The sequence below is a fragment of the Talpa europaea genome, assembly GCF_964194135.1.
Source record: "Talpa europaea genome assembly, chromosome: 12".
Lineage (NCBI taxonomy): Eukaryota > Metazoa > Chordata > Mammalia > Eulipotyphla > Talpidae > Talpa > Talpa europaea.
The window spans coordinates 676014-791311 of record NC_140079.1 but is presented as its reverse complement, the minus strand read 5'-3'; the positions used below and the strand labels follow the sequence as shown (position 1 = coordinate 791311).

Genomic DNA, 115298 nt, shown 5'->3' with positions numbered 1-115298 from the left:
GAGCCGTCTCTGCTGCTGCGTCATCCCCCCATGTCAGAGTTTCTCCATTTCTTCTCTTTTTATTGAGACGCAGCAGAGTTCCCAGGCCTGGCTCCCCAGGCGGCGTGGGAGGCCCCCGAGCCTGCTCTTTGCCAGCGGCAGCAGGGCCACTGCCTAGGCCTAGGCCAAGCCCCACCGCTCCGGCCGCTGGGCTGGGCCGGCCGCCTCTCTGGAGTCGGGCACCAGAGCCTGGGCCGCGCCCCGTGCCTACAGCCTGTGGGCACAGGCGGGCACCCCCTGGGAGTGGCGGGTGGCGGCAAAGGCCCTCCCGGGTGAGGCCTGGTCTGCTCTCCTGACCGGCTTTCCCTCCCGCTGTCCCCTCTGCTGCCAACCCCTGCCAAGCCAGCCCGGGGAGCCCTGGGTCCTGGACAGTCAACCAGAAACCCCCCCAGCTCTGGCCTGGCGCTGTGGGGGCGGGCACACGGGAGAGTCTGCTGTGCTGTCTCCAGCCTGGGGGCAGGTCTGTCTTGTACCGCCGGGCCGCCAGGCGAGGCTGGGCCAGCACCGGGCCTGGAGGGGCACAAGGTCCGCACTGGGGCACGAACACCCTTCGGCGCCACATCCCGGCCCAGCCTCCCTCACGCGTGCACAGCCGCTGCCACCGCTGGGGAGCCCAGGACACCCGAGGGCTCCCTGCTCCGCCGGCCACCCAGCACCCACGCGGCCTCGGCCGTCCCGCTGCATCTGGCCCTGTGGCGCAGGCCAAGGAAGGGTGGGGCTGCGGCCAGTGTGTCCGTGGCTGGCCGAGGTAGAGCAGCCCCCGTGGGGCTGCCGGGTGCCCACGTGCCTCGGCGCTGACGGCTCGGTCTCCACACGGGCTCTGGGCTGCGGGGCTCGGTGCCAGGGCCGGGCTGGATGAGCGTGGGCGGAGGGGTTGCTGGTCCTGCGTGCAGGCTCCTGGGCTGCCGTGGACACGGCGTGGGGAGGCCGGGGGCCAGCCAGGCTCAGCTCAGGCTCCAGAGCGGGCGCGCTGGGCAGGGAGCCTGCAGGCCAGCTGGAGCAGGGGGGCGGGGGGGCTTCTCCTAGGCCAGGGTGCCGGGTGTGCGGGGGGCCCCAGGTCTCCGCCAGGGAGCACCCCCAGTCGGCTTCCTGCGGCCCTGACGCCAGCTGCCACCACACGCTTGATAATCGTGGCTCGGCCAGGGGTTCAGGCGGCTCCTCCCGGCGAGAGCCTTGTCCAGGGCCTGTGGGCGGGCAGCTGGCGCGCCGGAGCGGCCGGGTCAGCGTTTCAGTAAAGGATTTCTCCTTTGACCCATGCGTGTTTCTTTGAAGCATCCCCTTTCCCCCTGGAGCGCACGGTGGGGAGCACCGTGTGGGGCTGTGCTGACCCCCCACAGGCCGGGCTGGAATTGGGCTGCCTAGGGCGCCGGGAGCTGGGCCTGCTCCCTCCCCCGCACCGAGAGGCAGCCGGGAAGTAACCCGGGTCTGCGGCGGTGGTGGGCACTGATGGGTATGCGGCCGGTGCCAGGCAGCCCTCTGGGAAGACGAGTCTGGGGGACCCCGGGGGTGTGGACTCCTAGGCCCCAAGTGACCATGTCCAGAGGGCAGCCCCCTGCTGTGGCCCAGAGGGTTGGCGTGACAGCACCATCCTCACCCAGACCCCCAGTGGGCCCTGGGCATCCTGCCTCACTGGCCCCCCCGGACCCTCCCGGAGCCAGGGGCACCTCGCCGCGCCCACCCGTGCAGCCAGAGCGGAACTCGCCCGCCGCCCCCTCCCCACCCCGCTGCCTTGCTGGGGTCTGGGCTCTGGGAGAGATGGGCCCGGGGGGCAGCGAGCCCGGCCAGGAGCCCCGGTGCTCACACAGGGCACTGGGTGCCTCTGCCAGGCCAGCCCCCACCAGCAGAGCCCCTGGCCTGGCCGAGCCAGCACTGCCCCAGGGCTGGCCCCCCCCCACCTCACAGACAGAAGCAGCTGGAGCATCCGCCGTGGGGCCGCTGGCATACCCAGCCGGGGCAGGAGAAAGGCCAGGCTGCCCCACCCCGCAGGCCCGACCCAGAGAGGCCTCCCTCGGGGCTCCTGTCCCTCTGGGCTCCTCCCTCCGGGCTAGCGTGGTGCAGCGCCGCGGCCCCTCTGTCCTCACACTCGGGAACGCCGGCGCAGAGCAGAGCCCGTGGCCCCAGCCCGTGGCCCACCGCCGGCCTCCTGGTCTCCGGGCCCCAGACGCTGGGGCGGGGCTGGCGTGGGCCGTCCAGGGAGCTGCCCCCCGAGGGGTCCTGACCAGGCCCGGGCCCCAGGTGGGCGCACTCGCCTGGCTCTGCCTGGGCAGCTCCGGTTCTCGGGGCACTTGGCCAGTGAGCGGGGCGCACGCCCGCCTGTTCGCCCTCTGCCGGGCGGCCACCTGCACTGCTCAGGCCCTGGAGCCTCCTGGGCCAGGCGGGGTGTCCGTGTCCACACATGTGGCCGCGGCGCCGTGTCCCCCAAAGCGCGGCCGGCCGTGGCTGCAGCCCCTCCGTGGCCTCTCCCCGCGCCGCCACGGCCCCCTCCCACGGGCCCCTCGTGGGGAACGGTGCGGGGCAGGGGCCCCTGGAGTTTACCTCTGCGTCACGTTGGGCAAACCCGCTGCCCCCGGCCTGGGCATTCGCGCGCCAGCACGACCAGCCGGAGCCGCGCTGTCGCAGGCCTGGCCACGTCCCGAGGGCGCCACGTTGGAGCCACGGGCAGCCGGGCCGCCTGGGCTGGCCCCCTCTAGCGGGCACCATTGGGCCGCGGCCCCGGGGCGGAGCGCCCCTCTGCCCACTGCGGGGCCCCGGCTCTCAGACCCCCACTGGGGCGTGACTGTCACCACGGGCGGCTGCTGCCCCCGGGCCCTGCCGGCTGGAGACCTGGGTGGCCACTATCCACGCGTGGCCAGGCAGCCCCCGCCCGCCGGGGCTCCTCACACGCCCCGCTGCGTGGTCGGCCCCGGGGAGGCCGAGGGGCCCTGCAGCTGCTCTGCCGCGGGGGGCCGGGACCCCACGGCTCGGACAGGCCCGAGGACATGGCGACGCCCATGGCCGGGCCGCCTGCAGGGCTCCCTGGGCCGGGGCTGCCGGGGTGGGCACAGGCTGCCGGCGCCTGAGACACAGGCCGCCCCCTGGAGAGGGGCCTCCGGCGGGGCTGCGGGCGGGAGCCGGGGCGCGGGGCGCCTGCCGGCCGGTCCAGCTCCAGGGCGGCCCTGACCCCCTGGAGGCCAGGCCGGCCCTGCCTGCGGCGCGGCTGCCCGGGCCGGGCGGCGGCTGCGGACCGGCGGGCAGGGCCCGGGGCTGCTCTCCAGGCGGGGGTGTCCGGCGGGACCTTGGGGCGCGCGGGCCCGGGGCGCGCGCAGGGGGGCTGGAGGGGAACCCCGAGCCGGAGGCGCGGCGGGCGGGAGGGCAGCGGGGCCCGCGCGGGTGAGGCCTTCGCGGCTCCCGCCCAGCCCCGCCCCGCCCCGCCCGGAGCCCGCCGCGCCCAGGGCCCGCCCCCCCCGCCCCCCCGCCCCGCCCCCCCCCCCCCCCCGCCGGCGGCCGCGGCCCGGCAGGAGACGCCGCTGCCCTCCCGGCCGGCCCGGGAGTCCGCGGAGCCTCGGCGGGCGCCGGGGCCCGTCCATTCTCCCGCCCCCCGCCCCGCCCCGCCCCGCCGGCGCCCCCGCCCCGCCGGCGCCCCCGCCCCCCAGGACCCGGCGGCCGGGAGGGCGCGCGCCCCGGGCCCGCTCATGCGGCGGCCGCCCCGGGCCCCGGCGCTGGGGCTCGTCGCGCTCTGCCTGGCCCAGGCCGCGCGCCCCCCGCACGGTGACGGGCCGGGACGGGGACGGGCCGGGACGGGGACGGGACGGGACGGGGCGCGGCGGGGCGGGGCGTCAACCGGCCGGGCCGGGGCGGGGCCGGGGCGGGGTCTCGGGGCGCGGTCCGAGTCCGCGGACGGGTCGGGGCTCGGGCCGGGCGGGCCGGGCGGGTGGGGGGCGGGGCCGCCGGTCTTGGGGCGCGGCCGGGCGGGGCGCAGGCGCTGGGCGCAGCCGGGAGTCGGGGAGGGGCAGGCCGGGGTCCGCGCCCCCCCGCCCCCCACAGCCCCCCTCTCCGGCCAGCCCAGGCCCAGGGGCCCCCAGCAGGAGCCGGACCCCCCAGGGGACGCGCTCCCGCGGACCAGACCCGGGTCCCGCGCGCGCCGGGCCTGCTCCTGCCTGGTGCCCGGGCGGGATGGGGCTCCTGCCCGCCCCCAGCCGCCCCCCACGCGCCCTCCAGGCCTGGGCAGGTCTCTGGCTGGAGCCCGGCTGGGGACCACAAACAGGACCCCACAAAGCAGGGCCCGGCCTCCCCGCTGGCGGTGGACAGCCCACACCCCACGCCCGGCCCTCTGTGCGTGCTCCGCGCACAGCCTTCCCCAGCACCCCCTGTGGCGCCCCCCACTCAGGGCCAGCCCTGGCGCCTGCTGGCCACTCACCCCTTCCCTGCAGGGAGCAGATGCGGGGCCCAGGGGTCCACCTGCCTCTGGCAAGCGTGGTGCCCCCCAGGGAGGCTCAGACGTGGAGAACCTGGCAGCCCCCCCAACGGGACCCCCTTCCCGGCCTGCAGGTGGCAGGGGCCGGGGGCAGGGCCTGCACCGGAGGCAGAGGCCTGGGTGTCCAGACAGGGGAGGCGGGGCCGGGCGGGCGCTGAGGAGCGAGAGGGCGCGTGGCTGGGGGGTTTAGTGCTTATTTTCTGCACTGCTTGGGGGGCGTCTGTCCAGTCGCCGGCTCCGTGAACGGGCCGTGTCCACGTGCCGTGTCCAGACGCCACGCTGCGCCGCAGGGCCCCGACCCCCAGTCCCGGCACGCGCCGTGTCCTTGCCGGGGCCTCCGCGGTGTCCACGCGTGGGCCCCGGCCGCCCTGACCCGGTCTCCCCGCAGGCCCGGGCGTGTCCCTGTACATCCCGCAGCCGGCCATCAACGCCTCGGCGGCGGAGGACGTGCTGCTGTCCGTGGACTACGCCTGCGAGGGCGTGCCCACCATCGAGTGGAGGCACGCGTCGCCCCGGGGCCAGCGCACCGTCGCGGCGTGGGCGCCGGGGGGCCCGGCCAACGTGTCCCGCAGCCACCGGGGCCGGGTGTGCACCTTCCCCAACGGCTCGCTGCAGCTGCTCGGCGTGGGCGTGCCGGACGCCGGCTACTACGTGGTGACCGTGACCGAGCGCCGCGGGGGCAGCCGCTTCGGCACCATCGCGCTGCAGGTGTCAGGTGAGCGCGCCGGGGGGCGGGGGCGGGGGCTGGCGCGGTGCTGAGACGCCGTCCCCCCAGAGGTCCTGTACGAAGACCTGCACTTCGTGGCCGTCTTCCTGGCGCTGCTGGCCGCGGTGGCCGCCGTGCTCGTCAGCCTCCTGTGGGTTTGCAACCGCTGCGCCTACAAGCTCCGGGCCGGGAGAAGGCGCGCGCTCAAAGGTGAGGCGGGGCCGGGCGCGGGGCCCGCAGGGGCCACGTGAGGGTGACCCCGGCTGTCTCGGCAGAGAGCGCGGTGGAGGTGCTGGAGCTGCAGGATGTGGACTGCTAGTGGACTCCCCTCCTCCGAGGACGCCCCTTTCCCGGCGGGGACAGGCGGGAGCCCCGGAGCCGCCACCAGGTCTCAGCGCCACGGGCGAGCCTGGCCGTAGGGCCGAGTCCAGACGAGGTCAGTCTTGCGGGGGCGCTCCTGTCTGCTCTGGGGGGGCCCCCCGTGAGGAAGCTGGGACTTGCAGGCCACTTGCCGCGGGGGAGGGGACTGGGCGCAGCAGGGCGAGAGGCCGCTGGGCTTCGGGAGGAGCGGCGTGTGCCCGAGGGACCAGCGCGGGGAGGGCTGGGGCTGGCGCTTGCTCCCTCTCGGACGCCCACGGTAACTGGTCCGTCCCTCTGTCCGCCCCAACTCAGGCCCCCGTGGGAGGAGACATGCGTGGGCACGGCTGGCCCAGTGGCCCTGACGGAGCAGGCGAAATGGCCCGAGGTCCCGGCGCCATCCCGTGGGTCCCTGGCCCTTGTGTGGCCAGCCAGGCCCGGCTCCCGTGGGGCCGAGGAGCCCTTGGCGCCCCCCCACCTGGCTCCTGGGGCACCCCCGCAAGCGCAGGAGAGTGAGGCCGCGCGGAGGCCCCACACCAGCCCGCACCAGCCTGACCGCAGCGGGGTGCCCGTCCCGGGCTGCCGGCCCCGGAGAACTTGGGCTCGAGGTCGCGGCTGGCCTCGGCCCGTCCTCAGGATGAGGTGGCCGCGCTGACCTGGAAGGGCCCCGCCCCCGCCGAAGCCGCAGGCCTGCCCGTGGCCCTCCCTCTCCCCGAAGAGCCGGGCTGCCCCCATCAGGGCACTGAGCTGACCCCTGCGAACCCCCTCGTCTCTCTCTCCCGCCACGCCCCAGCCACACCCGCTCGGTCCCCAGCCAGAGGGCGCAGAGGCCCCGCCTGGCTGGAAAGGCGAGAAACAGCGGGCCTGCAGCGCCCTGCGCGCCCCAGAGCTGCCACCCTGCCCAGGCGGGGGCCCAGACCCGGTTGAGGGGAGAGAAAACCGGGCCTCGGGCTCCGGCTCCCTCCCAGGTGGGCCTCGGGCCCAGGAGGAGCTGGGCGCTGCCAGGGCCCCTCCCTCCGCTGCACTTTGCACTTTCAAGCCCCCAACTCTGGACCCTCCCGTGCAAACGTGTGTCCCGGAGGGTGGCCAGGCGCAAGCCGCGAATAAACCCGTGACGCTGACGTGAGGCCGAAACAAGCCCGGTGCGCGCAGCCTCCCCAGCGGGAGCTCGCGGGGGGCCTGGCCGGGATGGCTGGGGTGTCTGGCCAGGTCGGGCGCCCGCGCCGGCCCCGCAGCTCGGGGACGCGCGCTCCTCCGCCGTGACCCCCCACCCCCACCAGCGCCGGCTGTGCCTGAGAAACAGCTCCCCGCCCGCCGCCGGCCCCTCCCTCGGAGTCTGGGCCGCACAGCCGCCTGCCACGCGCTCCAGGCCGGCCCCGCTCGCAGGAGCAGCCTCTCCACACCGTTCCCGACAGGCCCCGGGCCCGGGGCCAGCAGTGGCCCTGCTGCTCCCTTTCGCGGGGGTCAGTGCCAGCCTGGTGCAGTGGGCGGCAGGGTTCCCGCAGCCAGCCTGCCCCTGGCGGGCCACGCGGGCACCCGCCACCCCGACACCCACCGCGCCCTGCGCACACGGGGGAGCGGCCAGCAGGGGCCAGCACGGCGCCTCTCCCTGCGTGGCTTCTCCCGCGCTGCCGGGGCCGGTGGCGGGAACTCCCGCGACACAGGGGCCCGCAGCGGGTGCGCGGGCAGCCGGCTCTGGTCCCGAGCTGGCTCAGGACAGGCAGAGGCTGCCGTCTGCGGCCCCCCAAACCCGTGACAGCGGCAGGAGCTTCGCGCCTTACTCACCCGGCCCTTCAGCAGGCGCCCCAGGTACCGGGCGCGGTGGGTGGCCCTGAGGTGCCGCTGCAGCCTGCCCAGCCGCCCGGGGCCGCACGCGCAGGGAGTCCCACGAGGTGAAGCGACCGAGGCCTCGGAGCAGCTCTCCCCACGCCGGGAGAGGCGCGGCCTCGGCCAGCGGGCGCAGGCAAGGCCCTAAGTGTGGCGGCGCCACGTGGCTCCCGAGTTGGCTTTTGAGACAGGAATACCCAGGGCCCCGCGAAAGCCACCGGTGGCGTCAGAGACGGAAAGTCTTACTCTGATGGGGCCCCCCGCCCCCCCACGTTGTTCACACTGACCCCGGGAGACCCATAAAGCTCGGCCTTCCTGAGGGCAAGTCCCTCGGGCACACCGCAGGGCTGGGCTCCACCCGGGGCGCGGGGCACACCCACACACCGGCACGAAGCGCCCGAGGCGGCAGAGCTGTGGGTGGACCAGGACTGGCCGCAACAGGATACGCGGCCCGCGTGGCAAGGCTGGGAACCCCGGGGCAGAGCTGCGGCAGGGGTGGCCGGGGGGCAGGGGTGGCCGGGGGAGGTCACGCATGCTGAGCACCATCCGGAGCTGTTTTGCGAAGTTCTGAGGGCCTGTGAGCGACGGGTGCTCCCCGCAGGGCTGCAGGGGAGGCCCGGGGCTGACCCCGGGGCAGCACCCACAGACTGGTCTGGGGGCCCCGGCCCTGTGCTGGCCCACGCTGGCTCCGCTCGTGCACGCGGCTGAAGTCCTGGCCAGAGCGGGTCACGGCCGCTGTGCAGCGCCCTCAAGGATCTTTTGAACAAACGGTGGCACGAGAGGAGGTGAGAAAAGATGCTGCCCCGGCCTCAGCGGCACGGGGTCTGGAGCTGGCAGCCACACGCTTTATTCACTTTATTACATGCCGACAAAGGCGTATTTTAAAAAGCAAATCCGAACGCACGGCCAAGTCACCCCCAGGGCTGACGGCACAGAGTCACACCCTCGGGCCGCACGGGGCCTGCGCCCCACTCCTGCTTCCCACGCTCTGGCACCCGCAGAGCGAGAGCTTCACAACGCCGGCAGACGCCTGCTGTTGCTTCCCAGCCTGCCTTTGGAAGGGCCCTCCTCCTCGTGCTTAGGGTGGGCGAGCCATCGGGTCAAGCCAGTTTCCAGAAGTTTCTCTGGAAAGAAACCCAGGAAGCGAGGCGGGCGCCGGTCAGAGCAGGCAGGGGCTGAGGGCGGACATGAGCAGCTCCATCTTGCAGACGAAGTTGCGGCCCTCCATCCGGCTCCACTGCACCTCCCTGAAGGGCCCCCGCAGGTGGCTCCACTTGCCATCCTGCAGGACGTCGCTCTTCGGGAGGTCTTTGCACTGGTTTCGGGGAAACTGCACCATGATCTTGCTGCCACTTTCAGGGCCATTTCGAACTGCGGACAAAGCAGACGTCAGCCCGCTCGCTCCCAGCTGGCAAGGCCGCCCGCCACCCACACGCACAGGACGCCCGTCCCAGGAGCTTTGCGCCTCCGCACACCAGATGCTGCGCACGGGGTCTCGGCTCAGGAGAGTCAAGTGTCTGCTCGCAGGACGTCCTCATTCAGCCCTAAACACTCGTGACGGGGGAGGGGGCGATTGCCGCCAACCCCTGACCTTAGTGAGACTCACGCTTTGCTCAAGGACATTCTGACACGACCGGCTGTGACCGGGAGCCGGGCTCGGCCTCGCCTCGTGGTGTCCACAGCAGGCGACAGAAAGCTCCACCCGGAGCCGACACCCCGGGGCAGTGGGCAGCTGGTGCAGCGCCCGCCTGCCCGGCCCAGGCGGCCTCTGCCCATGCGTGCGGCAGCTTCCCCAAGGCTCGCTGGGAACGGCTTCAAAGGACCAAAGCGACAGAGCCGAGGGCGGTTTGCACACAACCCTCAGGAAAAGGTGCGGTCACCAAACCCCCTCGTGACCACCGCCGGGGCAGCATGGCTGCGAGATGACCGCTGGGCAGTTGCCAGCAGGCAGCCAGCCCCGGCGACCACTGCTCAGCAAAGGGCAGCCCGTACCTGAGATGGCATAGTGACCGCTCGGGGAGGCCACGGTGATGGCGGACGCGTTGCCAATGCTCTCGACGGGCCCCAGGCCCACGTGGTTGCTGAAGCTCAGGACCTGCCAGCCCATGACCTTGGCCAGCTGCTGCACCGCATGCACCTGGTGCTGTGACATCTGTGGACGGGAGGGCCTCTGCTGACCGCCAGCCACTGCCCGCCACACCGGGGCTGGGCCCATCTACCTCAGAGGCGTGATGAGGGCCAGGGTCGCGGCAGCCCAACGCGCATCAGCCTGTGTCCGTCTGGCTGACACGGGCAACCCAATCCACCTCAGCCCACAGGGGCGCCCCGGGCCGCTGCCCACACTCCCTGGCGGTTCTGCCCCCGCACCCTGCAGGCCCATCCTCAATGCAGACCCTCGCAGAGCCGCCTGATCAGCCCCAACAGGCGCAGGCTCGACCACAGCGCGCCCCTCCCAGACAGCTCCGGCCCGACCCCATCCTGCTCCCAGCCCTACCCAGCAGCCTGCGCCATGTGGGCACGTCCGCCGCCCGGGGCCTTCCATAGAGGGTCACCCAACAGGTGCTCTGCCTGCTTGGCCCAAACGAGATGCAATGAAAACATGCGGCTTCGCTGCCCACGGCCTCTGCGGCGCCGGTTCGATCCCCGGCTGCTCCCCGGCCACCGGAGGAGGGTCCCACATGGCGCGCAGACCTCTCCTGCCGCCCGCTGCTCCCCTCAGCAGTGTACTTCGGTCCTTCTGCCTGCTCTGCTCCCCGCTCTGGCGAATCCTCGCACCCTCCCGCCCTTCTGACTGTACCCAGTGCATGTGTAAACAAAACAAACAAACAAACAAATAAATAAAAAAACCATGCCTCTATTAAAAAAAAAAAAAAATGCAGCTTCGGCGGGGGCGGGGTGTTTTTAAACATTTTTCTGTGGAAGGGGGCTCCCTGGTGGTGCGGGGGTGACGTCTCAGTGCTATCAAGCTAGTGACAGCCACTGTGGTCTGAATTTGATCTCCAGCCAGGAGCTGACCCACGTGGCCCAGCAGACCTCTCCTGTCTCCCGCTGCTCCCTCAGCAGTGGATTTCAGTCAATCTGCCTGTTCTGCTCCCCACTCTGTCTCTGGGGAGTCGTTTCACCCCCACACCCCTGGTCTGCACCCCAGCTCTTGTGTGCATAAATACGTAAATCTTTAAAAAAAAAACAACAAAACTTTTTCTGTGGGAGAGACAGCGCGCACACTAGGTTTTTAAAACCTTTTTCCCTCAGAAGTCAGGAGTGCCTGGGGCGGCTGCATGGAGCAAGCAGGAGAAACGTGGGTTTTACTTCACGAAGGAACTGAGAAAGGCCCAGAAGTTCTCCAGCTCGTAAGGGACAAACACTGTGAATACTGGGGCTGGCAGTAAACCCAGAACTTCCCGCCTGCACGGACCCTGGAAGTGCAGGTGTCTCAGGCCCAAGAGAGAAGAGCCCACCCGCTGCCATGGCCAGTGGCCACCCACGCCCTCTGGCTCAGCAGCTTCTCTGGCAGTCGTGGGCCCCCACTTCTCCCCAGCCCTTCACCCCAGAGGCTGCAGAGGGCCCCTATCCGCCCCCACAGTGCTCCGGGGCCCGTCCCCCTGCCACAGCTATGGGAGGCTCAGGCCGTAGAGCCAGGCCCACCTGGGACAGCAAGAAGTCCTGCAGCTCCTGCTCCCGGTGCGACAGCGCGATCACCCGCCCATCTCTGTGCACGACCCGGATCTGCTCCACGCCGATGTTGAGCTGCAGCTGGATGGACCTGCGCGTGCCACACGCACAGGTCACACTCGCACACATGCCACATGCGCTCCAGGCCGGCCGCGCCACCCGCGTGCCCCGCAGGTCACGCATCTCTGCGGGGAACGTGTCCACGGAAATGCCAACGTTCCCCAAATAACCAGGTGAGCAGACGCATAGCAGGGTCTGCCCGAACCATTGCCCCTCACGGGACTGTCCTGTCACCCCAAATCCGGAGGCCACCACCCGCCGCACCGCACCAGCCCCGCCCAGCCCGCGCTCACTTGCAGATCTGCTCGTAGCCCTGCGACGTGATCAAGACCTTGACGCTGGACTCGCAAACGTCGTTGATGCTGGACCAGTGTGCCTGGATCTGGGGGTCCTCGATGCGGCCCGCCAGGCTGTCGATGGTCGCAGCAGCTCTACGGAGGCAAGGCAGGGGTGGAGCAAAGGAGGCGACTGTCACCTCCACGTCCCAGCGGGGCCTGGGGCACGACAGGCCTGGCTCAGCCGCCGGCTTCCCGCTGGAGCCAACCATCTTTCTCCGCCCTTCACACCCGGGTCAGCAGCCACTGTCAGAACCCCTGGGGCACAGCTGGACTCCAGAGAGAAGGCGAAGGCAGGAGGGAAGGCGAGAGACCAGAGCAGCCACCGAGGACCAGGCAGCTTCCCTGCCCCTGGCCTGCTCCTCAGGGACAAAGGGTGACGCCTCCACCCGGACAGGGTCACGTGACTCAGCGCCGGCATCTCCCGCAGCCCAGGTGGCACTTTCAACACGCTTGGGCTGCGTTGAGAGCCAGCACAGCCAGGGGGCCGGGCCGCCAGGCATGCGGGCCGAAGGCCGGGTGTGTCTCTCACGACCCAGCACCGCTGTGGCAGCCCCTTAGCGAGAGACCCTGGACCTGTCACCCTGCAGACACCGCCTCGCCCCGGAGTCCAGACACACCGCGGGGGCGGGCGCAGACCCGAACTCGGCCTCACCTGCTCCTCAGGAAGATGTGCTTCGCCTGCTTGATGATTTTTTCCAGAAGCCCCTCGTTAGACTGCAGTGAATTAATTTCATTTTTATCGAAAGCTTGAGGACCTGAAAGTCTCATTCTCTTGTGGCCAAAAGGCGCACTGGCGGGGTGCGGCATCACCACGGGGCTCAGCGTCTGCTTGTGGAACTGCGAGGACAGCAGCCATTGTTGCAGAGACGCCCACCCCGGGGACAGGGCAGCCCCCAGCCCCCCTGGGGACAGGGCAGAGCACTGCTCAGCCCCCACCCCCCGGCACGCACGGAGGCCGCCCGGACAAGGCAAGCACCGCCGGCTGGGCTCCACGAGGCGCGCCTGAGAAGGGTCCTCCGTGTTCATTGATGTGAAAGCGAAATAAGCCAGACGCTCTGCGGGTCTGAGAACTGCTAGGGTCAGCGGCTGGTTACTCCACGCCACCCTAAATCCCACATGGGGTCCACCCCACCACCCACCCCCTTCCACCGGGAGGGCGCACTGGCGCCCCCGCCAGGCTAACAGCAGGACCGCAGCACGTCCAGACTGGACTCTCGCACCCTGGCAACAGGGAGGAGGAGGAGGAGGTCCTGAAGTAACTCTCCTGCCACGGCCGGAAGAACCCCCGCCCTGGGCACGAAGCACACACACTCGCCCTGGCCTGGCGGGCGGGGGCTGGGGTGGGGGTGTGATGGTCACCTCTCGGATGAGCAGATGCAGGCTGTGCTCCAGGACGTACAGGTGGTCCTCGGGCCCCTGCTTCTCGGCGGTGCAGCGCTGGGCCTTCTTGTCACCGGAGGAGTGGCACAACGAGATGGACAGCTGCAGGTCTGCGCGGGGGAGGGCGGCTGCGTAAGAGCCCCGGTGCTCCCAGACGCACACTCTGGCGTGACGAGGGGGCCTTGCGACCGACGTCTTTACGTAACTCCCAGACACAACCACCCCCACGCGGCGCGTCTATCAGGAGCTGCCTGAGTGGGGCTGCTGCTGGCCTTGACCGTGGCCAACGAGACATGTGACCAGAAACATACGTTCACGTTTTTAAGACGCCTTTTTATAACATAGCAACGCAAAACACGCGGCGCTGACGCGCCAGAAGGCACTCTGCCCTGCGCCCACGAGGCCAGGACCCCGAGCCCATCCTCCAACGGCCCGAGGAGGCGCTTCTCAGAACCTGGCCAACCAGGCTGTGCAGACGCCGCCGTGATCCTCGGGGTGGCCTGACTGCTTCGGGGCAGCGGAACTGAAATCCACCATTGGGGTGACGTTTAACAGACGGAGCATCTTCTCACTGGCCGCCTCACGGCAGCCGCTGCAGCCTTTCAGGAGTCCTCAGGCCCCGGCGCCGCAGCAGCAGCTTGGCGGGGGTGCCCTCCCTGCCCACGGGGGCCACTCCCTCCCTGGTGCTCTTACTGCTCCCCGACATACCCCAACAGCTGCTGGTGGGGCCCCCACACACAAGTCCCGCTCGACCTCACTCACTTGGAAAGGGCTGGGAGAGGATCTGGTTTTTCACCACGATGTGCGGGATCTGTGACTTGATCTGAACGGCCTCCCGGGAGAGCTGGGCGAAAATCTCCTTACACAAGAGAACGTTCTGTGCCGCTTCCAACTTGGTCTGCCAGTGCGGGGAGCCTGCAAGGCAGGGCAGGTGTCAGTCACCCGGCCGTGTGGCGCGGTGAGAGCTCGACGCAGCAAATTCTTCCCAAATAGAGAAATCCCGACTCTTATACGAAGAGGACACGCACGGTCAGCCGCGTCCATGTCTAACAGTTAACGCTCTAAACACGAGTCTCCCTGAGTTTTCAAAGTTCACACTTCACTTTCCGAGAGACCCGCTTGGCACCTGAGAGACCCTGAAGGCTTCTGTGCTTACAAAGGGCGAAGCGGGCACCCAGGACGGCCCTGCACCCGGAGGGGCAGCGCATGCCGGGAACCGCCCTCTAGAGGCGAGGGGGTGCCACACCCCCGCCACTGCGGCTCCAGGTGTAGCGTGGGACCTTCGGGAGAAAGGACCGTCCCACCTGCGTGCCGCTGCGGGAGTCAGAGGGCAGAGCACGACTGACCTGGCTTTGACTTGGGCAAAGGTCGCCTGAAGAGGTTCACTGTGCCCAGGTCGCCGATGTCTGGGGCCTGCTTCTGAATGGAGACCTACGTTGCGGTACAAAATGGCAGCACGTCAGCTTCTGGGCGACTAATGAAAAACCACCAAGACACGCCCTGGCCCGTACCTTGATGTAGGCAGAGCCCTCCAGGTCACTGGGGATCTGGACGTCCAGGGGACAGTAATCCTCGGGGATCTTCTTGTCCAGGTCTATGTCTGTGTTCTTTATCACCTCAAACGTGCCTTGATGGGGAAAGAGAGAGCCTGGCAGGTGTGAAAACAGGAAAATAAATGTAACGAGCACGTTAGCAGATGTGGCGCAGGGGACGCTACTTTTGCTGCCCTGCACGGTCCTGCAACGCCGCACAGCTAAGCTCCCGCCACAAGCATGTGTTTTACGCCCAGGTTTTTCTTTTCTTTTTTTGAAAAGGATTTATTTATTCATGCATACAAGAACTGGGCAGGCCAGAGGCGCAGGGGTGAGAGGAATCACCAGAGACAGAGTGGGGAGCAGAGCAGTATGCCCAGGTTTTCGAGAAGGCTAATCCTCGTCCCCACGGCTGACTGAGTGCCCGTTCCGATGCAAGGCGCATAAACTCTGCCTTCGAACCTCCTGTGAAATGTACCCAAGGGGTTTTTCAATTGAGTCTAAATTATCCATACACAGAAGAGTAATTTTTTTTTTAACCCTGCCCCCAGAAAAACAATTTTTTTTAAAAAATTTATTTTTATACAAGAACAGGATACAGGCCAGACGTGCGGGAGGGCAAGAGGATTCACCAGAGACAGAGCGGGAAGCGGAACAGGCAGACTGAAGAAATACACTGCTGAGGGGAGCAGTGGGCGAGGCAGGAGAGGTCTGGGCGCCATGTGGGTAGCTCCGCGGCCGGCCAGGATCGAACCAGCGCTGCAGAGGCTGCGGACAGCTCCACAGTGCGGCGCTCAACCGCCTGCGGCACCAGGGAGACCCAAGAGCAATCTTATAAAATGTGAGGACCTGTAGCCTGCTCGGGCCTAGCGACACAGAAAAACGGGCTGAGGAACGGCGCGGCATCCAGCCTGCCCGGCGTCCCTACCTGCGCTTCTGTAGCTCAGGTCACCAAGGATCTTGTCTCCAACTTTTCTCAGCTTCCAGTGCTGCCGCAGCCTCAGCAGCTCTGAGTTGAAGTCCCTCTGCAGCTTGTTCTCCTGGTTCTCGGCGACTGACTTGGTCAGCCGCTCCGCCCCCTTCAGCAGGATCTGCGCCGCCCCCGCCAGGGACTTCTTCTTCGAGATCAGCTGCAGGGTCTGAGGGCTCTGCCAGGAAACACGCAGACGGAGCTGCACGTTATTTTTCAATCACATTAAAGCGATACGTTTTCCCAACAACAAAATGCCTCCCGAGAAGAGAATTCAGGAAGTGCAGGAAAGCACGGGGGAGCGTACATAACACGCGTAGTTTTAAGAACCAGTGACCGTGACCTGATGCTTCGGTCAAGACGAAGTCACGTCCAACCCGAACCAGCACAGCGGGGCACTAACCCCAACGGGCCACCACAGTGACCCTGCCTGGCCCAGGCCAGGCCCCTCCACGCACGCATCCCCAAGAGCGCCCCGTCCGCCACCTCCACCGTTGCTCTCGCGGGAGCCTCCAAGGCCGGTTCACAGCACCCCCGCGAGGGCAGAACCACCCACCTGCAGCCCCGCGGCCCCCTGCCCGAAGCGCCACCCGGGACCGGCCCAGCAGCACTGCGCGAGCTCTGGCCACCGGGGTGCCTCTGGGATCGGGGCGGAGAGCAAGCAATGCGAATACCGAATATTCTTCGCTGAACGCTGCTTTTTAGAATTCTGACGAGAAATCAAAATTATCCCACACACCCAGAAGCGGCCGTCACCGCCAGGACAGCGCGCTCACCAGACAGCTCCACACCCGAGCCTAGCAAAACGCAGTTCCTGCGTGCATGAGTCAAAAGCACCGAGCCCCACACACGTCAGCACGCTACCTGACGGTAGGAAACCTAATTCCAGTGTTCTGGGAGCGCAGGATGCCTGAGGGCGCTCCAGGAAGAGCAGACAGGGGAGGCCATGGGGGAGGAAGTGCTCATCTGGCCCTGGCCACCTGGCACAGCATTTCGCTCTCTGGGCCTTTGTTTCTTTTGTTTGTGACTTGAAGGAAACAGAATGAAAGCCCCTAAGAAGCCTCAGAGCGGCGCCTCTGGATTCTGAGACTATCAGCACCGAGTGATCACAGTCAACTGGCTGTGTTCGCACACCGGGCCCTCGCCCACCACCCTGACCGGGACTTCCTCAAGAGCCTGCTAAGGGTCTCCCCGAGCCCTGCTCTTCGCCCGGCAGTTCCTCTTCCTCTGCCGCCCTTCCATCCTCGATGCTCAAAACCAGAGTGCCTCGCCGGTCACCCCACCACCAGCCCGAGCTCTCAATCTTCACTGTAAGTGGGTCCAACCCTCCTCAACAAGGAAGAGGGACAGAGAGTCAGTGGGAGACAGACTTAAAGACGATACCAAGTCACACGACGAGTGAGGGCAGAGGAGGGTCTGGGCCTCCAATGTCGATACTATCACGCTTTCACTACAGATCCGGGACCCAAGCTGGAAGGGCCTGTTACGGTTTGGGGACCTGATAAAGTTATGTCATTAATGAAACCGAACCCTTCCGAGGACCACAGACCCATCGATGACATTACAGATGGAGGCGCAGTGTCACGCCTTCCTTTCAACCTCTTCACATCTTCATCTGGACTTAGTGACACGGAGGGGGCACGGCCTGGCAGCGCCGCTGGGGCTGGCTACCACGGCACCACGCTCCCCGAGCATGCACACACCTGTTTGGGGGGAAGCGTGTCCTGAGAGACAGGGTCAAGAGTCATAAACTTCTTCTCCCTGACGATGCTGAGGACATCGTAGAGCACGCACGTCTCTGTCAGGGCGCTCCTCAGGCTGTTCCTCACCGAGTCCCACGGCCAGAGGGAAGGCTGGAATTTCACCAGCCCTAAGGAAAAAGGGCAAACACACACAAGTATCAGTAATGTTGGACAGAAGGTGGAAAGGTCATCAAATGTTCAAACGCGCTGAAGAAATAACTCCTCCTTCAAACACTCCCAGTTTCACCCCACCCCTCCGCTGCCCGGTCTCCGCAGCCAGTCAGCTCCCCTGCAGTGGCGGAACAAGTCTGGAGCCTGACTTCCACAGAGTAAAGCTAACTTGACAACATGGGAGGTAGAGGACCCTTCTGGATAATCTTTTATTTTGATTTGCTCCCCGCAGAGCTCACGCCAGACACACACGTCCACATGGAGACCTACTTCAGCCTCTTCACACCGCATGACTCTGCCGTGCAGCAAGTGTAAGTGGCCTATTTAAGGGACAAGCAGGTGGCCCTCCATGCCAGGCGAGCCCAGCACCTCCACACATCTGCACACGGTACGGCTTCGCCTGTAGGTCATGCTCGTAGCCATGATGTTAGTGGTTCCAAGGACACACGCATTTAACATATCTGAGGAGTCCTCGACTGCCAAGCTGTCTCCCAACAGGCTCTACAAACTGATACTCCCAGTGCAGGCGAGTAACAAGCCTGTAAATTCATGCTATTCTTCGGCATGAAAACAGCATCTTAATGTTTTCACTTGCCTCTCCCTAGAGCTTCGCTCCGTGAGCTGCCTGTTTCTCTTGGGCCTATTTCTCCCGAGTTGTCTCTTTTTGGTTTGAAGGGGCCCCTCAGGGAGCTCTGCGACTTGATGGCGTCTTTCGCCACTATTTTAGATCCTGTCATTGTTGTGCCTTTTCCCTCCTGACTTGTATTCCCAGCTGGTCTCGCCTCCTCCCGAAGTCACGGTCAACCTTGCTGCGTTCCGTGTTCTCCTCTTGCACTGCGGTCCTGAAGGAAACGCAACTTGGGGGAGGCAGGAGGCCTCCCAAATGGATGCCAATGCCGAGCCACCTCTGCATCCCTGCTGGCTACTGACAACGGCGCCCCCAAGCCCCTCCTCCCGCCCCGCCAGTCTGCCATCCCGGTCCCCCCGAAACAAAGGGGCCTGGGCTGCTCAACCCCCGGGAAGCCCCAGGCGTCCCGGCGGCGGCCGGAGCGCGCCGGCCCCGGCCCTCCGCCCCCGCCCCGGCCCCGGCCCCGGCCCCGCTCACCCTCGTCGTCGTCGGGGTCGGCGCCCGCCCAGTCCTGCGCGTCGCCCTCGGCGCCCGCCGCCTCCTCCTCCTCGGAGCCCGAGCCCTGGCTGAAGTCGATGCGCTGCGCCAGGCGCGCCAGGTTCTGCGACATGGACAGCGGCTGCAGGTAGGTCTCGGTGCCGTCCAGCCCCACCTCCTGCACCTGCTTCTCGCAGGCCGACTCGATGCTGATGCGCACGGCGCGCACCCCCGACATGCTGGCGGCGGGGCCCGGGGGCGGCGGCCGGGGCGACGCGGGGCGGAAGCGGGCCGGGCGCGGGGGCTCACGGGACGGCGCGCCGACTTCCGGGGAGAGCCCGACTTCCGGCGCAGTCGGGGCTCGTGGGACGCACTTCCGGGGGCGCGGCGTGCGCCTCGCGGCGGAGGGGAGCCCGGGGCGCGTGGGCGAGGGGCGGGGCGGCGCCGACGGGGACGGGGACGGGGACGGGACGGGGGCGGGGCCGCGCGGGCGGGGACGGGGACGGGACGGGGCGGGGCCGCGGACAGGACGGGGCGGGGCGTCGCCGACGGGCACGGGGGCGGGGCGAGGCGGGCGCAGCTCGGGCCGGCCCCCGGGAGAACGGGCGACTCGGCGGCCCGAGGCCTCGCTGGGGGGCGCGCGCTGGGACCGCGGGTCCTCGCCCGGCGCTTGGGCGGCCGCGGCCGTCGTGGGGCCTGCGGGGGGCGCCGGGGGTCCTGGCCGGGGTCACGCCGCCCCGCCCCCCCCGGCGCTGCGCGGGCCCGCGGCGCGCTCCGGCCGTCGGCGGGCGCTGACCCGGATGCCGCAGGCCGCCCCCGCGCGCCGCCCGCCGGCCCGGCTGTTCTCGCGGCCGGGCCAGACCCCAGCCGGGGACGGGGGCGGCGGCGGCCGCGCGGAGACGCGGCCCTCCCGGGACGGCCCGTCTGGAGCAGGACGGGCGCGCGGGGGGGGGCCGGGCCCCGGAGGAGACGCGAGGGGGTCTCCGGGCGGGGGACGGCCCGGGGCGGAGGCGCCCGCTGCCGGCACGCGCCGGACACCCGCGCGGGAAGGCCGGGGGTGCTGCGCCGCCCCGGCCCCGTGAGCACGCGGGAGCAGGAGGGCCGGGGAGGAGCCCGCCCAGGGCCCCGCGGCCCTTTCCGTCTTTCTCTCGGGCTTGGGCGGCGGCCGCGCTGGGGCCTCGCCGGAGCGGGGCGCGGGCCCGGGCGGGAGAGGAAACGCGGGCGAGAAAGTGGCGCCTCTCCGGCCGGGGCGGGGCTCCCGGGGCCGGTGCCCTGGCCAGAGGCCCCGCGGCCCCGCTCCCGCTCGGCTCTGCCCCGCTCGCCGCTCCAGGCCGGGAGGAGACAGAAGGGGAGAGAAAACCAGGGCCCTCAGCAGCCGGCGGCCCCGGCTCCTCCACCCGCTGCCGTGCGCAGCCTTCGGGGGCGTCCCGGGGGCGCCTCCCGGGTCTGGTTCCATGAGGCGCCCCGGCTTTCAGTCAGGCTGACGGTGAGAAGAGGTGCAGCTGCCGTGGGACTTCATGGGGCTACCCCAGTGCTGCTGCTTTCCCATAAAGGCTGTGTCTCGTTTGTTTGAAATACCGCCGCGTCGTCCGGATGAACCGTAACCGGAATCTTCCCGTTTTTCGTTTTCACCGTCTGCTGCAGGTGCAGAGAAGCAGCTCACTGCCGTGCGTTGCCTTTCGTACTTGGGAACCTCTCTGAACGCCGCCCAATAAAATGTCGCCCGCCACAGACTTTCTAAGAAGTCAGCCATGTTTCCTGCTGGAAAGAAATTATTTCTTTCCCTCTTTTCAATCTGTTTCCCCTGCTAGATCCGCCATCAGTTAGTGATATGGGAGTCCGCCACACGCCTGCTTTTTTTTTTTTAAAGATTGATTTATTTATGCGCACAAGAGCTGGGGTACAGGCCAGAGGCGCAGGAGGGTGAGAGGACTCCCCAGAGACAGAGTGGGGAGCAGAACAGGCAGCTACACTGAAATCCACTGCTGAGGGGAGCGGCGGGGAGACAGGAGGGGTCTGCTGCACCGTGTGGGTCACCTCCCTGGCTGGGGATGGAACCCGCGCTGCAGAGGCTGTGGACAGCTTCCCAGCGCTGTGCTTAGCCCCTGCGCCCCTGGGGAGGCCTAACACACCTACTTTTAAAGCGAGACACACACAACTGTAAAAACTGCTTCTCAGGCCGTTGTGTCAGCTCAGCCAGGCGATCCTGTTTGTTCACAGCGGCCTCCCTGCTGTTTCTGGAACACACCAAGTCCCCTCCTGCTTTGGGACCCGCGAATCTGCCCTCTGAGGCTGTTTCTCCACCAACTTCCTGCCTCGTTTCTTTCAGGTCTTGGCGCAAATGCCTCTTTGGCAGAGGCTTCCCCTAACCTTCCCGTGCAAAACAGGCAAAGGAGTTGAATCAGCTTCTGAGGCTGAACTGCTGGTACCTTCTAAACCTCACCCTCTCCCCTTCGGCCTGCGTTGGAGCAAGCTGGTGAAGAGGTTGGCTGCTCCTTTCTTGGGAACTTGTGGGGAGATTAACACTCAGCAGAGCAGCTCTGCACCCCACCCCAGGCTGCTTCTTCCCTGTTCCCCCAGCTGTGTGCCCATCTGCCTGGGAAACACCTGCTCCCTGGGAAGTCTCGCGCCATGAGGAGCCTGCTCCCTGTGGGGTGCATGCGCCTCAGCAGTCTTGCCACCTGCACCAGGTTTGGGGGCAGGGTGCGTCCTGACTCAGCATGGGTGGCCATGCCGGAGCACGTCCTGCACACCCAACACGTATGCATGCTCTTGCTCTTCCCCCCAGCGTCTGTGGGCGTGGGGGCAGCACTACCCACCCCCCTCATCAGCCCACACGCACTGGGCTGAGCTCCTGGGAGCACCGCCGTGTCCTGGCAGAGCCGGCAGGCAGGTGTTCGGAAGGTGTTCATTACATGAGCGAATACTATCTTTGGAGGTAAAACAGCAACGAAATTAATGCATTATGAATACTAAGTTTTATTTTAAAATATTTAGGAATTTATGTTTATGGGACACGTTAGAATGTCCAAAGAAGACAATCAAAAAATACCATGGGCTTCATGCACCAGAGCTCCTCGGCCGCCGTGGGCATCAGCAAGAGGAGACGGCTGGTTCCTGGTTAATGATTATTATAGGAGAATATCAAGGGATTTTCAGCCGTCCAAGAACATCATTTCACGCCCTGCCCTGGCCAGCGGTCCCATTCACCAGCAGCCCCGCCAACAAGTTTAAGTGCCCTCAGCTCAGCTGGTGTGTGACACTGTTTCTTTTCCCTTCTCTCCATGCAAATAAGCAGCGGGTCACAAGCCACTTCCCAAACCGACGCTCCAGCGTGACCATCCAGCCAAGAGAGGGACCCGGCCTGCGGTCAAGCTCCGGTGTCTGTGAAAGGCAAGCCGGGGACTTCTGTGTCCTCAGTGCCACCAACGTGACACCCCCCGCTCCCCGACCGCCGGGCCCCACGAGTGGGGATTTATAAAGTGGATTTTAAAAATTCATGAAAGATTCAACAACTATCAAATTTCCAACATTATTTCTTCTAACTTCCAGAAACATCCGCTTAGCAGTTGTGAGGCTCATTTGAGAAAGTTATCGTCACAAGTGACTTGACACCATCGGGGGGTGGGAACAGTTGCGTGACTCCCGATCACGCTTACGTATAAGGCATAAATACTGATTTTGTTACCGAATAGACAGAAGACGATCAATGTCTCCATTACGAATCTTGGGCCCAATTACCTCTACGGTAGCTCTACAGGGACCAGCCGGGCCCTGGCAACACCCAAAAGGGGTCTGGGCAGACCTGCCCCCCACCCCCGGCCCCCCTGGCGCACGAGCACCCCCTAGTCTCGCCCAAAGGAGTGCGTCTCCTCCGGCTGGTCCACGCGGTACAGGAGCTCGGCGGGCGAGAAGTAGCCCAGGTACTCCACGGCGTCGGGCGTGGTGTCGTGGTGGTAGTGGCCGCCCTCCCCGTGGTGGCTGAAGAAGTGCGTGTGCTCCAGGCGCAGGTCGAAGCCCTGGGATTTTTCAGGAGAGAATGCATTTGGGCCCATCCAAGACTCCAAGAAGGCAGAGGCCCTCCCGCGGGGCCTCTCCCTCCCTCTACCCTCCCTCCTGCGCACCTTCTACCCGATGGCAGCATGAGCAGTTTCTCCTGTATCTTCCCAGAAACACCTGCTTTACTTTTTTATTCGCTCAGGAACACCCCGTACGTGCCGTGCTGCCCAAGTCGGCATGCGCACGCAGACACACGCACACTCAGGAAACTCCAGTCCTGTGATCCCTGGGTCGAAAGTTATTGCTAGTATTTTGGTAGATGTTGCTCCCAATATATGTTATATATTTTTTAAGCTTCAGCATCAGAACACTTAGTTTTGATTCTGTTTAGTACCACGGTTGTTGTTGGCGCCTGCATTTATTGCAGGCAAAATCTGCTTGCCCAGCGGGTAGCCAGCACCCGGCTCCTTGGTCTTTCAAGGTAAGTCTCAAGCTGACTGTTGTTCTCATGGGACACGATGCCCGATCCTTGGGGCCGTGGGGCCGAGCATGCTGCGCTCAGCGCCAGCGGCAGCGACTCACCGGGTCCCGGGACACGAACACTGGCAGGCACACCAGGGGCGCCGCCATCTCGTAGAAGCGCAGCCATGTGTTCACCTCCTCGTCGGACTTCAGCGGGCAGGAGGAGAACTCTGCGGGCTGCAGTGAGAGACGGTCACTGGGTGGCCTCAGAAGTCACAGAGGACCACGCTTTTCAATCAGTTTCATCGGGTCAAAAATGTTACTAAGCCTGGGCCTCCCCGGTGGCGCAGCGGTTGAGCGCTGGGTTGCGAAGCTGCCTGCAGCCTCGGCAGCGCCGGTTCGATCCCCGGCTGCTCCCCGGCCACCCGAGGAGGGTCCCACATGGCGCGCAGACCTCTCCTGCCGCCCGCTGCTCCCCTCAGCAGTGTCCTTCGGTCCTTCTGCCTGCTCTGCTCCCCGCTCTGGCTCTGGTGAATTCTCTCACCCTCCCGCGCTTCTGACTGTACCCAGTGCTTGTATAAATAAATAAAATAAATAAATAAATCTTTAAAACAAAACAAAACAAAAACGTTACTAAGCCTTTTTATACTTGCTCTTCACTGTTTCTGGCAGCAAAAGAAATTACGTGCCCTCGTTTCAGAAGGTCAGTGTCCGCTGTTGAGACACTGAATCAAGGCGGAGTGGGTTAGGGGGAGGCCGCTGCTGCCCTTCACGTCTCAGAACCCGCAGCCTTCCTGTGCCCATTCTCACGCTCATCCTAAACCTCATGCCACTGCGGGCAGATGGAGGGGGAAGCCAAGATATTGAAAACATCAAACACAACTATAGGGGGATTATCCTCATCCCGGAGTCACAGGCCTGTACACAGAGAACCAGAGCGCACTGCTGGACGGGCACACGGAAGGACTACAGCTCACGAAAGGCATCCCGTGGGCCTGCACTTGCTCACACCCTGCCCGTGGGGGCCAGTGCCACCAACTGTGACACAAAGATTCGCAGGAACAGAAAACGCCATTCCAAAATTGATAAGGAATCTCCAGGGGCCCAGAAGAGCCAGAACACTCTTGAAAAGGAAGAAGGTCGGCGGCCTCGGCCCTCTCGCTGCCAGCCACCCCGCGGGGCCGCAGTGCCCGACGCAGGGACCTGCAGAGGCCAACACAATGGACCAGGGGTCCTAGAACTAAGCCTCAGCAGATAAGATCATGTGATTTTCTTTTCTGTTTTTTCTTTTTTGATCAAATGCGATCCGCTGAGGGCCCAAGATCACACAGTGGGGAGGAGTCTCACCCGCAGATGCTGCCGGGAAAGCGCATGTCCACGCGCGGAAGAACAAGGCCAGACCCTCACTTTACACCATGCAGACACTAGCGCGGAGCAGATCACACAGCTGGATGTAAGAGCTACGGCTGTCACGTTCTCAGAAGACAGCACGGGGAGATGATTTGATCAGAATCTCTCGGACATGACACGAACCGTCCAGGTAACAGAGGGAGAATAAGCCAGTGGGGCTACGTCAACCTGAAAGGCTGCTCCGCAAAGACCTTCAGCAAACGGGAGGCAGCGTGTGGGAGCGAGGGCTGCGTAGCCCGTGGCCTGTGAAGAGGCCAAAGGGGACAAGGGACCGAGGCAAGGTGACGGCCGAGGAAACAGGCCTGTTGAGAAATGGCCGGAACTGGGGCCGACACGTCTCCGAGGGAGACATGGAGTGGCCGAAAGGCATGAAGGAAAGCGCTCCCTGCCACGCGTCACCAGGAGGCAGCCCAACCCCGACGCGGGGCCTCATCCTAAGAGGACGCTGTTACTGAGAAGAAACGAGCTCTGCCGAGGGGTGCTGGCAGGAAGGTGAAGTGAGGCCATTCCTGTGGAAAACACCCCCGTGAGATCCAGCGTCCCCGGGGAACGAAGGCCAAGGCAGTGGCTCACGCCCCGCAGGGCGCCCTCTGGGTGCTCGGGGACGGGCGAGGGGCGAAGACGTGCGCGCATGGCGGGTTGGGCCACATGTCTGCATGTGCACACACGTGCAGGACAAACGGAGGGTCTCGGAGCCCTAGAGAACAACCCGCTGTCTGCACCGGGGTGGCCCGGGCAGGTGGGAGGCGCTCACGCGGCGCCTGAGGACCCAGCTCGGGGAAAGAGGAGACGGTGGCTGGCGCGTGGCGAGCCGGGGAGGTGGCAGATGCTGGCCGCGCAGTGCAGACTTCCAGGTTCAAGAGGAGCAAGTTCTGGGGATGCCACTGCCTGGGGTGGCTACAGCTAGGAGCAAAGTGCATGGACTTGAAGAAAAATCCTTCAACCATTAGGTGCTTACACAGAGATTTATCTGGAAATCCCTGTTAATAATCGGAGGAAGTAAGCACTCTCACAGCTGGATCTCCCGCGCAGGGCCAGCTGACGCGCCACTGAAAGCCACCAGGACAGAACATCAAGACAGGCTTTCTGACTTGACCAGCAAAACAAACAGGAAACTAAGTTGTAATCACCTTAGTACACCATTCATCTACTTGTTCACTTAACCTTATTCCTGAGGTTCTGAACGTCCCAGGCTTCGTGCAGGATTCTGTCCTGAGCGTCTTATACATGTATATACTTAGCCCATAATGTCACACTTTTCCCGAGTCCTTTCCCCCAAATCACAGTCATCGTAACGGCACTGTCTAGGGGCTGAATTCGGGATCCTGGCAATGAAAACAAGAATCAGTCTGGAGTCCCAGCCTCACCTCTATCTTGACCTTAAAAGCAAACACTGCAGGGCCTCCCTTGGTGGCGCAGCGGTTGAGCGCTGGGCTGCGAAGCTGCCCGCAGCCTCTGCAGCGCTGGTTCGATCCCCGGCCACCGGGGAGGGTCCCACCTGGCGCGCAGACCTCTCCTGGCACCCGCTGCTCCCCTCAGCAGTGTCCTTTGGTCCTTCTGCCTGCTCTGCTCCCCGCTCTGGCTCTGGTGAATTCTCTCACTCTCCCGCGCTTCTGACTGTACCCAGTGCTCAAAAACAAAACAAAACAAAAAAAAAAAACTGTAGGGGCCTCCCTGGTGCGCAGGGGTTAAGACGCAACCTATGAAGCAATCCACAGCCACTGCTGCATGAGTTCAATCCCCGGCCAGGGAGCTACCCTCATGGTGCAGCAGACCTCTCCTGTCTCCCAGCTGCTCCCCTCAGCAGTGGATTTCAGTCAGTCTGCCTGTTCTTTTTTTTTTTTTTAATAGAGGCATGTTTTATTTATTTATTTGTTTGTTTGTTTGTTTATACATGCACTGGGTACAGTCAGAAGCGCGGGAGGGTGAGAGAATTCACCAGAGCCAGAGCGGGGAGCAGAGCAGGCAGAAGGACCGAAGGACACTGCTGAGGGGAGCAGCGGGCGGCAGGAGAGGTCTGCACGCCATGTGGGACCCTCCTCTGGTGACCGGGAGCAGCCGGAGATTGAACTGGCGCCACAGAGGCCACGGGCAGCTTTGCAACCCAGCGCTCAACCGCTGCGCCACTGGGGAGGCCCCAGTCTGCCTGTTCTGCTTCCCACTCTGTCTCTGGTGAACCCCCTCAACTCTGGTCTATACCCCGGCTCTTGTATGGGTAAATAAATCTTAAAAAAAAAAAGCCAACACTGGAAAGGAAGTTCTACCAGATGGACCTGGGCTAAGGGCTCTCGTGGCGATCACCTCACAGTGGGAAAGCTTGTCACTAAGACTTTGAAGCAACTCGGTCACAAGAAGAGGACTTGTCTAGCACGTCTCCACAGACTGATCTGCACCAGAAACCCCAGGCCCAGCGCGCACACCCGCGTGGCTCACCATGATGTGGGTCTTCACTCTGCCCTTCTGGACCAAGAAGGTGCCGCCCAGCCCCACAGGCTTATCCCCGTAGTGTTTCTCCAGCGTCTGTCTCATGCAGGACACGAAGTTCAGCTTTCCGGTCCTCCTTTTGGCTCTCACCTCGATGACCTATGAGGACAGAGGCATGTCTGTCGCCTACGCAGCAGTGTTTCAGGGGGGCTGAGACATGCCCCAACACCTGAGGGCCCAGCGTGCCCAGACGTGAGTAGAGGCGCCCCGACCGATCAATAAGATAACGTGCGCAGAGTGCGTGCGGGTGCCACACAGCACATCTCAGGAAGCCACGTGCCGCGAGGCCGGCACACACAGCTTATGCTTTCTGGACTCTCAGTCTTTGCTCACTGAGTTGTTCTAAGATCTCTGACTCAGGTAGCCTTGGATTTTCTTAAGAAAACCGTATTTGTGGCAATGAGAGTTCACACGGTAGCTACTCGAGAACTTCTGGAGAACATGGTGTTTTATGAACCAAATCACCTTTCCAGGTTGGCCCTCGCTGGCAAAAAGGTTAGCCAGCAGCGCACACCCGAAGTCGCGGTGTTTCTCGTTGTACTTCTCCAGGAGGCACCCTCCGTCTGCGGGGTTGATGTGGGCAAAGTAGCTTCCGTTCACGGGAGGCCGGTGTCCGCCTTCCGTCTGGACAATGGGCATGAACTGCAAAGGGGAGAGAATCCGGTAACAGCCACGCGCCGCCATTGCTCAGCGTTTCTGCAATGCTGCGACGTTTGCTTGAACATGTCTACTTTGAGAGTTTACGCGTCCCTGTCCTGAGTTCCAGGCAACTTTTATTAACGTTTCTGCAGAAGAACCGGTGTGACTGCGGGCGGCGGTCACCTGAGGAGGCTGAGGGAGCGTGGCCGACGGAGGAGCCCTCGCTCCTGCTCAGGATCGAGCTTCTCCCGGGAGGTCTGTGAGGACCTGAGAGGCGGAGCCGACCAGGTGGCCAAACACTCCATCCCCTCCACAAAGCTGCCTCACGCCAGGGACGAAGACATGCAGCTACGCACACGCTGACACGAGCCCCCCTCTTTCACAGCCCAGTGCGCCCACAGTCCGTGGTGGTGCCTGGTCTCCCCTAAACCAGGTAACCCCGAGAAATCTGAGCAGGCGGGGGCCAGTACATGGCACCCCACGGCCAAGCATGGGGCCGTGGGGCGGCGGCCTTGGGACGGGCAGTGAGACAAAGCCCCACTGAGCTCACCTCAGAATTGAAGCCAAGCGTGTGGAAGGGGCCTGCGCCCGCACCGAGGATAAAGGCCCCAGGGAGCTTGATGTCCTTGGCGATCCGATTGAGATCGTAGACCTGGATGGGAGGAGATGCCGCTCAGGCCCCGGCTGCACCCGCCCCGGGCTGCCTCTCGTCACCGAACCGACGGGCATGTCCTTGCGCGACTGGCCAGCGCGCCCCAGGCACAGAGACCAGGCCCGGCCAGCGCCCGCGCGGGAGGCCCAGCTCACCCTGCTCCTGTTCACCAGTGGCAGCAGGTAGGGCACGCCGCCCACCTCGGCGATCCGCGTCTTCCCGCAGATGCCTGCAAAACACAATGTCCACTAGGGCCAGAGCGCCAGGGCACGCTGGCCTGTTTCGGGGCACGCTACTGTTAAACTCAAGCGCGCGTGAGCAAACATGCCCGGCCCGCGGCCTCCGTGAGGAGCGGGAACGGGCCCTCGGCTGGTTCCCTGACATGGGAGTTGGGCGTTTGTTTCAAACACTTGGAAACCACTGCTGAGAAAGGCAAGTGTGTGCAAGCCCAGGCGACCCGCAGCTTGGGGGCCTCGGGAGCACCCAGCCAGCCCCCCAGGGTGCACCCCAGCTTCCGAGCCATGGCCCTGGCCTCGCCGCCCCGCAGGAAGCACCGAGAGCTTGTCTTGGTTTGTTCTTTTCACAGGCCACAGACAAGTACAGTGGATGACTCAGGGTGGCTAGACAGCCCACGCCACCTGACAAATTAAAGGAAAATGCTAGAAAACATCTCCCGACCCTCATCACACTGACAACAGTGTGCAGACGAGGGGGACCTTGGAGCCTTTAGTTTAAAAATTGGGGGAGTGGGGGCCTCCCTGGGGTCTCAGGGGTTAAGACTCAGCACTATCAAGCTATCACCAGCCACTGCAGCCTGAGTCCATCCCCGGCCAGGGAGCTACCCACAGGGTGCAGCAGACCTCTCCTGTCTCCCCGCTGCTCCCCTCAGCAGTGGATTTCAGTGGATCCACCTGTTCTGCTCCCCGCTCTGTCTCTGGTGAGTCCTCTCACCCCCCGCACCTCTGGCCTGCACCCCAGCTCTTATAGCATAAATAAATAAAATAAATCTTGAAAAAAAAAAAAGCAGGGGTGTACGCAAGTGTGGCACAGTTTCAGGGTGCTCTGGAACCCAGGGCCTCGCCTGTGAGCTCCAGGGGCTCCCGGGCACTCTGGGGCACGAGGCTGCAGCCAGGCCCGGCCAGGCGCTCAGCCTGCAAGGGCCACGGACCCGCTGTGGCGGGGTGTGGACGAGTGTGTCCACGGGAGACAGAAACAGACTCAGGCTCGGCCGCCACCCTCGGCACCTCCAGCGGACGCTCTGCCCAGCAAGTTGCCTTTGGACTCCCGGTCGGCGGCGCCCGCTCTGCAGGGGTTCTGAGAGCAATTCCGGTTCAGAAAGACACGGACCGAGGTGCAGCGCTGGGGCTGGATCACTGACCTTTCGCTGGGAAGGCAAACGGCTCCTGGGTCAGGTCCGGGCAGTCGACCACGGAGACCTGGACGTCGGCGAAGTTCTCCTCCAGCCCCTTCTGCAGGACTAGAGACGGGGGCCGCTGAGTTTTCGGGGAAACCTGCCACCACCACCCAGTCTCCCCATTTCTGCGCCACATTCCCACACTAAACCCAGGCCCCAGGTTCTTTCCGGGGGGGCAGGGTGTGAGTGAAGGTGACGAGATGCAGACGCACGGGGGGCGAGGACGCGGCCTGAGCAGCAGAATGCCCTGTGCCCCTCGGGCCGGGGGCTGGGACCGTGGAGCACACTGACTCAGGGGCACCACCTGCCCTTTGGGGAGAAGCTCCCCCAACCTGCGCTGTGGAGAAGCAAGCTGCCCGAAAGCGGCCCCGCTCGCCGCGACCCAGTGCCATTTACGGACGAGACGCGGGACCAGAGGCGCAGATGCGGGAGGGCGTCCGCCGGGCGCCGACAGACGCTCCTTCACAGACAGGTCTCTCCGGAGACAGGAGCCAGGGCGGCCCAGCGCGGGCGGCAGGCGGGAGGGCGGTGAGTGGGGGGCAGTGCGGGGCGGCCGGTGGCCTGTGCCCGCCAGGGGCCTGCTGTTCGGGACACGGCGCGAGAAAGCGAGGAACAAACGGTCTCGGGGGGAGCAGGCTCGCGAGCAGAGTGCGCCCGGGGCCCCAGGCCAGGTGAGCGAGAGCTGGGCTCCATCGGGCCGCAGCCCCCACCCCCGCCCACACGGGGCCAGGCCGGCCCACCGGACACGGCCTCCGGACAGACCCCGGCAGATTTATAAACAGGGTGAGCTTCACTTTGCGGAAATGTAGAGAAATTGGATTTTTAACCAGCGACGAGGGACCAAGTTCTCCTAAGACCTTCCGTAAAGCGCAAACAAGCTGGCGGGGGCGGCCCTCCTGCCGGGCAGACGCCGGGGTGGGCATGCAGGAAGGGCAGGAGCGGGTGCAGCATGGAGCGGGGTCACGGAGAGGCCCTGGAGGACGGGCCCGCTCGCCGTGGACTGTCCACCGCACGGCCCGGCTCAGGGAAGACGGGACGCGAAACTCAGGGCCGCGAACTCTTCGGGTCAGAGGACCAGCCGGGACAGAGGCATTGAGAGAAAGGGGGGTCCCTCAGAGCAGAGCCCAAGGCTGCCCGGCGAGGGTCAGCTTCCTGACAGGCAGCTTTGAGTTTTACTTGCAGCTTCGTTCTCTGTCCCTGCTGAGGGTTTTCTCATCCGTGTCCCTCCGCCTTTACCGTGGGAGGCTTCTGGAAAGTCTCGCTGGGATGAAGTGAAATACAAACCACAGACACAGGAAGGCTGAGGCGGCCGCTGGGCGGCGGGGGCGGGTATCTTGGGAACCAGGGGGCTGAGGGAAGGAGCACCTGCCAGAGAAGCCAACAATGCAAAACCGGGCGGCGCCTGGGGCGTCAGGTGCGCTGAGGTATCGCCCTCTCTTGGCTGTCAGGCTGCAGAGGTGGAATCTTGCGGAAAATCCTCAAATACTTTAGATTGTTGGGGGGCAGACCCGGGGCCTGATGGAAGCGGCCCAGACAGCGAGAAGGGAAGCGAGTTCCGTCTTGAAAGAATGATCCCACGGTCTTGTTTACTTTTTGGCTTTAGTTCTCTCCCTAGAACAATGAAACCCCTGCCCAGGTAGCTGCTCAGCTCACCTCCAGCGAGCTCCTGCAGGCCTGGCACGTGGAAGGCGAACTCGGGGCAGGACATGGTCCCCGGCGGCGAGGGGCGCAGGGAAGACGCTGCAGGCTGCTCGCACGGTCTCGGGGCGCCTGCACGGGCCTTCGAGCTCACTCCTGCGGGGGCAAAGGGCGGCCTCAGTGTTTACTAGTCCAGGTGAACACGCCCCCCGCTCCCAGGCCAGGGGAGAGGCCGGCCAGAGGGCAATCGCTCCGGTATATCTGGACAGGGCGGTCTGACGGCTGGTGGAAAAGCGGAAAAGCCTGGTTAGCTCTAAAGGTCTGTGAATCAGCAGGATGTGGGGGTGCAGAGCAGCACAGGCAGGTCCCCGACCGCAGGTTGTGTCGTCCTGCGCTTGACAGCGAGGCCACGTATTACACACGCTTCTTAGATCATCACGTTTGCCAAAGAAAACGAGTCCTGGCAGCAACAGACACAGCTGATCAGCTTGTGACCTTCACCTCAGAGCTTTTATTTTTTTTAAAGATTGATTTCTTTTACACAAGAACCGGGGCACAGGTCAGAAGCGCGGGAGGGTGAGAGGATTCACCAGAGCCAGAGCGGGGAGCAGAGCAGGCAGATGGAGGGAAGACAGTGCCGAGGGGAGCCGCGGGCGCGGCAGGAGGTCTGTGCGCCCTGTGGGGTTCTCCCTGGCAGGCGGGGGATCTAAGCGCGCTGCAGAGGCTGGGGGCAGCTCCACAGCTCGGCGCTCAAGCGCTGCGCCACCGTGGGGGGATGGAGTGGGGGGGGGGCCAGTACTTTTATTTTAAAACCCTGGTAAAGACGATGTGTATTTCGTGCCCGGCTTGGTAAACAGCTTTAACGTTTCCTTATTTTGAGGCCCTAAGCAGAATAACTGGCGACTGTGCCAGGACAGGCGGGCACAGAGCAGGAGCGGGCGCGGGCCATCTCTTACCGCCAGGGCGGGGGTGCGCACGCAGGCAGGGAGAGGGGATAAAATGAAAGCCCAAACGAAGGTGCCAAATGAAAGTGGCACGAGGTGGGAGGTCCCCTCCCCGGCCGAGCGCGGGGGTGCAGCGAGCCCTGGACCAGCGGGCGCAGGGCACGCAGCGTCCTCGTGGAGGCTGTTAATGGAACACCCTGTTCACCTGAGGCTCCCCCGCCCCGCCCGCTCCGCAGCGAGTGAAGGGGCACACTCTGGCCTGGGCCAGGGCGGGGGCGGGGGGGGGACCATCTCACACAGGCTTTTGAAGGGGACCCCCCGCGGGAGCCAGGGAGGCCCTTGCACGCTGACTTCTGAGCCAGCTGCAGGTGGACGGGAGACCCAGCTTCCCACATGCCGGCGCTACCCAAGTCTCTCAGAATCCGGCGGGCACCGACTGAGAACATGGCATCTGCTCTGCGAGGCCCTGGACGCTTCTGCAGGGCGGGGTGGCGAGAAGCCTCGCCCGAGCCCAAGGCCGGCTCCCCCGCGGAGGGCCTGCGTTTCCTTCCTCATTAAAACAGACCTGAAGCCCTTCTCCACAGCTGCGCCGCCTGCAGTGCAGCGGCTGCACGCGTGTCTGCGGTGTGTGTGGGGGGTGTATGTGTGATGTGTGCGGTGAGTGTGTAATGTGTGTGATGAGTGTGTGGTGTGTGTGGTGAGTGTGGTGAGTGTGGTGTGTGTGGTGTGTGTGGTGAGTGTGGTGTGTGTGGTGTGTGTGGTGAGTGTGGTGAGTGTGGTGTGTGTGGTGTGTGTGGTGAGTGTGGTGAGTGTGGTGAGTGTGGTGAGTGTGGTGTGTGTGGTGTGTGTGGTGTGTGTGGTGAGTGTGGTGAGTGTGGTGTGTGTGGTGTGTGTGGTGAGTGTGGTGTGTGTGGTGAGTGTGGTGTGTGTGGTGTGTGTGGTGAGTGTGGTGAGTGTGGTGAGTGTGGTGTGTGTGGTGAGTGTGGTGTGTGTGGTGTGTGTGGTGTGTGTGGTGAGTGTGGTGTGTGTGGTGAGTGTGGTGTGTGTGGTGTGTGTGGTGAGTGTGGTGTGTGTGGTGTGTGTGGTGTGTGTGGTGAGTGTGGTGTGTGTGGTGTGTGTGCTGTGGTGTGTGCTGTGAGTGTATGTGTGGTGTGTGTTAAGTGTGTGGTGTGTGTGCTGTGGTGTGTGCTGTGAGTGTATGTGTTGGTGCACCCCCCCCCCCCCGCAGTGACCCTCAGGGCTAATGGCTGTTGCCATGGTCCCTGAGGTCCGGCGTGGGCAAGGAACCAGCGCGCAGGGGGAGAACAGCAAACTCCCTGAGATGCAGAGAAGCCGAATGCCTGCCAAGAAATAACGACCATCAAAAGCGGCCACAAAGATGATTAAAAGAAATGCTGACCACCTGGAACCTTATCTCGCTTTCTCAAGGCCCACACACTTTATTCTGCTACAACTGTCTCTCTAAAATCTTTCCTTTTTCTGGTCATTGATTGCTAATTAAAAAACATACCTAATTTAATAATTAGGCTAATGCAAATGAAACATTACTAAACATTGTTAGTTTAATAATCTTTCTATTATGTGCTTAACTTTAGTACCTTTGATATTAACTGCATTATAAAATAAATTCACCCATGACAATTAATTATGAGTAAAAATGATAGTTAGTGCAACTAAAAAATAATTATATAGAACAGTAGAAAGAATTTATAGCCTGTCCAATTAGGAATGCGGCTAGGTCCAGAGGTAACTTCGGACATAAATCACTGCCCCGTCAATTAAGCTAAGCCTATGAGCAAACTGATCTCTTTGATGTTCACTGTTCCTGTGCCTTTAGAAAAACATCTATACACTGACCACTAGCTTAATAAAGACGCACTCAGATTTTCACTCTCTTCAGGTGTGTCTGTGTGTCATTTATTCACCGAATCCCTGACCACCTGCGCAGTCTCTCAACCCTGAGACGGCCTCATCGTCCATCGCTGTGCTGGTCTGCGGCAATGTGTGGTGTGTGGTGAGTGTGGTGAGTGTGGTGTGTGTGCTGTGAGTGTATGTGTGGTGAGTGTGGTGTGTGTGGTGTGTGTGGTGAGTGTGGTGTGTGTGGTGAGTGTGGTGTGTGTGGTGTGTGTGGTGAGTGTGGTGTGTGTGGTGAGTGTGGTGTGTGTGGTGAGTGTGGTGTGTGTGGTGTGTGTGGTGAGTGTGGTGAGTGTGGTGAGTGTGGTGTGTGTGGTGAGTGTGGTGTGTGTGGTGAGTGTGGTGAGTGTGGTGTGTGTGGTGAGTGTGGTGAGTGTGGTGTGTGTGGTGTGTGTGGTGAGTGTGGTGAGTGTGGTGTGTGTGGTGTGTGTGGTGAGTGTGGTGTGTGTGGTGAGTGTGGTGTGTGTGGTGTGTGTGGTGTGTGTGGTGAGTGTGGTGTGTGTGGTGAGTGTGGTGAGTGTGGTGAGTGTGGTGTGTGGTGAGTGTGGTGTGTGTGGTGAGTGTGGTGTGTGTGGTGTGTGTGGTGTGTGTGGTGAGTGTGGTGAGTGTGGTGAGTGTGGTGTGTGTGGTGTGTGTGGTGAGTGTGGTGAGTGTGGTGAGTGTGGTGTGTGTGGTGTGTGTGGTGAGTGTGGTGAGTGTGGTGAGTGTGGTGTGTGTGGTGAGTGTGGTGAGTGTGGTGTGTGTGGTGAGTGTGGTGAGTGTGGTGTGTGTGGTGTGTGTGGTGAGTGTGGTGAGTGTGGTGAGTGTGGTGTGTGTGGTGTGTGTGGTGAGTGTGGTGAGTGTGGTGTGTGTGGTGTGTGTGGTGAGTGTGGTGAGTGTGGTGAGTGTGGTGTGTGTGGTGTGTGTGGTGAGTGTGGTGAGTGTGGTGAGTGTGGTGTGTGTGGTGAGTGTGGTGAGTGTGGTGTGTGTGGTGAGTGTGGTGAGTGTGGTGTGTGTGGTGAGTGTGGTGAGTGTGGTGAGTGTGGTGTGTGTGGTGTGTGTGGTGAGTGTGGTGAGTGTGGTGTGTGTGGTGTGTGTGCTGTGGGTGTATGTGTGGTGTGTGGTGTGTGTGGCGTGTGGGGGGCGGCGGACCACGTGGAGGCCGGTCTGCGGGCGGCTCTCTGGGGCGGGGCGGGGCGGGGCGGGGCGGGGCGGGGCGGCGGGGGCCCTTCTCTCCCGCCGGCCCCGGGCCCTGCAGGCGGCGGCGGGCGGCCAGTCCCTCCACTGCGGGCGCGTCCACTCGGCCCCGACGGGCGGGGGCGGGGGCGGGTCCGCCAGGCCCGGCGCTCGCCCAGCGGCCCCCGGCCCGCCCCGCGCTGGGCCTTCAGGGGTGCCCGCCGCGCCCCCGGCCGCGCCCCCGGGCCCCGACCCGCCCCAGCCGCGCCCCCGGACCCCTCGCCCCGGCCGCCCCCAGCCGCGCACCCCGACACCCCTTTCCCTCCCCCCGGCCCCCGCCGCCCCCCGGAGTCCCGGCGCGCCCCGCAGGCCCAGGAGCGCCGGGGGGCGGCCGGGCCGGGCTGGTTCGCGCCTCCGACCCCCACTCACCCGCGACGCGGGGCCCCGAACCCCGCCAGCGTGCCTCGGCCGGCTCGCCCCGCCCCCGCGCGGCCCCGCCCCGCGCAGCCCCGCCCCGCGCAGCCCCGCCCCCGCGCAGCCCCGCCCCCGCGCAGCCCCGCCCCCGCCCCGCGCAGCCCCGCCCCGCGCAGCCCCGCCCTTCCGGGCCCTCCTGTTATCGCGAGACCGGGGCCCACTCTTAGCGGCGCCGCGCGGCGGGCGCGTCCTTTCTGCGCGCTGGCCTCGCTGCTGCGGACACGGGGCGCGGGGGGCCGGGGCGCGGCTGGGCCCGCGGAGCCTCCGCCCGCCGAGGGCAGGGAGGGCGGCCCCCGAGACGGCCCCGGCGCCCCGGCCACGGCGCCCCCCGGCGGCGGCGGCGCGGACAGCGGCGGGTGCGTGGCGCGGGCGGGCCCTGGGGCGCGGGGGGCGCGGGGGGCACGGGGGGCGCGGGGCGGGGCGGGGGCGCCGCCGTCGTGCGGGCGGAGGGGCCGCCCCGGGCGCCGGCTGGACGCGAGCACGGCCGCGGGGGGACCCCCGGGCGGACGCGGGCGCAGCGGGGATTGTCCTGTTTTCCAGGGAGCGCTCGTCGGGCAGCGGCCTGTGGGGGGCCCCGCGCGCCCCGCGCTCGCCGGAGCGGCCGCAGAGGAAGCCCGCGGGGAGGGGGCTTCGTCCGCCTGAGAAGGTGCGAGCGAGAGACTCATCCAGTGACGACTCTTTCGAGCCGAGACCGTTGACATTAAAAGCAATTTTTGAAAGATTTAAAAATAGGAAAAAACGTAGAAAGAGAAAATACAAGCCCACAGGAAGACCCCGGGGGAGGCCCAAAGGCAGCAGGAGCAGAGCCTCGCGCATCAAGAGGAAGCAGATCAAAGACAAAGGCTCCGGGTTCCCGTTCCTGGAGTCAGAGAATGGAAGGAAGCCGTTGCCCTGGAGAAAAATCTTAACCTTTGAGGTAATTATTTTCTCTGTGGGGCTGCACACATCGCTAAATGTCTTCAGATTTATTGGCCGCTATTAAAATTCGAGCTCCTGTCAAGGACCTGAGCTCAGACTTCCGGGCTGATGAGCGCAGCCCTCACGTGGCTGGCTCGGTGGCCTGCAGCAGGCGCGCTCCCCGGCTGTGCACGCGCTTCCTGCTCGCGTCCTGGCCGGTCTGGTAACATCCCCGGTGCCCACACAACCGCAGGGGTGTGCAGTGATCCAGGCCAGGCCCCGCCTGCTGTTGGTGCCCAGTGACCTCAGATTTCCTTTTACAGAAATTAGTAGGAAACTCAAGTGTTTGTTATTGATACTTTGATTCCATGGCATTCTGTCACTTCCAAGATTTAAATGACTTTAGCGTAAGATTTGGGCTTCAATTTTTAAAAAAAAAAAAACATTTTATTTATTTATACAAGCACTGGGTACAGTCAGAAGCGTGGGAGGGTGAGAGAATTCACCAGAGTCAGAAAGGGGAACAGAACAGGCAGATGGACGAAATTCACTGCTGAGGGGAGCAGCGGGCGGCAGGAGAGGTCTGTCATACCACGTGGGACCCTTGCCGGTGGCCTGGGATCAAACTGGTGCTGCAGAGGCTGCGGGCAGCCCCGCGTTAAACCACTGCGCCACCAGGGGAGGCCCTGGGCTTCAATTTTTTCTTGGCACCACTCTAACTCGGTTTGATGACTTGCTAGATAGGACAGTGAAATCTCCTTATGACCATCAGTTGGCACATTGATACATTGCGCCTTTGCAGACCAGTGACATCAAGATTTGGCCATTTTGGAAGAGGCATCTGAGTCACAGTCAAATTATTTTGCAATGTCATGACTTCACATGTATTTGATGTCCATAGCAAGCTGTGGCAAGAGGATTTTTCAACTACCTTGAAAAACTAAAGTATGAACACCACCTCAAGGAATCCTTGAAGCAAATGAACGTTGATGAAGATTTAGAAAAAGATGATCTTGATAGTCGAAGATACAAATATTTGGACGACGACGGGCCTATTTCTCCTATTGAGTCAGCGTAAGCCCGGCCCTGGGGAGTAGTGGGTGTTGCAGGTGTGACTAACTGGGTCATGGACAATTTGACATTGGACTAATTTTAATGTTACAGAGCAGAAGATGAAGATGAAACAACTGTTGAAGATGATGATGAATGTGACATTGAATTGGTGGTAAGTGACCTTTTTATCCCATCTCATTTTAGGAGGGAGGGCAGCATTGGTACTGATTATTTTTCAAGCAGTAATTACTCTAGATTCAATTTTATTAAGGCTCAATGCATTTGGTGCAATTGATACTGGAATAAAAATGGACTATTTTGGGTAGGTGATGAGAAGTGAGGAAATTTTCAACAGACAAATCCAGGTTATTTCAACACTAGCGCTCAGATTCTGTAATAAGTAAATGAATGATTTTTAATGTCAATGTTGGTTTTTTATGCAGGAGGAGGATTATTTCATAATAAGCTCTGCATTACCAAAGAAGATGGAGGTATACTTAGAAGAACAAGAGGAGTGCGCTGAAGCAGCAGCTGTGTCTAACACGGAAACGCAGACAGAGAGCAGTGATCAGTAGAGAAGGCAGCTCTGAAGGAAACATGCTGCGGGTACACGCACCAGCTTAGTGATAATTCTTGAAGTTTTAATCTAAGGAGATAAGAGAGGCAATTAAAGTGCTTATTAAATGTGTTGAAAATTTGAGATTTTGAAAGAAATCATGTTTCGTTATCCTTGACAGATAAAGTTTAAAGGTGTGACTTGAGCAATGAGTCAGAAAGTTCAGAAATTGTAATCTTGGGAAAACATCAATAATGGGGAGGAGGCACATTTTTTTCTCATCATAAAAAACTGGACTTCGACTACCACTGCCAATTGTCACATAGGACGTTGCATTCTAGCCTAGCACTTGTGTTTGTTTTTGTTTGATGTGTGGACAAAGACTTTGAGACAGGTGCAAAGAATAAATCCTCTTTTGCAACCCAGAACTCATTGTTCAGTATGAGTTTTGATACATGTAAGAAGGAACATGATACCTAAAATAGATCAATAATAAAGGTTACTTCCAAGGCTAGAAGGGATCATTTAAAAAGAATGTAGGGAATTTTGCGTTCTCTTTTCGATACCAACATGTGGAACAAGGACTGCTTCTGTTTTTTAGGTTTAGATCTTGAGAAGTATCTGGACTAACCTAAAGATAGATGTCTTCTGGTGAGTTTTTGGACCAACTCTAAGTATAGTAAATTGTCAGATGACTAAATCCTACAGACTGAAAGACATTTCATTACTGGAAGAACTTGTAAGATTGACTTCAGAAAATGAATCTAGATCTACCCATTTGAATGTTTACACTGTACCAGTTGAACTGGGTGTGGAAATAGTTTGAATATTGCCACCTTGGACAAACAGCATGACTTACACATAAAACACAATCTAAATTAAGAAAATGTAATAAGGGCCTCCCCAGTGGTGCAGCAGTTGAGCGCTGGGCTGCGAAGCTGCCCGCAGCCTCTGCAGCGCCTGTTCAGTCCCCATTCAATCCCCGGCCGCTGGTGAGGGTCCCACATGGCGCGCAGACCTCTCCTGCCACGCCCACTGCTCCCCTCAGCAGTGTATTTTGTCAGTCTGTTCTGCTCCCCGCTCTGGCTCTGGTGAATTCTTTCACCCTTCCGGCTTCTGACTGTACCCAGTGCTTGTATAAATAAATCTTTAAAAAAAAAAAAAAGAATGTAATAAAATGGAAGAGGGACTCAAGACATAAGCCGTGGCCTTGGTTGAGGTCTATCCCGATGGGGCTTTGCTGTAGGCCTGTATCGTTGGAAACGCCTCATAGAGTAACATGTGGTTGCTTTGCTCACAGGGCTATTTGTCAGATCTGTGGGGAAGAACTACAAGACAGTTGATTTTTAAAAACCCGTAAGATCTAACAGTTGGCTTTTTCTCCCTTAGGTATTGGCCATCCTGGGGAGCGCTGCTGCTGCAGGCTGTGCCAGTCGGGTACGTTGAGCTGCCTGGGGGCATTGCTGGGCTGTGTGACGAACCAGATGATGAATGTACCTGTTCAACTGCTGGGTGACACAGACATGAACTAAAGCGTCATTCTGATAGAGCTAAAAGCATCTTTTAGTTACTAGTTACTGTTACCATCCTTAATCCTTTATTTGGTATTTTATCCATAGGAGTGACTTGGGTTCCTCATGAGTGCTTTGAGGTAAGTGGAATATTTAATTGATGCGATGTATTACATTCAAAGGTTATGAAAAATGAAATTGTGAGCAGTTACATTAATGCAGAACTGGAAGAAATGCAGTGGCTGCTCGGGCTTACTCAGGGAAAGTCCCCCTTTTTGTGTCCTTATTCTTCTGTATGGCTTGTTCCTAGTAACATACTCAAGTGCGTTGACTGCAAAGGGATGTTGTGTTTTTAAAAGAACCGTCCCTAAGAGCAGTTTGACCAGCCATGATCATGGTGGTTGTGGGGCATGTTTCAGTAACCTGCCTTGGTTATATGAAGACAGCGTCGAGATGAAGACGAGGCCGCTTGCTGTTTAAGATGTAGTTAATGTGGTTGCCTCCCCAGGCAGGAGTCAAGGTCACACGCCCCCAGGATCACAGCTGCACTGCTTGGTATCTGCACTCAGCAGCACCTTCCTGCTGGGGGTTCAAAGGCCAGTGCAATAGCAAGTCAGTATCTGGCATCGTTGGTTTTCTTGGCTTTGTGCATGTAAAACCTGGTATTTCTATTGATACATTATTTCTGATAGTTGCTCATACTGACAAGTTGGGTAGAAGATGCAATAGGAACTAATGCTGCCTATTTTCTAGGGCTTCTGAAGCTGAGAGGCAGGCAGATGCCTCTGCTGACCTGAAAGAGTAAGGCTCTTCATTTCCCTCCTAGCTGCTTTCCTTCATTGTCATGGTCAGCCAGCGGCGGGGCGGGACAGGGCGGGGCATGGCATGTCTGCAGGCCCCATTCGAGATGAGAAGGGGCACCCTTGCTCATGGTGTCCAAGAGTCGTTGATGTGGCCACATGGAGATCAGGTTATGCTTCCATCACAGTAAGCTGATTGCAGTGGTGACAATGAGACCTGTGACATTTTTGCTACGCTTATCTGCAAACGGGGGGGTGTGGGGGGTGTCAGTGTTGAGTGTAGAGAGAGGCGCTGACTGACTTTCCTGCAATTCCTAGGACCGTAATTCCCACTGCTTGAGGGGATTGGATCCCAGGGACTGGAGGTAAGATGTTACCACTATACATCCCAAACAACCCCTGGGAAAGCCCCGTCCTCGCGGCCCCGGGGGCTGCCAGCAGCCATGTGCGATGTGATGATGATGGGCATGTGTTCAACTGCTCCGAGCAGGCTGAGTGAAACGGCCTTTCTGAACGTCCGCCTTGCGGGCTGGCGGTATTTCACAGCCGCTCGGGGCGCTGTCACCGAGACGCGCTGGTTCCCGATAGCAGCAGCTGCTTCTGCATTCGCTAGCCCGTGAAGTCGCATGTAAACGGAAATTGTTTCTCTTAGCCTTCATTTTAGGATGTTTTGTTGACCTAGATTGAGCAATGCTTATTGCAGCGAACTGCCTGGGTCTCGCGCTGCGTCTGAACCCGGGCTGTCTTCTGCGCGGTGGCTATCTGGAGGGCCCTCAGGGGCCTGGTCTCTTCAGCAGGACAGCAGGAGCCCAACAAAAGCAACTGTCAAGGCAAGTAAAGTCACTTTCCTTCTAGCGCCAGGGGACGTGAGGGTCATTACCAAGGCTTTTAGAATGCAGTTTCTTATTTGCTGTGGACATGACCTTAAAAAAACATCCCAGTAGGTTTGGTTTTTGCTATTCGGTTAGCATTCAGCCTACAGGGGACATTCTGTTAAGACCAGGCCGATTTTCACCGTGGGGTAAGCCCTGGCGGATGCGGTTCCAGGTTACCGCGGCGCCATCGCAACAGCTCGTGACCTCTGACATTCCTGTTGCAGGGCTGACGCGTGCAGGTGTGCTCTCGTGAGAGGTACGTAAGAGTGTGGGAAAGGTGACTTCATGCGGGTCATTTCAAAGAGGGCTTTTGGGACTCAAACCAGGAGCTCTTGACGCTGTGACCGAAAATTGACCCTCTCCACGGGATGCAGCGCGCACTCGCTAGTGCTGTGCCTCCCCGAGGAGAGACATGGTCTTGGGGCCGCGGGGCTGTCTCCCACGTGTAACCAGCGCCTCTGTCCTTCAGAGATACTTTGAAGAGGATGATCGGAACTGGAGGAACTAAATGATGGGAGTAACCAAAGTGAAATTCTGCACAAGTTTATTGATTGGTTTTGCCTGTTACACATAATAAAGAAGCCGCTAGACTTTGCAGGGAAGTCGGCGTGCGTTTTTGGCTCGCAGTCTCTCTAGTGTTTTCTGTGGAGGGAATAAGTAGCGTCAGCTCCAGCTGCAGTTTGCCTCGCATGCGAGAACGGGGCTGGGCTGCGTTTTACCTTGTGAAACTCTCTTGCCCTGGCTCTGTTATGGGCATGAGCTTCCTGCTTTGCTTTTTCTTCCCTCTGCTGTTTGACCTCGGCTAACTGGCTGTATCTATAAATAAAAGATGTCGGGTGTGACCTGAGGAGGGCGAAGGGCCCCCCAGGCGCAGCGACCAGTGCCCCCCACGTACCGGAGCGCCGTCCGGTGCTCGGCGGATGCTGCGCTCCTCTGCTCCTCGCCGAGTGCAGCTCTGCCTTTGCTCGCGCGCAGAGGGCCTGCGCAGAGAACAGCAGTGAGGAGGCCTGCTGGGGGGAGGGGTGCGCTGGACGAGGAGACTCGCTGGGAGAACAGACCTGCCGGGGCTTTCGCAGTGGTGCTGCTCTGAGAATTTCCCGAGACCCGAACTTTCTTTCTTATTTCTTCTTGCCTCTGCAAGGACCGCTCTATAAATTTTTTCTTCCTCTTCGCAAATGCCTCTTGTAAGCTCCCTGGCGCAGCCATGAAGGCTGGCGGGGTCTCTGTTGGGAAGAGGTGGGACAGCGTCACCTCCCTGAATGGCGGCCCCCTGCGCCCCTGGGAGCTGGGCCGGGTCCCGGCGCACCTGCCAACGCCGCTGGCTTCCCCAAAGGAGGCTCCGACACAGTGGGGTGGTGTGAGGCTTCCGTTTCTGATACGAGAGGCAGAAATTCACTCACCTAATTGTGAGAGAGTCACAGGTGAACCTAGACGCGTGTCCATGAAGCACGAGTTTATTGGCAGGGAAAGAGCCCCTGTAGCCGGGCAGCTGCCCCGTCCTCCGCCTGGTCTTAACAAAACCTTTGCTTTCTTGGCCCCGTGAGCGGCAGCTGCGGCGATCACAACTGCGCCCTGAAGAGGCCCCTAGTGCCGCCCGCATGGCTCTTGCCCTCTGGGAGACGAGGGTGTGGACGACAACAACAAGCCAGTCTGCCGGTGGCCACTCGCGCGCTTGCACCCTCCCCACTGCGGTTTGTTTAGTCAGCGACCGCGCTTGCAAAGTCCTCAATAAGTGAGGCTCTAGCTCGGGCCACGCTGGCCGTGTCTGCAGAGCCCACCTGAGCTGTAGTGTTTGGGAGGCGACCTCCGCTGCTGCTGCTGCTCAGGGGCTGGAAGGCGCACGCTCACAGCCTACGCGGTCTGGGGCCTCACGAGGCCGCGGGCTGTTGGGGGTGGAAGCTGCGCTCCCGGTAGCCCTCCTCGCTGCCAGCCTGTGTGCAGCGCCCCCTGCAGGTGTCCACTGCATCTGCGTCTACACGGAGGAGTCCGTGTTTTCCCTACTCCTTGGCCTCGGGCCGCAGTGTGAGGTGTGGGAATGAGCCGGGAACTTACCTGAGAGCATCTTGCCTCATTTCCTCTCTCTTCTAGGGTTAAGTTTGAAAAGTCCATTTCCGTAATACTGATGTCACTGGTGCTCACTAACGTGAGCTCGGGCTCCTCCATTATACCGCGGCTGGGCTCCGCGTCCTGTGCAGGAAAACGGAGGAGGCCGTGTCCAAACTAGCCTGAAAACGTGCAGACAGTGGTTGCTGTAGACCAAGGTGGCGCCCCTCCCGGCCCCTTTCACAGGAGCTGGAGAGGACCTTAGGGGTGGGGGACCCTGTGGTCCAGGCACGGGCCCAGAGGCTCAGGCCAGCTGGTCTCAGGACTGCGCAGGGCCAGGGAGCAGCCGCCCAGAGGCCGCCGCTGAAGAACATACACTTTTCAAGGGCAATTTCTTTAAACACTGATCAAGAATTAAAAAGCCAAAAGCGGCCAAATAAACATCTGTGGCCCAGACACACCCGGTTCCCTGTCTCGCAGCTTTAGACAGGACAAAGCAGGCCCAGCCCCACGCCTGCGGGCAAAGAGCTGAGGAGGGTGTGGGGTTTGGGCCGAAAGCTCTTTAGCAAATTCCACCCCTCAGCTTTCAAAACCTGGAGTGCTGGTCAGCCAGGGGAGACTGTCGGTGACAGACCGTAGTCAGGGCTAGGGAAGTTAATGGGCAGCTTTAGTTGCTTCCATTGCGTTTTGTTTCAAAGAGAGTCTAAGGGTGAATTTAAATGATCTACACAACCCAGATTTCACTTACCCAGACTGCGCTACAGTTCTGTGACGGGAACGATTCTGACTGCGTTAGCTGAGTTGGGTTTCTCACAGTTTGGGAGGTTTCTGTTTCAGCTGAAAACTTGGAGTATTTTTCATTCTGAGTCATCAGTGAATTTGGGGTCTGAGCCAAACCCCCCATCCCCACGGTCCTTACACATAACCCCAGGTCGGTCTCCTCTCCCTGTGCTTGTATGTCTAATCCCCCGCCACTGTCACTCTGACGGCCTCCAGGGAGCTCCTGGCTTCCCGGCATTGCCTCAGCGCCGCTTTCTGACAGTTCCTGAGACCTCCGTCCCTGCTGGCTGCCTCCTGGGCCACTCGCTGAGCACTGGCTGGAGGAAGAGCCCCGTGGGGCGCTGGGCTGCAGGTACAGCTGACACACACCCGCCGCCTCCAAGGAGCCGAAGGCCGAGCTTAGCCAGCTTCCTACAGGGAGCTGGAAATGAACACTTCCTTCTTTGTCTCGTAGAATGTCAGCTTGTTCGAAGGCGCAGTCCTGGTTTTCCAGGCCTCGGGAGGAATCTCCTGGTTCAATGCTGACAACACTTGGCAGATCAGCACACTGGCTTCCCTCCCGGGGAGAGGCCTCTGGCGGAAGCTGGTGAAATGACTGTTCAGGTTCTGTATTAGGAGGTTTAAGAGTGGATTTTTGTGGTAAGTCATTTTTGAGTTGTACAACGTGGATACACATACAGTTAATAGTTTCTGAGTAAATTGCAAACAAAACAGGTTACTTTCTGTAAGTCTGGGAGTGAAAGCTGATGAATGTAAACAGAAAACGAGCGGAGATCAAACAGGTCGACGTCATGTGAAGCCTGGTGCGCGCACCCCACACTCCCTCTGGTGCTTAATAAGGAAAAAGCGGCCACTGACCTAAGGACTCGCCCTAGTGTAACAACAGAGGGGCGCAGGCTAAAACGCGCCTGGCCACATGCACATATGTGTGTGCGTGCACACGAGTACGCCCACCACCCGTGTGTGCGCGCGCACGGGGCTGAGCAGGCCAGCTGAGAGGCGAGAGGCAGTGCTCCTACTTTGCAGTTGGCGCCACGCTCGCCCGGGGTGTACCGCCAATTACGTGCGCAGCAGAGGGCAAGGCCCATTGACACTGGCAGGCACGCTCGAGCCACGCCCGTGAACTCCCAGGGAGGTGGCCATGCAGCACCGTGACCGGGCATGCTCGGCCATACGCACCCTGAAGGGGGCTCTCCGTCGCAGAGGCCTGCGCTGCAGGGTGGAGACGGAACCGCGGGCTGTCCGGAGCCGTGGGCACGGGTGACAGCGCTGCCGAGCAGCTCCCCCACGAGGAATCTGATCTCTAGAAACAGAAACAGGGCTGAGGCATTCCCGGCTGCAGCAGTAATCCCTGACACTACTTGCTTTCAGCTACCACATTTACCATCACAGTAATTCGCTTACTTAGCCACTTCTTTCGTTTTGGCCAATACGAAGGAGGCTTCTTTGAAAAGACTGCTTAGAAAACACATTATTAATTAATCAGGGGCCTTCCTGGTGGCCCAAGGGGTTAAGCACCACACTATGAGGCAATCCGCAGCCTCTGCAGGACGAGTTTGATCCCGACCGGCCAGGGAGCAACCCACATGGCGCGGCAGACCTCTCCTGGCTTGCCCGCTGCTCCCCTCAGCAGTGGATTTCGTCAGTCTGCCTGTTCCGCTCCCCACTGTCTCTGGTGAGTCCTCTCACCCCTCTCACACATCTGGCCTGCACCCCAGCTCTTGTGTGCATAAACAAATCTTAAAAAAAAAAAATTAACCAGTTTAGTGTAGGCGGAGACGGTTTCTGACTGGCAGGACCGTCCGCAGCAGCTGGGGGAGGGGAGGTGAGGCACGGAGGCGGGCCCAGGCTGGATCTCTGTTCCTTTACTGCAGAGGGAGAGACTGCACATAAGGCTGCACCCCCAACGCACTGGCAGAGCTGAATACCATACAGTAAAAAAAATTATTCTCAGGCCTTCGATGGGCCACACGCACCACCAACGTGCTCATGTGGCCGTTTCCAACCTTGACTCTACATTGGGGGGCCAGAAAACCCCGCAGCTTATCACCCCAAAGGAAGCTAGCTGGGGTGCAGTCTGCACTGGTGTTTTTAAAAACCTTTCCAGAGAGCCCTACTTGGCAGCCAGGGCCACGAACCTCACTCTGTTCCAACAGAACACGAGACATTGCTGGGGAACCCCGCGAGGGAACATATCCTCTCACATACCTGGTGAGAGTCTCTGCTGTCTTGAGAAATCCCAGAAAACGACAAGAAATCAAAATCTGGGTGCGGTTCTAAGGGCCTGAACAGCTGATGATGCAGAGCTGGGAAAGTGTGTTCCAGTTCTGGGAAGCCAAGGTCGGCTGGTGCAATTTGAGGAGAAAAAGACACCAATTTATTTTTAAAGCCTAAGAAAACTACCTGAAGTCCAGAAAAGTAACACTAAGAACACATTCACAAAAGCTTGTTTTTAAGTAACTCCTGTCCAATTTCAGTTTCATGCTCATGTATTTTCAAATTAAATCCTATTAGTATTTATGTACAAAAAAACCAAAAGGCACTTTCATTGACCAAAACCTTTGACAAACGCCAAGTGGCATAACCCCAGGAGTCAGTCACTGCATGCCCCGGGGCCAGGCCGGTTCTGGAGCTGGCGCCCCATGACCACACCGGCCTCTGGTGTCCCTTCGTGGTGGAGAGGGCGTCCTGGGTGTGCTCGCAGCAGGCCTTGGGCAGGAGGCCTGAAGCCAGGTCAGTCTGCGCTGCTGCTGGTAACACTCGCAAGGACCACCCAGCGGAGACCCGCGTCCGCCACGGCTCCAGTGAGCCTGAGGCCCCCGGGCTGTCCTGCTGTTGCCACTGCAGCAGCCACAACCAGGGCCTGAGCCACTGGCTCTGCCCGGCAGGCAACGAGCTGTGGGCGTGGGGTGAGGCCTGCCCGCAGCCAGGGACTCTCAAGCTGGAGCCGAGAATGGCAGCGGCGCCCGACTCTCCACTGGGGTAGACTCCGTTCCCCTGTGGGCCACTCTATAAATGGCTGCAGCTTGGGTGTAAGGGAAATGCTGAATGGCCGCATCCTTCCGCAGAGGTAAACGCTGGTAGAGGGGCGGCAAATAGGCACTGGTGAGAGATCAGAGCAGCCAGGACACGTGACTGGGCACATGCTCCCAGGTTTCCGCACGCCCTGCCTGAGGCCCTGCCTTAGGCCGCTGGACAGCTCGGGCGGGGCCTGTGGGCCCTACTCACGTGAGCTGAACCAGCCCTGCCTGTGATGCTCCCTCAAGCCGGGCGCTGGGAGGCACAGAGAATGGGCCCCACTGTGCACCCCAGCCGGAGCTGCCCCTCAATCTATATGCAAACATGATGGCATTACCTGGGTCTATGAGGCTCACATCTGCATTTTCGTAACTTAAAAAACTCCCAGTAGAAACAGTTATTGAAGAGAAGGGCTCATAACCAGTCTCTTGTGTTTCAGCCTAAAAAATGAAGGGGAGTGTGAGACACAGGCAGGAGGCAGCGTGTGGACAGACCACTCCACCCCCCAGCAGCCACCAACAGCTCCGAGCTCAGATCAAGTGTAGGCGCCTCACAGGTCACCGTCAGCAGAGCCTCCTCATCACCGCTCGGAAGGGCCGGCCACACGCCTGGCCCCAGCAGCTCCTCAGTTACCCCCACACCATCACACATGTGCACTCACACACGCGTGCACTCACACACACGCACACACACACACACTCCACACGTATGCACTCTTGCACTCACACCAGCATTGTCAGTTACGTTGTGCTTCTGCTTCTCAGAACCAGAGAGATCATGCGGCAGCGGGCTGAGCCGCCGACGCTCAGATTTGGCTATTTTCATCATTGATCCACTGCAGGAGCGGACCTCAGAGGGCAGACCCGCACACCCCACAATCCCATCAGCCGCAGAGGGACGCCCAACCGCGACGGAGACGTCAGAAGCAGGAGGACATCACCAACCTCGTCATCTGGCTTCAGAGCTGGGCCCAGGGAGGCCTGTTCTTCTCTGTCCACGGCGTAACTCAACACCGCGTGGCTCTCAACGGGCTCTGCGACCTTGACTGGAAATGGAGTTTGTAGTTCAAAATGGAAAAAGGGAAAAGAAATGTGGATTTTAAGAAATTAAATTCTTGAAATTAAATAAAATTCTTAAATTTTAAGAAATTAAATTCACCACTTCCCTGGTGGCACAAGGGGTTAAGCACAGCACTATGAAGCAATTCGCAGCCTCTGCAGCATGAATTCGATCCCCGGCCGGCAGGGAAGACACCCACATGGTGCAGCAGACCTCTCCTGTCTCGCCTGCTGCTCCCCTCAGCAGTGGATTTGGGTCAGGCTGCCTGTTCTGTTCCCCGCTCTGTCTCTGGTGACTCCTCTCACCCCCCCCCCCCCCGCATCTCTGGCCTGTACCCCAGCTCTTGTGTGCATAAATAAACAAATCTTAAAAAAAATTAAATTCTTAGCACCAGAGGGCATCATTTCCCACTTCCCCACAACTCTCATATTTTGCTTCCCAGGGGCTGCCTCAGAAAACACAACAATGCAAACCACCAAAACATCCTCTTTATTATTTATTAAAAACCTCTGGTCAGGACACGCGGGCTCTCCCTTCAGCACTGCTGCCGCCGCTGGCCTGTGACCAGCCCTCCAGGGAAGAGCCGAGCGCGGGGACAGCTCTGGTGGCGACGGTGCGGCAGGGAGCCGGGCACACTCTGAGCGCGCAGAGCGGAGAGGCCGCACGACAGATAGCGGCAGCGCGGCGGCCTGGCGGCCAGAGTGCCCGGGAGTGCGCCTGCGCGGCATGAGCTGCCCCGTTGGCACGAGTCCCCGTTCCCACTCGCACCCGACAGGGAAGCGCACAGACGCTGCTCCTCCCTCACTGCCCGCACCTGGCCGCCCAGCTCTCCCCTCACTCTGGCCGCCCATGCGCGGGGGCGCCGCCCAGACCCCGACGCTCGCCTCCGCCGCATCAGGGATCACGCCCTGACCCTGGCTAAGCGACAAATGTGCTCCCAGGGTGACCCAGCTCGCGGCTGCAGACGCGCGGGCGCCCGTGTCCGGGATGTGACGGCCGTGGTGACGCCGCAGGAACGAGGCCGACGCCAAGCACCACCCACACGACGGGGACCTGATGTGGCTGGCCTCCGCCCGACTCCAGCTCCCCCGACAACACGCGGGGCCGCGACCACCATGACGTTCCGAGGCCGCGGCCACGCGCTGAGCACGTGGTAAAGGAAATACGGACGAGGTAGAAGTTTATCTCGAGGAGCGACTGCCTCCGCCCCGTGGCAGTCCATCAAAAAAGCTAGTTGGGAAATGAGTTAATCTGGGTTTTACGATTTATAGTCAAACTTCTACACTGCTGTCTTGGGTGCTCCCTCCGGGGGGAGAAGGTGCGCGGGGAGGCCTCTGGGTGTGGCAGCAGAAGCAAAACGAGGAAAGGAGAAGGCCAGAGATGCCGAGGAGCCCCCTCGGGTCTGGAGGCATCTGAAGACAGCGAGGGCCACGGGCCTGAAGACGGCTCGATGATGCCTACGGGGCCCTCGGGAGCTCCTAAAGCGGGGCCTTACCAGCCCGGGCCCCGACTCTCAGGCCCAGCCCCCCACTACCCCATGAGGTGGCAGCAAAGGCCAGAGCTTGGAGTCAGTGACACCACCCACAGCTACAAATAAGAGGAGGGTGGTGGGGCTCTCAGACCCTCAAATCTAAGATGGAATCACCTTGAGTGTGGGGTGGAGATGGGGAGGAACTGTCACCTTTAACCCCCAGGACCAGTGACGCCAGGACGGCCACCCAGGACCGTGATGGACCAAGACAAATGCGGGAACCCTCGCGCCCGGGGCTGCACCGTGGCGGAGCCGTCCAGAGCACAGAAACAACCAAGCACCTGCACCGGTCCTGGGGGACCCTGCGCCTTGTTGCTCGCTGGCCTCTCCACCACACCCTTGCCTGTGGGGTCCACGGGCGTTAGGGGCCCAAGAGAGCGGCCCCTGCTTCCCCCGACGCCTTCACAAAGCCCCGGCCTTGCAGGAGTCCTCTCCAGGCCCTGATCCCCAGGCAGCCCGGCCGCCACAGCAGCTGTGCAGGAGGACGCTGTCGGGGTCGTCAGAGCAAACAAACACAAGCACCGTCGCGGAAACGCAGGTGCACACCGAGACCTGCAGCTGGAAGCCAGGCCCTCTGCGGTGGTCCGAGCTCCAATTAAGAGACGCTCAAGTCAGTTTTTTGTAAACCCTCAGAAAGGAGTCGCTCTCTCCCCTCACCCTGTTAAACTCTGGCCACAACTGGGTGACAACTGTCCACGTCAACACAGCAGGAGGCGAGAGGCGGGCGGGGCCTGCCGAGCGAGGGGGCGGCGCAGAAGGACGTGCCGGGGAGGGCCGACCTCGCAGCACGCAGAAGGCACCTTCCCCACGGCCTGAAGGTGGCCACGAACTCGAATGCGCTGAGGCTTGCAGGGTGTGGCCGAGCACGGGCTCCTGGACGGACGCGCAGAAGCAGCTGATGGAAACCCCGGCCCGGCAACCCCCACCAGCATTTACAGTAGAACAATTTTAAACAGAAATTACTTATTCACTAAATATAAACTTTCCGTCATTAAACTTCTCACACACGCTTCTCGTAAAAACATCCCAGCAGAACACCCCACGTGGGGAGCGGCCTCCCGCCAGGGTGACCTGCGCCAACGATCTGCCCGGCGCCCCCCACCCCCGTCCCACTCACCTGCGCCGTCAGGGCCAGCGCTGCGGGGGAGTGCCTGGGCAGGGGGCTCAAGAGGGCCCAGCGGCCCGAGCACCCCGGGGCTCCCGAGGAAGGCCTGCTCCCGGCTGACGGAGGCCCGCAGCGGGTCTCTGTCCTGGAGAGAGTGGGCTCCGGCTGGAAGGAAGACACAACTCCACTCAGGCTTCCAGAACTGGCCAAAGCTATTGATGAGATGGCAGTTTAGATTGTGGACGGCACCGAAAACCCCACAAGGCTTCATCTACACAGCAAGGCAACGGTAAGGGCTTTGCTTTCACATGGACCTTAAAGTGGCTTCGCAGTATCACTGAGGTTCCAATGGAATCCCCACTTCCAGAGCGTGCTTCGGCAGGGACGAGCCTCACGGCTCAGGGGCCGTCACAGGGAGTCTGTGCGGAGGAAGTGGCCACAGAGGCCCGCCCTGAGCCCACCCAGGGGAAGGGCCGGCAGCAGTTGGGGAGAGGAGCCTGGACGGTGACGACAGGGACTGTCGCTGAAATAATTCTCATGATTCCACTTTTCTGAAGGTGGTAATTTAATACATTAAAGAAACACCGAGTACGAAAATACCAAAAAGCAGCAGCCAACTGGGCAGAACTCCACAAAACGTGGGCGTTAAAGGCCCCAGGAGCTGCAAAAGGAAGAAGTGGAGCAGAGAACTAGGAAGGGAGAGTTTGAAAAGAGGAGCAGGGAAGCCACCCCGCCCACCTCGAGACCCCGCCTTCACCCTCAGGTTGGGGATTGAGGCGGAGGGGGTGGGGGTGGGGTCTGTGCACCCCGCCCACACCCCAGGCTGGCCCTGCCACAGCTGCCTGGCCTGGGGCCTGGGGGCCTCTGAAGAGACTCAACAGGAGTGAGAACTGCAGACCCTATGAGGCTGGGCCGCGCTCCCAGCAGAAGCCAGTTTCCCCACCGGCAGGATTCCCAGTTAGCCCTTTAGCATCCCACTCAAATACGTCACGAAGACGCAAGAGGCAACCAGAAAACCACCAGACCATCCCTCCAAGCCTGAGGCCTGGAATCAAACACAGTAAGGGCACCTGCTCCCTAACCCTCCCGTCAGAACTACAGGCTTCTGGCTGGAGACAGAACAGCCAGTAACGTCACGCATGTGCATCTTTTTCTAGTCACACAGCTGACGCCCCCGTAAAAGGGGTTTTCTTTGATAAACTCGTTCGGGAGAACTAGCTGGTGAGCCTCACGTCTAACGGGGATTATGAAATGAAACCAGGCCTATTTGCCGACGCTCATGGAGGAAGCTGCTCTGAAAAACTAAACGCGGGAAGGAGGAGACAGGCCTGTCCTGCCTGTCCTTGGAGAGGGTTTAAGCAGGAAGATTAGCCCAGCAGACGCAGGGAAGCCAGGGACAGACGTGCCGAATCCCAAAGAACCCGGTTTGGAGTCAGAAGCAGCGCAAGGGCCGTGGGGGCAGAGGCCAGGGGGTCCGGGGGCCAGCGCCCTTCGTGCCTGGGACACTCACGCTGGATGCAGAAATGCCGCCGTTTCTCCGGGCCCCCAAACACGGCCCCGCGGCTACCCCGGGTCAGGCCGCTACACACTGTTAGGAAAACCCGCCTCCTTCTCAGAGACAATCCCAGTCCGTTTCTGCAGCAAGAAGGAATCTGGCGTCCTAAGAAGAACGCAGAGAACAGACAGACGGGCGAAGGGCCTGCCCCGCGGCAGCTGCTCACCGGGCTCGGGAGTCCTGCTGCTCGCCGGCGACGCGCCCTCCTGGATCGCGCTGAGCTCGTGCTGGACCCAGTCCACGCCGGGCCTGGCCCTGGTGACGGGCGGCTTGGGGGCTGTCCTGCGCAGGCGCTCACCTGCAGAGTCAGGGGCACAGTGAGGCGAGCCCCGCGGGGAGCCAGCGGGACAGCCACAGGACACCCGCCCCGACCCCGGGAGCCTCCGCTGGGGCAGCGGCCGTTACCCTCGGCACCGCGCCCCGCTGCCGGACCGGCATCCTCCCCGTCGGCTCTTGCTCGGTCGCAGAGCTGCGGCAGCCACTGTCTGAGCGTCGGGGTTTCCGGGTCGTCTCGCATGGCCGGCGGCCCTGCCTGAGGGGACAGAGGGTGGGTGACCCGGGAGGCAGGAAGCGCGCTGGCGCGGCACTGCCTCTCTGAACGCAGAACCCGAGCAGACGGAGGGTCCGCCAGCCATGCCACGGCAGCCTCAGAGAGCAGCTCCCTCCACACTCGGGGAGAAGCGCCGCAGTCCTGAGAGGCTGTGGCACCTCCCCTGGGGGCCCCATCCGCATCCGCCTTCTCCCTCAGATGGCTGGCCGCTTCCTGGAACCCGCTTCTCACGAGCGCAGCTCGATCTGCTCCTGCACGCCAGCGGGTCTCAGAACCCCACGCAGGCCACGCCATCCACCCAGGAAGTAGCCTCGCCAGAGCGGACACGTTCACGCTCGGAGGAGACGCTCTCAGGAAGTGGGCACTCAGGAAGCGGGAATGTGCCCTGCCCAGTGGGGGCTTCGCGACACCCCCAAGCAGCAGCAGGTCCAGTCCTGGCAGCCCAAGCCGCCCAGCCTTAACCCTCAGTCACACGGCCACCGAGGAAGAAAGACGGCGCCAACCTCGGCGCCAGCCTGGTACTACACAGCACGAGGCCTGCTCCCTGGCAGGACGGCCCAGCTCCTCGGGGTGCAAACCCTTCACCACAGACTGCAGCGACCGCCTGCGCCGCCCTCCGCGTCTGCGCCTGGACCCGTCGGCCTGGGTGACAGCAGCTGGCGCAAGTCACTGTTGGTCTTGCCGGCGGCCCCGAGGAGGGCTGGTTTCCAGTTTCCAATTTCTACGCCGTTCCCATGAGAAAGACCAAGCCGCGGCCCGAGCGCTTTCAGCAACAACTCAGAAGTTATTTAAGCCCGGGACTAGGCCGGACACCAAGGCCGCGTCGCGCCACCCCCGCCGTGGGCCCCGCGCGCTGACACACCTGGCTGTCCGCAGAGCCGCCGCCTGGGGCCTCCTGGCGCCACTCCAGCCGCCGCAGCGCCGTCTGCCTCCGCACCAGCGACTCTTGCTGCGCGTTCTGGCCAGGACGTACAGCTTCCTCCTGCAGCTCCCGCTGCTGCCGCAGCCCTGAGGCTTCTCGCGGAGCGAGGCTGGCCTGTGAACACCGCCGAAGCCCACCTCGAAACCCCGGGGCCACAGGCTCGCCGCGGGGAGCTACGCGTTCAGTCCTGGACGGAGACAACTCGCCCGTGTTTCCAGACTTCACTTCGGCAAAGGGGAGCGGGATGAACACAGGCTCATTCCCCACGGTGGGGGGCAGTGAGGCAGCCAGGTGCTCCGGGGACACGCCGCCCCCAGCGCCGCTCTGCCTGCTCCCCAGTGCGTCTCCCCAGACGTCCCCACTAGCACCCTCCACTGCCCTCTCCAAGTCCGGCTGTGGCGTCCAGGGAGCCTGCCCAGGCAGAGCCAGCGCTGCTTGGCTCACCAGCCCACCCTGTGCCCTGGGGGCCTCAGGAAGGCCCGCCACGCCTGCTGGACAGGGCTTCTGGCGGCTCTCAGAGTCGGGTCCGGGAAGGCTCCAGGATAGGGGGCGGCCCACTGGGTCAGCCAGCACCCTCTTCCCAAGCTCACTCAGCCTTCGCAAGAGGAAATCTTCCTGGGCCTCCTGCAGGGACCGGAGGACGCTCCTCTGTGCATCCAGATGCTGCTGAGGCGCCCTGAAATCGCCGCAGTCTAGCGGGACCAGCTGTGCCTCAGACGGATGCTGTGGGGACAAAGGCCGCTCGCTCTGGGACCCCTGGCTGCACGGGCGGGAGGGTGTTGGGGCGCCCCAGGGCCCTTGCAGCGCATCCAGATGGTCCCGTGGAGGAAAAACAGACCGTGACAAATCCACAAGCCTGTCGGGCAGTCCCAGTGGCCCGGGAGGACTGGAGGAGGCTGGGCTGCCGCTCTGAGCCGAGCACGGCCCCTGGAGGCCTGTGGGGTCAGGGAGAGGCAGCGAGGTGGACGAGCACTGCGCGTGCAGCGGCCGGAAGGGCTCTGCACCCGCCTCGGGCGTGGCTCTGTCCAGCAGCAGTCCTTCGCTGGACCGCAGTCCCTCCTGTGCCTCGAGTCTGGCCTGCACAATGGCTTCCCGCTGGGCAGCCAGCTGCTCCTGCAGGGCCCGCAGGCTGTCCTGCCGGGGCCGCACCAGCTGGGCTATCCGCCACAGGCTGTCCTGCAGCTGCGGGATCTGGACTCGGCTCCCAGGTGCCCCACCGCTGCCCCCTGCCCATGGTGGTGCCTGAGGGGCGCCCGGAGGCTGTCCAGCAGGTTCACAGGCTACACTTCGCTGGGTGTCCTCAGTGAGATGAAGTACCGCTGTCCCCTCTGCGTCTGGCCACTCCCGGGGTTCCTGCCAATCACCCCACAGGGGTGGCATGTGGGGTGAGAGAGTCACGAGTCCTTCCTGAAGCCTCGTGGTCTCGGCACGGCTGGGGGGGGCGGCGCTGCGACTCTCGGCTGACACAGGCAGCCCTTCGGAGGCAGCTCCCCAGGACGGCACGACAGCGGGGCCTGTCTGCTTGAGGGGAGCCAGCTTCTCCCAGTCCCTTTGCGTGTGTGCAAATTCTCGAGGCTCCTGGTTAGCACCGAGCACCTCCCTCTGCATGTGTGCCCGTTCTCGGGGTATTCTCAAGTTTCCTTGCTGCGGAAGACTAAGAAACTCGTCCTGCAGCGTCAGCGTGTCCCCCGAGGAGCCGACACGCTCCTCCTCCTCCAAGGGGCGGTTCTGAAGTTGCCTGGGCTCAGTTTTAGCAGAAGCCTGTGAAACCCCCAAATGTGAAGACCGCGCCGGCCCGGACTCAATTCCCGCTGAGCGCCCCCGTCCGCACGGAAGAGCTCCTGCCTGGGGGTCACACGGAGCCCCTGGAGCCCGGCTCCGCACAGCCAGCGGTTCCTGGAGCAACTCCAGCCCATCGCGCTCGGGTAGGAGCTGCTGTGGGAGCCACAGAGCACCGCCTGAGGGCCCGCCTGGTGGGAGCCCGGTCTCCCTCCCAGAGGGCATTCCGGCTGGAGGCGGAGAGGGGAACGACCAGACCCGGGCCTGGCCATACCACGCCCCATGCCCTGCCTCCTCCTGGACTTCCCGTCCAGCCTGCAGGTCGCTGCTCCGGGGAGCCCCGTGCGCCGGGATAGGGGTGGCGTGACCCTGCCGTGACAGGGCGGGCTGTGAAGCGTAAGGACGCGTCTCCTGCACTTGCGGGGCCTCTAGGCGGCCCAAGGGGAGGTCAGCACCACTCTCGGCTGGAGCAGGTTCCTGGGCCCTCCCTGGTCCGGCCCTGGCGAGAGGCAGCAAAGCACCTGAGTCCAGAGGTGCCAACGGGAAGACCAAGGAGCGGCCAGTTTGTCCTTCTAGTTCCTTCTGTCTGTGCAACAGCAGCTGTTCCCGGGCCCGCTGTCTCAGCCGCAGGACTTCCTTGTGCAGCTGCAAGTGCTGCCGGAGCGCCTGCAGATGCCCCTGCTGGGCCGCGGTCGTCCCCGAGGGCGGCAGAGATGCACCCGGCACTGGGCCGCCCACAGGACGGCGTGCAGAACCTGCGCTTTCGCTCACGGCTGACAGGGGTTCGAGGGCTTTTCCAGGGCCGTCCTCAGCAGGCAGAGTGCCAAGAGGATGCTCGGCAACCAGCGGCAGGGACGGGGCGTGCTCCGCCTGCCGAGGAAAGACACCTATGCTGTGCTCTGGGGGTGGCAGGGAGCCCCCAGCTGGAGCAGCTGTTGTGCAGAACGGCCCCACGCCGCCCCCTGCATCAGGCGACAGTCCGTGACCACCCGTTTGCCGGGCTTCCGTCTGTGGGTGCTGCTCAGGCTGTCCCTCTGATTCCAAAGATGGCTGTGCTAAGACCCCAGAAGTGACCAATGCTTTGGCCCATCTTTGTGGGAGATGACTTTGTCTCGGCGCCTGGTGGAGACCCGGTTTCAGCATGGGGGTCTGTGTGGGCTGCACGAGCTGACACCTGTCAGGACTCAGCCTGGGTCTCTGACCTTGACTCTGAAGCTCCCGGGCAACAGCGGGACTTCCGTGTGGCCACAGAACTGATGCCACAGCCCCAGGAGCCAGTGACGTGGCCGAGAGGGACAGACGCTTCCCCCTCAGCATAGTCTGGTAATCCAGTAGCTGCTTCCGGGCAGTCTCCACACACTGTCGGTGAAGCCTGCAGCATGAAAACAAAACAAACGTCTTGTTGACAAAAAACAGCCCCATGTTCTCACACATCTGCCGGATTTAACTGCAGTGCCCCCAAGGCTAGCCGGGGCACCGGTGGGGGAGGCGCAAGCACCACCCCGTCCGCACGCTACCCACACAGCTCCAAGCACACCCTGACGGCGCCCATGGGGCCCAGCACAGCAGGCGCGGAGGCCAGGCCCCATGCCCCCCGACACTGTACCACGCACCTGGTCTGCTGCAGGAGCTGCTGCTGGTAGTCACGAATCAGCCTCCTGTGGGCCTCCTCGTCGGGGCTCGCGGCCTGTGGCGCTGCAGCAGAGCTGGCCTAGGACCAGACAGATGCACTCACTGCAGGTGTGCAAGGACCACACTGAGCCGCAGCCCAGCCCGCAGGCCACGGAGCTGCGCCTCCTGTGAGGGGCGGGGGCTCCCACCACCCGGGATCCAAGCAGGCATGACCCCCCTTGGTGCCACGTCTGGGGCTCAGCCCGCACCCGCAGTGGCCACGCCAGCTGGCACCGCCACACGCTGGGCAGTACCGTGGCTGTCTGACTCGCTTACAAGCACATCATTCAAAGACACAAACGACCACAGGTAAGTGAGGATTGGGCGTCTCCTCCCCGGGAGCCCTACCCCCGGCAGCTGCGCCCGGAGACACTCGCTTTCTAGTCTCAGCTTCTGGTGTTCGATTTGCTCAAGCAGTTCCAGCTGCCGCCGCTTCTGCTCTTCAATCTCTGCAATCTGAGTAACGGAAACACTATTCATCCATGAACCACAAACCCAAGGCCAGGTCTGGGGGCCCAGCACCGGTTTTAGCGCCCTGACGGGACGTGAGCACGTTCCCCTTGTTGCCAGAGGGCGGGCAGGAGCAGGGGTCAGGGAAGGGGGATGGAGGAAAAGGGCGAGCAGCAGAGGCAGGAGGTCGCGAGGCAAGGCCCCTGTCTCCCAGGGCATGGGGTGCCTCGAGAACCAGCACCTCCACCTGCAAGAAGCGCAAGCGCCACCTGCACCCCCAGGAGCGGCTGAGGAGGCACCCGCCCGGCTCCCCTAACACACATCTCTCAGGCACGCGCTAGGGAAGCTCCCGAGTGTCCCAACAATGAAGCAAGCAACATTCTGCGTCTCCTGTCAGGCCTGGGGCTGAGGAGGGGTCACAGGGAGACGGGCTGCTGAGGGGGTGGGCCTGGGAGAGGAGGGGCTGAGGTGAGACCGGGCAGGCACAGCCAGCGGCCCGAGGCTCTCGAGGCAGGGCTAGGCCGGCAGGCCGGAGCTCAGCCACTGCAGGACCAGCCCTGCCACACTTGCTCACAGACACGAATCTGCTGACCACGTGGAAAAGGGAACGTGTGACTTTAATCAGAGCAACAGCTGGAGCAGAAACGGGCAAGGATGGTCTGTTTTCAAGGGAAAGTCTCCGGTGAGACGGCAAGGATGCCTGCTCCCCCCACCCCAAGCCACCGGGTCGGGCCGGGAGAGTCCAGCCGCAGCCCTTGGGCCGAGACCAGCGCGCGGACACTGGCCGGTGCGGCGTCGGCCTGGAGACCCTGCCCAGCCTTGCCCAGCGGCGTCGGCCTTGCCCTCCCAGCTGTGCTTTCATCAACGCTGTGACTACGACCCTCTGGCTTCGGAACAACTGGCCTCTTTCAAGGTCATCTGCGTTTAAAAAAAAATCTTGTATTAAGGTAGCCGGGGCCCAGAGGATGGCTGGAGTTAACGTTTTTCTTTGGAAATACGATTTTTCAAAAGGCTCTTGGGACAATAAAGCCTGGCTGAGCGCCTGACACGATGAGACCTGCTTGTTCGAAGCTGGTCAGCGAGCGGTGGCTGCGGGGAGGCGACGCTCCGAAACTGAGCTGAGTCTTTGAAGTGTCGGCCTTTACCAAAGCCGAGCCCCCAGGCGGACAGCACGAGCCCGACGGCGCCGCGGGACAAGGCGGGGGAAGGACACGACAGCCAGGCGCTGAGGCGCATCTCCCGGGCCAAGCGGCGAGGCAAGCAAGAGGCCTGTGAAAACGGACGCTGCGATTACCTGTTTCTGTCTCGCTGCCAATCTGATCCTGGCCGCTGCTTCTTGCGGGTGCAGCAGGACTGAACTCTGGGCGCCAGCGGAGACAGGCTGCGTCGCGCTCGCTAAGAGAATTTCCCAAACACACACTTGAACCACCAGGCACACCGCCGCCACCCGGTGCCCGGACGCAGCACTACTGGGTGAAGATGCACACATCCGGCAGGGGAGTGTGGGCGGGGAATACCTGGGTCCCTTCCAGCGTCTGTGTGGCACGGAGGCTGCCTGCCGGCGTCACTGGTGAGCGGCCCCGAGTCGACCGTCAGCGCGTCGCTCTCTGTGGCTGTAAGAGACCCACGTGAGCGCCTGCCGGGCAGCGTCCTGACGCCGCGCACTTGAGTGACGGGGGAGGGGGCGATACTGGGGGGTCGGGGGGTGCCAGACTTAGCGGGGGTGTGCAGGTCTGGTGAAGCACAGAAACCGTGGGGTGTCAGTGAGTAGAACGGGGAGCCGGGGAAGGGTTGCGCCCCCAGGAAAGACAGGGCTCGGGAGGAGCCACGACCAGGCAGGCAGAGTGACGACGGGAGGGGCCGGCGGAGGGGCTCGAGGGCAGGAGTGCAGGACGGGGATGAGAGGGTCGGGAGGACTCAGGATGGGCTCTGGCGTCAGGGGAGGACGTCACCGCTGCGATGGAGAGGCGGGGACTGGGGAAAGGCAGGTGGGGCTGCAGGAGTCAGCCTGGGAAGCCTGCGATGCGACTGGGTGCGCGGACCCCGAGCGGACGCCAGGCAGCGCCGCGGCTGGGGGGCCACCAAGGACCCCGTGCCCATAAGGAGCAGCATCGCGGCCGCACGGGGGAGGCACCTGGCTCGGAGGACGACGGTTCCCCTCGGCTGGCGGCGTGCCCCGACTCCGCCATGGGTGCGTCGCGCTCGGGCTCCCCGGCGGCCGTGACCGTGTCGCTCTCCTCCTCCGGCGCAGAGGGGAGCGTCCAGAGGGACTTTTGGCTTCGAATCTTATTTAATAATTTTTTAAAAAGAATTTTTGAGCAGACTTGGTGGTTCTTCACTGTCAAGGGAACTAGAAGAAAAACAGAGAGTCTCGGCGCCGTCCGCGGGCAGGTGGGCGTCTGTCTTCGTGCTTGGTCACCACGGGCACCAGCTCGGGCAAAAGCACAGCCTGATTTTTCTTAACTTTGCCACGTTATGCTTATAGGACTCTATTTGACGCCAATCGCAATTTTTTAACCAAAATGTTTTCTTTAACTTAAATAAAGGCACCAAAATTCAAGCACTTTCCCTCAGCAAACGTGCTGCACAGACGTCAAGAAGGGAAACCCACCCGGGAGGGGCCAGTTCTGCCGACTGAGCACAGGGTCAGTCCTCCCGTGCAGACAGGGAGAGGGGCAAGTGAACTATGTGCAGAGACTCTGGACCTCAGACAAGGGCCCCAAATCCGGCCTATGCTAATTAAGCAGGCTACAGAGGAAAAGCTCACCAGTCAGAACTTCACATTTTTGCACATCAGTGCTGCCAAATCATTTCTGGTAAAGAAATGGGAACATTTCTCCAACCTATCTTTCCTAAGCTGATACCTTCAATTAAATAAATCTTTGGGGGGGCCGCCCCAAAAGGCGCAGGCAGTTGAGCTCAGTGCTGTGAAGCTGTCCACAGCCTCTGCAGCGCCGGTTCAATCCCAGCTGGCCAGCGAGGGTCCCACATGGTGAGCAGACCTCTCCTGTCTCGCCCGCTGCTCCCCTCAACAGTGTGTTTCGTCAGTCTGCCTGTTCTGTTCCCCACTCTGTCTCTGGTAAGTCCTCTCATCCTCCCACGCATCTGGCCTGTACCACAGTTCTTATATAAATAAATAAATCTTTAAACAAAAAATCTTTGGGGCCTCCCTATTGGCCTTGGGTTGAGTCTCAGCACTGTCACCATTGTGACCTGAGCTCAGTTCCCGGCCACGGAGCGACCCACATGGTGCACAGACCTCTCCTATCTCCCTGCTGCTCCCCTCAGTAGTGTGTTTCAGTGGATCCGCCTGTTCTGTTCCCCGCTGTCTCTGGGGAGTCCTCACCCCCCCCGCATCTCTGGCCTGCACCCCAGTTCTTATATGAGTAACTAAATAAGTCTTAAAACAACAAAACACCTTGGTTGTTTCATCAAAACTCCTTCCACTAGGCTGAGGGCCCAGCACTGAAACCCAGCCCCATGCCAGCAGCGCCCTAAGGTACAGAAGCAGGTGCACGGCTCTCGGACGTGAAGAGCCAGCCAGCCAGCTCGAGCGGCAGTGGCAGCTGGTCGGCCTGCCTCTCACCAGAACTGTGAGCACTGCGGGTGGCGCCCGAGGCCCACCACGGCAAGGTGAGCGTGTGGAACACTGCCACGGAGGCCCCTCCCTGCACCCCCAATGCACAGCCCCTAAAGACAGCCGCGATTCCACCCTCAACACCAGATTCTCCTCGCCGGTCTCGTCTTATGTCCACAGTTACGGGCTGACGTGCCGGCGTTCCTCCGCCGCTTCTCTGACTCTACACAGTCTGCAAATCACTCATCTTTTAAAGTAACCGCCAATAATTAAAACTAAAAATTAAAAAAACAGCGGGGCTCCTGGCTATTTTAGGAAATCAAGACACCCAGCAACACGCAAATCCACACTAGGGGGCACTGGCCTCCCAGGGCGCAGCACAGGAGCGTGGGCCAGCGCTGACCCCCAGCTGGACAGGCCGTGGCGCAGCAGGACCAGGAGGCGGTTGCTCCTCAGACACTGGGCTTCACTGTCTGCAGGAGCACTCGGCGACAGATGCTGACCTTCAGTGACCTCCGGGCGCACTTCCTGCCGAGAAAAGCCCCTGCCCACCTATCCTCCTGAAGGGGCCTTTGGCGGTGGAACCTGTAACACGGTTTCCTCCTGGCATCACCCCTGCAGTGCCAGTCATTGGGAGTGAGACCTGACCCGCCGCCAGCGGGTTCAGCCCTCCGGGCTGTGAACCCCATACTGCATGCAGCCGCGTCGTTACCGTCTGTCTCCTGGGAGCTCGTCGACTCTGTGTGCACTGCCGGGAGGGCTTCCGTCTCCGCCCCATGCTCCTGCTCCACGGACAGGTCCAGCTCCTCATCCTGGACCTGGCTGGCCAGTGTGGGCAGAGGCTCCGGCTCCAGGTGCAAAATCAGGTTTCCTTCCACCTCTTGAGAGAAAGAATCACAGAGACAGTCCGTGAGGATCATATCGGCCGCTGAAGCCAGTGGCTGCCGGACGTGGACGCGGACCCAGCCCCTGGGAGGCATTGCGGCTTCCATGTCTGGAGCACCAGGGCCTCTTTCAAACCGAGAACTCATTTCAAAATAAAAACTGCTCCATCAAGACAGACATCTCCCCACAGCACGCGGCAAAGCCGCGCTGAACGCCTGTGAGGCAGCCTTACTCCGGTCCGCGCTGTACATGTCCTCGAAGGCGAACTCCAGCTCTCGCTGCCAGTCCTCCCGCGTCTCCCCGCGCTTGTAGGGGAGCTCCGCCAGCTGCGGGGGCATCCGGGCCACCGTGCGCCTCCGCCGGGCCAGGTCCTCTTGCTGGAGCTGCTCGAGTTCTTTCATCAGTTTCTCCTGATTCTTCAAGAAGAAAGAGAATTCATCAGCGGCAGCTGGGCCACAAGCTGTGCCCCAGGGAGGGGACAGTGTGAACCAGGAGGAAGCAGGCTGGGAAGGCCTCCTCGCACGTGCTCAAACACAATCTACCGGATGCCAGACACCACGCTAGGTGCCTGGACACGATGGCCTGGAGGCCACAGCAGGTGGCCGGTGTTCGGGGAGCAGGCCCGTGAGAGGCGGCGCTAGTGCAGCCACCGGCTCCGAGACCATCTACAGGAACAGCTCCCCTCTCTCGGGCACACAGCCCAGCCTCTGGGAGCCACATACCCCAGGCTGGGGCACCGAGAGCCGGACGGTGCCAGGCTGCCCTCGCCCTTCCGCGTCCCCGCAGCTGCAGGGGCTTGATGTGCGCCTGCGCCTGGCTGCCCTCACCCCAGCATCTGAGAGCACAGGCGCCGCCTCCTGCTGGAGCATCTAGCCCCACGCTGGAGTCGGGGACTGGAGGGCCGAGATCTCAGCCCCGGAGGCCTGAGCCACATGAAGAGGCTGAGGCAGCACACCCGTGAAGAAGCAGTGAGCACCGCTCAGAGGAGAGGAGATGGGCGTGGGGGCAGAGAAAGACGCTGTTCACCCCAACAGGGCGTGGGGCAGGCTACAGATAACCCGGGGAGGCCAGGGCCAAGCTGCTCCTGACATCATCACAAGGGGCCCACAGCAGAACGGGCCAGCCAGCTCCCCCAAAGCGGCACAGTTCCAAGGACAGGGGAAGAGCCTGCACCGAGGGTGGGGAGTGGGAGGGGCACACGCACGCCAGCTCCTCTAGGTAAAGCGTAACGCATTGTGTCACCTGAGGGGTGAATTACTTTTTGTCTGAAAAAGACTCAAATTATCAACGGGCTCATTTCCTGTATACCGAGATCCAGATGGTCTCATGCCCTCACAGCTCCGAGCATGCCAGGCCGAGCTTCCGGCTCCCCAAGGCCGGGCTCTCTCCCACCCGCTGGCATCCCCGCGAGCTCGCCAGGTCCAGGCACGCTCCTAAGGGTTTCACCAAGCGACATGACCCTTACAAAACACGGTGAGCAGAGCTGGGGGCGGGCAGGTGGCTGCCTGAGAGTGGACGTGAGGGCGGGGCAGAGCTCCGGAGACAGCCTCCCGCTGCGCGCGGCCGGTCCACAGAGGACCGTGCTCCGCCTCCAGATGCTTCCGTTGCTCTTCTGCAGGTTTCATTTTCAAATGAGGAAAGTCACCGCTAATAATCCAGTTTGTCATTTTACTCATAATTCACTACTAGCTTATAAAAACTAAACATTTAAAGGAAAGAGTCAAGATTCAGCTCAAACACACGAAAGAGCTTTCATCAGGTGACCTCTGACTCCTGCGGGAAACTTAAACACTGTCTTCAGACGAAGACATCCAAACGCGCTAGTCAAGTCAAGGACACGAAACCAGCCTTCTAAGATGAACCATCGCTACGCAGCGTCTCCGTAAACACTCAACACTGAGCCAGGCAGAAGGGGCCACGCGCCAGGTCTGGCCACGCAGGGGCGGCTCTGTGCGGCTGCCTTTCAGCTGGGTCTAGGGAGGACCATGCCCCACCTCCAAGCGCATGGCTGTTTTCTGCATCCTAAAATTTGCATTTGCACAAATGTAAATCACATGAATAAATCAAAAAGTGATTAGGCGTCTGCCTTCTCAGATTATTTCTGGGCCAACTAAAATTTTAAGCTTTCAACAAATTCATCATCAGCAAAAATTTTACAATACCAAGTGGGAAGTGCTTTACCCACCTTGAACTCGAAATGGGAGTAAAACAGTCGGAAAACTCTCCAGCACAGCCAGAGCCCCTCCTCACCTGGGCCAGGTGGATCCTCTGCAGTGCTCGGGAGCCTCGTGCTTGCGCCTTTTCACAGCGCTCCGCCCGCTCCTGCACGGCTTGCTTTTGTAGGTCGTCCAGTCTTCTAGATTCTTCCTCAGCAGCCAAATGGGGATCTGGCTGGCAGTCAGTCGTGACAGTTTAGACAATTTTATAGAAGTGTGAAGCAAATCAAAACCTTTAAAACCACGTTTTCCTGCCTATATAAAATTTATACTATGTGCACATGACTGTAGCAGCACATTACAAGTTCAGGTTATTCGTGTAAAACTTTACAAGTTCATCATTTCAAACCAGGTTGTGCCATACTCACCCAACACTTTCCCTCCATCACTTCTCAATGAAAAGCCACTAAAACAACCAGGATGGAAGGTAAACTCCCACAGGCTGACAGCCAGGACGCCGCAGATATCGAAGGTCATGTCAGCCACACAGGAAGGACTGAGGTTTGGCCCCCAGTTCTCAGCCATCTCTGCATGGCTTCAGCCACAGGGAGACCAAATAACCAAAACACCTACTTAAAATATCTGGCTCCCTAGAACGTGTGCCTAACCAACACCTACATGATGCACAGTCACCACCTCACGGACACCACAGTAACGCCAGACGAGGGGGAGGGCCACAGACCAGACCTGAATTTACTATAATATTTGAACCACCCACAACCCCTTACAAATAAAGGTAAACATTCCAAATGTAACTTTACATAAAAATCTTACATATTTTACGTGTTTAAATTCTGTTACTCAGGGGAAACACTAAATGACGACAACGAAAGTTTACATATACATGAATTAAATTTTTTACAACTGACATAGTGAGGTAAGGAGACAGTACTGAGAGTGTGCTGACTAAACAAGCTTATGTAAAGTACTATATCCCTTTAAAGGCCGATAAACGTCTATGCAAATCTAAATAATGTGAGACAAAATGACCAAGGTTAGACTAAATCGAAATTACAACCTGCAAAATTAATATATTGACGTGCATAACATTAAATAACACGTAGGAAGAAGAACATTTCATCCCATTTAGGCCGTGAGGGTTAACATTGTCCTCCCTCACGCCAATCTGGATACGTGGGCACAGCACACGCAGAAGCGGGCAACAGCTCTGTGAACTGAATGGAGAAGGGGGGCTGAAGAACGGTCAGTCAGTCACCTGCTTTGTGTCCATTTCTCTGTTCACGAAAGTGTGAAGGTGATGGTAAGTGGTGCTACTAGTTTTCACTGAAGGAATTCGGTTTACGTCAACGTTCTGAAAAATGGAACACAGAAAACAGATAATTCGGCTAAAAGCATCTTCATTTAAAGCTGGACTTCAACAAGCAAAAAACCCCTCACCTTCATATTTTTATCGATGTTTATAATGTGACCTCACTCTTTTATTCACATAGGATTATGTATCTTTCCATTAAACTGGACTTTAGATTACAATCTTGGTCATACTGCGGCAAGAATACTGAACAGGTGACGCTGAATCACTGACAGCGTCCCCCAAGGCCACGGCGCAGGCCTCTCCTGTGCCGCATCATTTGGCTCCGCGGGTTCACGCCCACTGGACAGAGCAAGTCTCTTGAACAGACGCAAGCCGGGGAGCAAGCGCAGAAGGCGCACAGATACCCACCCAGGGACAAAGTATCAGCTCCCAGATCACACGGAGACTGAGAGGAAAAACACGTCCTCGATGAAGGAGCGCTTGCAAGCCCATGGTAAACACACACGATAAACACAGACGATGAACCGCTAGTCCAGTCCCTTCAACAAATCTGAATTTAAAAAGCTGGCCCGAGTCAGCAGAAATGAGTTCTACACCAACAGACCAAGAGACAAAGCAGCGGGTCAACACACGAGCCTCAGCCGGATTCTGGTCTTAAAAAAGGAAAGACGTGCCGTGAAGTGATTTAGGGACGATGAAAGATCTTGAACGATGACCATGCAATAAGCAGGAGTAGGACTTCACATCACTTTTCTTGGTGTGCTATTATGGTTTGTGAGAGAAAGCTCTGACCCTTACTGGGAGCTGAAGTATTGCGGGTGAAACGCCACCTCCAGGACCCACATTCAAATGGATGCCCCCCGCCCCCCGCCAGCACTCTCTCTTGTGAAAACAGCCACACGGTTACGCATCATTCACACTGACACAGGTCATTTTTGCCCCGTCACCTGTACAGACAATGCTTTGTCTGCTTTAACTGTGAAGGGGCTGGTTAAGAGCACTAGGAAGCAAGGGCGTGCCAGAAACCTGACTCCGTCTCACTCTCGGGGATCAAATGCTCACAGCAGATGGTGTGCCCACAAAGCAGGAGGCTGCAGACAAAGGCCTGAGGCAGAGGGGCTGTGCCCAGACGGACTGCAAAGCGGAGGAAGACAACCCTGCACCCGTGTGTTTTCTCACCAGCATTTAACTTTTTAGATTAAGAGAAACTGTAATTTTAATGACCACAATAGCTGATATAAAGAAAACAATTTTTTTTGTATTAATTTCCACTTTACTTAGTAAATTGGCTTAAACAGTAATTTGCAAATCACAAAAGGAGGACTTTCATCCAATAAATAATCTACTCTCGACACTTGTAGTCTTGTGCGGGTTTATGAGAGCAGTTACTCTACCTGCGAGACAGTGAGTCTACAGGATGAATAATCCAGTTTCTTTGTCCAATGAATAAAGGGTATTAAAAAAAAAAAGACCAAATTATTCACAGTGTTTTAAAAATCAAAAATACTGCAGCGTTCCCAACAACAAAAACATTTTTCAAGGCACTGGGGCAAACTGAACAGACGCGGCGTCAGACGACCAGGGGCGCCGTCAGAGCCGCACTTGTTAAGAAGGGCCTCAAGCCACAGCCAGCCAGGGCGCGGGCATGCCGGTGGCCAGGGCTGTGCCCGCGCACCCCTGTGGGCTCCTGTCTTCCTCGTGCAATTAAAAATGAAGTCTAAGCCAACGGCCCTCGACCAGAACTGGGCACTGATGGTAAAGAGTTACTGGGGCTCAGTTCCACTCAACACTCAAGCAACTTACCTCAAAAAGAGCAGGAGGCGGCGGGGGCAGACTTGCAATTCTAGCAGATCTCCCCTTCTCCACCAGCAGCGCTTCCTTTCGAGCTTTTAGATGCCTTAAAAAACAAGCGATGTCAGAAACCAAGCACTCAGGTGACAGCTGTCCCGTCCTCACGGCTAGAAATATGAGTCAAAAAGGATCTCAAGAAACCCCCCAGCCCCATGCCATGGGATCACGCGCAGTTTAGTCACAAGCATGGCTGCAGTGAGGAGATTTAGAGGGGTCTCCCCAGAAGAGGCTCTGTGGGGGCCCGACCCAGCCAAGAGCTCATGGTCCCCACCCGACAACAACAGTCTAGAAGCCACCCCGGTGCTGGCAAGATGGGCCACCACAGACAGCGACCAGGACGCCTCCCTCGTTTCCACGCCCTGAAGAGCACTCAGTGGCAACCCCCAGAGCCTGCCAAGCGCCATCGGTGTTCTCAGTCACACTGATTCTTTTCTTTCTGGTTGTTTGCGTCTGAGGTGAACGGATTCGGGCTGACCTGCGCTCTGAATGGCCGCGTAATTCTGCGGAGCACTCGCGTGGCACGTGCTCAGCCCGGCCAGCGCTCCCTCGCTGCTCTCATTTCAGACACGTCTAACAGAGGCCGTGGGTGCACACGCGGCTTCTCGTCCCCGCCTGCTAGAACCTGCCCGTGTGCCCTCTACTTCCAGCCATAACAGTTTCAGGGTGGACGGGTGGGGGAATGCGGCAAAAGTCACTATTACCAGGTTTTTTCTTTCATTAACATTTCTTTGTGATTTTTCTGCACTTTCAGGGCCTCTTTATGCCTCACTTCTGCTTTTCTTTTTCTTTCTGCAGCCCGCTGTTCCAGAACATTCAAATCAGGTTCCTAAAAACACATATGACTAAAAATGTCAAGTTGAACACCATGAAAAGGCGAAATACAATCAACTGGGCAGTTCCCCACTCAGGCGGACACTGTAAAAGCTGCTCACGCGACGAGGAGAGGGCCCACCACACTGGGGCAGATACAGCTGCAGTCAGATGAGGACTGGAAGCTACACGGAGACTCAGCCAGGGACACGGGGCACGTTTGACCGTCACACTCGCTAAAGATCCTCCTGTTCCTGGCTAGCAGTGGGGCATCAGAGACTCGCCTTCCTTGGAACCAGCTCATTTTTTTCTTTTTTTAAACTTTATTTCTTTATGCATACAAGAGCTGGGGTACAGGCCAGAGGTGTGGGGGGCTGAGAGGATTCACCAGAGACAGAATGGGGAGCAGAACAGGCAGATCTACTGAAATCCACTGCTGAGGGGAGCAGCAGGGAGACGGGAGAGGTCTGCCACGCCATGTGGGTAGCTCCCTGGCTGGGGATCGAACTCGTGCTAAAGAGGCTGCGGGCAGCTTCATAGGTTTTGTCTTAACCCCTTGTGCCACCAGGGAGACCCCAGCTCATTTATTTCTATGTGACTGACTGAGGGACCACGATCGAGGGCTTTGACAACCCCAAATCACAATAAGCAAAACAAGGTCAGGGCATGGGCTCACACTGAGTTCTTCCCATTCTACTTGACCGTTGGCCCTTTTCTTTCTTTCTTTCTTTTTTTTTTTTTAAGATTTACTTATTCACGCATACAAGAACAGGGGTACAGGCCAGATGAGCGGGAGGTGAGAGGATTCACCAGAGATAGAGCAGGGCACAGAACAGGCAGACTGACTGAAAGACACTGCTGAGGGGAGCAGCGGGCGAGTCAGGAGAGGTCTGCCGCGCCCTGTGGGATTCTCGCCAGCGGGCCGGGATGGAACCGGCACTGCAGAGGACAACTTCACAGCGGAACGCTCAACCACCTGCGCCACCAAGGGAGGCCCTGTTGGCCCTTTTCAAAGTCATCAAAGAAATCTAACTACTGTCTGTGAATAAAAGCTGAGTACAATTCAAGGTGGGACATCATCTGAATTCACCCCATTAATCTGTCCAAAGTGTCTGAACACAGCCACTGCCAGTGCAGAAGGGCCACTGCTCTACGTATCCCAAGCGAGGGTCCAGGACAGAACAAGGCCAATTTAAACATCATAAGACAACAGCTTTCATTGGACAGGACTCTTAGGGGGGAGCGCACCCAGCAGCATCCTGGAGTTATATTAAACTTACAAAAAAGGTTAAGGCTTCCCCAGACAAATTCCATACAGGAGCCCAGTAGCCATGACCGACCCTCAGCTGGCACTGTTATCAGGCAGGCAGTCAAGTGGGACTCACTCACATTTTCCTTGGCTTGTTGATGGCCCTCTCCCATGTTTCTTAAACTTGCCAAGTAGAGCTTTTCTAAGTTCTTTATTTTCTGAGTTTGTGATTCTTCCCATTCTGTCTTCAGCTCCTCTGCCAGACGAGCAAAGTGCTGATTTCGCCTCTGCTTGATGTCTTCTCTTATTTGCGAAGCAATATCCCTTTCTTGTTCTCGAACCTAAAAAACAAATACTGTTAGATGAAAGAGGCTTACTTCAGCTTTTTTGAAAAGCTATCTGGAAAGAGGAAGGTTTCTGTTGGTGTATCAATTCTCTCTTGAGTATTCACATTATAGTAGCTAAGGTCTATGGAAAGCAGAAAATCCAAGTCCTGTAGAAAAGAATTAAACTCTCAAGACTACTTTTGAAGTTTCTTAACTGATGAGCTATTATCTCCTGGATCCCCACTTCTAACGGGATTGCCATTATCATGTATAACAGGGTGAGCATCAGTCTGCAAAACTTATAGCCCAGACGAGCACAGAATTCTGTCTAGAAGGCATGCTTCACGAAGACTTATCTTACGCTAAAGGACTTCTAAAAAAAATAATCTTCAACCTTTTGATAAATTTGTCTCAGTAGATATTAACCTTTTTAGTTAGTCTTCCTGCTAGAATGTTATCAGTGACTTAATTTTAAAAATAACCACTGAACTATTTTCCAATAATTACTGGGTTGAACAACCCCTATCTTCAAATTCTTCTTCAATATATTTACCACTTCATTGCCATTTTTCAAATATTCCCTAACTAGTTAAAGTGCAAGACCTGGGCCCATGTGCAGTCAGTAAAGGTTTTTAAACACAACCTCTTGTTCAGAACACTCTCAGTAAAAATCCTAACGACTCAGGTAGGCCGACTCCATTCCAAATCAACCTTACCTGCAGCAGTCTTAATTTTCGTCTTCTTTCATAATCTTCCTTTAAAATGCAAGCTTCCTCATTGGGACTCAACTTCAGCTTGCAAGTACTCACCACCTTCCTTTTCATTTCTGTACACTTTAAAGGTCCTGATTTAAAAACAGAAAAGGCTACTAAAATAGGGTGACAGAGACAATATTTTTTAAAATACATATTAACACTTTCAACATTTAAAGGACTGTATGCATGCAAACAAAATAATTTGGGCAAAGTCCAATTTACCTACAAACAACAATTATAAATTCAGAAACTAACCTTGCGTTTCTCAGACGGTGAGAAGGCGCAAAGTGGAGAGGGTACCAGAATTACTTGAAAATGTTTTTACTCATCTACAGAGATCGCCAGTTACCTGCAATAAGTAGGACCTGACTTTTTCCCGATTGGGATTTCCAGTTTGCCCAACATGAATGAAAAAAGGATTTAAAAAGATGTGTGTAAAAAAGATATTTGAAAAGATGTGTTTCAAAGAAAAATGTTTTCACAATTACAGCTAAACCCTTAGACCTCTGATAACACGTTCACAGCCAGCAAAACTGCTGGCGCTGCACAGGGCTCTGCTTCCCAGACCCAGTCCGCACTATTTAACTCCACCACCAGACATAACGGATCCCCACCAGCCCTTCAACAGTCACTACAAGGGTGTGCTTTTTAAACGATCACTTAAACAACTCTGATGTTGGCACAAGTCAAGAGTTTAGACTCGAGATCTCGTCCAGCGCTCGAGTTCACACTCAGGTGTACAGAGGATAGAGGAAGGAGTCTCTGAGGGCCCCTGAGAGCCCTGTCCTCTGCTATCCCACAGTGAGGAGTCCCTATCTGGTGTGACTCGGCCAGTCTAAGGAAGGCTTCCCCTACCCTCCGCTTCCTGGGGCTCGCCCTATTAGTGTCCCTGCCCGGGGCCGTCACTGGCTAGGAGCAGCCCAAGCCCGCCATCCATGCAGACCGGCTCAGGGGCTGGACGTGGACAGGACAGTCTCCTGGCTGCCAGGGTCAGGGTCCCCCCCCCCCTCCTCTGCTGCCTCAAATGGGGGGCAGGTCCTCAGTCTGTCCTGATTTTCAAGGTGTTGACATTTGTGGAAAACACTGGCCTGTTCCTTTGTAGGATGTCCCATTTGCATTGCTTAAGCTTTTCTCCTGGCCAGAATGAGGTTATGCATTTTGGGCCAGAAAACCACAGAGGAGATGGAGCGGCGTCCCGGCGCACCCCTGGGGAGGCGAGGCAGGCTGGCCTGTCCCTGGCCCGTCCCGCTGTGCAGTGAACTCCGGTCGCCTGACTGAAGGGCGCCTACCGGGCTCCTCCACCACGGCTGCCACCTGTCCCGGTGCTCCCCGGGGAGCGAGAGCTCGCGCTGCGCTGACCTCACGTTCCACCAAGTCCCGGCCGCTCTGCCCGGCGGCCCCCGCGGAGGGCGCGCGCCCGCGGGCCTCGCGTCTCTCGTCAGCCGTTCCTGCCAGCGCGGGTCTGAGCCGCCCGTCGCTGCGCTCCGGGGAGGGCAGCCGCGGGCGCCCCGTCGTGCCGCGGAGGACGCTGCCCCGCCGGGCCGGGCCGTGCGGGCGCGGGCGCCGTCTGGCCACGGGGCTCGGCCGAGGCGGGCGCTCCGCCCCTCACGCCGCCGAGCTGGCGGCCCCGGCCTGGAGGCGGCCCCGGCCTGGAGGCGGCCCCGGCCTGGAGGCGGCCCCGGCCTGGAGGCGGCCCCGGCGAGGCCGCGGCGCGCGCGGGAGTCCGCGCCGGACCCCAGGCGCCTCCTCCGGAGCCGGCCCGGCAGCCGCCGCGGGTGGGAGCCGCGCCCGCACCCTCCCCCGGGCGCCCCGGCCGGCGCCCCGCCCCGAGCACGCCCCTCCCGGGCCCCGCGCGCCCGCGCGTCCCGGGCTCACCCGAGAGCCGCGAGCCGGGGCCGGGCGCCGCAGGCGGGACGGAGAAGGCGCGGGCGGCCGCCGACCCGCTCCCAACCGCCGTCCGTGCGCCTGCGCGGCCGCCAGCGTCGCGCCGTCACTTCCGTCATTCAAACCGCCCGGCCTGGGCGCCAGGCGCCGCGGGAACGGCCGCCCGCCTCCCCGGCGGTCGGGACGGCGCAGGCGCGCGGGGGCGCGCACGCCAGGCGCGCGCTCGCGGCCCATTGTTCCTCCGCCCGCGGCGCGCGCGGGGCGCTCTCCACGCACCTTCCGCGGCCGGGAGGCGGTTCCCGGAGGTCGGGACGCAGCCGTGACCCCGGAAGTGCCGGAGGGGGCGGAGCGCGCGCTCCCGGCGGTTGACGGGGGGGGGGGGGGGCCGCTCGCGGCTGCTGACGGGGGGGGGGGCGGCCCCGGGGGAGGGGGAGGGGCGAGGGCTCCGCCCGGCCTTCCCAGCCCGATACAGCCTGAGGGGAGCCCCAGCCTCTCCCGACCGGGCCGGGCCGGGCGCGGGCCCGACGGGGACCCCACGGGCGCCCTCTGGGCCGTTTTTAAAAAGGCGGGTCCGCGGGGCGGCCAGTGAGGCGGGCGCGGGCGGGGACGCCGGCCGGCCCGGGAGGGGCCGCACCGCCCCGGCAGGGCCGTCCAGCGCCGGTCGCCGTCCCGTCGTCCCGCCGGGCGGCTTGGCCTCGCGCAGCAGCCCCCGGCCCCTGACGCCGGCCCCGCACACACCTCACGCCCGCACACACCTGCGCACGCCCGCGGCGCACACCCTGGTGGGTCACCAGGCTCCCCGGACTAAGAGGGGGCGCCTGGCACTGGGCTTTGACCCCGCTGTCGGGACTGGACCCAGGGCTGGGCGCCTGGGCGTCGAGGCAGGGCGTCCTCCGGCGCGGCCGGGCTGTGGCTGGCCAGCGGCCGGCCACGGCAGGAGGCGACAGCCCTTGTCCCGCCCAGGGAGGGCAGCCTCCGCGCCCCCGCTCCTGACCTCGCCGGCAGCACCCGCATCTGGGTGTCGAGGGGTTGCTCCCATGGGGACACAGTTCTGGTGAAGTGGCTTCTGGGTCAGCTGAGAGCAGACAGCCTCCCTGCAAAGAACTGGTCACCCCAAGCCAGATAGCCCCGGGGGCGCCTGCAGGGCGAGCACCCGCCCCTCACTGAGAGCCAAGGGAGCCATGGCCACCAGCTTGCGGCCCTGGGGCACCCCCCAGAGAGTTGGTGGGGGGGACTGTCCTCACCCGGCTGTCAGGTCTGCCTCCCATTGCTCCCCACCTAATGCAGGCAGCATGGGGGCCCCCAGGCCATGCCCCTCAGTGCCGGAGGCAGCTAAGGGAGAGCTGGTGGTAGCTCCCCCAGCAGGAAGGTGCCTTCTGCCACCCCGGAGGGGGTCCCTGACTTCCCAGGCACAGCACGCACCCACCTCCACCCCTTCCCCAGCCCAACGCTGCCCCCTCCCTGGGGCCCCCGTTAGCCCTCCACCCCCTGAGCTGCTCTTACTCACGGTCAGCGCTTGCTTCTGGAAACAGCTCTGGGGACTGCCCGGCCATGCGCCACCTGGCCACTGGCGCCTGTGGGCTGACGGCCTACACATCCCGCCAGCGCCCCTGGCCCCACAGACTCCCCTCGGTCCTCTGGCCGCGGCCGGCTCCTTCCCCTCAGTGAGGAGCACCCGTGGGGGCCGGCGGTGTGCCACCGTTGCCCAACTGAGCCCATGCTGTTGAGGGCAGAGCCCTGTCTGTCCCCTGGTGACTGGGTTTAAGGGTAGCCCCATGCATCAGCGCCTCACCTAAGGGCTCCGGCTCCTTCCAGGAAGGAAGGTGGGCAAGGTGGGTGCAGAGGCAGGCGCTGCAGCCCGCGGTCTGCAGCCCGCCTTACCCTCCAGGCCGCCACCCAGCAGGTTGTCTCCTACCAGGGTCAGCAGGACTGGACGGGCTGGGCTCTGCTGGGCCCCCAGCGCCCGGTCCACAGCCCTTGGGCGGCTGTCGTGTCATGCCCGGTCTAGACTTCAGGAAAGTGAGGGCGCCTTTTCCTACTTTTTCAGGATGAGGCGCCCCGCGGAGGAGGGCGGGTCTGGAACTGGACCCCATGGGTCATGTCGGCTGCTGCCCGGGAGAGGCTGACGGGGGCATCTCCTGGCTCCTTTCTTTGCCCCAGGTCTTCTTTTGCCAGAATCCAAAGCAAAAGACATATTTTCCCCGGTGGCCCAGGACATAATGCGCATGGGCAGCAAAAAACATTTCAAGAGATGACATTGAGCTCAGTGCCTTTTCCATCCTATGCCATTTTTAAAAACTACCCTGGGTGCGCCTCACTACATTGGTTCCGGACACGTTGCCACCTGCAGCTTAAACGCGGCGGCTGAACCTGACCTCTTGTGTTTCTGTCTTTGAGCGGCCTTTCCCTGGCGCCCCCTGCCAGGTGGGCCTCGTTCTTTTTTAAAGATTTATTTATATAAGAGCTAAATAGATAAATAAATTTATTTATACAAGGCCAGAGGCGCAGGAGGGTGAGAGAATTCACCAGAGACAGTGGGGAGCACAACAGCAGATTCTTGACATCACCTGTTTTCTGCTCACTGGGAGCGGCATGGCCTCCCTCTGCCTCTCGTGTGCGCTTCAAACATCAGGGCCTCCAGTCTGCAGGCCCCCCCTGCTCTGCCGCTGTGGCCCCAGCGCCCCGTCTTCAGGCCAGTCGCCAGACTGCAGCACCCCGCAAAGCCAGAAGCGAGAACATGCGCCTCGCAGGAGCGTGAGCACAATGCACGGGCAGGAAAGGGCCGGCCTGGCCACTTCCCAGAGTCGGGAAACGGAAGCCCAGCGGGTCAGTAGGCCCGAGCCCAAACTTACCGCCCGGCAGAGCGGGGTGCGGGCAAAGACGCTGGTGGCAGGAGCCGCGGGCGGGGACCGGGCTGGTCCTGCCAGGCTGGGTGGGCGTCTGCCCTCGCGGCCCCCTGGCTGAGGACTGGCGCCGCCGGACACCTGCCCGAGCCGGTCACCTCCGCTTTCCTCGCGACAGCCGCAGACCGAGGCCTGTGCGAGCCCCGAAGGTGGTGGGGACAGACGGCTGTCACGGTCGGCTGGCTCTGTCCCCTCCGGAGAAGCCTGTCGGGGCCCCCGTGCACCAGGTTGCTCCTTCCGAGGCTCGGTTTTTTTTTTTTTTTTAAAAGAGGCACGTATTGTATTTATTTGTTTGTTTGTTTGTTTTGTTTATACAAGCACTGGGTACAGTCAGAAGCGCGGGAGGGTGAGAGAATTCACCAGAGCCAGAGCGGGGAGCAGAGCAGGCAGAAGGACCGAAGGACACTGCTGAGGGGAGCAGCGGGCGGCAGGAGAGGTCTGCGCGCCATGTGGGACCCTCCTCTGGTGGCCGGGGAGCAGCCGGGGATCGAACCGGCGCTGCAGAGGCCGCGGGCAGCTTCGCAACCCAGCGCTCACCCGCTGCGCCCCCGGGGAGGCCCTCCGTGGGTCGGGTTTTAACCCGGCCGGACATCGACGCCGCCCGCCAGCGGTGGCCGCGAGGCCTCCCCTTTTCAATTTCTCAATCACTTTTTTAAAGATTTATTTATTTATACAAGAACGGGGTACAGGCCGAGGCGCGGGAGGGTGAGCGGGCCGCCAGGGCCAGGGCGGGGCGCAGAGCCGGCGGGCGGCGCAACCCAGCGCGGCGGGCGCGGCCCCAGGGGCTCCGGCAGCAGCAGCGTCACTGGGGGCCGGGGCCGGGGCCCCACCGAGGGCCGCACCCCCACAGCGGCAGCCCCGCCCCCTCCCTCTCTGCGGAGCCGCCGGGCGCGGGGGGACGCCCCGCCCGGCTCCAGAGCCTGGGGCGGCCCCGGGGACCCCAGCGCGGGGGCCTGGGGGTCCGCAGCTGTCCGGCGCGCGCAGAGGGGCTGCCCCGAGGGGGCCCGCGAGCGGGACGCAAGGGCGGGGCTTCCGCGGGCGCCGCTGGGCCCCGCTGGCCGGAGGCGCCGCGCGTCCCGGGGCCTGACCGAGCAGCCGCCAGCCTCCCGCCCGCGCCGGCGCGTGGCGCCCGGCCGCCCCCGCGGCGCTCCCGGGCCGCTCCCGGCGCCTCGAGCGGCCGGCCCGGGGCGCAGCCCGCGGCCCCCGGGGTGCGCGAGGCGCCGCGGCCGCTCCTGGCCGCCGGCCCCGGGCAGCGCCAGACGCAGCCTCGCCCGCGAGCCCGGCCGGGCGGCGCAGGGCAGCGCGGGCCCCGGGGGTCAGCGGGGACGCGCTCGGGGGCGCCCCCGCGAGCCCCGCCCCGCCCCGCCCCGCCGGGGCCAGGCCCCCCACACCCGCCAGGGGCGGGACCCGGCCCGGGAGCGCCCGCGCGGACAGGGGGCGCCCCCCCGCCTGGGGACCCCGTCGGGGCCGGACCGCGCGCCTGGCGACCCCGGCCTGCGGGACCCGCTGCGGCGTGGCCACAGCGCGCGGGCGGAGCCGCAGCCCCCGGCGGGAGGACGTCAGGGCGGGGCCGGGGCGGGGCCGGGGCGGGGCGGGGCGGGGCGGGGCGGGGCTCGCGGGGGCGCGGGGCGGGGCGGGACGGGGCGGGGCTCCGCGGGAGGGGCGGGGCTTGCGGGGCGGGGCCGGCGGCGCGTTAGGGTTGGGGCGCGGGGGGCGGGCCGGGGGCGGGCTTGGGGCCGGGGGGCGGGCCTGCGGGCTTGGGGCGCGGGCTTGGGGCGCGGGGGGCGGGCTTGGGGCGCGGGGGGCGGGCCTGGGGCGCGGGGGGCGGGCCTGGGGCGCGGGGGCCGGGCTTGGGGCGCGGGGGGCGGGCTTGGGGCGCGGGGGGCGGGCTTGGGGCCGGGGGCGGGCTTGGGGCGCGGGGGCCGGGCTTGGGGCGCGGGGGGCGGGCTTGGGGCGCGGGGGGCGGGCCTGGGGCGCGGGGGGCGGGCCTGGGGCGCGGGGGCCGGGCTTGGGGCGCGGGGGGCGGGCTTGGGGCGCGGGGGGCGGGCTTGGGGCCGGGGGCGGGCCTGGGGCGCGGGGGCCGGGCTTGGGGCGCGGGGGGCGGGCTTGGGGCGCGGGGGGCGGGCTTGGGGCCGGGGGCGGGCTTGGGGCGCGGGGGGCGGGCTTGGCGCGGGGGGCGGGCTTGGGGCGCGGGGGCGGGCTTGGGGCCGGGGGGCGGGCTTGGGGCGCGGGGGGCGGGCTTGGGGCGCGGGGGGCGGGCTTGGGGCGCGGGGGGCGGGCTTGGGGCCGGGGGGCGGGCCTGGGGCGCGGGGGCCGGGCCTGGCGCGGGCCCGCCACGTCTCCCCGGCGCTGGCGCGGGCGCGCGGAGGTGAGCGGCGCGGGGGGCCGGGCTCGGGCCCCGCCGGGCGGCCGGAAGAGTCGGGGCGGCCCGAGGCCGCGCGGGGCGGGCGGGGGTCTGGGGGGCCGGTCCCCCCGGCGCGGGCTCGCGTGCGCTGCGCGTCGGGCGGCGCGGCGGCTCCGGCCGAAGTTGGTCCCCGAAACAAGTGGTTCGGGGCGCGGCGCCGCCTGTGCGGCCGCGCGGGGACTTGGCTCGCGGGCCCCGGCCTGGGTGGCCTCGGGGCGGCCGGGACCCCGCGGGCCTCGCCGGGCCTGAGCTGCAGCCCCGCGCGGCCGAGGCCTCGTCCTGCGGCAGCCCCGCCGGCCGCAGGCCCCGAGCGGCCGGGCCCGCGGCGCCGGCTGGATCTCGCGGCACCGGGGCGAGCGCAGCGCCGGCCGCCAGGCCCGCCGTGGCCTCCCGCACCGAGGCGCCGGGCCCTGCTGCGGGCGGGCGTGCACCCCAGGCCCCAGGCCGCGGGCGGGCGTGCACCCCAGGCTCCAGGCCCCGGGCGGGCGTGCACCCCAGGCCCCAGCCCGCAGCAGGGCGTGCACCCCAGGCCCCAGCCCGCAGCAGGGCGTGCACCCCAGGCCCCAGCCCGCAGCAGGGCGTGCACCCCAGGCCCCAGCCCGCAGCAGGGTGTGCACCCCAGGCCCCAGGCCGGGCCGGCGTGCAGCTGTAACAGGCGCTCCCGGCCCGGGTGCCTCGGGCGAGCGCGGGGACCCTGAGTGGCCCTGGCTGGTGTCCACGGCAGCCCAGAGGCCCAGGGAGGAGCCCCGGAGCAGGAACTCACTGGGGCAGCCCGGTGGTCGGCTGGGTCCCCTCTGGCCAGCTCGGGCCCCTGGGCGGGCGCTGGGCCCACGAGCTGCGCGGGGGACCCCTGCCCTGGGGTGCTGGCTGACGTCTGCTGTGTGGCCCTGAACCCGCCTCCTGCTCCCCGCAAACCTTTAAACAAACCTGCTGAGCCGCGGACGGATGGTCGGGCAGTTTTCAGCAGGGCCAAGCGGGGCAGGGCTCCTTGGGCCGAGGGACTTGGGGTGTCTGGCACGAAACCGACAAAACAGCAAACCGTCCATATGTTGCCCTTGGGCAGCCGGGTGCGGTGTGCTGGCTGCTGAGCGAGTTCTGCACATTAGATCGGACTTTCTCAGCGTCCCGCAGAGCAGGACGGGCTGACGGGAGGCCGAGCCTCGCCGGGCCGCGGTCTGGACGTGGCTGTGTGAAGTGGGGCCTGTGCCTGCCCGGCTGGCCCGCTACCCGCCGACCTGGCCACACCATGCGAAGACCGTGCAGACGCGACACGGGCAGATGTGGGAGAGGCAGAGGCCGCTGTGAGCCCCCCACCCCCTGTGCCTTGCAGCCCGGGCGAGGCCCCTGGCCGGTCCCCAGGGCGGAGGGCGGAACCCTGCCCTTTGTGAGGTCTGGTCTCCAGGGCAGGGGCCAGGGGCCGGAACCCGGCGGCGCCCTTACCTGCTTGCGCGCCTGGACCATGTAAGGGTGTCCTGGGAGTCAGTGAGGCAGGCTGGGGGGGGCCAGGTGGGAGCCACCGAGGAAGGCGGGTCCCCGGGGCCCAGCAGGCTGCGTGGCCTTTGGCACCGATGCCCTGGTTCTGGGCCCTGGGCTGGCTGTGACGCTTGAGCCCGGCTGTCCCCGCGGGGAGGGTGCGGGTTCAGGCCTGTGAGCCCGCCGCAGCCTCCATGGACACCCGCTGCCCTCCGCAGCCAGGGGTGGGGAAGTGGGGGGTGGGAGGGGCTCCTGCGTCCTGGATGGGAGTCGCCGGGTGGCAGCCTGGGGGTGCGGTCACCGGCAGCCCAGGGCCTGCCGTGTTGAGAGAACCCCCAGGCCCTGACATGCCACCGGGCCTGGACAAGGAGCCACCGCCATGTGGCGTGGGCCGAGGTTGCGGGCAGGCGTGGGGAGGCGGTGGAGCTTGCCACACGCAAGAGGCAGCGCCGGGAAGCAGGAGAGTAGGCGGCACCGAGGGAAACCAGGCCGGGAGAGGTCCGAGCTCACAGGCGATGGTCCACCGTGGCCAGAGTGGCCCCTCAGGGGTGCCGAGGCCTCCCGCACCGCGAGCCGCCCTCCAGGGCCCACCTCGCTGCCGTCTGTGCAGGGCTCGGCCCCGCCCGGGATCCGGCGCCCATCCCTGGGGGTGTGCACTGGAGGGCATGAAGGCGCCGGTGGGCAGGACGTGCACTCAGGCCGCCTGGTCCCGGCGGCACCCGGCAGGGTTGTACCCTCAGCCCCAGGCGTGCTGCCTGGCCCAGTAGGGATGACACAGGTGCAGGCCGTAGAGGCACCCGGCCCCTTCCTCGCGCCTGCTGGACTGTCCACACGGTGTCCCCGACCCGCAGCCTGACGGGGCGACCTGACCCTGCACTGCCCTGCCCCCGGGGGCTCTCAGGCCCTCCCAACCCTGCAGTGCCATCCTTGTGCTCCGGCCTCCCTGTCCCGCCCCAGGACCAGCGAGAGCGCCTCTGCCCTGGGCTCCCGGGCTGGGTCTCGCCCACTGCTGCAGACTGGCGGGGGCTGCCCTCTGTGGCCCCCAACCCACCCGCCTCCCTCCTCTGCCCGGCGCTGACCCCCACTCTCTCCGCAGAGCAGCTGGACGCAAGGAGCAGCCCGCCCGCCGGGCCCGCCTGCCGGGGCTATGCGGCAGCTGAAAGGAAAGCCCAGGAAGGAGACGTCCAGGGACAAGAAGGAGCGCAAGCAGGCCATGCAGGACGCGCGGCGGCAGGTGCCCACCGTGGTGCTGCCCACGCTGGCCCTGGCCGTGCTGCTCATCGTGGTCTTTGTGTACGTGGCCACGCGCCCCGCAGGCACCGAGTGAGGCCTGCCCCTGCCCCCATCCCCGGCGCCTCCATGTGCCTTTGGGCCGCCTGGCCCCTCCTGCCGCCCCTCCTGCCGCCCGGCCGGCCAGTGATGTGTGGGTCCCCGCGCTGCCCACCTCACCCCACCTGCCAAAGCCCTGTCTGTCTGCTCTGCTTCCGTGGTTTGAGCTCTGTCACCCAAAGGTGAGATATTTATTTTTTGAATAAAGGAGACAAGAGCCTTGTGCTGCATCCTGCGTGAGCTAACCTGGCCGCGCGCCCCAGGCCCCTGGGGAACTTGCTGGAACCACCTATGGGGGAGGGGAGGCCCTCACGGGCCTATTTTAGCAAAACAGATCCGAGCTCTAACTGGACCCTGAGGCCACTCAGCGGACAGTAGCAGCAGCGTCACCCCTCCCAAGTGGGGCTAGAACCAGGGGACCCAGGTGTGCGCAGTCCAGCCCTGGCTGTCCCAGGCCGCTGGGTCCCCGGCAGCGAGTGCCGGCCGCGCTTGCTGGCCGGGGCCGTCCCCCTACGAGGCCCTCAGCCGCAGCGGGGGCCGGCATGTGTCCTTGTGGGCAGAGTCCCTGTGGCATCCGTCCTGCCACCCCCCCGAATTAGGACCCACAATGCTCACGCGTCGGGACGGGGGCGGCTGCGGAACACGCCAGTGACCGAGCGGCCCTGACAGGAATGGGCACCGTGCAGGCTGGGGGAGGCAGACGCGTTGCTAGGGCAGTCACTCTGGGGGCGGCCTCAGCGGGCCTCTGCCACCAGGGGCAGGTGGGTGAGCTGGCGCCGGAGAGGACGTGCCCCTGCCCAGCCACATGTGGCCAAACCCCAGGACAGTCAGGCCCAGCTCCACTGGCAGCGCCTGGCGGCCCTGAGCGGATGGTCAGAGCAGCAGCCCCTGCCCAGTGCGGTGAGGCCGCCATGCAGCGCCACTGGGGAGGGCAGTGGGTGCGGGTGTGGCCCTCGCAGCCCGTGGCACAGCTCTTCCCCTGCCGCGTGGGGCCTCAGGCGGCCACCTGCGTACACCCCGGTCCTGCCCACGGCCTGCCTGACGGCTTGAGGCGCAGCGGCTTGCCCGGGGTGGCGAGGGCAGCAAAGCATACTCGAGACCGACAACTGGACACAGGGAGGAGACGCGGCAGGGGAAGGGTCACTAGGGGCAGGCGCTTGACATGGGGGAGGGGGTGCCGGGCGGCGGCCATTGCACCAGGGACCCCAACAGAGGCAGCAACAGCTTTAACAGACCTGGGGCACGTACGGGCTTTTTCCACTCCGTGCGCCTGTAGAACATTGTAGAAAATTAGCTTAAAAGCCTTCAATGGCGATTAAAGCTACAAACGCCATAGTTCAAGAAGTGCAAGGCCCCCAAGCAGGACAAGGAGACCATGGCGCCGGCTCTGGGGCCACAGCCGGGCCAGGCGCTCGGCGCCCGCAGGAGAGCACAGCTAGAGCGCGCGCCCGCGGCGTGGCTGCAGGCAGCAGGGCACAGGGTACTGCGGCGCTGGCCCCGGACCTGCTGCCCCTGAGGGAGCGCAGGGCCCGCTGTGCCCAGAGGCCCCGCCCGGGACCAGGAACACGCTTCCTGCGGCAAGACAGATAAAAGCGGAGACACCCCGCGAGCGGAGCTGCTGTGAGAGAACGGCAGACAGCGCCGAGCGGCTTGGGAGAGAAACGTCTCCGCTCTGGCTTCTTGGCCTTGGGGGTAAAGACTGGAGCGCGAGGCGGGTCCACACGCACCCCCGGGCGGCAGAGGAGGAAGCCTGCCGCGCGCTGTCCCCCGTGAGCAGGCGGCGCTGGCCTCTCTGGGGCGCGGGGAGCCCCTGGGGCGCGAGGTGGGGAATTACCGTGAGCGCCTGCAGCACACGCCCGGTGTGAGGCGGGGGCCGGCCGCAGCTGCCATGTCTGTAAAGAGGCCAGTCGGGCGAGTTTCTCTAAAGCAGGTCCAGCAGGATCAGAGGCTCCGGCCTGCCCCGGGGCAGTGGGGCCGGCCAGCACCCATGCAGCTGGGGAGTGGCCAGCAGAGCGCCGAGACCACAGCCGGGGCCTGGGCCCCAGAGCCTGTGTCCGAGCCCCCTGGCTGCCCTGGGCTCTTCGGGGGCGGTGGCCGGCGCTGGACACGGTTAGGCCATGCTTGCCTCCACGACTTTTCGGAAGGGCACGGGCAGCCTCGGCCAGAGCCAGCGCCAGCGCCCACCTCCGCCCCTGAAGCCCAGCTCCTTGGGCTGGGGGCGGGGCCGTCCGTCCCCAGGGCACAGCCGGCAGCCCCAGGGTGAGTGGACACTGTCCTCCAGCGCCCAGGCCCACGGCGGGCCTCGGAGCCGTCCCCGGCCGCGGTGTGGGCCCAGTGCAGGAGCCCACGCGGCAGCTCGGAGCCCGGGGACAGCCGCCCTCGCGCGCGGCGGGCAGAGTGGACGCGGCCGGCGCGGATGGACGCGACGCCCGCGGGGTGCGGCGGGGCTGGGCCGCGGCCGGTGGCCACCCCGGGTCAGCGCCCTCCACGCCGCCCGCGCCGTCGCCGCGCCCCCCCCAGCGCGCCCGGCCGCGAGGACACACGCGGGGGCGGGGAGCAGCCTGCCGCGGGGGTGCCCGGGGGCGCGCGCCCCGAAGGCGGGCGTCACGCTCGCGGAGGGAACCCCAAGCCTCGGCGCCCACCGGACAGACGCCCCGGCGCCCCGCTGCAGACGCAGGGGCTCGCGTCCACGAGGGGGCGGCGCAGGGACTCAGCCCGCGCGACCGGACCGCTCCCCCTCAGGGCCGCGGGGGCGCCCCGCAGCACCTGCGCCCCCGCTCCGCCCCCACCCGCCCTCCCGGAGCCCCGCCCTCCCGGAGCCCCGCCCCACACTCCCTGAAGCCCCGCCCTCCCGGAGCCCCGCCCCACGCTCCCCGAAGCCCCGCCCTCCCGGAGCCCCGCCCCACGCTCCCTGAAGCCCCGCCCTCCAGGGGCCCCGCCCCACACTCCCCGAAGCCCCGCCCTCCAGGGGCCACGCCCCACACTCCCTGAAGCCCCGCCCTCCAGGGGCCCCGCCCCTCCCGGAGTCCCTCCCTTCCCGGAGCCCCGCCCTCCCGGAGCCCCGCCCTCCCGGAGCCCCCCCACAACCCCCGCCCGCCTGGAGCCCCGCCCCACGCCCCCTGAAGCCCCGCCCCACGCAGGCCTATCCCTCCCACAGCCCCGCCCTGCCCCCGCCCCGGCCTCACGCCCCGCCCCTCCCCGCATGTCCCGCCCCACGTGCTCCCCTCCCCCACCCCACCCGCGCCGCTGAAGGCCAGTCCCGCTGTCCGCAGGGTCCGCGGGGCGGGGCGGGGCGTGCGGGGCGGGGGGGCGTGCGGGGCAGGGGGGGGCGTGCGGGGCAGGGGGGCGTGCGGGGCAGGGGGGCGTGCGGGGCAGGGGGGCGTGCGGGGCAGGGGGGGGCGTGCGGGGCAGGGGGGCGTGCGGGGCAGGGGGGCGTGCGGGGCGGGGGGGGCGTGCGGGGCGGGGGGGGCGTGCGGGGCAGGGGGGCGTGCGGGGCGGGGGGGGGGGCGTGCGGGGCAGGGGGGCGTGCGGGGCAGGGGGGGGCGTGCGGGGCGGGGGGGGCGTGCGGGGCAGGGGGGCGTGCGGGGCGGGGGGGGGGGCGTGCGGGGCAGGGGGGCGTGCGGGGCGGGGGGGGGGGCGTGCGGGGCAGGGGGGCGTGCGGGGCGGGGGGGGGGGCGTGCGGGGCAGGGGGGCGTGCGGGGCGGGGGGGGGGGCGTGCGGGGCAGGGGGGGGCGTGCGGGGCGGGGGGGGGGGCGTGCGGGGCAGGGGGGCGTGCGGGGCGGGGGGGGCGTGCGGGGCGGGGGGGGCGTGCGGGGCAGGGGGGCGTGCGGGGCGGGGGGGGGGGCGTGCGGGGCAGGGGGGCGTGCGGGGCGGGGCGCCCGGGCGCAGCACTCAGCGGCCTCCGAGCAGCGGCCTGCGGCCCCGCCGGGGACACTACGCGGCCCGGGAGAGGGGCGCCCGCGGGGGACACACGTGCAGGGAGGGCGGGACGGGGTCGCCTGAGGGGGACAGCGGTCACCTGGGGGGACAGCGGGTCGCATGAGGCGGGATGGGGTTGCTTGAGGGGGGACAGCGGGTCGCCTGGAGGGGACAGCGGGTCGCCTGGGGGGACAGCGGTCTCCTGAGGGGGGACAGCGGGTCGCCTGGAGGGGACAGCGGGTCGCCTGGGGGGACAGCGGTCTCCTGAGGGGGGACAGCGGGTCGCCTGGGGGGACAGCGGGTCGCCTGGGGGGACAGCGGTCTCCTGAGGGGGGACAGCGGGTCGCCTGGGGGGACAGCGGGTCGCCTGGGGGGACAGCGGTCTCCTGAGGGGGGACAGCGGGTCGCCTGGGGGGACAGCGGGTCACCTGGGGGGGACAGCGGGTCGCCTGGGGGGACAGCGGGTCGCCTGGGGGGGACAGCGGGTCGCCTGGGGGGACAGCGGTCTCCTGAGGGGGGACAGCGGGTCGCCTGGGGGGGACAGCGGGTCGCCTGGGGGGACAGCGGTCTCCTGAGGGGGGACAGCGGGTCGCCTGGGGGGACAGCGGGTCACCTGGGGGGGACAGCGGGTCGCCTGGGGGGACAGCGGGTCGCCTGGGGGGGACAGCGGGTCGCCTGGGGGGACAGCGGTCTCCTGAGGGGGGACAGCGGGTTGCCTGGGGGGACAGCGGGTCGCCTGGGGGGACAGCGGTCTCCTGAGGGGGGACAGCGGGTCGCCTGGGGGGGACAGCGGGTCGCCTGGGGGGACAGCGGTCTCCTGAGGGGGGACAGCGGGTCGCCTGGGGGGACAGCGGGTCACCTGGGGGGGACAGCGGGTCGCCTGGGGGGACAGCGGGTCGCCTGGGGGGGACAGCGGGTCGCCTGGGGGGACAGCGGTCTCCTGAGGGGGGACAGCGGGTTGCCTGGGGGGACAGCGGGTCGCCTGGGGGGACAGCGGTCTCCTGAGGGGGGACAGCGGGTCGCCTGGGGGGGACAGCGGTCTCCTGAGGGGGGACAGCGGGTCGCCTGGGGGGGACAGCGGTCTCCTGAGGGGGGACAGCGGGTCGCCTGGGGGGGACAGCGGGTCGCCTGGGGGGACAGCGGTCTCCTGAGGGGGGACAGCGGGTCGCCTGGGGGGGACAGCGGGTCGCCTGGGGGGACAGCGGTCTCCTGAGGGGGGACAGCGGGTCGCCTGGGGGGACAGCGGGTCACCTGGGGGGGACAGCGGGTCGCCTGGGGGGACAGCGGGTCGCCTGGGGGGGACAGCGGGTCGCCTGGGGGGACAGCGGTCTCCTGAGGGGGGACAGCGGGTTGCCTGGGGGGACAGCGGGTCGCCTGGGGGGACAGCGGTCTCCTGAGGGGGGACAGCGGGTCGCCTGGGGGGGACAGCGGTCTCCTGAGGGGGGACAGCGGGTCGCCTGGGGGGGACAGCGGTCTCCTGAGGGGGGACAGCGGGTCGCCTGGGGGGACAGCGGGTCGCCTGGGGGGGACAGCGGGTCGCCTGGGGGGACAGCGGGTCACCTGGGGGGACAGCGGGTCGCCAGGGGGGACAGCGGGTCTCCTGTGGGGGGACAGCGGGTCGCCTGGGGGGACAGCGGGTCGCCTGGGGGCACAGCGGGTCACCTGGGGGGGACAGCGGGTCGCCTGGGGGGACAGCGGGTCGCCTGGGGGGGACAGCGGGTCGCCTGGGGGGACAGCGGTCTCCTGAGGGGGGACAGCGGGTTGCCTGGGGGGACAGCGGGTCGCCTGGGGGGACAGCGGTCTCCTGAGGGGGGACAGCGGGTCGCCTGGGGGGGACAGCGGGTCGCCTGGGGGGACAGCGGGTCGCCTGGGGGGGACAGCGGGTCGCCTGGGGGGACAGCGGGTCGCCTGGGGGGACAGCGGGTCTCCTGTGGGGGGACAGCGGGTCGCCTGGGGGGACAGCGGGTCGCCTGGGGGCACAGCGGGTCACCTGGGGGGGACAGCGGGTCGCCTGGGGGGGACAGCGGGTCGCCTGGGGGGACAGCGGTCTCCTGAGGGGGGACAGCGGGTTGCCTGGGGGGACAGCGGGTCGCCTGGGGGGACAGCGGTCTCCTGAGGGGGGACAGCGGGTCGCCTGGGGGGGACAGCGGGTCGCCTGGGGGGACAGCGGGTCGCCTGGGGGGGACAGCGGGTCGCCTGGGGGGACAGCGGGTCGCCTGGGGGCACAGCGGGTCGCCTGGGGGGACAGCGGTCTCCTGAGGGGGGACAGCGGGTTGCCTGGGGGGACAGCGGGTCGCCTGGGGGGACAGCGGTCTCCTGAGGGGGGACAGCGGGTCGCCTGGGGGGACAGCGGGTCGCCTGGGGGGACAGCGGGTCGCCTGGGGGGGACAGCGGGTCGCCTGGGGGGACAGCGGGTCGCCTGGGGGGACAGCGGGTCTCCTGTGGGGGGACAGCGGGTCGCCTGGGGGGACAGCGGGTCGCCTGGGGGCACAGCGGGTCACCTGGGGGGGACAGCGGGTCGCCTGGGGGGGACAGCGGGTCGCCTGGGGGGACAGCGGTCTCCTGAGGGGGGACAGCGGGTTGCCTGGGGGGACAGCGGGTCGCCTGGGGGGACAGCGGTCTCCTGAGGGGGGACAGCGGGTCGCCTGGGGGGGACAGCGGGTCGCCTGGGGGGACAGCGGGTCGCCTGGGGGGGACAGCGGGTCGCCTGGGGGGACAGCGGGTCGCCTGGGGGCACAGCGGGTCGCCTGGGGGGACAGCGGGTCGCCTGGGGGGACAGCGGGTCGCCTGGGGGCACAGCGGGTCGCCTGGGGGGACAGCGGGTCGCCTGGGGGGACAGCGGTCTCCTGAGGGGGGACAGCGGGTCGCCTGGGGGGACAGCGGTCTCCTGAGGGGGGACAGCGGGTCGCCTGGGGGGACAGCGGGTCGCCTGGGGGCACAGCGGGTCGCCTGGGGGGACAGCGGGTCGCCTGGGGGGACAGCGGGTCGCCTGGGGGGACAGCGGGTCACCTGGGGGGACAGCGGTCTCCTGAGGGGGGACAGCGGGTCGCCTGGGGGGACAGCGGGTCTCCTGAGGGGGGACAGCGGGTCGCCTGGGGGGGGACAGCCCTCCCGCTCGCGCCCGGCCGCGCCCGCACTGTCGCGGCGGCAAGCGGGGTGGTTTGGGGCGCTGGCATGCCGCGCCCCGCAGGCTGGGGTTCGCCGTGGGGCCTCCCAGCACTTGGCCTCCCACCCGGCGAGACTGACCTTTCCCTCGAGGGGGCGGCTCCTCCTGTCCCGGCCCGCCCGGCCCGGGGCCTCTGGGGGGTCGGGCGGAGGCCCCCGCAGCGACCCGCGCACCCGCAGCCTCCGACCTACGCCCGGGCTCCGGGGGTCTCGCCCGGGGCGCGCCGCGGCCGGACACGCACACGCGGGGGGGCAGCTCCGCCCCTTTATTGCGTCCACACGGGGGGGTGGGGGGCACCCCGGGACCCCAGAGCCGCGCGCCAGCGCGTCCACGGCCGGGCTCGGGCTCCCGGGCCCCAGCGGGCTCCGTCCGGCCTCGGCCTCGGCGTCGGGCGGGGGCCCCGGCGGGCTGTCCGCGGCGGCGGCGTCGGGGCGCGGGGCGCGGGGGGACAGACCGGCCGCGGGGGGTGGGGGGCCCGGCCTCACGCGCGCCTGTGCTGCGCCCCCGCCCGCCCCCCGCCCGCGCGCCCCCAGCGCCGCTGCAGCTCGTCGATGTGCGCGGTCAGCAGCGTCTCCAGCTCCCGCGCCCGCCGCTCCTCGTCCAGCAGGAAGCGCCGCGCGGCCGGCGACGCCGCCATGTCCGGGGGCGACTGCGGAGAGGGACGGGGCCCTGAGCGGCCGGCCGGGCTTCTGCGCCCCGCGGCCGCCCACCCCAGGTTGCCGGGGAACCCGAGCGTCGGCGACGGGGCCACGCAGGGGCGCCCCCAGGCCGCTGGCCAGAGGCCCTGGGCGGCCAGCCGTGCGCACCTCCGCGGGGCTCCCCGTGGCCAGCGAGGCCGGGACCCCGGAGCCGGGGGCTCCACCGAAGCGGAGACTCCAGGGGAGCTGGGCAGGTGACCGGGCAAGGCCCAGGGCCGGCCTCCCAGGGCGGGAACCGCTGCTTGGGTCGGCAAGGCGGCCAGCAGGGGCCTCTGCGAGGCGGGGGCCAGTGAGTTCCTGCCCCCCAAGCTCATCCCCCTCCTGGGCCCTCTGGTCCCGCCCGCTGAGCTGCGCCTGGAGCCCAAACCCTCTCCCAGCTCCCCACCGCCTGCTCCCAGCCGCCCCCTCTCCGCCCCGTCCATCCTGCAGCTGCCGCCCCTGGACACTGCGGTTCGTCTATTCGTGGCAGTCGCCAGTTGCCTCTTTTCGGTCATTTTTGAGCTCAGGCTCAGCACGCGGCCTCGGCCCTCATGACAACGGGGCCGCGTCGCCTCCTCACAGCACACGCGCCGCCCTGGCTCCTCTCCCACGGGCTGTCCGGGCCTGGAGGGAGCCGGCTGGTCAGAGCCGGATCCAGCACGCGGCTGCGCGGCCGGACATGCCTGGGTGCTCAGCCGCCGAGGAGCCCCCACCTCCGCGGTGCGCATCCCCGTGGCGGGGGCAGCGCGCAGGAGCACTGAGGAGGGGGGCGCCAAGGAAGGGGGTGCCGGGCTCCAGGCCAGGGAGCCCTGGAGGGACAGCGCAGGGCTCGGCAAGCCCCACCTGCGTGGCCCCAACAGGCGTTTGGAGCCTCAGGGTTCACGTGCCGTGACACAGGACTGGCCACGCCCGAGGCCCCGCGGCCCAAGCAGGGACGGCTCTTTCGTCCGCTTGACCCCGTGGGTTTGCTCTGTGCGGTCACTGGTGTGTTTCGCCGCGTGGACGTGGGGCGCTCCGGACGCCGCGGGCTCAGCAGCGATGGCTCCGAGCGCCTCCTGCAATGGCTGAAAGCTCCCTCGAGCTCTGCCCAAGCAGTAGCATCGCCGGGGCCCCCGTCCAGCTTGGGACACTCTGTGCAGAGACCACCTGGCGGCCCCGCGGAGGACAGCCCTCTCCTTCCTGGACAGGAGAGACCGTGGCCACTTGCCCCGGGGCCGAGAAGGGCCCGTCGGGCCGGTACACCGGGTCAGCGACGTGGCAAAGTGACGGCCCCCGAGGGGAGACCCCGACGGTCCCCAACTCACCAGGGGGAACATGTCCTCATCGCTCAGCAGTGGGCTGGCGGCCGCCTTGTGGGGGGCGGGCAGCAGGGGCAGCGGCGGGGTCCTGCTCCCACGATGCTCACAGTCCTGGCTGCACCTGCAAGAGAAGGAGGCGGTGGGGGGCCAAGGACCATGCCCTCGTCTGCCCGCCGGGACTGGGTTCGGCCACGTGGTCTGCGCCCGGCCCGGATGGTCGTTTCCCAGACCAGCACCACGATGCTGGAGAGGGGGAGACCCCGCAGAGTGCTCCGTGGCAGGCAGTCCTGCTCTCCAGCGCTCACCTTTTGTGTCTTTGTCATTTAACTAAACAACAAGGAGGGGCCTCCCTGGGGGGCGCAGGGGTAAGTCTCAGCGCTAGGAAGCCATCGCAGCCACTGCAGCGCTAGCTCCATCCCGGGCCAGGGAGCTCCCCGAGGGCGCAGCAGGCCCCGTCTCCCTGCTGCTCCCTCAGCGGTGGGTTTCAGTGGATCCACCTGTTCTGCTCCCCACTCCATCTCTGGGGAGTCCTCTCACCCCCACACCTCTGGCCTGTACCCCAGCTCTTGTAGCATAAATAAATTTTAAAAAACAAACAACATGGAGTACGTGGAAGGGGCCCGGAACAGCCGACCTGCCCCAGAGACCCCAACACACCCTCCTGCGGAGACAGGGGCCCCCCACGCCTGGCCCCACCTGCTCCTTGGCCCCCACCCACTGTGGCCCCAGGCCCGGTTTCTGCGACTCCAACTTCCTCACGTTGGTGAAAGGGTTGTTACGAGAGGGCTCGGCACCCACAGGAGGGGCTGGGCGTGAAGAGGCAGGTAGAAGGCGGGACTGAATAAAACAGCGAAATATCCATCCTGGTAGCTGATACCCAAGTGAGTGATAAAGCAAAGAAACAAGCTAATTTAAGGTACACCAGCACCTCAAAAATTTACACAAAAAGGTCCTAACGGTGGGGCTGTGGGGACTGGTAAATATTTTTCTGAACATTAGCTCTTGAAAATAAAAAAGGGTTTTAATTTAATCAAAATCATCTTGTCAAAGGCCATGAAAATGAGTCCCTTCAATTTAGAATTATTCTTTTTTTACTAATAATTAAATCTCCCGGCGGTACTGGCGAACCGCCCTTAGCACCGTTCATGTTTTAGCGTCACACCGTTAACAGAAATCACGGGGTTCCCGGATGCAGGGGACACCCTCGCGCTGCTGGCTGTGCAAACGCCTTCTGAGCCGCACGTGCCAGAGGCCGGGCCAGCCACTCCGGGGCGGCGCCAGCCCGGGACACCGCAACAGCGCACGTGCGTGGACACCCGGCCTCCGGCCGAGACGGAGCAGCGAGCTGCGCTGAGGGACCTGCGCTGAGGGACGGTGCCTCCTGGCGCACCCGGGACGCTGGGGTCGGGCCACCCGCCGCCTCTGTGAGGGCCCTGCCCCCCGCCGCCGGGCCCTCCTCCTGTGGCCCAGCAGGGGAAGAAGATGGTTTCCGCAGTGACTGTACAACAGCGTCTGTAGCCGCCACACAGAGACCTGGGGCAGTCCCGTCCTAAATCCTCTAAGCAGTACCTCCATTATCCATTCCGCTTCGGATGGGCAGCTCTGTGGGGTGAAGTACTTGCATGTATTTGGTAATAACCCTTTTACTGTAAGGCGGATAAAACGCAGAGCGCGGAAGAGACTGGACGGCAGCGTCTTCACCTCTGGCCACCCCCAGCTGCGCTGTCGGAGGGGCCGGCCCCGCCCTGCCTGCTCTGCCGGCGCCAGCCCGGCTGGGGACCGGGTCCTCGGGCTGCGGGCCTGCCCCAGACCCGCCAGCTGCTGACCCTAGCCTGACCGCCAGGGCTCCCCGGGGCCTGGCCTGGCATCCGGGCCGCGCTTTGTTTTCAGCCACGCTCGGGGACTGTGTCCCCGGGAGGGAGGGCCCTTCGGGGCAGTGGTTAGGACAAAGCCAGGAGTCTGAGCTCCTATTAGACCCCACAGGTGGGTGCCCCAGGCCTCAGGCATCCTGTGAGGAGCAGGCACTGCTGCTGCGCCAAGGGCAACCCGAGCTGTCCCAGGAAGGGCAGGTCCAGGCACAGTCCAGCCGCCAGGACAGCCTGGAGCTGCTGAGAGGTGCTGGCCCTGACAGACACCGCCCATCGGCCAATAAGGCCAGAGTGATGCAGCGGGACGGCTCCCCACGGAACCCTGTGTTTGATGTGGAACTGCTTTCTCCTCGACCCCGCACAGAGACCCGGTTACTCTCACCCCTATTTGTCAGTGGGGCCTGGAGGGCTGCGTGTCAGGCAGATTTCCCGAGTTTGTAAATACGTCGTTCCCTGAAAACAGTGTCTGCGGCTTTCGTGGAAACGATTCTGAGACTCGCAGCCAGAGCTGTGCAGGGGCCGGGCCTGGGTGGGCCAACGCGTCCCTCAGCCCCACTGAGCCGGCCCCGCACACCGGCCCCCCGGGGCCCGCAGGGCGCGCCAGCCCCCGGGGCCCTGAGAAACCCCTCGAGAAGACACATTCTGCTTCGCCAGGCAAAGTTGGGACAGCAGCGAGGGGCCTCCAGGGACAGTTTCGATCCCACCAGGACTTCATCAATGGTGACCGAGGACCCGGTCCCCAGCCGGGCTGGCACCAGCAGAGCCTCAGCTTGTGGCTCAAACATTCACTTAAACCGGGAGCCAGGAGGGCGCGCATGGGCAGGCGGCACAGACTCTCACTCCCACACATTGCCCTTGCTCTCAGAGGGGCCCCCCAGACCCCCTACCCGTGAGCCCGGTGCTGAGCTGGGGTGACCCCGACGGCCGCCTGGCCGCATCCCCCAGGCACCTGATGGCACAGCCGCCTGTAGGCCTGTATCTCCCGGCCAGGCGCAGGGCCAGGCCTCAGCCCGCCCCTGGGCGCCCTCGGCCTCCGAGGAGCCGCGTGACCGGACGCCGTGAGGCCCTCGGCAGCCCGAGCCTCCCGCGGAAGCTGTGTGCGGACACGCGCGGTCACTGCGCTCCTCTGGCCATGTGACTGCACCCCCAGGAGGGCCCGCGCACCTGTCCTCGCAGGGCCCCGGCCTCTCGCGGCTTCTGCAGGTGCAGCGCCCCGCTCCCGCGCAGGCGTCCCGGCCGGCCCAGGGTGGCCCCACGGCATGCAGCCTCGCCAGGTCGCTGCGGAGCTGCTGGTTCTCGCGCTCCAGCGTGTTGATGGACGTGTGCCTCGAGTACCCGCGCGGGGCGAGGTCCGTGCTCTGGGGAACAAAAGGCGGTCACGGTCACGGTCATGGAGACGCCGCTCTCGCCTGCAGCCGCCCGCCCTCATGGCAGGGGACGGGGCTCTGCCCCAGGGCCTCCTCGCCCCATGGTGATGGAACTGGGGTTAACGTACAGCTTGGTTTTAAAATAGTTTTTCGATTCAAATAAATTGAATCACAATAGACAATGACACATCGCCCCGCACTGCCGGGTGATGGGAAAGACCCAGGCGGCACCTGTGTGAGGGCTGGCCCTGGGGGCTGGACGGCCGGTCACCGGGGGAACGGCCGACCGTGGACAGAGCCCGGCCTGGGCCCTGAGCCCCGCGCGCCTTCCGGACAGAGTGAGAGACGCGCGCGAGCCGCAGAGCGAGGGGGCAGCGCAGGAGCGAAGGCTTCAGCGCTGTTCGAACTATAGTCGGGAGAAGTGGCCAAGCAGGGTCGACGCTTTCCACGAAGCTTTAAAAAATGGGCACATTCATTCTCACGTGGAAACTGGGGGGAGCTGGAAATGCCTTTACACAGCCCTTCTGCCCCACGCAGCCTAAGGGCCGGGCTTCAGGGGCCGCTGCGCGGCCGCACCCCGCGGGGTCCCGCAAGCTTCCTGCCCAGCTGAGCGTTCTGTCTGCACGCTGTGCTGTTAGCGTCGAAGCTGATACCTCTGGAGAGATACACAGATGATTATTAAATATTCACCTGCTGGTTTTGCTTACGTGCTTCTGTTTAATACGTTACAGAAGCTCACGAGGCTCTGGAGGGGCTCGCTGCTGAATGACGGGCCGCGCGCGGGCTGGGCGGGGCCCCGGGGCGCACTCGCTCGCGGGGAGTCACGGGGCGCACGGACGGGCCTGGCGCGAGAGGAACGCGGAGGCCGAGGGGGTCGAGGCCGGGGGACAGGCGCGGCGAGGGCGGGTCCTAGGCGGCTCGTCCTTCGGAAGAACGTTCCCCCCGGGCAGGCCCACTTGAAACGGTCATGAAAAAGATTCAAAATTTTACTCCTGAAAAGACGCTGACTGGTCACAATCCATCGCTGTCGGTGGTGCTGCGGCCTCCAGCACAGCTTGACTCAAGCGTCTGCACGCCCTGAGGTTTCATTTAATCGCGACCCCCGCTCAGCGCGGGCCGAAGGGGCCAGAGAGCCGTGGTGTCCACAGACCGTCCCCCGGCGCCAGGCGCAGCAGCAGCCGAGGCGTGGCCCAGAGCCCGGGGTGTGCGCGGAAGCAGCGTCCGGCGTCCTTGGCGACCCTGGGCCCTCTTCCTTGTTTCTCCTGAAGACTTTCCCAGCAATCTCAGGCTGTCGTCTGCATCGTCATCCCCGTTTCTCATGTGGAGACATTCGCGCGTAGGTTACTCCTGTGCTGCTGACGCGCCTCCTCTCAGTTTGTTTCCTACGCCCCCCCCCCCCCAGTTTAGGGTTCTGCAGGTGTCACCCGCCGTGCGTGTTCCCGTGTGGTGGTCACCCACGCAGGAAGCTTGAAGTGGCAAAGCCCCAGGTGTGACGTGGCCGCGGGGCAGTTCGGCTGAGGTGCCCCGTCAGGCTCTCTCGGCCGCTCACTTTCTCTGTCAAACGCTCGGGACGTCCCAGGTCAGCGCGAGGGATGCCGGGTCCTCAGGACAGCGGTGATCCTGCGCCTCCCCCGCCCATGCCAGCTCCACTTGCCACTTGTGTTTTATTCCAGGCCGGTCACTACCGGACACATCGCAGTGTTAGCAGCAGGCCGGAGCAGCACTGCCCTCGGGCGACCTCGCTGCCGGCCCCCTCCGCGGTGCTCGGTCGGATCTCACATGTCCCGAAGCTTGGCCGGAGCCCCTGGGGGCTGCCTTCCTCCCCGTCCTGCTGCCCAGTCTCTTCTGCCCGACTGGGCACAAGGTCTCCCTCTCCCTAGTCTCAGGCCCGATTCTGCACGAAGCGCGTCCGGCAGAGACTCGCTCTGTGCACGATAAAGCAGGCTCGTCTGGCCAAACGTCCGGAGAGGACCAAAAAGGCGAGAACAAAGGCCCTCGCGAGCCAGCCCGCAGGTGACCGGCCAGCCGCGGGCATCCCCCGTGGGCACCCGCCCGCCCCCCAGCCTGAGGTGCCCTTCTCCCCAGAGGCGACCTTGGGGCCCGCAGCCCCGGGCAGTCCGGCAGCCGCCCCGGGCCGGGGCTGAGCTCCCAAGTGGTCGTGGAAGGGAAGAGGAGGCGTCCCCCATGGCTCGAGCAGCCCAGGCCTGGCCGCTGCTCCTCCCGCCCACCGCGGCCACGCGGTCGCCAGGAAGGAAGAAGGGTGTGCGTGGCCAGCGGCCATTTTCAAGGGCCTAAGTAATCCCGTGAAGGGGGAGTGAGGAGTGGCCAGGACGGCTGCAACGAGCCTCGAGGAGCAGGGCAGGCAGCCCCAGAGAGCCCCAGGCAGCCGGAGGCCGAGGACGGGAGGGGCCCTGGCCCGGTGCCCCACACGCTCAGGGCGCCCATCTCCCGGCTGCAGGGCGAGGCTCTCCGCGGAGCCGCGGGAGGTGGGGCACGCGCCGGCGCACCTGCTGCCAGGGGGACGTCCTCTCGACCGCGTCCTGCTCCGCCCGGAGCTCCCTCTCCAGCAGGGCGGCCCTCCTCGCCACGGCCGCGATGGTCAGCTCCTTCTGCCGCAGCTCCGCCGTCAGGGCCGAGATCTCGCTGCGCATCCGCTCCTGCTCGGAGCCGGGGGGCGCGCCCTGCGGGGTGGGCCGGCTTCTCGCCTGCGGGCCGGAGAGGGTCGTGGAGCGCGGCCCTTCCCGCCCCGGCTGTGCTGACCCGCGACTGCCCAACTCGCCAGGACTGACTTTCCTGCCGACTCAAGGTTTCACTTCTCGCTGCTCTTCCCAGCGTATGCAAACTGCCGCCCGCTCCCCGCGCTATTTGATAGCCACTGTGTGGGGATGGGGGGAGTTTTAACGCCCCCAGCTCTACCAGGCGTAGCTGGGACTCAGGCTCCCCGCCTGGACCACGCCGGCGACGGGGCCACACCCGGGCCACTCCTGCCGCGCGTCCCTCCGTGGTTAAGGCCGGCAGGAGGGCGCCTTCCTCTCACGCCGATCGCGGGTGCCTGGGGAGTGCAGAGACCGGCCGCACCCCCACCCTGTGATGGGCCCCCACCCATGAGCCCAGGGTGTGGGACGAGCACCTCCCCAGGCATTGTCTGGGAGGACACACGGTGGACACACAGTGGACAGGCTCAGCAGCTCGCCCAGGGCTACCTGACGCTGCCGACTAGACACACCACAGGGACACTGGGCGGGGCCAGCTCATCTTGGGCCGAGTGGCCGGCACAGCGAGGCTGTGCTCTCTGACTTGTGGTCAGCTTCAGGCCCGAGCAGCCCAGGACAGCTCTGCGAAGGCCCGACGGGAGAAACCGCCTCCTCGCCAAAGCCTTCCAGAGGCCACATCACCCCACGGTGGTGACCCCGCGTGTCCTGACTGGTGTGTCCTGGCTGCACTGCCAGCGTCTGGCCGCAGGGGCTGGACTCGGCTCCCAAGCTGTGAGGCCGGCCGCTGCTCTGCCCGGGCACAGGGGCCGCATGGCTATGTTGGCGCCCCCAGCCGTGCACACCGCAGGCGGGAGCGGGAGCTGCAGGCCCACTGTGCACTCACGGGGGCGATGCCCTGTGAGCGCCATGACTGTGAGCCACGGACGGGAGAACCGGCCGCTGCCCCACAAGCCTCAGAGTCACCTCCACTGCCAGCCACTGTGCCAGAGTTGGCTCGGCCAGCGGGTCTCCGGCCTCGGAGTGTCTCACCCCACGGCGTCGACTCCGTGCACTGCTCTGAGCTGAAGGCCAGCGGGAGAGACGCAGCTGTGGGGCCTCGGGGGAGACGCGTTTACTGGAGGGAGGGAGGCGCCCCCTTTGCAGAAGCACCAGAGCCGCGGGGGCCCTGGTGGCACGGGCCGGCCTTGTTGGCTCTGGCAGAGCACGTGGCCCAGCCGGGACCTCCAGAGGAGAGGGCAGTGACCATGGAGGGGGCCAGCATGGCCGGGCCTGCCCTGCGCCAGGTGGGCCCGGCTCTCGGCGCGCGACAGGCACAGTGCTGCGGGTTAACCGAAGGGCAGGGCAGGGGTGCCAGGCGACCGCCTTGCTGCGACCTCCCGTGCCGGCTGCGGGCTGTGCATCCCTTGGGGAAAACTGCCCAACTCCTCTGGGCCTGAGGCCACGCACAACAGCACCTGCCTGTGGAAAGGGTGTGGGGAACCAGCGAGCTGGGCCGGCTGCGCCCTCACGGCTGCCCCGGCACGTGGTAGGGCAGCGAAGCGCAGCTGCTCCGTCAGCTCATCAGCCCTCCCCAGGCCCAGGGAGCCGGGACGGCGGGCCCGGGCTGTGCTCGCGGCGGCTGGCTCTGGCGCCCTCACTCGGCCCCGGAGCTGCAGCGACAGGACCCCAGGTGCGCCTGCAGCGTGGCCCGGGAGGAGCAGAGCCGGCGCCCGGCCGGCCTTACCGCGGAGAACACAGGGAGGAGAGAGGGGTGAGGGTAGATTTTGCCCCCACTCTGCGTGCAGAGCCCCGGGGGGGAAGATCGCGTGTCTCATACCTTGCTCAGTTCCTTGTCACGATCGGGCTGATCTGGGGTCACTGGAAAAAGCTCTTGGCTCTTCCTTTCTGGGTCTTTAACAGAATGTGAACAACATGGGTCGAGCCTAAAATGAAAACAAGTAAAAATGAAGCTTCACTTGATCACAGCCGTGACTGCACTGCTGGTTCAGAGCAGCGCGGCTGCAGGGAGAGGTCGTTGCTTTGTTGGAAACGTCTCTAGTGACAGGAATTTCAAGTCCTACTGTGCGCGGCTCCCCCCAAGGACATGCTCGACCGAGTGGCAGCCGTGGCAGTGACAGCAAAGCGCGGGGCCGCAGTGGCGCCGGCTCTCAGCGACAGGCCGGGGCGGGCGCGGGGGAGGGGAGAGCGCGGCCTCGAAAGAAACAGCTTGGGCCTGGCTGGCCGGTGTGTCGTGGAGAGGAGCCGCGTCAGGAGTCGGAGGAGAAACCAGCTGCCGCTGAGGGACCCGGGGGCCCTGACGGCCCGGCCGGCGCGCACGGGAGCTGGGCTTCGGCCGCTCAAACAGGCGGGATGTGAGTGAGAGGGAAGAGGCGGGCGTGCGAGTCCGGCCCCCACAGGAGGCGCGGGGGGTGGTGCCACGTTCCCCTGGGCAGGTCAGCGGCACGCAGGCCCCGACACAGCGCAGGCCCCCGCTTCGCTGCCCCCGGGCTGGGCTGTGCCAGCCAGGGACGCCTCAGGGTCCGAGGGACTTTGCACAGGTCACAAAAGCCAAAGCAGACCCAGCTCGGCAGTGGCAGACGACACACGTGTCCAGCGCGCCATGGAGGGTCTCCTGGGCGGGGCAGCCCTCGGCGCTGTCTACACTGCGGCTTTCTCCTGCTTCTCAATCACACGTGACTGTGGAAGCAGGCTTCCCGCGCGGGGCTGCCCGGGGAGGCGCGTCTGCGCTGTGAGCGCGGCCCTGACCCCCGGGGCTCCGGGGAGTCGGCGCGTCAGAGTTCCCAGCCCCGTTCCCTGCTCGGTGACACACGGCGAGGGGTTGTTCCCTGTCCTGCTAAACACGATTTCAAGATCAGCTGAAGTTCTTCTTGTGTCTCTGACTTGGAAGCGCTGGAAAGTGCGGTTTCCTCTCTCCAGCACCTCGAGCCACGCCGGGAGTGGGAGGCTGGCCGGCCTCCACGGCCTCGGGCCGGTGAACCCGCAGGGTGGCGAGTGTACGGACCATGTGGCCGGCTCACGCTGGGCACAGCAGCTGGGGCCGCTCAAACAGCCTCCTGGACCCACTGGCCCAGGCGTTTCCGGCACTGAAGGACGAGAAGGCCACTGAGCGAGGAGGCCAGAGGGGACCTGGCCTCACGGGGAGGCGCCGCGTGCTCGCCCGTGGCTCCTCCTGGTGCCACCGTACAGAGACCGGATGGGAGAAGACACAGCCCCTTCCCATGGACGGGACACCCAGTGGCTGCCCGGAGCATGGAGGCGGGAGGCCGAGACCTTGTGTCCTCAGGAAGCCGGACTGAGGCCGCCCCCGAGACCAGAGAGGAGACGTCCGGGGTCATGGCAGCGCTGCCAGGGGGCGGGAGGGGGGCCGCACTCAGGCGGCAGCTGCACTGGCCAGGCCCGCGGCAGCAAGACCACGGACAGGGTGCAGCTGTGGGGCAGGGGCGCTGGAGCTTGGGTGTGGGCCCCGCAAGCACCCGAACCCCTCACAGCCCCATGGCCGGGTGGCTGGCCCCTCCAGGCCGTGCCTTCCCGGTGGAAGAGCCTCCTGCCCTCAGGCAGCGCCCGGGCCTCGGGGGAGCTGCCCCAGGAGGCCGCACGGTGACCCGACCTGGTGCTGCTGCTGGGCCCGCTGCTGGGGCCGCTTCTGGATTTGCATTTGCTTTTAAGTGCAGACCTCGAAGAAACGCTAGCGAGTCCCGCATGGAAGAAATAATCATCGGCTTCAAGGAGCGCAGCCACGTTTCAGCAGCGCTCCTCGCCCCTCAGGGACAGTCACACGCACCGGAACATCGCCGGGCGGTGGACAGCCCCCGTCACCCCCGCGTCAGCGTCCAGTCAGCCTCGGCCGTGCCCCCGGGAGTGAGAGTGTCCGTCCGATTTGAAAAGAGGAAACAAAATCTGCTCCACTCGGAAGCCTCGCTGGGGCACCCAAGGCGGGAGCGCAGGGGCGGGAACAGCCTTTGCAGCACAGAGTGGGCAGCAGCCCGACAGGCCGGGCAGGGCGCAAGCGGCAGCAGGTCCCTCCTGCAGCGACCCAAGCAGAGGGCCCAGCCCCGAGGGCGCCTCTGACTCCCCGCGACAGGCAGTGTGACTCTGAGGAGCTGCGACCGTCTGAGGCACAGAGAGGACCTGGAAGACAGCGTCACTGATTTCACGGTCAACACCTAGTGTCACCCAACAGATGCCGTCGCATTAAAGCAGAGAGATCCCTGGTCCAGCTGAAATGTCGACTCAGAAGACGCCCTGGAGGGCCCGGGGCGGCTCTGGGCAGCGCCGCGTCCTACCTGCGGTCTCCCTGCGCGCTCCGCAGCTCCCCCGCGGTGAGCAGCTCCTCGTGCAGGCGCGCGCGCTCGGCCTCTGCGGCTCTCAGGAGCTCGTCCCGGGCCTGCAACTCGCTCTTCACCTCCGAGAGCCCCGCTTCCATGGCCTGGGGAGACACTGAGCTGTGGTGCGGGCCGGACGCCCCCGACTCAGCCTCCTTCCCGCGATCACTTCCTCAGCCGGAGTCCCGGTGCGTGGGGTGGGCCGGGCACCGAGGACGCAGGCCCAGCCTGTGCCAGCGGCAAAGGGCATCTGTGGCCCCCGCTGGGCGAGCTGGCCCTGTGCTGCGTGGGGCTGAAGGAGGGACGCGTAAGGCGTGAGCGATGTACCCACTCACGAACCCAGTTACCACAGGCAAGCCCCAGCTTAGCGGGGGCCTAGCTGAGGTCCGCCTCATTCCAAGCTGGCCAACAAAGTGAGCCCCAAGCCCCAGCGCCCCACTGCCGGGCCGCGCCCGGACAAGCAGGCGTGGCCTCCGAGGGCCCTGCTGCCCGGTCCTCTCAGCAGACGGCGCGTGTGGGCCGCGGGCAGGGCGGGGCGGCCTCTCGGGGAGGGGGAGCCGGCAGGATGGCAGGGCTCCTGGGGCTGTCTGGCTCGGGCTCGTGGCTCCAAGCCGCACTGCTCTGCTCGGGCCCGTGGTTCCGGCCGGCTCACCCCTGGACTAAGTGCGGCTTCTGTCGAGGCCCCGGGGCTGCTGCTTCCTGCTGCTGACTGACCTTTAGTTGCATGGCCGGGAGGCGTCCGTTGGCCTCCTCATGGGGAACGCACATTTAGTCACCTCTGCTGGACCACCACGAATAACCTGCCTCAAAACTAACGTGCAAGTTTTCACGTGGACGTGTTTTCTCACCATTCATTCATTCATTTCCCAGAATTCACAGAGCCTGGACAGACGACCGTGCAGACAGTGCAGGACGCCTGAGTTCCCAGCTTTCCGCACTGCTTCCCGGGGCGCCCGGAGGCTCAGGGACAGACCCTCTCCCAGCTCGTGGGCCGAGGAGCTGGCTGACCAGGAGTCAGCACAGACAGAGCCAAACTGGAGACTCGGTAGACTTGCCTGGCCACAGTCCCTGCCTCAAACAGTGGGGGCTTTCAGATGAGGTTCCAATTTAAAAATAAAGAAAATACGAACGAAGCAATAAACCAGCGAGTAGAAACAACTTGGTGTGAAGCCTCCCGCTGCTCCCCGGGGCTGGCCCAGGGGGTGACCGCCCGGCTGTGTGCAGGAGGGTGGGCCTGGCCTCACCGGGGAGGGAGACGGCACCACGGCTGGGACTCCAGGCACAGAAGCGGCGTCACTGTGACCAGAGGTAACTGAAATTCTGTTAACCGTGGTACTCGGAGAGCCCATCTGTCTGCTGCTACTACAAAAGATCAGTGACATTTGTCAACATTAAGGGAACACATGGCCACCTAGCGACAAAGGCATGCAAATTTCTGCTAAAAGCTAAACTTTTCAGAATAGAAATAATAATGATTTATCACTTTTTTCTAACACACGAGAATACACAGAAGAAGCCCCAGAGAGTGGAGGCACAAGGGAACCGAAGGCTTTGCTGGGAGTGATGAATTTCAAGGGTTGTCAACTCAGGCCAGCGTCCTTGGAAACCAGCGTTGATAATACTGAGTTGACATGTGAATTAGTGAATCTATTCAACTTAGATGTAGTTTTTAAATTGACATGTTTTTGCATAAAAGTCAACTCAATTATTTGTCGTGCGGATGCAAATACTCGGAAGACGACCCGTCGGTCCTTGATGCGTCCAGCAGGTAGGAGAACAACAAACCAACCTCCGCTTGTCTGAAACAACGTGGGCACATACATGAGTCCACGACGCGGCTCTGCGTTATGAATCTAGACACAGAACAGGCTCGTCCGATGAACACTGAACAGCCACACTGATATGTGCCCTAAGTACGAAGACACATCGGACTTTGAAGACTTCTGAGGAGAGAAAGGTAAAATATCGCAATACATGTACACTGATCACGTGTTGAAATGGGATCTTGGCCACACACCGCACTGAATGAAATACAGATTCCTGACATACAATACAGCCCTGATACGCCTTCACCCACTTCTTCTAACTTCTCTTAATGCGGCCGCTGACATAATTTAAACTGATCCGTGTCCTGTACTCCGTTTCTGCTGGGCGGTGCCCCTCGATGACCCGTTAACAAGTAAACAACAAATAAGGTCAGGTTTTCTGCTTAGCTGGCAGAAAAAAACGCACATGCCTGCCGGAACGCGCGAAACAGAGCTAAGGAATCTCTGGTGAGGAATATGAGAAAAGTGACACTTCAAGGTTGGCCGTGGGCCTCTACGAGCCTCTGGCTGGTGACTCTCCGTCATGGGCCTGTCCCGCCCGGGGGCACCTGCGGCGGCCACACCCCGTCCTGTTGGGAAGGCGGCGCGAGGCAGGCCAGGAGCAGCCCCAGAGCAGCCCCGATAAGGCAGGCCACGCTGCGGGCTACGCATCAGCTGAGCGTCCACACACGGCTCAGGCCTGCGGACCCTGCGGACAGCGTCTCCCTCTAGGCGACGCCGGGACGCGATCAGGCACACCGACACGCGCAGACGTGGGCACGCCCACGTGGACATGGGGCCGTACTCAGCCAAGCAGCCCAGGGCTCTCCTCGGGGTGCCCGTGGGCCTGGAGGCTGTGGGGACGCTGGCGGGAGCCGGGGTGCATCCCAGGGGCCAGGCTGCCCCTACACCCCCACCCCATGCCGCCCTCAGATGGGGGCACCGCGCAGAGCCCCCAGTGCAGGAGACAGTGGAGAGCGGTGGAGCCGTTCCTCGGTGAGGGAGGCGAACTCGTCCTGGATGTGCACAGCCTCGCCCCACCAAGCTCTCTTAACCAGGCCCCCCCCTCTACCCGAGAGGATGGAAGACAGAACTCGAGGAGGACGGAAAGGCCGCTCAAGGGAAGGGCCGCTCTGGGGAGAGAAATGGCTCCTCTGGAATGTGGGGACACAGGGGCTCCGACGGGGGGTCCTGGAGGGTACGCCCACACAGTCCAGTGCACGGTCCCGCCCGGAGCCTGAGTACACCCTCGCCATCTGTCTGACGCTGACCCCACGCTCCACCCCACAGGCCCAGCGTCTCCGCCACGGCCCACGGCCGACCCACCTGCAGCCCGCAAGCCTGCAGGCCAGCAGGGGAGACCCCTGACCCAACCCCGGGACGCCCAAGTGGCAGGAGACCTGGCTGCAGCCGCCCAGAGGAGGGGGTGGGCCGCGGCCGAGCCGGGGGCGAGACCTGGGCCCAGGCACCGGGCAGCGGACACGCAGCAACTGGCATCTGCAGGCAGAAGAGGAGCCGCAGGCCCCGCAGGGAGGGGCACGGAGAACACGCGTGTGTGAGGAGTTGCTAACCACGGTGCTGCTGGCTGCCCTGTGGCGTTCTCGGGGGTCACACGTGGAGACAAATGAAGATTGTTGGGTTGGGGAAAATAAGATTCATGGTCGGCAAAGCCATGAATTCCCTCTACCAACTCCAAGTTTCCTGAAAAGCCCCTGAGGCCGCTGCCTGGTAAACACTACTGTGCAGTGAACAGGAGGTCTCGGGGCGTCCAGTGCCCCCAGCGGGCATCTGTCCAGCCCCCAGGCCCTGGAGCCAGGGGCCCTGGCTGCTCACGCCTCCCATCCCGACAGCAGGCCAGCGCCCTGGTGGGCTGGAGCGTCCACGGGGCTGCCGGGCTCAGTGACCAAGTGAGGCCCCCGCTGAGGGGCACAGCTCACGACAGGACCCCGGCTCTCCGGCCCGCCTGCCGCCCCCGGCCCCGCCCTGCCCGCCGGGAGGGAGACGGCCTCACGGGCCTCACCTGGCACTGCCTCTGGTACAGTCTCAGCTCTTGCAGGAGCTTCTGGTTTTCATCTTGCAGTTTATTCCTGCTCAGCGCCATCTCGCTCACGGCCGACTTCAACTTCTCGATGATGAAGTCGTCTCTCGCGCTGGCGTCCCCGCCGGGGTCGGCCTCCCAGGCCAAGCGCGGGAGCGCGGGGCTGCCGGCCAGCACACCCTGCTCGCTGCCACACAGCTCCGTCTGGTAACTTTGTGCCTGTTTCTGGGAAATACGAAAATCGTGTCCGTCAACGAGCGTATCGCGCTTCAGTCACACGAGAGTCCAGAGTGGTGGAAAAGAATTAGGGAAAAATCCTGATGTTCTCATATCACGAAACTCTGCCTTTGTAACTCGGTCTGTGTTTATTCTGAAACCTCAATTTCAAATGGCACGAGAGAAAACATTTGTCTAACCACAGAGCAAAGATACAGAGCAGGGGAGGCTTATTCAGCAGTAAAGAAAATCCAGACGCTATACTGAGAGGAAAATTACGGATTCAGTTCATACGAGACAGCCGGGAACCCGTGTGACCAAAAAACGAAAATTAAATAAAAATAACTGGACTGTAAAATAAAGTTCTCAGCACCAATAACCGGGGCTGATAACGGCTCTTGTGCAAAACCTTCAAAACTCCAAGGAAAAACGGGCAACCGTCATGACCAGGCAGCTCACGGAGAGGACAGAGGCCGTGGGTGGGGTTCACCAGCACCTGGTGGGAAGCAGCTGCCAGCGATTATTAAAAATCAGAACGGGGGATCCTGGGGGCGCAGGGGGCAAGTCCCAGCACTGTGAAGCTGTCGTCAGCCTCTGCAGCACGGGTTCGATCCCCAGCCAGGGAGCAACCCACAGGGCACAGCAGACTCCTGTCTCCCCACTGCTCCCCTCGGCAGTGGATTTCAGTCAGTCTGCCTGTTCTGCTCCCCACTCTGTCTCTGGTGAGTCCTCTCACCCCCACACCTCTGGTCTGTACCCCAGTTCTTGTATGCATAAATAAATATTAAAAAAAACCCAAAACAACAGAGGGCCTCCCTGGTGGTGCAGCAGTTGAGCGCTGGGCTGGGAAGCTTCCCGCAGCCTCTGCAGCGCCGGTTTGATCCCCGGCTGCTCCCCGGCCACCAGAGGAGGGTCCCGCATGGCGCGCAGACCTCTCCTGCCGCCCGCTGCTCCCCTCAGCAGTGTCCTTCGGTCCTTCTGCCTGCTCGGCTCCCTGCTCTGGCTCTGGTGAATCCTCTCATCTTCCCACGCTTCTGACTGTGCCCAGTGCTGGTATAAATAAATAAATCTTTTTTTTTTTTAAGATTTATTTATTTATTTGTTTATACAAGCACTGGGTACAGTCAGAAGCGCAGGAGGGTGAGAGGATTCACCAGAGCCAGAGCCGGGAGCAGAGCAGACAGAAGGACCGAAGGACACTGCTGAGGGGAGCAGCGGGCGGCAGGAGAGGTCTGCGCGCCATGCGGGACCCTCCTCCGGTGGCCGGGGAGCAGCCGGGGATCGAACCGGCAGTGCAGAGGCTGCGGGCAGCTTCGCAACCCAGCGCTCAACCGCTGCGCCACCGGGGAGGCCCAAATAAATAAATCTTAAAAAAAAACAAAAAACAAAAACAAAAAAACAACAGAAGGGACATGCCATGGACTCGCGGTCACACCCTGACTGCTCCTCTGACAGGAGGAGGCTGTGAGCCAAAGGACCCTTGCGGTGACTCTGGGTCACTGGGCGCCAGGCCGCGGGGACACCCTGAGGCTGGGCCCAGGCCGTGACCGCCCGGACACTCTGAGCAGACGTGAGTAGGTTTGCGCAGTGAGACTTATCCAGGATGTGGAGTTAAGTGAAAAATAAAACTTTGAAAGGGAAAGGTGTGCACTTCTGCACGAACATGTATTTGCGTTTGGGCAAACGAAGGGCGAGCGTGGGGGCTGGCGGGCAGGGGCGGGCAGGGCGGGCAGGGGCGGGCGAGGCCGCCGCCCACAGGGGCTCACTTTGTGGTGCTGGCGGCATCCAATGTGCGTGACGCGTAATCCAGCAACTTAGCGGAAGAGAAACGACGTCACAAGCCCCGTCAGGTCCTTCCGGCGCTAGTAAGGGTCTCGCACCCTCGCCACGGCCTGGGGCTCTGACAACTGGCCCCCGCGCCCCAGGCTCCCCCGGGCCTCCCAGGGGACTCCGGTCCCAGGCTCCCCACCACCCCCAGCCCCCCGGGGCCCTTGCCCGGGTCACTTGCACTGCGCGGACCCACTCTCCTCGTCACGGACCCGCAGCCCCCAGCCCTGCCTCTCCCCAGCTGCAGATAGAGTGGGGTCACCCTCACGCCCCCGTCACCCTCTAAAGGGCCTGAACTCTCCCACCACCTGGAAGCCACGGCCCTGGAGGGCAGGGCTGGGCCCTCGGGTCTGCACAGACGTGACCGCGCGGCCAGCACAGTGTGGACAGCCCCTTCCCGGCCACGGCCCTGGGGCAGCGCCTGTCCTGTCCGTCTCCCCTCAGCCCTTCTGTCTCGGAAACAAGGCGGCGAGCGGAAGGGCGTTGCTCGGGCGGGCGGCTCTGGCAGGGCCAGTACCTGGAATTGGTCGCACTTCTCGGAGAGCACCTTCTGCTGAGCGTCCACAGACACCAGGTGAGTCTGGTAGAGAATCTCCTGCTTGTCCCACTCCCTGGACTTTGCTCTAAATTCCTGTAAAAAGACAAAGCGGAGGGACACGTGTCCGCTGGAGAAGCGAGGTTGAACTGAGCGGGTTTCGGAGGGAAAGCCCTGGAGGAGCTGTCAGCTGAGGGGGGTGAGCGTGAAATGCACGGGGCAGGCGGGGGGCGGGGGGAAGGGCACGGGCCTGGGCACAGCCCAGAGACCCCGGCTCTGCTGGCAGCTGGGAGTCTGCGCCCGCAGCGTCACGGCTGCAGACACTGGCGAGGCCGGCGGGAGAGCACGGGTGGGACACGCTGAGGGGGGCTGCGCCGGCCCAGGCCTGGGGCGGCCACGGGGTTGCCCGAGGTGGGGAAGCAGCAGCTGCCCCCAAGGCTGGAGAGTCGGCCAGAGCCGAGCGCGGTGACTAGCGAGACTCTCCGGCGACCCTGCGCCTCCCGCGTCTCCCTGGAAGGCAGCTGGGCCGTGCAGCCCGGCGCGGGGCCCGAGCGTCAAGCAGGCGCCCAGAGGCTTGGCGGAGCCTCGCCTGACCCGCCCCGGCGGCCGGTCCCGGGGCCTGTGCCGGCCTCCGGCAGCGCTGACGGGCACGTGTGTGCAGGTCGCCGCGGGCTTCACCACCGAGCGCCCACGGGAGGGCGGCCCAGGGGCCACCCCGGGGCCGGGCCAGCCTTGCGCGGGAGAGGACAGGGCCTGGCTCACCTCTAACTTCTGGTTCAAGTCGCTCGGGTCAAAGGGCATCTCGTCCCTGAGGGGCGGCGCTGCTTTCCTTCGGAACCTATTTTGTTTCATCTGGTGCAGCCTCAGCTTCTCAAAGCTACTGGTCAGCTTGGAAAACTGTAAGTGCAGATGACGCTGACATTTCACTGCTGGCGTCACAGCGACCACCCGCCGCTCCCGCCCCGCGCCGCTCCCGGGACACCGGAGTCGTGTTGAGAAACCTGGACAGCCCCGATCGCGGAGACAGAACCGGCCGCTCTAAGCAAGCCCCGCGCTTCGTGCACCTCGGCGGGGGGCCCACGGGGGCAGGTGGGGGCGTGCGCTGCACCGGACTCCCCCAGGGCGCCCACGGCGCCGTCCTCACGCCCGCAGCACGGCCACCGCGCACACGCACTTGACGCAGAGTCGCCTGTGGCCACCGAGTTAATGTCAGTGATCCCCGCAGTGACCGCCTCGGGCCGGATGCAAGAAACTGGACTTGACTTAAAAGACGCAAAAACCAGAGCGTGCGTATTGAGATGGGCAAGAGTCTAAGCTTAAGTGTCACAACGCCTTGACCTTCTCCTTACCAACAGTCACTTTATCACTTGGGCCTCTGTATTTTCCCGTCTCTCGTCCAGGAGCAGAGCCTGCCACGGTCTCTGCCGCCTCAGAGCCTCACAGAGACCTGCCGGCCGGTGCCCACAGCGGAGAGACCCAGAGCCGCGACCTACCAGGGGACGCGTGACCTGCGGGGACCCGGGCTTTGCTTGTGTTGGAAACAACTCGTTGAACAGAAGTGACGTGACCTCCCAGGTCAGAACAGGAATCAAACCGTGATATTAACTGGCGACAGCTGAGCGGCTCCCGGCTGAGGCCGGGGTTTCTGGACGCGCAGCGCGAGGGGGACAGACACTCTGTCCTCCCAGAAGCAGACGCGGCAAACAAAAGTACGCTTTGGTCTAGACGTGGGGAAGGGCAGGAAACCTCCTCTTCTCAAAAGGGAGCCGACTCCACAGGGCGGTGTTGCTCCGGCAGAGCCGTCAGGTGAGCGAGGCTCGTGGTCAGGGGCTCTGGTCCGGGCCAGGGTCTCGCAGAGGCGGCGGCGGGTGGGCTGCCCTGCCTCGCGGCCGTGGACGTCAGACGGGAGACGGTGGCTGCCCAGCAGGTCCAGTGTGCAGGGGGCGGGTATTCTCTTGGCATTAGAGGGCAGGTTGGTGTGAGAGGGGGAAAGAACGAGCCTGGAGGCAGCAGAGCCCCGGCTGCTCTTCCTCCCCCTCTGTCTGCCGGCCCCTCCTGGCCAGGGGGAGGGGGCGCAGCCCAGACATCGGCCTCGCGGGAGCGTGTCCAGGGCCGGCCAGGCCCGGGGAGTGCCGGGCCTGAGCGTACACACCCAGAGGGCCACTGCCGGGGTGCCTGGGAAAGGCTGCTGGCCAGGCCGACCGGCCTTCTTAGCGCCGCGGCACCCAGAGCCTGAGCCGGCCCCCACGAGCACGCCCGCCGCGCGGCCTCCGTGAAGACCGCTGGGCCATCAGAGCCGCCGGCCACAGAGACGAGGGCTCGCGGGTAAGAAGCTCGCGTGGCAGGTGACTTCCCAGCACAGGAAACAAGCCCCAAACTTTTCATCAACAGAAAAAACAAAACCTAGATATCGGGACTCGTCGAGAAGCCACTGAGCGTGTTACATGAGATTCGGAGCTGGAGCTTGACTAGATTTCTGCATTTTCCAACCTGATTCCAGGCTGTGATCTCTTTGTTCATACTGAAACATTACAGTGATTTCATATTTATGTTCTTATTTTAGAGCTTTATCTTTATAGAAAAAACAAGGTTGATCAAGCGTGTGAAGCTTGGAGTCTCGCTGGGGAAAACCATGGAGGCTTTGCCACCTCGTGGCAGCCACTTAAATCGCAGGGAAGACGTGAGGATCGAAGCGCTGGTTGGGAGTCACACACCCCTGGTGAGGTTCAGCGGCTCCTGCGCTTCGGGATCACCCCCCCCAGAGGCTCTCAGGAAGGAACACCCTCCCTGGGAACTGCCAACTGTCCCATCGGCTCTGAAATCCTTGCATTCCCTGAAAACTTCGCTGTGAAGTAAGGTACAAATAAGCAGTTTTGCGCCGTCAATTAGCTACTTCGTCACATCAAACATGCATAGATTTTGTCATAGGACAAGGACGTGGCCGTCAGGGGACAACCACTACCGAAGGCGGGTCTTGTGTTCCACGCAGTTCGCCATGAGCGGCCCCTGGATGGACAGAGACCTGCCGGCCGGTGCCCACAGCGGAGAGACCCAGAGCCGCGACCTACCAGGGGACGCGCGACCTGCGGGGACCCGGGCTTTGCTTGTGTCGGAAACAACTCGTTGAACAGAAGTGACGTGACCTCCCAGGTCAGAACAGGAATCAAACCGTGATATTAACTGGCGACAGCTGAGCGGCAACCACAAATCAGAGACGTGGGTGGGGGGGAGACAAGCACAAGGGACTGTGGGGACGGTCATGGGTGACCTGGTGGTGGGAATTTTACGGGGAACCCCCCTGACAGGAGACGCACATGCGCATACGTGTACAAAAGTGAACAATGATGTAAAACACACACACACACACACATCTGTGTATACGAAAGAAGTCGGGGCCAGTCTCCTTACTTGGGCCTTCAGGGCCTGGAGCTGGCCTTCATAGTTCTGAGTCATCGCTAGGTTGCACTTCTCCAGACTGTCCAGCTTCTGTCGGAGCAGCCCCACCTGCATCGGGAATAAAATTAACTTTTGCTTCTCAGTTTTGCTGATAAAGTCGAGCGACGTGCAACAGGAAGCACAGCTCACACGGAGCCGCACCAGCGCACGGAGAACGACGGTCTGCAGTTCCCAGGACAGCTCCTGGTCAACCGCGAGGAGCCAGCCCCACCCCCGCCCCCCGCCCCCAAGACCGGCCTCAGGGGGCCATGGAATGACTGTGCTGCCTTGACTGGGAACTAACATGTTAAAAAGAAAAACAAAAATGCCTGGAGTAGTTCCTCAGGGTTCGGGTCACACAACTTGTTTAAAAGAGAAGGCGTGGCCCCTGCTGGCGTGGCCCCTGCTGGCGTGGCCCCTGCTGGGTGGCCCCTGCTGGCGTGGCCCCTGCTGGCGTGGCCCCTACTGGCGTGGCCCCTGCTGGCACGGCCCTCACAGGCCAGGGGTGAACAGTCTCGCACACCAGCCGTGAGCCCCTGCAGGGGAGCACCTCGGGCAGCACACGTTGGTGCTGGTGCAGGTCCTGGGCCCGGGGGACCGGCGGGGCGCGTGGCCCGTACCTCCTGCCCTTTCTGGTCCAGACACGTCTGCGCGTTGGCCAGCTCCTGGTCCCGCAGGTCGAGGCGAGTCTCCAGGGCCCGCATCTTCCTCTCCCAGTCCAGCTTCTTGTTGCTCACCATGATGTCGATCTGCTCCATCAGCTCCTGGAGCTCCGCCTCGCAGGGGGACACCCTGGCCGCCGCGGCAGAGGAGACATTTGGACGGGGTCAAGTGCCTGGGCCAGGCGCGCCCTCCCGCCCCCACAGCTTGGGCGCGATTTCCTCGCGCTGGGCCGGTGTTCAGACGGGGCGGGTGCTGAAAGCACCAGGTTTCATTCTTTTCATTGAAACTAAAAGCTCATTTCAGAGCTAACGGGTGCGGCCTCTTGTTTTTCGATGGGGTCTAAGAACGCCGGGTGTGAGCGAGGGGGCGTCTGGACAGCAACCGGCTCTCTGGCCACAGGCTTTGCTCAGACCAGGCAGCCCTGGGACAAAACCAGTCTGGCCGCTGCGTCTGCAGGAAGGCCCCCAGGAGGCCCCCGGAGATGAGGAAAAGCAGCCAACAAGCACAGAAATGCAGGACTTTTTAAGGGTGGGTTCATGCCGGGGGAAGCGTTAATTCTGAAAATGGCAAAGCGTGGCGTGAGGCTGGCCGCTTTCCAGGTGAGCACACACCGTCGTGTCGTCGGGGCGGGAGGGGCAGGCCCCGGGGCAGGCCCCACTCCAGCACCGCCCGGCTCGGGGTGCAGCAGGGCTGGGCCAGCCTGGCTGGTCCGTTGGGAAGGAATCTGACCCGCAGGCGGGGGCCGCGCCAGGCAAGGCCTGAGGCGGCGACTCCCGGGCCTGAGAGGGTCGCTGTGCCCGAAAGCAGGTGCTGGGCGACAACTGCAGCCAGGAGCCGGCGGGGGACAGTCGGGTGCTCCCAGGGCACCCAACCTTCACACAGGCGGGCAGTCGGGGGGTTGTCCCAGGCCCGGGGCCACACGCAGGGGCGGAGCGAGAGAAGTGGCTCAGGGAGTGCCCGGCAGTGGTGACGACGGGGCGGGGAGGGGCGGGATCTGTTCCTCCACTGAGCTTCACCCCGTCAGAGTCGGGGCCGACTGACCGTCACTTAGTATTTTTTGGGGAAAAAACAGGAAGCCCCGAGAGGTGCAGGGCCGCAGGGCTGGGGAGAGAAAGCGGCTGGACCCGGGGCAGCTGTGGCCCCACCCGCCCGTCCCGCAGGCCGCGCTTGCGCCGAGACCGGCACACATGGGCTCCACCGCGCAGGCGAGAGGCGGGCGCCAGGCCCCAAATTCAGTTTCCTGAACTAAAATGCCAGAGGCCCCCCGAACGGTCCGAGGCCCCCGACTGGCCGGCCGGCGGCCACTCGCGGTGGGGGTGTTCCGGGCACTGGCAGCAAGGCCGTGCTTGCGGGTCCGGATGTCGCTCAGAGGAGCCGACGCGCCGCGCACAGGACAAGCTCCACAGGCGCTCCGAGCCCGACGCCCCCTGCGGACCGGCACCGCCGCTGCTAAGAGCAGCCCGGGGGGGCCCGTGGCAGAACCTGCAGCTTTGGGAGGGTCCGACAAGAAGGGGGAGGGCGGGAGGCCCGGGGCGGGCCGCAGACGAGGTGCCTCAGGAGGAAGGGGGGCTGCGGGGTGATCGCGGGCATTTTGCTCCCGGCCCCGAACCTACTGAAACAAAGCTGACAAGCCGAGGCGTTGCTTTTCACCGACAGGGACAAAGTGCCGGCTGCTGGCGGTGGGCAGAGCCGAGAAGCGGCAGACTAGCCCTCCCTGGGGAAGCGCTGGCAGCTGAGTCCACCCTCCAGGCCTGGCCTTGCAAGAGGGGGTCCCCGCGCGCCGCTCCCCCAGCCTGAGGACCGCGAGCCGCCCAGCGCGAAGCCCTGCCCCGCTGCAGCGCCCTGGCCCCGCAGCTCCTCACGTGCCACTGCGCCCCGCTCAGACCCGCTCCGATGGGCGCCGTCGGGGCGATGGTGGCACCACCAGGCCTGTCGCGTGCACCTGCTCGCACAGGGAAGCGGCGCGTCCCAGGCCCAGGGCTCGCAATGTGGGAGTCGCCGGCTGGGATCATGGAGCCCAGAGCTGCAGCCACCGTCAGGGCCTGTGGGCCATGCCAGGAGCAGCCGTGTGGGCGCCTCTGCCCCCACCTGCCCTCTGGCAGCAGCGGGTACTCCCTGGCCCCGGGGGGGGCGGGGGCGGATCTGGTGGAGCACGCAGAGAGCCGCCCCGCTGGCCTCACGTGGGGTCTTCCTGGGCGTCGTCAGCGCCCAAGACCCGACGGTGAGTCGAGGACTGAGCAGAAAACAGTGCCCGACTGCAGGTGGGCACCGCGGCAGCCCTTGGCACGCCAGCCTCCCAGCTCGGCCGCGCCCAAGGCCCGAGGGTCGGCGATGGGACAGTCTGTGGTGCTGGTGACCGGAGGGGGTGGGGGTTGTGCCGAGGAGGAGCCCTTGTCCTTCCCCTGGGCGCCTCTGCCCGGTTGCTGGTCCCCGCCAGGGCTGTGGACTCCGGCCTCAGCAAGCGCAGGCACTGAGGGGGAGCGGCTGGCCTGCTGCCTGCAGGCGGAGCCCTGGGGGCTGGTGTGGGCCGGTCACCCCAAAGCACCAGAAACACTCAAAGCCAGGAGTAGGGGTTTGCAGGGCAGATTCGGGGGCGTGAGTGGGGCTGGCACTGGCGGCCACTTGGGTTTCCCTCCTCCCCAGACGACTGGCGCTGCCCCTGCTAGCGCTGAATCTGTTGTGTTTTGTCTGGTTCCCCACCGCGTCTCTGGGGACTCCCCCCACCTCTGGCCTGCACCCCAGCTCTTAGATGCACCGACGAATGCAAAATGAACCTTAGAAAATAGAGCGTCAAGGGACGGGCGGCAGGCGGGCGGCACTCACCCCGGCGGGCCGCAGGCGGGGCCGTCCATGCGGGCAGCGGCTCAGGCTCTCAGGCCTTTCCTCTCCTCCTGCTGGGAGGGGTCTGGGTCAGCCTGTGTGGCGCCAGCCTGCGGGGCCAGGAACGGTCCCCCCAGAGCCCCGGCAGGAGCCCGAGCCCGAGGGGTGAAGCGCTTGGTCAGGCAGCACGCGGGGGTGACCACGGCCGCCCGCCCTGGGCGACAGGAGGGGCTCAGGGGAGCCGGTGGGGCCTGGTCCTGCGCCCCCTCCTGCCCAGGGGAGCCGCAGGGGGCTGCGCCCGCCTCCCGGCCCCACGGGCTCAGCTGGGGCGAGGCCCCCGGTCCCTTCTGGGTTGGGTGAGCACAGCAGCAGATTTAGGGCAAAAAATAGGAATCTTGGGCCTCCTGGCGGCGCAAGGGGTGAAGATGCAGCCCGTGAAGCGTCGCGGCCTCTGCAGCGCGAGCTCCACCCCGGGCGGGAGCTGCCCCGGCCCAGCAGACCCTCCGGTCTCCCCGCGGCGCCCCAGGGGGTTCACTCCAGCCGCCTGCTCTGCGCCCCCCTGTCTCTGGGGAGCCCCCTCGCCCCCACCCCGGGCCTGCGCCCCGGCTCCTGTGGCATAAGTGGGTGAGTCTTTAAGGAAACAGAAATCTTGGGGCCCGGACACGGATCGGCGCCTCCTCCAGGGCTCCGCGCACCCTCGTGACAAAGAGGGGTTCGGCGCCCCGCTGAGGTCAGACCCCTTCCCGCGACAAAAGGCCGCGTCCCGCGCCCCGCGCCCCGCGGGCGGGACCCCAGGACGCGAGCCCCGCCGGGAGTGGGGGGCGGGGGGCGCCAGCGCTCCAGGGGGCGCCGCGGGGCTCCCTTGACGTCGGGGCGCCAGAGCCCCCGCCGCGCCCCGCAGCTGGGGGGGGCGCCGCGGTCTCCGCCGGGGGGCGGGGAGCGGAGGGCGGTGCTCTCCCCGGGGGGCCCGCGCCGCCCGCCCCGCGCCCCCCGCCCCGCGCCCCCCGCCCGGTCACCTGCGCCGCCGCCGCTGCCCGCGACGCCCCGGGCGGATCCGAGCCCCGCGCCCGGCGGTTGGGGACGCGCGGCGGCGCCGCCTGTTGCCGGGGGGACGCGCCCCGCCCGCCCCCCGCGCCCCGCCCGCCCCCCGCGCCCCGCCCCGAGCCCCGCTCCGAGCCCCGCGCCCCGCCCGCCCCGCGCCCCGCCCGCCCCCCGCGCCCCGCCCCGAGCCCCGCCCCGAGCCCCGCGCCCCGCCCGCCCCGCGCCCCGCCCCGCGCCCCGCCCCGAGCCCCGCGCCCCGCCCCGCCCCCCGCGCCCCGCCCGCCCCCCGCGCCCCGCCCGCCCCCCGCGCCCCGCCCCGCCCCGCGCCCCGCCCCGAGCCCCGCGCCCCGCCCGCCCCCACCGCGCCCCGCCCCGCCCCGCGCCCCGCCCCGAGCCCCGCGCCCCGCCCGCCCCCCCCGCGCCCCGCCCCGCCCCGCGCCCCGCCCCGAGCCCCGCGCCCCGCCCGCCCCCCCCGCGCCCCGCCCCGCCCCCCGCGCCCCGCCCGGACCCCCGCGCCCCGCCCGACCCGCCCGGACCCCCCGCCGCCGGCGCAGAAACGGGGGTGCGGCCCCCACCGGGCCAGGTCTCCAGCGCCGCCCTGGGGGGCGGGGAACCCCACGCCGGGTCACCCCACCCCTGCGCCGCCCGCGCCTACCGGGACCCGAGACCCGCGGCGGGGGCAGCGAAGTGGGCCGAACCGGGCCGGCCCCGCGTTCTGCCCGCCCGCCGCGGGGTTCCACGATAATGGGTGACGCGCCTCGTCCACCCGCGGGTTCCAGGGCGGAGACGGCCGCGCGCTCGCGGGACACGCACACGCGGGACACGCACACGCGGGACACGCACACGCGGGACACGCACACGCGGGACACGCACACACAGCCACACGCACGCACACGCACGCATGCACCCACGCATACACACGCGCACACGCACACATGCACACACGCACACTCGCACGCAC

General features: G+C 64.1%; 7 protein-coding genes and 1 long non-coding RNA gene across 11 annotated transcripts; 4 read left to right on the top strand and 4 right to left on the bottom strand.

Annotated features, from left to right (window-relative positions):
- Window positions 1-3710: 3710 nt before the first annotated feature.
- VSTM5 (V-set and transmembrane domain containing 5) lies at window positions 3711-5517 on the top strand (the record flags this gene model as incomplete). The annotated part of the gene is made up of 4 exons (XM_084248510.1): window positions 3711-3786; window positions 4881-5207; window positions 5268-5408; window positions 5474-5517. The coding sequence occupies 4 exons, from the start codon at window positions 3711-3713 to the stop codon at window positions 5515-5517; spliced, it is 588 nt and encodes a 195-aa protein (XP_084104636.1).
- A 2865-nt stretch (window positions 5518-8382) lies between these two features.
- Window positions 8383-18590, bottom strand: MED17 (mediator complex subunit 17; the record flags this gene model as incomplete). Of its 2 annotated transcripts, XM_084249646.1 has the most annotated exons (12): window positions 8383-8753; window positions 9375-9534; window positions 11028-11145; window positions 11408-11545; window positions 12105-12289; window positions 12812-12942; window positions 13595-13747; window positions 14179-14263; window positions 14344-14480; window positions 15293-15512; window positions 17038-17204; window positions 18353-18590. In XM_084249646.1, the coding sequence occupies 12 exons, from the start codon at window positions 18588-18590 to the stop codon at window positions 8542-8544; spliced, it is 1944 nt and encodes a 647-aa protein (XP_084105772.1). In that variant the 3' UTR covers window positions 8383-8541. The 2 variants fall into 2 exon arrangements, with proteins under 2 accessions (XP_084105772.1, XP_084105773.1); XM_084249647.1 differs by lacking the exon at window positions 11408-11545.
- Window positions 18591-22197: 3607 nt separating this feature from the next.
- On the bottom strand, window positions 22198-31120 carry LOC311180741 (ester hydrolase C11orf54; the record flags this gene model as incomplete). Of its 3 annotated transcripts, XM_084248657.1 has the most annotated exons (8): window positions 22198-22371; window positions 22934-23050; window positions 26657-26806; window positions 27173-27349; window positions 27897-27998; window positions 28154-28227; window positions 29377-29475; window positions 31066-31120. In XM_084248657.1, the coding sequence occupies 8 exons, from the start codon at window positions 31118-31120 to the stop codon at window positions 22198-22200; spliced, it is 948 nt and encodes a 315-aa protein (XP_084104783.1). The 3 variants fall into 3 exon arrangements, with proteins under 3 accessions (XP_084104783.1, XP_084104784.1, XP_084104785.1); XM_084248658.1 differs by lacking the exon at window positions 26657-26806; XM_084248659.1 differs by lacking the exon at window positions 27173-27349.
- Window positions 31121-31876: 756 nt separating this feature from the next.
- TAF1D (TATA-box binding protein associated factor, RNA polymerase I subunit D) lies at window positions 31877-38669 on the top strand (the record flags this gene model as incomplete). The annotated part of the gene is made up of 7 exons (XM_084248509.1): window positions 31877-31899; window positions 35705-35893; window positions 36078-36453; window positions 37336-37508; window positions 37599-37659; window positions 37931-38093; window positions 38645-38669. The coding sequence occupies 6 exons, from the start codon at window positions 31877-31879 to the stop codon at window positions 38060-38062; spliced, it is 954 nt and encodes a 317-aa protein (XP_084104635.1). The 3' UTR covers window positions 38063-38093; window positions 38645-38669.
- Window positions 38670-39668: 999 nt separating this feature from the next.
- Window positions 39669-41824, top strand: LOC311181846. Its single transcript, XR_014617092.1, has 6 exons — window positions 39669-39694; window positions 40308-40355; window positions 40673-40719; window positions 41037-41184; window positions 41454-41485; window positions 41699-41824. It is a non-coding gene; the product is annotated as an uncharacterized lncRNA (long non-coding RNA).
- A 17-nt stretch (window positions 41825-41841) lies between these two features.
- Window positions 41842-70703, bottom strand: CEP295 (centrosomal protein 295; the record flags this gene model as incomplete). The annotated part of the gene is made up of 30 exons (XM_084248508.1): window positions 41842-41871; window positions 41949-42045; window positions 42125-42209; window positions 42288-42452; window positions 42536-42629; window positions 43282-43416; window positions 44468-44658; window positions 45232-45355; window positions 46261-46397; window positions 47408-47510; window positions 48015-48161; window positions 49942-50003; window positions 50778-50930; window positions 52487-52618; window positions 52726-52852; window positions 53733-56533; window positions 56774-56943; window positions 57185-57282; window positions 57519-57698; window positions 58987-59087; window positions 59210-59305; window positions 59827-60042; window positions 61982-62149; window positions 62387-62570; window positions 64405-64545; window positions 65587-65682; window positions 67447-67540; window positions 68196-68320; window positions 69694-69894; window positions 70596-70703. Coding segments are annotated over 30 exons (6561 nt in total), but the record flags the coding sequence as incomplete, so codon positions are not given.
- Window positions 70704-77759: 7056 nt separating this feature from the next.
- On the top strand, window positions 77760-80625 carry SMCO4 (single-pass membrane protein with coiled-coil domains 4; the record flags this gene model as incomplete). The annotated part of the gene is made up of 2 exons (XM_084251456.1): window positions 77760-77789; window positions 80400-80625. Exon 2 carries the CDS (start codon window positions 80446-80448, stop codon window positions 80623-80625), a length of 180 nt encoding a protein of 59 aa, XP_084107582.1. The 5' UTR covers window positions 77760-77789; window positions 80400-80445.
- Window positions 80626-88192: 7567 nt separating this feature from the next.
- On the bottom strand, window positions 88193-110595 carry DEUP1 (deuterosome assembly protein 1; the record flags this gene model as incomplete). Its single annotated transcript, XM_084248507.1, has 13 exons — window positions 110434-110595; window positions 109787-109882; window positions 107141-107275; window positions 106361-106474; window positions 103783-104025; window positions 99919-100061; window positions 96125-96256; window positions 95375-95714; window positions 92719-92912; window positions 89693-89807; window positions 89072-89197; window positions 88422-88595; window positions 88193-88360 (listed from the first exon to the last, which is right to left on the bottom strand). Exons 1-13 carry the CDS (start codon window positions 110569-110571, stop codon window positions 88193-88195), a joined length of 2118 nt encoding a protein of 705 aa, XP_084104633.1. The 5' UTR covers window positions 110572-110595.
- Between the last annotated feature and the right edge of the window lie 4703 nt (window positions 110596-115298).